General features: G+C 39.3%; 7 protein-coding genes and 1 long non-coding RNA gene across 9 annotated transcripts in view; 5 read left to right on the forward strand and 3 right to left on the reverse strand.

The window, feature by feature from the left end:
* LOC117297955 (cystathionine gamma-lyase-like) overlaps window positions 1–5,895 on the forward strand; it is a 13,961-nt gene extending 8,066 nt beyond the window's left edge. The window contains exons 3-9 of the mRNA XM_033781152.1: window positions 1–53; window positions 263–391; window positions 1,681–1,816; window positions 2,992–3,144; window positions 4,207–4,381; window positions 5,018–5,156; window positions 5,856–5,895. The exon at window positions 1–53 is cut by the window's left edge and continues 153 nt beyond it. Of these exons, the coding sequence (XP_033637043.1) occupies window positions 1–53; window positions 263–391; window positions 1,681–1,816; window positions 2,992–3,144; window positions 4,207–4,381; window positions 5,018–5,156; window positions 5,856–5,876 (806 nt within the window). The 3' untranslated portion in view covers window positions 5,877–5,895. The remainder of the gene's footprint in view (window positions 54–262; window positions 392–1,680; window positions 1,817–2,991; window positions 3,145–4,206; window positions 4,382–5,017; window positions 5,157–5,855) is intronic.
* Window positions 5,896–9,947: 4,052 nt separating this feature from the next.
* Window positions 9,948–12,981, reverse strand: LOC117297956 (soma ferritin-like). Its single transcript, XM_033781154.1, has 4 exons — window positions 12,797–12,981; window positions 11,527–11,673; window positions 10,791–10,913; window positions 9,948–10,385 (listed from the first exon to the last, which is right to left on the reverse strand). The coding sequence occupies exons 1-4, from the start codon at window positions 12,908–12,910 to the stop codon at window positions 10,248–10,250; spliced, it is 522 nt and encodes a 173-aa protein (XP_033637045.1). The 5' UTR covers window positions 12,911–12,981; the 3' UTR covers window positions 9,948–10,247.
* A 3,871-nt stretch (window positions 12,982–16,852) lies between these two features.
* LOC117297957 (sushi, von Willebrand factor type A, EGF and pentraxin domain-containing protein 1-like) lies at window positions 16,853–57,295 on the forward strand. 2 transcript variants are annotated; one of them, XM_033781155.1, is made up of 32 exons: window positions 16,853–17,978; window positions 20,553–20,817; window positions 25,396–25,572; window positions 25,924–26,088; window positions 28,440–28,619; window positions 29,368–29,547; window positions 31,424–31,627; window positions 32,006–32,254; window positions 32,561–32,800; window positions 33,778–33,969; window positions 34,732–34,850; window positions 36,441–36,510; window positions 36,726–36,875; window positions 37,091–37,321; window positions 37,716–37,877; window positions 38,338–38,499; window positions 39,040–39,195; window positions 40,035–40,175; window positions 40,620–40,733; window positions 41,252–41,365; window positions 41,922–42,123; window positions 43,012–43,169; window positions 43,556–43,769; window positions 44,442–44,614; window positions 45,194–45,445; window positions 46,176–46,355; window positions 47,481–47,660; window positions 48,337–50,079; window positions 50,682–50,969; window positions 52,912–55,503; window positions 55,709–55,837; window positions 56,614–57,295. In XM_033781155.1, the coding sequence occupies exons 1-32, from the start codon at window positions 17,247–17,249 to the stop codon at window positions 56,676–56,678; spliced, it is 10,179 nt and encodes a 3,392-aa protein (XP_033637046.1). In that variant the 5' UTR covers window positions 16,853–17,246; the 3' UTR covers window positions 56,679–57,295. The 2 variants fall into 2 exon arrangements, with proteins under 2 accessions (XP_033637046.1, XP_033637047.1); XM_033781156.1 differs by lacking the exons at window positions 16,853–17,978; window positions 20,553–20,817 and adding an exon at window positions 22,840–22,885.
* Window positions 57,296–59,022: 1,727 nt separating this feature from the next.
* Window positions 59,023–62,895, reverse strand: LOC117297767 (NADH-cytochrome b5 reductase-like). Its single transcript, XM_033780916.1, has 6 exons — window positions 62,450–62,895; window positions 61,776–61,930; window positions 60,838–60,925; window positions 60,596–60,700; window positions 59,772–59,975; window positions 59,023–59,385 (listed from the first exon to the last, which is right to left on the reverse strand). Exons 1-6 carry the CDS (start codon window positions 62,666–62,668, stop codon window positions 59,185–59,187), a joined length of 972 nt encoding a protein of 323 aa, XP_033636807.1. The 5' UTR covers window positions 62,669–62,895; the 3' UTR covers window positions 59,023–59,184.
* A 419-nt stretch (window positions 62,896–63,314) lies between these two features.
* On the reverse strand, window positions 63,315–64,626 carry LOC117298068. Its single transcript, XR_004519942.1, has 2 exons — window positions 64,546–64,626; window positions 63,315–63,499 (listed from the first exon to the last, which is right to left on the reverse strand). It is a non-coding gene; the product is annotated as an uncharacterized LOC117298068 (long non-coding RNA).
* A 195-nt stretch (window positions 64,627–64,821) lies between these two features.
* Window positions 64,822–82,998, forward strand: LOC117297788 (DNA repair endonuclease XPF-like). The gene is made up of 24 exons (XM_033780935.1): window positions 64,822–64,966; window positions 66,684–66,780; window positions 67,250–67,332; window positions 67,702–67,824; window positions 68,627–68,797; window positions 69,896–69,935; window positions 70,371–70,484; window positions 70,660–70,755; window positions 71,730–71,785; window positions 72,525–72,578; window positions 72,722–72,791; window positions 73,190–73,289; window positions 73,914–73,994; window positions 74,346–74,515; window positions 75,316–75,459; window positions 75,826–75,989; window positions 76,496–76,589; window positions 77,465–77,602; window positions 78,398–78,535; window positions 79,105–79,191; window positions 79,393–79,566; window positions 80,450–80,590; window positions 81,922–82,055; window positions 82,463–82,998. The coding sequence occupies exons 1-24, from the start codon at window positions 64,857–64,859 to the stop codon at window positions 82,683–82,685; spliced, it is 2,802 nt and encodes a 933-aa protein (XP_033636826.1). The 5' UTR covers window positions 64,822–64,856; the 3' UTR covers window positions 82,686–82,998.
* Window positions 82,999–97,211: 14,213 nt separating this feature from the next.
* Window positions 97,212–114,809, forward strand: LOC117297659 (dystrophin-like). The gene is made up of 17 exons (XM_033780807.1): window positions 97,212–97,295; window positions 98,775–98,892; window positions 100,784–100,845; window positions 101,837–101,911; window positions 102,619–102,826; window positions 103,782–103,867; window positions 104,643–104,722; window positions 105,339–105,413; window positions 106,711–106,819; window positions 107,336–107,502; window positions 107,748–107,878; window positions 109,755–109,811; window positions 109,956–110,156; window positions 110,623–110,848; window positions 111,338–111,902; window positions 112,223–112,303; window positions 113,806–114,809. The coding sequence occupies exons 2-17, from the start codon at window positions 98,837–98,839 to the stop codon at window positions 113,907–113,909; spliced, it is 2,283 nt and encodes a 760-aa protein (XP_033636698.1). The 5' UTR covers window positions 97,212–97,295; window positions 98,775–98,836; the 3' UTR covers window positions 113,910–114,809.
* A 654-nt stretch (window positions 114,810–115,463) lies between these two features.
* LOC117297327 (endoplasmic reticulum metallopeptidase 1-like) overlaps window positions 115,464–144,179 on the forward strand; it is a 37,129-nt gene continuing 8,413 nt past the window's right edge. Inside the window, exons 1-10 of the mRNA XM_033780301.1 lie at window positions 115,464–116,071; window positions 126,503–126,736; window positions 127,427–127,573; window positions 131,510–131,602; window positions 134,726–134,929; window positions 136,279–136,511; window positions 138,052–138,241; window positions 138,419–138,612; window positions 139,176–139,328; window positions 142,530–142,732. Of these exons, the coding sequence (XP_033636192.1) occupies window positions 115,480–116,071; window positions 126,503–126,736; window positions 127,427–127,573; window positions 131,510–131,602; window positions 134,726–134,929; window positions 136,279–136,511; window positions 138,052–138,241; window positions 138,419–138,612; window positions 139,176–139,328; window positions 142,530–142,732 (2,243 nt within the window). The 5' untranslated portion in view covers window positions 115,464–115,479. The remainder of the gene's footprint in view (window positions 116,072–126,502; window positions 126,737–127,426; window positions 127,574–131,509; window positions 131,603–134,725; window positions 134,930–136,278; window positions 136,512–138,051; window positions 138,242–138,418; window positions 138,613–139,175; window positions 139,329–142,529; window positions 142,733–144,179) is intronic.

Genomic DNA, 144,179 nt, shown 5'->3' on the forward strand with positions numbered 1-144,179 from the left:
TAGACGCTTGCGATGTATCACGTATTGAGGCTGCCATTGACGCTACTACCAAGGTACAGTATGTTGACATTATGCAATACATGCTAATCGGCCCGATATGCTAGCTTGTGCATTCGGTGAATCCTTGGTGTACACGAGGCCATAATTAGTGTAAAAGCTAAAATGAAACTTTTTTTTTTGTAAATCTGTTTTATAATTCAGCCTCGCGGCTACAACGAGCAGATTTGAATAAGCTAGTAATAATGAAATACTTTTTCTGCAGATGATCTGGATTGAGACCCCGACAAATCCGACATTGAAGCTTGTTGATATTGAAGCTGTCTGTAAGGTTGCTCATCTTCATGACATCTTTGTGGTGACAGATAACACGTTTGCCTCACCGTATTTCCAGGTAAGCTTACCTTAAAAGCATTGTAAAAAGATCATTCGTTTCTGTATTAAGTCCAGTTCATACTTTATGCGTATGCGAAGCGAATTTGACGTGATTTGACTTCACAACCCTCCTTTCGCAGCGATATTTGCAAGTGAGTAGTGAGAAGTGACTTTCATGCTTCCTCACTCGAAACAAATTGCAACACCATATGGTTACTCAACACCCAACCTGCTGACCTCTGACTCTGAGGAAATCCGATATGTATAAGGGAATCCTAAAACCAAGCTTACTCCAACAGAACCAGCCTGGTCTGATTGTGATGAGAAAGGGTGAATGGCATGACATGGAAATTGGCAACGAAGACCTTTAGTTCTTGGAACCGTTTAATTGATTTAAAGGCAGTGGACACTATTGGTAATTACTCAAAATAATTTTTAACGTTAAACCTTACTTGTTAACGAGTAATGGGGAGAGGTTGATGGTATAAAACATTGTGAGCAACGGCTCCCTCTGAAGTGAAGAAGTTTTCGAGAAAGAAGTATTTTTCCACGAATTTGATTTTGAGACCTCAGATTTAGAATTTGAGGTCTCGAAATCAGGCATCTTAAAGCACACAACTTCGTGTGACAAGGGTGTTTTTTCTTTCATAGTTATCTCGCAACGACCAATTAGCTCACATTTTCACAAGTTTGTTATTTTATGCATTTGTTGAGATACACCAAGTGAGAAGACTGGTCTTTGACAATTACCAATAGTGTCCAGTGTCTTTAATCCTATGGTAACGTTTTTTAAATATCGCAGAAAATCTGGAGCAATTATGTCCCTGCAGGAAGAATAATCCCTAATAGGAATACACAATCTGATAAATGTTAGTAACAGTAATGCTTACAGATTCAATTTTTTGGGCCATGATTTTTTACATTTAATAACCATATTACTTTGAAGAGAAATGTTTCTCAAGAAACCTATCAAAAGCTACTGTAGGCTTCTAACCGAATGTTTTTGTTGCCATTAATTTTAAGAGTGATTACAAAACGTTTACCCTCCCTTGAAAGGCTTCTGAGGTGGCTATGGTCGGACTGCCGAAAAGGCCTACTCTACAATGCTGTCACGACTGTCAACAACCATAGCCAAAGTCACTAATTTTGTAAATCTCTTTGGAACATCGCCCTCTAGACTTTGGAGCGGATACAGTGGCTATGGCTGGACCGCTGAAAAAAGCCTACTCTTCAATGCTGTCACGGCTATCAATAACCATAGCTGTGGTAGCTAAAGTCACTAAATATTGTTAAATCTCTTTTGAACAGCGCCCTCTAGATTTTGGAGCAGATATCGTGTACCACTCTGCAACAAAGTACGTTAACGGTCACAGCGACGTCGTGATGGGCTTGATAGCTACTAACAGGGAAGACATCAAGGACAAGTTGCATTTCATCCAGTATGGTAAGGAATGGTTTTGTTGTTAGGCTTTTTTCTCAAAAAAATATTAGTTTATTAAATCTATCCAAATTTGTTTGCACAGAATTTTATCCATGGGTGGTTTTCTTTTAAATGCAGTGGACACTCAAAATAATTATTGGCATAAAAACTTACTTGGTAACGAGCAATGGAGAGAGGTTGATGGTATAAAATATTGTGAGAAACGGCTCCCTCTGAAATAATATAGTTTACGAGAAAGAAGTAATTTTCCACGAATTTGATTTTTAGACCTCAGAATTAGATTTTGAGGTCTCAAAATCAAGCATTTGAAAGCACACAACTTCGTGAAAATTTGAGCTCAATCGGTCATCGAACTTGCGAGATAATAATGAAAGATAATAATGAAAGAAAAAATACCCTTGTCACAAGAAGTTGTGTGCGTTTAGATAGTTGATTTCGAGACCTCAAGTTCTAAACTTGAGGTCTCGAAATCAAATTCGTGGAAAATAACTTCTTTCTCGAAAACTATGGCACTTCAGAGGGAGCCATTTCTTACAATGTTTTATACCATCAACCTCTCCCCATTACTCATCACCAAGAAAGTTTTTACGCTAATAATTATTTTGAGTCATTACCAATAGTGTCCACTGCCTTTAAGTGTAGCAGTTGCAGTACCAGTGCTCAACACAAGTGTGCTGGGTTGTTTAAATGGTTTACGTCAATTTCATGAAAGTTATGTACGTTCTAAGAGCTTGATGATTCTGTATGTGTTATAATTTTGTTCAGTGATTTCCTTTGACTATGTAAGAATGATCTTTATATAATAGAATATGCATACATATTGTGCAAATAGTCTGGGGTCTTTAGTATATTTAACATAGAATGGTTAACATTATAAAAATTGACATACAATATTTGACGCACAATAGTTGATATACAATATTTGACAAACACTTTTTGAAGTACAATATTGGACATACAATATTTGATGCACAATATTTGGCGCACAATATTTGACATACAATACTTGACATACAATACTTGACATAAAATATTTGAGATACAATAATTATTTGACATATACAATATTTGACATAAAGTATTCGCTAACAATACTTGACATACAATAATTGACATAAAATACATTTTGACTTGCAATAGTTGACATTTTTCCGTTTGCATTTTTTTTTTTCTTGCAGCATCTGGAGGAGTCCCGTCGCCCTTTGATTGTTTCCTTGTCAATCGTGGAATCAAGACGTTGCATGTCCGTATGCGCACACACGAGAAGAACGCATTCGCAGTCGCTAGGGCTCTGGAGGCTAATCCGAGGGTAGTGAAAGTGACATACCCAGGTATGTAGTAATCTAGAATAGAGAAAGAGCTTGGGTAGGCAGGTCAGTGGGTTAAGGTGCATGTCCCACTCTTAACCTCAAAAATTGCAAAAACTATCTCTGAAATGAAAATTCAGAAGAAGAAAAAAAATGAATTTGTTCAGATACATACAACAAAGAAATAAAGAAGACACACTGAAAAAGGAACGAAGTTATTTAATAATGAAAATATCAACCACTTCAAAATTTAATAGGGCTTAAAAAGCGTACAGTGGTTAGCTTTAAAAAATAAAAATAAAAACAGTGTACTGTACACTTAAGAAAAGATCTTACTTGGGCAGGATTCGGCAGGCTCCAAGGCTAGTGATTTAAGCATTGGACTAGGGCTCGATGCCTAAGCAGAAAAATTGCTTAACAATTGTCTGATAAGCAGAAATGAGCAGGATACCTGTCACAGATTGCACATGTGACATGGTAACTTGGCTGGTAACCTCCTTCTGGTAAGAATAATTTTGTTGTGCTTAGCTAGTTTTTTGTAAACTCTTGACCAGACAAGCCTTAATTAGAATTAAATCATCTAATGATTGGTTTTGTGTAATCTTGCCTCGTACTGTATCAAGTTTTAAAACACAACATGCCTATTTGAAATTTTAATAGGTGGGACATGTGGTGCTTTTCCTGGCTGGCCCAGATATATTTAAGCTTTGCTGTTTTTATTGTACATTTGCTTACAAGGTAATGTATTGTGTTGTATGTCCGAATTTAGCCTTTATTTAAATGTTGCTGTTTGTTTGTAGCTGCTGGGCACCTCTCAAAAACAGTTGTTTACTGTGAGGTCTCCCTAGGGTAAAGAATAAATAAATAAATAAATGAATAATCATTTATAAATAAATGACAGTTAACAATATCTTTTTGTTTGTATTCTAAACTGTATTTTTGCTTTTTAGCTGAATGTTAATATGAAAAACTGTCTGTCATCGTTTTGAGATTTTTTAATGGTAAAACGCCATATTAAGAATACACATTATCATAATTATTATTATTATTAATATTTTTATTATTCCCACCCCCTTCGCAATCCAGGTCTGCCGTCCCACCCCCAGCATGAAGTTGCCAAGAAGCAAATGAGAGGCTTCAGCGGAATGGTAACCTTTCGGATCAAAGGAGGTCTAGTGCAGGCCCAAGACTTCTTCAAGTACATCAAGGTCTTCACCCTGGCAGAGAGCCTGGGTGGCTTCGAGAGTCTTGCTGAACTGCCGTAAGTTTATGTACATGGCCTTTCTCGCTCACAATTTTGTTTTCTTCATTTTTACCATTTCATGTGGATCATTACAACTACCTGAGTGCTATTATCTCTAGGGACTTAAAGGCACTGGACACTATTGGTAATTGGACAAAATAAATGTTAGCATAAAAACTTACTTGTTAGCAATCAATAGAGAGATGTTGAGAGAACATTGTGAGAAACGGCTCCCTCTGAAGTAACATAGTTTTTGAGAAAGAATTTATTTCTCATCAAAATATTTGAATTTGATGTTGTGACCTCAGAATTTGATTGTGAGGTCTCAAATTTACGCATCTGAAAGCACACTACTTTGTGTGACACGGGTGTTTTTTCTTCCATTATTATCTCGCAATTTTGATGACCAATTGAGTTCAAATTTTCACAGGTTTGTTATTTTGTGCATATGGTGAGATACACCAAGTGAGAAGACTGGTCTATGACAAATACTGAAGGTGTCCAGTGTCTTTAAGCTGGAAAACACATGTTTATAAAGTCACATCCAAAGCCACTAGACTCAACAGATTTATTATTAGAGTAGTTAAAACTAAAAACCCTAACACCTAGCTACTATTATTATAATTATTATTACAACATTGTGTTTGCTACCAGGGCCGTCATGACGCATGCTTCAGTCCCTCCAGCTCAGCGTATAGAACTAGGTATAGATGACACCCTCATCAGACTCTCTGTAGGTATTGAGGACATGGAAGATCTCGTTAACGACGTCAACCAAGCCCTAAAAAATGCTGTAAGTCATTATTATTCTGGTTTATTTAGAAACAGTTAAAATCATGCATCAAGGGTTTCAGGTCAATGGGTTAAGAAGATTTTATGTAAAATCTTTGGCTGTGTTCTGTTGTAAGCCTGGGCGAATAGTGTCGAAGTCTCGACTATTGATTGCTTTAGTCGAGTCGCAACTACCATTATTCAACTACTTGATTAATCCTGCAGACTACTACAAAAATAGTCGCGACTTCCTGCATGGTGAACCAATAGTGTCGCTCACGCCTATTCACGACAACATAATTTACTTACAAACTCAATCAGACATCAGTGACATAATCCGTCAATATTACAATATTGCGCCTGCGACAAACAGTATTTCGCAATTCATCGTGGGAATTAATTAAAAATTAGTCCCGACTAGTGCGGAAGTTGCAACTATTTGAGACATGACCAATCGAGAAGTAAAAAACTATTTGAGACATGACCAATCGAGAAGTAAAAAACTACACTAGTCGCCCAGGCTTACTGTTGTAATATTTGGGTTGATGTGGCTAGCTGCTAAAAGCCGCCTTTACATGCCGGGATGCCTGCGGTAAAAAAAAAAATGTAGTCTCCTCCTCAGCTTCAGCTGCTAGCAAGGGTAATAATAAGCACCCCCCCCCCCCCAGATTATTAATATTATTATTAATATTTACCATGAACTTGATATTGTCTTTTGCAGGTTCCGGACTCCTTGCTGTGAAAGGGAAATTGCCATACTTCAAAACAGGTTGTTCCATAACTGCCGGCGATTTCTCTACATCAGCATTAAACAATAATACCAAGGACCATTTACATAGTGCTACAGAGCACTTCACTTCACTCTGGGATGAAAGGTAGGCGTTTGCCAACCGATTGAGTCTGTTCACATGCGTGAATGAAATTAGCATATTTCATTAGGAAAAGGCTAATAGACCCTTCCAATAAAATATGTAAACTGCACATCAAGCGAGTGCACACAAGCTTGTATACGCCTGCAACCTTGGACCTCCTATTGTCCCTCTTTTAAAAACTTTTTTGGCAACAGCTCCCATTAGTTTTGTACACGTTTTCCAACCGTGGACCTTTCCCGAACCGTGGACCCTATTGTCCTCTTTTGTTATAGGTCTTCTGTTTGAATGTGTATACCTACTCACAAAAGGGACAATCGTGCATTTTTGTATGGAGGTTACGGTGGTGTGATGCAAACTTATTTGTGGGACTGCCTAACGCACAACTTCATGGCGTTTGCCAACTAAAGGGCCGGTCCCACTGCAACGATAACGATCACGACGCAAAGAGAACACGTTCTATTGGTTGAATTGCACCACGCAGAATACGCACACGCTCATTCAACAAATAGAATGCGTTCTCTTGGCATCGTTATCGTTCTCTTTATCGATGCAGTGGGACCAGGCCTTGAAGGCCGGTTTATAGTCGGTTGTGGGATGGTCAGTCGGAAATCTTGCACATCACAATGGAAATCTTGCACACTATCCTAAGACTGAGGCCTAAAAACTGTGTCTTTTCATGATCGCGCGTCAAGATTTCCATCGCGCAACCATCGCGCGACCGACTATAAACCGGCCTTTATTCAGTGTCTGTATGCATGAGTGATTGTAATTAGTATATTCCTCCACAAGGCCTATTTGGCCCACATCCCTTAATAGGGATGTCACATACAGGGTGTTCATTGACAGTTTGAATTTATTATCAGAAATATTTTTAACCAAATTCTGAAACCTATAGCACTTCATTTGTTTTTTATCAAAATGAAGAGAGAGAATAAGTAGAAAGTTATTAGATAACAAATAAATAGAAGTATTGGACAATGGACACACTGTATGAAGTATTGATATTGGAGTTGATCCTACTTTTCAAAATGTACATCTTGAAAAGCTTGGAGTTTGTGTCAATGAAGGAGGTGGAACTAAAAAGTATACAATCATATATATTTTTTAAAAGTTTTCCTATTTATCCTTAATGTAATTGTTTCTCCTCTTTTATCTCTTTTATTTTTGAATTTTCTTCTTTAAGAAAGTATCCCTTGAAATTAACTTAAAAGAAAGAACAAGTGAATTTGTTCTCTACTTTATTTTTTGGAAGCGCCGTATTTAATGGAATTGTTGTTTTTGATTAGATTCAGTACACTGGGCTCAAGTTTCTTGTGTTGTCAGATAGTGGGTTTTGAGTCCTTTAACGTAGTGGTGTAGCAGGAGAGTCTTTCACTTCATTAAGGCAAATTGGGTAAAAGTTTTGTCTGAAATCGCCCTCTTTTTAATTCAACTTCCTTCAGCCCAATTCAAGTTTACAGTGGGGGACAAAATCCATGTTGATAGTGGTATTTATTCTCTAACCTCTGAAATGTTCAATGTTTTAGAAACACTAAACACAGTAACCACTGAACACAGTAAGACCAGTCTATTGTATTTTGGGTTCATATCTATATATCTGATTTGTTTTTATTACTTTAGAAAAAAACGTATTTTTGAGGCTTATCAATTCGTATTATATGCTTCCATACTCTGAACTTTTTTAAAGTTTGGGTCATTTGGAATACACTTGACATCAGACTTGCTATCCTAACAATGATTGTGTATTTGGGTTTGAAGTATATTTAGTTTCGTCACAACTTTTTCCAATTCGGTAAGTTATCAACATAAAACTTCTTACACCAATTCAAAGATATTGACAAAATAGGGACCCAGTCAACATTAAGGTCAGATAGCTCAGTTGGTATGCATGACGCGGGAAACGTTAATCCGGAGGTCCTAGGTTCAAATCCTGCTCTTGTTCAATTTTCTTTGTTCCACCCCAACAATGTTGTGAAACATTATGTTGAGGCTTACCAAGTTGCATTTAAAACAACCCCTGCAGCTGCATTATATATTGTGAAATAATCTTATACGCGGTTAATACAATGTACACTGTGTGTATAAACTATTGCAATGTCATTGTGTATAAAATAGTATAAAATATGTGTACGGGTTTGTCCGTTTTCAATCTGCAATTTTTTCAATTTATGAAGATACTAACTTCATGAACATTTATACATACTATGCTATAGATAGTTCCCAGAGGAACGCCATTTTTACGGCCATTTGAGGTTTTGGTTTTGAGCTGCGTCACAAGCGGAAAATGAATTACGGACCAACGCTAGTTTACTCAAACTCTCACGCATGGCATGCTGTAGATGCAAGCAACACAGACAGTTTGTAGCCGTGAAGATGGCCGACCTGATGACCTCAAGTGGGAACTATCTTAAAGGCACCTTTATATTAAAGGTTAAACTTTATAATGTTGAATTGATGTACATTTCTGTCTGACAACAACTATGGAGCTCTTGAGGTGCCATTTAACTTTTGTAGATCCTTGGGTAATTTTATCTCAAGATAACAATATCCTGAAAGATGGCAAGCCAAGAACTCTGTAGGCAACAGAATTTAATTACTTCATTTTTACGTGAAAAGCTGTCACAGATGTACTCACACTGAAAACAATAATAGTTATGAATGTAAACTTATCTTGGTACTATTTCACTTCGGGAATGTTAATAAAGGGAGTCATGCTGTGTTCTTGAAATACATTTTTCCAAGTCTCATTTGTAACAGTTTGTTAATTATCTTAGAAAATGTTTAAAAAGCCTAGGGGGAAGTGCTAGCTAACGAGAATCTTTTAAAAGCCAAATATCAGAAACTATAGCTCTCTACTTAATTTTCCTTCTAATTTGTTCAACAGTGCGACCATGTGATTCGCATTGATTTTTGTTAAAACATCTTGGACGGTATGGATTTAAAAAATAAAACACCACAACATCGGGATAAGTGGATAGCTGACACGCCCCTAGGGTTTAATAAAACATCAAAATTACTACAATACAATTAAGAGCTTAAAATAGTCTAATAGGTTAACAATTTCAAATGGGGGGGGGGGGGGCATGTGGCTTGTCCTGATAAACCAGTAGTTATCAAACATTATACCAATTTGGACTATTGTTCAAATAGCACCAGCACAACTGATTAATTACTAGCCAATAATTGAACTAATAAACCAGTAGTTATCAAACATTACACTAACTTGGACCATTGTTCAAATAGCACCAGCACAATGGATTGTTTACTAGCCAATAATTGAACTAATAAACCAGTAGTTATCAAACATTACACTAACTTAGACCATTGTTCAAATAGCACCAGCCCAATGGATTGTTTGCCAGCCAATAATTGAACTGATAAACCAGTAGTTATCAAACATTACTTGTGTAAACATAGGCGTACAACCCAAGGTAGCAAGGGGATAACTGCTCTCCCAATATCTGGTGAAACAGCGAGGCAAACTTTGGCATAGCATGAAGAAAAATACGACAGAGAAAGCATAAACAAAAATTGTTCGCCTGGTGTTGGAAATTAATAATTTTTCTCCGTGGTGAAATTTTGAGGTAGCCAATCCTGCTGTCTCCCTTGACCGAAGCACCCTCATAAGCCCACGAGTGTAAACATTGTTTGAAGCCATTGGACACTTTCTGAACAGAACACAAATTAAAAGTTCACAGATTTACAAATAACTTACAGGGTTTACAGAAGGTAATGGTGAAAGACTTCCCTTGAAATAGTATTCCATGAAATGCTTTACTTTTTGAGAAAACATTAAATCAATTCTCGATATCGAGAACAACAGATTTGTTTAAACACAAGTCATGACATGGCGAAATGTGCAGAAACAAGGGTGCTCCCGATATTTTCTTCCAACTCCGATGACCGATTGAGCCTCAATTTTCACAGGTTTGTTATTTTATATTATAAGTTGTCATACACGAAGTGTGGGCCTTTGGACAATACTGTTTACCGATGTTGTGCGATTGCTTTAATATACCATTACATGGATGTGCCCCCCTGGAACTTATCAATACTTGATACTACAACATGGAGGTTCTATTTCTCCCTCCATGATACTAAGTACTTGACTGCAGATACTGATAAGAGGTTCATGCAAGGGATTCTTCTTGAAACGAGTGAAGATAGGACTTTCAATGTAAAGTGCACTTCTTTTGAACTGTTACAATTTTTTTTTTGCTTTCTTTGGGGGCTAGCTGACATCAAGACAAAAGGGTCTTCGCATCAAAGAAGTACTCTCCAAGACTGGGCCCTGCCCTGCTGATGTTTCTCAGATGATCCCCTAGTTCCTTGATGAGAAGGATTTGGTCTTGAAGAAAGTCCCCAAGAAAGCTTTCAAACTGCAATAAAAAAAATTAAACGTATTTCAATGCGCTTTACATTCGTAGCCTGGTCATGGGGCCAATAACAATACTTAAATCTAGCTCAGCTCCCAGGGAAGTATACCGCCCCGGGCTGACATGGTGCTCAAAAGGCTTTTTCCATTCACAATATCAACCTCTACCCTTGCAGGTACCCATTTATACCCCCCTGGATGAAGAGAAGCAATTTATTTCAGCATCTCGCTCGAGGACACAAGTGTCATGACCAGGATTCGAACCATGCTCTGATGACTTAACCACTGAATTCAGTGCTCTGAACCACTTAGCCATGGATTTTTTTTGTCCAGAATTACTTTTATCATCGAAGCTATCAATGGATGGTATTACGAAATCTACACAAAGTAAAACAAAACGCCACTCTACCTGAGCATCCTTGTTGGCAACAGCAACGTTGACCAGCTCCAAGAGAGCTTTGTTGACCTCCTTCTCAAGGACCAGTGCAACTTCAAATGCTTTTTGACCAGTGGAAAAGTCATGATTCAAAGACTATACCAGAAAACGGTAAAGGTGAAAACATTGGTTACGGTGAGATTCATAGTTGCATAAAAGGCTGTATTTTCTCTAAAACGTAGGGTTATAGATTGGTTTTCGCCAATGTAATAAAGCTGATTTTCAAGGCCATTTATTGGGGAGGTTTTAACAGAAATTCCCTATCCTAGACAATCGGAGCATACTGATTGAAATTTTAAGTGATCAACCACCCTACTGAAAATGATCAGAGCATGCTGATCGAAACCCTGAGAACCAACACTGTGCTACCCCAAACCACACCAGGGCCCTATTTCAAAGAGCTGCTAAGCACAACAAAATTGATTAGCATGAAATTTCTTCCTTGATAAAAACAGTATTACCAACCAAATTTCCATTTGTTGCATTTTGCTTGTTACTGGTATTCAGCTGTTGTTTGCTCATCCTGAAAATCATGTGGAAATTTGGTTGGTAATCCTATTTTATCGAGGCAGAAATTTCATGCTAAGCAAATCTTTGTGCTTAGCAGCTCTATGAAATTTGGCCCTGCTCATTACTCCTTATGTTATTGTTGAGCGAAGGCTTCGGTGCAGTGTTGATAATTTTGTTTTGAGAGAGAGAGAGAAATTACCTTAATGTCTTGAAGGTAAATCTTACCACCTCTTTGGTTTTGGTAGACCATCAAGCTACTTGCCACATCTTTCTTTTTGTCGGAGAGTTTCTGGCAGTAACTTTTGAAGCCTGGAAGAGCTACATCTGATCGATCAAAATGGTAAGCCTGGGGTGTGAATAGACATTGCTGTAAAAGCTCTCCAAAACAAAGTTTTTTTAATTTTTTTATTTAGGAAATATTTTATTTACAACCTTGTCAAACAATCAAAATGAATCTTTAAGGCCGGTTTATAGTCGGTCGCGCGATGGTCGCGCGACGGAAATCTTGCGCGCAATCCTAAGACTGAGGCCTAAAAACCGTGTCTTTTTATGATCGCGCGTCAAGATTTCCGACGCCCGACCATCGCGCGACCGACTATAACTCGGCCTTTATGAAGCAACTTTGTTAATCAAAACAAAGAAATGAATATTCATGGAACAAAGGTCCCCACAAAGTTTTCTTTGTAATTAAACTGGGTCCCTTCGTTGAGTATTCTTTAGAAACAGGAATAATATTAATAAAACAGTAAAGCAAGTCCTGAAAACTTTGGGTGCAGCCATGAGATTGAGAGTGACAGTATAGAGACAAATCATTAACAAGTCTGTAAAAAAAATTGTAAAAATGAGTGACAAAGTGATGGCAGGATACAGGATATTCCATTTTCATAATCTCATAAAGTTAAAACCATAACCATGATGTAGTAAACGCAAGCACAAAAACTTTAAAAAGGGAACAGAAAAATCTTGCCTAGCAGCAGAAACATTTTATCACCGTTCCATTAAAAGGTTTGTGGCTAGTGGGGGCGATAGTCTACTACAAAGTGGAAAGAAAACTGCTATGCCTAATTAGTACCACGGGGGAGCCTTATAGTTTCTAATTCTAGAAGTACCTAATTAGTAACAAGCAGTATTTTATGCTAATGAATTTTGCTGGGCCCTGTGTTTATGTGTACATAGTTAGTAAATAGTATGTCCCCCAGTTCTGTTGCGCTACACACTCCACTGGGATGCGTTCAATTTTCAACCAGGCATAAAGGCTTACTAGTTGTTGTGTATCCACATAACATAACATAAATTGGTCCAATCCACTCGTTACGGAGTGGATTGGACCAATTTATGGGGCTAGCTAGTTGCGTAGCAAACACTGGTTATTTGAAGGCTATCCTTTCAACAGCAGGTGCACGCGTGTCGTCTGCATACACCTCCCTCTCTGCACAAAACCCCAAACGGCACACCACAACAAAACTTACCATTCCTAAGTAAACGTATGACCCCTGCAGTTGCATATGAATTTGCTTATTGATACCTGACTCACAGTCTCGAGGGAAGTTCTGCCTAACTTCGGGTACCGGTGCAGAAGCCATTTTTAAGAGAGTAAGGCACCCTACAACAAGTTAGTTTTTCTAGTCCGATCGGCACGAGTTACTCACAAAAGAAGACCCAAGAAGACACGTGCCAGAGCGCCACCAAGCGACACTTTAAAACTTTGTATAGGCCCCTTGTTACTGCCCCAAAGAGACTGCGTGCGTTTTGCGGCTGCCGGTCACTGGTCGCCAAGTCAACTGAAACAGTTATTGGTTATTGATCGCCAAAACGAACCACAGGATAGATCTCCTTCAAGCTACCGTAGAGAAATGACATATTACAATTGATGGACACTGTGGAAAAATTCCATGTATTTACGGTCGAAATTTTACGGAATTCTCAGCACGTATCATTAAAAAAATATATATTAAAAACGACCGTTGATTGTCTTGTTATCATTAATTCGCTTGACATCAACTGCCAAGCACATCTCGCAAAAGTAGGGGCCTACAATACACTAGAGGACATGGAGTCCCGCTTCTACATCTCTCACCGCAGTAACCGAGTAACTATAGTGAAAGTTCATTCCAAATGGCATTGGCAGTCATTGCTGCCCGATAATTAAAGGTTCGGTACTATTGCGATCTTAAGATTGGACATTCTCTCTATCATCACTGAAAGTTGGCTAACTTGAGGTGCACGTGACACAGCTAGACCGTGCATTGGCAAACACGCCCCTGATTACGTAATTTTATCAGAAACCCCGGAGAGATCGAGTCGGCGGGTGGCATCTTGTTCTCAAAAGGGGTTTGAAGCACGGAGAATGAAACGGAATCGTTTTCGTTTGAACTCATGGATCTTTCTGTGTTTTCAAAAGGCAAGCTACCACTCAGATATCGAACTGCGTATAGCAAAACAAATTGCTCATTCAGCGAATTTGCCAGGCTAATACAGGGCCTACAAGTTCGGTTTAAAATTCCTCTATCCGTACCCATGTCAAGAAACAGGTCACGGAGGTTAGTATAAATAATACTAACCTCTGAGACATGGTAAGATAAAAAAAAACGTTCATAATACATACAAGTTCTGTTTTAAAAATCCTGTACCCATCCCTCATGTCCAGAAACAGGTCTCGGAGGTTAGTACATACACTAACTTCTGAGACCTGGTAATTAAATACAAAAATCTCATGCATATTACAAGTTCTGTTCTAAAATTAGATCCATCCCATGTCAAGAAACAGGTCCTGGAGGTTAGTACGTGTACTATATAACCTCTGAGACATGGTAATTTAAAGACAGTGGACACTATTGGTAATGGGAGACTTTCTGGGACGATAGAGGGCAGCAGACTTACCGGGTAAATCCATTGTTCTCAGAATTATGCGCATGTTCAGAACTACGTAAACAATGGAAATTTACCCGGTATGTCTGCTGCCACCTAGCGTTGGAAAGTCTCCTATTGTCAAAGACTAGTCTTTACAGTTGGTGTACCTCAACATGCATAAAATAACAAACCTGTTGTTCGCTTTCTGATGCTTGATTTCGAGACCTCAAATTCTAAACTTGAGGTCTCGGGAAATCAAACTTGTGGGAAAATTACTTCTTTCTCGAAAACTACGTCACTTCAGAGGGAGCTGTTTCTCACAATGTTTTATACTGTCAACCTCTCCGTATTACTGGTAATCAAGAAAGGTTTCATGATGAAAATTATTTTGAGTAATTACCAATAGTGTCCACTGCCTTTAAAAAAAGATCTTTCATAATACACACACGTTTTGTTTTAAAATTCCTATATCCATTGCCACAGGACAAGAAACAGGTTTCAGAGGTTATACTAACCTATGAGACCTGGTAATTTAAAAAATTAACCTTTCAATGTAAATACAAGTTCTGGTTTAAAATTATTATATCCATCCCCTTGTCAAGAAACAGGTCCTGGAAGTTAGAACATAATTATATCTAAAACCTCTGAGACTTGTTATTAAAAAAAATCTCACTAATACAAGTTCTGTTGTAAAATTCCTATATCAATCCCCATGTCCAGAAACAGGTCCTGGGGATACATAAATATACCCTCCCCCCCCCAAAAAAAATGTTCTTATTCAAAAGATTTTGAGGGCATACACATTGTGATAATCAGAATGACGTATGAATTTTGCCCTATTATTTTGCCCTGTGTATTTTGGCGCCCTCAATTCCCAAAATGCAGCGTTTAGATTGGTGCATGCCACCGCCATGACCTCCATAACTGCAACTGCAAGAAAACTCAACAGCTGACACGGAAGCGTTTTATCAACAGTGTACTTTAAAGTGAAGGTACACGTTTGGTAATTACTCAAAACAAATATTAACTGAAAAACTTACTTGGTGACGAGCATTGGGGAGCTTTTGGTAGTATACAACATTGTGGGAAACAACTCCCTCTGAAGTAACGTAGCGTTTGAGAAAGAGGTAATTTATCTCTAAAATTTCTCTCTTTCATCATTTTCTCGCAACTCCGAGGACCAATCGAGCTCAAATTTTCACAGGTTTGTTATTTTATGCTTATGATGGGATAGACCAAGTGAGGACACTGGTCTTTGACAATTACCAAACGTGTACCTTCCCTTTAAAGGCGCTCGACACGTTTGGTAATTAGTACCAATATTCTCAAGTGGTGTATAGGCCTATCCCAACAGGCATAAAGCATGGATATAGAATTAGCATAAAGTAACAAACCCGTGTAAAAATGTTGGCTTAATTTGTCATCGAATTTGCAAGAGAACAATGGAAGAACAAAACACACTTGTTGCATTACTGTACTTTCAGATGCTTATTTTACCTGAAATTACCTCTTTCTCAAAAACTATACGTTTACTTCAGAGGGAACCGTTCTTCATTGTTGTATATACCATGGTGGAAGTGTATACAATCAACAGCTCTCTAGGATCTTGATCGTTACAAAGTATATTAGTTTTTATGTTAACAATCATTTTGGGTAATTACCAGTAGCGGTCCAGTGCCTTTAATAAAGGAATTGTGGTAGGCCCAACATCGGGTAACTAGCATACAAACTGAGTAAGGACAGTCAGCTTGGCTCAGTGGTTTCTGTCCCCTTATCCATCCTGTGGACGGATATACACAGATACAGAGATACTCGGAAACTCAAATTATCGGTACATAATTTTTGTTTACCAAAATGAAAAGACCGTAATAAATCAAACACATAAACATGCATGGGCGAGGCCAAAATTTGACCGATTGGTACCATCCATCTGAGGTGGCAATAAGTTTCTTCCTCCATGGGCCCATGGACTAAATAATACGGGAAGGATCGAAAGTCATTTATAGGATACCTCCTTTGTTTCCCGGTATGTTTGCATGCTTCGCATTCGTAGAGGTTCAATAACCAGTCACACGTCACATCCATTGATTAACACAAACAGCTGCTTTCTTACATTCTGAAAAGAAAAACCCAAGTTAAGGAAGAGATGACGACAATTACCCCCTTCTAAGTTGTGAAGGTTAGGGTTTTATCGATCCAGATTCATGAGATGAGATCAAGACCTGCTTGAAGATTTTCCTCAAGGTGGGTTAAATTTGAATGTAACTTTAATAGTGACAGAGAGGGAAGTTGATAAAACGATAAGGAACAGGATTCGACACTATGGCAAAAGAATGTGGACACAACCCGGCCATGAGCAGGAAAACTGATTTCCTTTATTAGTGTGAGAATCTTGATGACCCGATGTGGGAAAGACTACGAGGTCAATTCCCAGTTCTCTGGAGTAGTCACAGTCTGTTTTTGCAGCACGCGACTTTTTATCTCCAATCCATTGTGGAAGTGCAGAGGGTCAAGCGCGGGTTCTCATGTACTGTTGTGCAATCTAATGAGTGACTTGAAGCGAAGGTTAACCAAAGCGACGCGCGCACATGTCGCATTGGATGTGTGATATGCAGCAGTTTCTCCCGTCCATCAAGATAAATCTTAACACCACCATAGCCTAACGCTAACACATTTAAGTGTTATTTTCTTCCTGTGTGACAATATTATTCCTGTGACCTGGTGCAAACACATCATAGCCAACCGACATTCCAAACAATGATTTAATAATAGTGTATGATCTATCAAAGTTGTGAATGGAGCTGTGAGTTTGTCAGCTGTATCGTTGTTGCCCAAGAAATTGGCACTCCGGGGAATTAAACAAAAGGCGGTATCGAGTGTCCAACGAGGAGGAGTTCGTGGGACGTTTCGAGGCTGCTCCCCCCACGGGCTGTGTAAATAAAACCCGGTGGTGGTCGTGTCTACATTAATACTATTGTTTATGGACACCAAGGCCAAAATGTCATGTCCTGGCTGCTCGGTGTGATGTGGTAGCAGGCCTACTGGTAACACTTTTAAGAAGAACTCGGCATGGATGGTGGTGAGGTGAATAGTTGTTTTGCTCCGGCGGCGGGCAAGAGGAGAGAAAATACACGACCACTGAAAGTCATGGTGCCTTTAATGTTATTATTTATATGCAGCTGGATTCCGGGCGGTCAGTCAATGTATATCAACACTGACATTAACATAACCCAAAGTACTAATGCTCAACTTTTAACAAATTCTACGCTTGGAAACAACAACAACCAGACAAATTCTTTCCCAACACCGTTAAAATATTCAGGTAGAACAGTGAGAGCAACGGACGAAGCATACATTGAGAATCCTAGTATAGCTGAGTTTCGGGAAACTGTTGATGTGAATGTCTTACTGAGGAGATCGTACGCCGAGGCTAGAGCCGGCTGCTCCAACATGTCCAGCGCCGAGGTCTTGAAGGGCCACGTGGAGAAACTCAGGGGCACAGCCAACGGTAAGGTCGACCTGGTATTCCTCGTGGACAGCTCGTCCAGCGTTGGTATCACGAACTTCTTCAACGAACTGAAGTTTGTCCGGAAACTCCTTGCTGGGTTCGAGGTGGCCGAATGGGCCACCAGGGTGGCGGTAATTACATTTGCCTCTCGGCATCGTGTTGTGGTCAACATTGACCACCTGAGCGAACCTAATGTTACTAAGCATAAATGCTCCTTGCTTGGCGCTGAGCTGCCAAGTATTACGTATGTGGGAGGTGGGACTTTCACTCGAGGCGCTTTTGTACTAGCTGAGGTGAGTGTTGATAAACATTATAAGGTCCCGTTCTCCAAGACCCGTTCTCCATGTGAACTTTGTTTACAATAAGTGTGACCTTGTACATTCTTTGAGTATTCTGGCAGGCAAGATATACTACACAGGTCCTCTGGGAAAGTCGACATTTTGTGTCATAATTTCCACATTAATCCAAGAGTTATGAAAGTAAAAGCTGGCAAGTTTTGAGATGTGCCCCCTTTCATCATACTAAAAGTTGATAAGAATTAGACAGTGCAATCTCCATAAAGTATTACATTTGATACTTTCTTCCATTGAGCTGTGTACAAATCGTGCCTGCAGGAAGTCCATGAGGCTCTTTGGCTCTTTTGTAAACATGTGATGTCACACGTCACATCGGCTATACCCCCACAATTAAACATGGCACTTACTTCTAAAATATTGACAACGAGCAGAGAGCAAGCTTCCTGAAGACCCACAACAAATTTATCGAAACGTTGTTTCACTATATTTACTCAAATCTATAAATCTCATACGAGGCTCGAATGGGAAAAGAAAACAATGAAAGCACCCCCTCCCTACTTCACAACTGCATACAAAACTGTTCTGAGAAGTTTATCATCGGTTTCCCCGTATGTTTCCCGAAACTCTTACCAAGTGCTGCCAAGCCGGATCGGGTAGTTGCTGGTATAGTTCCTTTGTGATATGCTTTCTTTGGCATAAAAACAAAACCACACATTATTGCATAATGATCCCATTTGAAGTTTATTAGTTTTAAAGGCATGCACTGAACACTATTTAAAATTATTCAAAGTAATAATTATTGTTAGCACAAAAACTTACTTGGTAACGAGCAATGGAGAGTTGTTGATATAATAAACAAATTGTGAGAAACGGCTCCCTCTGAGGTCACAAAGTTTTTGAGAAACTTTAGAAATAGATTCTCAAGTTATGCCTGAAAGCACACACTTTGTGAAACATGGTTTGTTTTTTACAATTGAGTACAAATTTTCACTGTTTTGTTATTTTATGCATATGTTGGGATACACTTAGACAATTACCAAAGATTTCAAAACTTTCTTCACGCGCTAATTCAAATTTTTCAGTTGAACAAAGTGGTTGAACAAAAAACTCGCGTTCTGAGCGCGGTTTGAAAAGAGTCGAAACGCAATGCAATTTTGACTGTTTTGCATTGCATCCTCACAATTCGATTGGTAAGCAGGTTTCAACGGTGTTTCCTTTGTTTGTTAATATATGTTTTGTCATTCGAAGTATATGTCATTGTTTTGTCTTGGTTTTAAAACTAAACAAATGACGTATCTGTAAACATTTTCAATATATCCAAACTTAAACGACACTGTTGTGCCAGCCCCCCCCCCACCCCCTGCCCATCCAAACCACATGTTCCTGTATTTTTTTATTTGAAAAGTATCACAATGCAATAGTTTGGTTACCTGTAAACAAGTTTGACAGTGATGGTCCTCGAAGTGTGTTCAGTGTCAGAGTTCAACTTATTAAAGGGTTATTCTTATGGGCATATTTCATAACAATCTAGCTCCAAACTCATCAAATACGGCAATGAAAATGCTTGCTTGAAAGTCAATTCTTTTGCAGAATTGTCCTTTTTAAAGCTCAAAATGTTTTCAATGTTAAGGAGAAAGTCACTTACATAACTGGAACAAAACTCCAACAGGGTTTTTTTGTTTAATACTCAGTTATATATTCTGCAAATCTGTAAATAATATAACCATAGTTACAAGAACTGTTAGGCAATACTAATTTGAAATAGGGGTTAAACAAACAAAGTTACCGGTCCCTATGGGGGAAAACCATTTAATATCAACGGGTATCTAACTTCACTTTAAATTGTAAAACTATTTTCGTGGTCCGGAGGGATTATGTTTACGAATTCTTCAACAACACTTTGACATATCATCGCCTCGTAAACGGAAATGAAATACGCAATATTTACAAATTGTACACGACTTTGATTTGAACCTTGATCTTCTCTCTCGGGATCTTGGTATAACCATGAGGTAATAGAATTACTGTACCATTAATTTACAGTTCGGTTAAATTACCCCAAAGACACTATGTGCTCTTGATGCTGGTAGAACATGATTAGAACTAACCATGGTAGAACTATTACAGGTTCTTGGTTAAACTAACTCAAAAGACACTAGAGCTGAATGATATTACGACTGTGTTTTCTCAGTATCTTGGTGGAACCATGGATATTACTAACCATGTTAGAACTATTACAGATTTGTAAAAAAGATTTGTCAAAAGGCATAACAGATGATGCCAGAAACTTGCACTACAAAAATACTTTTAATTTTTATATTTTTATAAACGACTGATTTGTTTGCCTTTCGTGTATACGTTATACTTTACTTTGTTGGACAAGTTTGAAATCATCTTTCTTGAGGGATAAACATAGTACAAACATAAGAATAGTGAATATTTTTTGTTTTTGAAGGCAATAGTCTTATGAGAGTATTTTCACATTATCATATTTAAAAAAAAATCCTTAGGTGATTCAAATTAACACAATGTATAATTATTTCAAGTATACTATTGATCCTAATCCCACAGAAAGTTTTAACTTCCCAATGGGCCCGTCCCAACGCCACAAAGGCCGTATTCCTCATAACGGACGGGTACTCCAACGGTGGCGACCCCCGTCCAATAGCTCAGAACCTTATCCGCAATCACGGGGTGGAAATATTCACGTTCGGGATCGAGAATGGGAACGTGAAGGAGTTGCGGGCAATGGCGTCTGAGCCGAAGCTGCACCATTGCTACATCTTGGACAGTTTTGAGGAGTTTGAAGCTCTCGCGAGGAGAGCTTTGCACGAGGGTAAGAGATGAGGCCCAAATGGTGGCCATAACATGTCTAGAGTAATATGGGTTCATTGGTTACCCAGTAATTGATTTACTTCCTTAATTTTAATTGTACCTTTTTATGGCATGGCAACACCCTTTTATGGGCGTTGCAACACTCTGAATTTATCAAAATGGAGCAAAATGGCCAATGTAATACCAATAAAATATTGTGTTCATTTCCCAATAATGTATTACATTTTAAGTGACTTCTTAAGCCCACAGTTATTGTTTAAGATTATTTGATTCATTGAATTGCCCAGTAGTTGAATTGTTAATTAAAAGTTCTTATTTATTGCCACATCATGCAATATATATTCTTTTAAACTCATGTCCACAAAATATTAAATTAAATCTGGGACCTGATTCCTCCCTCTTAGATAATGTGGAATGGTCCATTCTAGGATATCAACGAATTTGAGCTTCCAGTACAATGCACTTTGGAGAAATTTATAGGGACAAGTTTGCGGTAACACCATGTCAAGATTATCTCTGAATGAGTTGGGATGGTTCTGAAAAGAACCGTTGGTTTCAACTCAACGTTTCGATCAGTACGCTCTGCTGATCGTCTTATGGAGAAAGCACGATCAGAGCATCTAATCGAAACGTCGAGTTGAAACTAACGGTTCTTTTCAGAACGAACCACAACTCATTGAGAGGACACGGCTGTTTCACTCCCGTTGCATGTGCGTAGAAACCATGACACAGTGTTACCGCAAAATTGTCCATCGTAATTCCCACCATGCAAAGTTTCAAATCCTACTTGGAGAAATTTATTAATTAGTGAGTATGCGCCAGGAGGTGGGGGCGTAGATAGGCGACTGCTCTGGCTGATGTGATCATCGCTGCTTGACCCCCTAATCCAAGCCAGATATATCTTTTTATTACCCACCCAGATTTAATAATATTCCATCAAAAGTCTCTGGCCGCTCGGACAGTGAACTGTAAAAGGGGCACTGCCCTGTCTGCCGGACATAATATTGCAGTTATTACACAAGTCCTATCTGAACATGATAAGCCATTTATTTAGTCAGATCTGACGTCCCGTCTAGCCATCTTTACTGATTGTATACAGCCTTGGACAAGTGCCACTGAGAACAGAGTATGCTTGTTTTCATCAGCCTGCTACAAGGTATTGTGCGCGGCCGCTTGCTCATTTTCAGCAAGGTTGCGGAGACTGTACCACGTGTGAAAGGACAACAAGGTTGACACTGTTCATGGGGAGGCAAATTTGAGGGCTTATAACACGTCGAGAAAATACGCATGAAGGCTTTTGCGCGAAAGCTTCAAAGTAAGCTTATTGGTGGCTGAAATCGAAAGATGATTACGTGCAGAAAATTCACGAGACCCTTTTTGTAAGGGTCTAAGCGGTTTTCGTTATGTTATTAAAAAGAAAAAAGAAAAAAAGGTACGTGACAACCAAAAATATGTGAAATGTTTACATGTTGTTTACCTTTTAAGGGCACTGGCATGGACAGCCGTAAGTTAAATTGAGATGTTGTGTAAAACTTTCATTAAAAAAATACATTCCGATGATTGGTTGCATTTTTTTAATTTTATATCTGGTTAACATTGTTATAAACTTTTTCTTTCGTTTCTCGACCGTCTCGTTGGCAAAAACTCGGGCTTGCTTCGCATGCCAATAGAAATGTCCTAATGGAGTAATTGAAGACTGTAGGGGATGGGCGTTTATCAAAAGTTCCGTTTAAAACATTTTTCAAAACCTTTCCAATAATTAAAATTTTGCACGTGCTGTTTAATTCAAATTGACCGGTTGAAAATAAGTTATTTTATTATCTGCTTTTAGCTGGTAATCGCTTGAGCAAGGCGTTGACCGCGATAAACGCCACGGAGTACCATTTTCTTATTGCAGCTAGCTAGCTAGCTGTTATGATTTAGTCGGGTGCTCAGACGTGTACGTTGCTTAGATATGGTGCGTTGCAATTCGTATTTAAACCAATGAGAAAAAGGGTACCAAGCACTGTTCAATTGCGGCATTTTGTTGGCAAACCGGTTGTCAGGTCGTCGTCTGCTCTCAAAAACAGGTATGTAGTGACATTTGTATTAAATAAAACGACCCTTTTTGCTAGCATATTTGTTGTAGAACGATCGAGTTAACAATAATGCCCCGCTAGTTGCAAGACAGAGAAGAATAGGCCTATCTATATAAAGAAGTGATACACACACATGACACAGGCACTGCACGTCCGCATACGTCCGCGCTTCATCGGCCCGTTTACATTTTGTTCTTATGTTTTTGCGCGTTGTCGGATTGTCGTTGCACTATATCGAAACATTTTGGCATTAGATTTGGACGATCTATGGATGAACTGCACCCTCTGACGTGTAACTGACGTGTACTGGTTTTATTTGGAAACATTTCCTGCCAATTTTTCATTTGATTTGTTATGAAATAAAAACTTTTAAAAATTAGTGAACAACTTCGACTTGTTCAACAAACAAGTGGTCACAGCATGGAGGCCTCTCTATGGTCACAGTAACACTCACAGGGTCTATGGGTGTAAGTGGTGGCAGGGGGATGGGGGGGGGGGGGGGGTGAGTTTCTGAATCCTGCCACCACTTTTTTATTAGCTATGAAATAAAATTGCGTTAACATCACCCTCCTCCCGACGGCCGCGAGGAGGAGGGTTGTGTTATCTCAACTACTTGTTCATCTAAAATGAGTTTGTAAAAAAGTGAAGGCAGAATATGGAAAGTTTTTCTACTATTTCCTTGACTTTTTGACAATATTTCTGATAAAACTATTTTTGTTTAACCATGAGCAGATTCACCGATAATGAACTAGACCCATTTTTATAGCTTGGCAGTGCTCTAACTTGGGTTTTGTTTTTGTACTCTTTTTATTTTAGATTTCTTGATTCCTACTAGTTGCGATAACGTAACCCTCCTCTGGCCATCGGGAAGAGGGTTACATTATCACAACTAAGATTGTTCTTGCATTAGTTAAACATTTAAAGGAGTACAGCATCCCAGCACCCAAGTACTGGGTCTAGATAATGTACAATGGCCTTTATTTAGAAACTAATATTCAGTAATTGATTACATTATCAATGACATAATCACAGGGCCTACTGTTTTGTCTGTTAATAGATTATTTTTTTCTGCACTGATCTGCTTCAAAAATTGCCCAAAATGATAAAAAAGACATGATTGATAAAACAAATTGAAAAAAGCCTGATGTCTTCTCAATAGTGTCAAAGAAGAAATATTACACTCTTAATAAACTTCTGTGCTCAAAATCGATGTTTTTAGCACTAACATTTTCTTGCAAATTTCCTATAGGGCCTACCTAAATTTTGGCAGTTTTTGAAGCTGATGTGCGGAAAAACAGCAATTTCCTGAATCATAGGGGAAACACGTTTTTTGCCTTTGTAGTAGAACAGTCGAAGTAACAATTTTAAAGAGGAGTACAGCGGCCCCCAGTTACTTGGTCTATATAGCCCAGATTAGACTTCTCCGTTACAGTGGCACTGAAGTCCTACCAGGGGCCAGGGCTATACAGCCTATAGCTTTGTGAAGCTTTACAACACTAAAATGGAGAAAATATTTGTTGTGAAAGTCAATGCAATAAGCACAATTTTAAACTTTTTATTTGGGAACAAATTTCACCTTACCTACATATCTTTAATTAACCGTTTGACCCAGTAGGTAGACAGATCCGGCAATCCCTGTCAGGGTTGCTATTTTACCATGTTTGTTTACCAACCGGTATCCACTTCCAATTGTAACTGGTATCCTTCCTTAATGCTTTCATCTTCCTGTTGCTGTTTGGACCTTGATGTGTAGAGGTGATTTACACGCTGTGTGAAGTTGTTTCAAAACAACACCTGTCCTGGGTGCATGGTTCGTAACTAGGTTAGGGACACCCAAATAAACCTGGGTCCAATACCGTAGCTTTGCTCCGGGAGTCTGGACACATGACTTATTTCGTTGAGCAAATGTTCTTTAGTTGGCTTTTTTGCTAAGTAAAGCCAAGTTTACCAAAATAAAACACTTATTTTTAAATGCATGCATACAACAGGTTTGTAGGTGTCAAGTCCAGTTCATAGTTACCGTCACAAACATTTGTAGCGTAAACGGCCCTGTGGCGTCAAAATTCGCTTCGCATTTGCAGAGAGTCCAGAACCAGGCTTAACACCCCTCCCTCCCTCCTGTCCCACATCATCACCTTAATAAATATTCCTTTTTTGTAAAATTGTACCCTTCCCCTTTTAGGGCTCTCCCCAGGTTTTTTCAAACCTGTGGGGCATTCTAGACCCAAATTTTGGGACGTTGGCTGTAGCACGCTGATTTGAAACACAGTCTTAGGAATGTGTTCTATTTGGTGTTTGAAAGCCCTATTGGTGCAATCGTGCATTCTATATGGTTTTCTCATGATGTTTTTTGTGAAAATATTTATCATCCAAATTATGCGCAAATCATCAAGCAAATCTAAGCTGGCTGAGAGAACTCTGCTTTTATTCCTCCCGTTTGCTTCACTGATTTACTATGGAGTTTCAAATTGACCTTTGACCTTTTCTCATCACCACTTTAGATCTCCATCTCGGAGACTTTATACTTGAGAATGAGGGACTCTGTTCATCCCTGTGTCCCCGTGGAGGTTACTGCTGTCATCCAGAAGCGACATGTCGATGTGGGACGACCACTGGTCAGTACGAGTGTATATGCCCCCAGGGTTACCATGGCAGCGGTTTGGTGGATGGTTGTCACCGTAAGTTTAAGTTTTGTGTCTCGGCTCACAATCGAGTGACAACGTTTCACATCTTAATTCTTTTCGAATGCACTATAAAACATGAAAGGGGGATGCTTTCTTCACAATTAGCTTGTGGTGCACAACACAAGGGAACTACAATGTATGCCTTAACAACCAGTCTGAGGACAAAATAATTTTGACAAAATGTCTTGTTCAAGGACACAACCAATATTTTATTCCTTAAACCATCTCAGCTCCCTGGGGACTATACAGCCGGTGCTGGGAGTTTCCTTCAATTAAGTAATATATATTTTGTAGGTTTTTGACCCAAGTTAAAAATACTACTTATATGAATTATTTACTCTACAGTTTGCCCACCGGGTACGTACAAGCCCCAAGCTATGCCAGGGGGCATTAGTACGTGTAAATCCTGCCCGGACCCGAACCACACCAGCAGACCAGGAAGTATTAGTCTGGCAGACTGCACTTGTAGGAATGGATACCAGGAAGAAGTCGGGACGCATGTCTGCCGAAGTAAGTGTCATAAAATCTTTGAAAGCAATTAAACAAAAGTGTCTGGAAGTAAACAAGTTGCTGAAAGTGTTTCTTGCTTTGGGGGAAAGTCTTGACTTATTTCGCAAATTTCAAAGGAAAAGATGGTAACTCAGACTAAATTCTTCAATTATCTTACTCGGGGAATGATTTCAAGCAATTGTAAAACAAGAGATTAATAATAATAACAATAAAGTGCCTAATGCGAAAAGCCTCTAAGCGCATAAAGCGAACAATTAAAATACAATGAGAGAAAGTTACAAAATACAAATAAGGAGATAACACAAAAGCAGCTTTAAACAAATGAGTTTTCAACAGAGACTTAAAACATTGTAAAGAACTAGCCTGGGGAATGTGCACAGAAAGAATATTCCCAAGAAACGGTGCAGCATGAAAAAGATGTGTGGCCATAAAAAATGAAAAAAGCTCTAATAGTTGATAGCAATGCCTGTTGAGATCATCGTATTAAGTCCGATTAGGGGAACAATGGTGAACAAATTCAGATAAATAAGCAGGAGACAGACATTTTTAAGCCTTGAAAGTTAACAGAAGAATTTTGTAAACTGTACAAGAAAACAGACACAGCGAAATTAGTCCTTGAAAAAATTTTACATAAGATAAGTTTTGAGAGCTGATTTGAATTTTGTGGTACAAAGACAAGATCTAAGATTACGTGGTAGATAGTTCCAGATGGCACTATGGCACTGATGGTGAGAATAAAGTCCTAACAAATTCATAAAGTCAATGAATGACTGAATACCTTGAAATCCGTCTGCAGTCGGTGATTTCAGAATCAAGAGGAATGTTAGTCAACTGACAGTCGACATGATGGTGTGTCTTTCTCCAAAGGTCGTTGTTAGTGCACGCATCCTGTAACCTACTAATCTAACCTTAGTGCAGTATGGTGTCGCTGACTAATGTGTTGGCCAAGGATGCCTTACATCGTGCTTGACCATGATATACGGGTCAGGGCCTCAATGTCCGGACTTAAAACGTGTCTTTACTGAGAAACTGTGATCAAGCCTTGAATTAACCCACAGCACCTGGAGCCTTGAATTCACCCCTGGCACCCACAGCAATAGGAGACCTTCGGGATGCTTGGTGGCAGCAGACTCACCAGGTAAAATCCATTGTTCTCGGTAATGTGCGCAGGCTCAGAACTACGTAAACAATGGAAATTTACCTGGTAAGTCTGCTGCCACCTAGCGTTCCAAAGTCTCCCATTGCCGTGTTGCCTGTGGTACCCTATGCAAAGTTCCAATACAAACTTACAATTTCCTCAAACCACCTTACCAGAGGAAAATTTGCTGTGCCCCCTTCAAGAGTGAAGTTCAAGGCCTGAAAAATATCAGTCAAATTCTTGGTAAAAAATAAATAGTTTGAAAGGTCAATAAAAGTTTCAAATGTACATCAGCCCTTGTACTGGATCAAATGTTCCCACTTTTATTTGAAGGGCCAAATATCACACCTAACACATATCTTCCTGTGAGCCTACGTGAACCTTTCTGGGACCACCCAAATTTTTCGTCATCTTGTTTGAAGGGGGCCAATTTGAAGAGCTACTTCGGCACAAAAAGTAGCTTTTAGCACAATAACATTATACCTAGCAGAATAAGGTTACCGTGTCCATTTATAGTATGTAACTGGTATCCTGCCTACCTTTGCTTTGCAGAATTTGTTGCTTTAGCAGCTCTATGGAATTTGACCCAGGTATTTTTCTTGCACATAAATCTTCATAACACTGAAGATACCATCTACCTGAGATGTAAACACAAGTAAAAGAAAACAAGATCTTGGAAGAAATTTGTAAGATAAATATTTTTCAAATTTTTCCCAGATAAAATTATTCTTTTCAAGGAATTGCACGAATGAGACGAAAGCATAACAAAAGTACAGACATGGATAAAGTAACAGGGTTAATGGAAAAATTTATTGGGGAAATATTCTCCATAGATTTTGCTTCTTTACTTTCGGGGGTAACACATACCAGTATAAATCACAGACAAACACTAGTCATACAGGAAGTGAAGGCTAGGTAATGTGGCACTGATGCAATGCATACACACCACCACAGGAAGCAATGGACAAGGGTACGAACTCTCGCTGGGCGTCTGATAGGATCTAATGGTACCCTGCGGTGACACAGCAACACCTTGGTGTCATTGGACACCGGATGGCCTTGAGTAACTCCGAGTCTGGAATTGCTCCAACCCCTGATTTTGTTTTGGGATCGGTTTCCATGGTAATTTGATTGAAAGCTTTTAGCGATGAAAAGAAGTCACAAGTGTATTTTTGTAAATTTGTTCAAATATTTTTATTTTTTTTTACCACAGTGGTGAAGTGTCCTGCTTTATCTCCGCCAACAAATGGTTTTTTTGTGTCTGGTAAATGCATCAGTATGGTTCACAATGCGTGCGCCATGGGCTGTTCGGCAGGCTTCAAGCTGATTGGTCGTCCTATCAGGGAATGCTTTGAAAATGCTACCTGGAGTGGGGAACCGGTTGTATGCAAAGGTGAGTTCCTAATAGCTGCTTAAAGCCATTGGACACTTTCGGTAAACAGTATTGTCCAAAGGCCCACACTTCGTGTATCACAACTATAAAATAAAAAAACCTGTGAAAATTTAGGCTCAATCGGTCATCGGAGTCGGGAGAAAATAACGGGAAAACCCACCCTTGTTAACGCATGTTCGCCGTGTCATGACATGTGTTTAAAATAAATCCGTAATTCTCGAAATCGAGAATTGATAGTTGTATTAATGTTTTCTCAAAAAGTAAAGCATTTCATGGAATAATATTTCAAGAGAGGTCTTTCACCATTACCTTCTGTAAACTCTGTAAGTTGTTTTTTAAATATGTGAACTTTTAATTGTTTTGTTCAGAAAGTGTCCAACGGCTTTAAAGGCACTGGAAACATTTGGTAATTACTCAAAATATAAGCATAAAAAACTTACTTGGTAACGAGCAACTGATAGCTGTTGATAACACAAAGCATTGCAATTATTGGTGGTGCTGAGATCTATTGACACCTCAACAGATGTTACTTACAAAAAAATACACTCAAAAGTGGATCCTACATAAATTATTCAAATTTTAGTTTAAAATTCAATGCTTTTTTCATAAAAGAGGTAAAATAACCAGATTTCAAATATTTTCATAAAAGAGGTAAAATAACCAGATTTCAAATATAAAAAGCCATTTTTATAATGAGACCTTCGTGAAATTATGTAAAATCTCATCACTTTGAACTTCTCTTTTGCAGTAAAGACTTGCCCATCCCTTCCGAAGATTCCAAATGGATCAGTCCACTGCACTAAGGAAGGCTTCGTGTTTGATGCGGAATGTACCACTCTCTGCGATAGGGGGTTTGTACTGGTGGGATCCAAGATGAGACGGTGCCTGCCAATCGCTATGTGGGATGGACTCCCCTCTGCATGTAGAGGTAAGTTGAAACACTTATGGTGAAAATGTCGAGCGATTCCTTAGTAGAGACTCAAACAGCTGTGCTAATGTACTTCAGCTGCCAATTTATGGTTCCATATTTAGTATGAAACCAAGTAGGACTTTTACTGTTTCTTGAATTACCCCTTATTCTTCGGGCCTTCCTGAAACATCTCATCTTAATTCAATTCAATTCAATTCAATTCAAAAATGGTTTATTAAAACATGACTCGCAGTTAAAAAAACTGAATTGCACATGTTACATCATAATATGTTAAAAAAAATTACATCAAGTAGAAGTTAACCAAGAAAAGGACATCAAATAAAAATTATTATTATTTACATTGGCAAAAATACATTGGTAAAAAAACCCAGTAGGCACAATTATTATATATACACACATAACTATATTAAAAGGCATTTAACAGACTGACGATTTGAGGAATTGCACTTTGTTTATAGCGAACTGTTTTACATCTGGGTGGGTCATATTTGTTGGTGTGTCTTAAATTGATCTGACAGTTTCTATGGGGAGGTAGCCAATTTCTACACATGTGATGGGATTCGATTGAATAAGCAAAATCGCTACACAGTTTGTCTCTACGGTTTTCAAGGGTTTCAAGGTTACACACGTTTAAAGCTTCCCTATAAGTAGAATAGTTCTTACCAAAAATTATCCGACACACCCTTTTTTGAATTCGTTCCAATTTGTTGACCTGCTCTTTAGTTAGATTACCATTGAACAAAGGAACACAGTAGTCTAAAACAGGTCTAACATAACCCTTGTAAATTGCCAATAGATCATTCACAGGTAGATTATGAGAACGTAAACAATGCAACATGTACAACTTTCTGTTACATTTTTTGATTATCTCATTGACATGTCTGTCCCACTTTAAATTGTCTTGAATAAGATACAAGGTGAGGTGTCACATAACATGACTCTGGTGCACCAGACCCTCAAGAGTTATTAGAGAAGGGGTTAGAATCCCTGTCACGACACACATGTCTTTAGGCAAGACACTTGTTTTCCAATTATCAAAGAGTAAATGGCGTGTCATGGCCGAGCAGTTTAAGAGCACAGGATTCAAGCTCTGGTGCTTGATCAGCAAATAATATTAGCCCACACCTTGAAGTAGCCTTCAGGCCTTGTGTGTCTGGTGACTTGCAAAAAAAAAAATTAAAAATTTTAAAATGGTACCTATGAAAGTAAAGGTTGTTGATGTCCATGGTTAGCAATCTGTAAACCAGCAGGGCTGCTGGTGCAGCATATTCCTAAGGAGTTGTTGTATTACGGTTGCTTAGCCTCAATTAATTCTGAACAATTTGGCACTAAGAGCGTTAAATTGACATTTTATTCCTAATCTACGATACATTGCAAAGGTGGCTAGTGTGTAAAGCGCTTGCCTTTCACCACTGTGGTTCGGGTTCGATTCCGGCAAAGACGATGTGTGAGTGGAGTTGTGCGGTTCTCGCCCATGTCATGAGGGTTTTTCTCTTGGCCCTCCAGTTTTCCTCCCTCCGGATATATCAAACACTTTTCGATCTCTGGCTGTGCCTTGTGGTCATATATGGGTCAATGCTGCTGGTAACCAAAGGCGCCTTTATACATGCCTTCATCTCAACCACTTTGTAGACACGTCCTTCACAATTCAGCTTCTCAGCTGCGAGTACGGATGATTCTCCTCCCAAATGATTACAACTTTAATAAAAATAGCAAGAGAAATATCTTATATAGCGCAAAACATAACTGGAAGAAATCTTGATGCGCTTTACAAATTGAAAACAATTACAAAGATCGAGAGAATGTCCGGGGTAGCAGCCTGTTATAAGTGAAGATCTATTATTATTAGTATTCAATTTCTTTCTCTTCCTAGCTGTGACATGCCCTTCGGTAGAGTCAATCCCCCACGCCTCCCTGCTACCCAGAACCTGCAGTTCAGAGAGACAGACTTTTGGGACAGAATGCCGAACCGTCTGCGATCCTGGGTATCGTCTTGCGGATGAGAGAGAAGACACCCGTCTGTGCTTAGCATCAGGGTCCTGGGACCAAAAAGCCAACCGGCCTAACGTTTGCTTAGGTAAGTATTGGTGAAACATTTGTAATGATTTGTAATCAAAAATGAGGGTCAGGATTCTTATAAGAATCTTATAAGAAAAATGTTACTTCGCCAAAGTTTTCTATTTGTCAGTAAAATTAGATTCTTATAAGATTTTTATAAGATCTTACTAATTTGCATATAAAATAATTATAAGAATCTTATAAGAATCTTAAAAGATTCTTATAAGAATCTTAAAAGAATGCCCTCAGGATTTGGGAAGATTCTTATAAAATTATTATAAGATTCTTATGAGATTCTTATGAGAGTATTTCATGAGGGGCTCTTGAAGCTTTCCAAACACGATTTTGTCACCATGTGAGGGTGCTATATAATTGCAGTTTTGTTGTTACACAACAGATGTTACAACTCCGGACATACTTTGTCCCGATGACATCAAGATCGACGCCAATCCAAACGACAACGTAGCCAATGTGTCTTGGAACGACCCTCTGACTTTGGACAACTCCGGCGAGGTGCCGTCAGTAACCGTTACTCCATCTGTCCGTTCCCCGTGGTTGTTCACAATCGGGGAGACATTCATTACGTATTTTGCGACAGACAGAGCCGGGAATAGTGGAAGTTGCAGCTTTGTAATCACAGTTATGGGTGAGCCAAGCTTTCATTCACATGTTATTCTTTTACTCCTAGAGTCGCCGCCATCACCTGTACTCTTTTAATTGCTGCTCTTCTCAGCTCTCCTACACTTCTACCACTCCACTTTGTCACATTGTCTATCCAGCGCAGCTTAGGTTGACCTCTGCCTCAAATTGTACCTGCGCCTGGTAGGCCTCACTGAGAGCACCACTTTGCCTTCTGCTCTAATACCTCTTTCAAACTTGCAAGATGTTGTAAAATGTCCAAAACCCTGAAAGCAATATATGTGTGAACTGTTTGTCGCCTTGACTTTTACAGATAGCCAGCCGCCGGTAATCGAGCGTTGTCACTCACCTGGAGTTGTCCTCTCATCAGACCAAGACACTCACGTTGCTTGGGAGGAGCCACAATTCTCTGATAACTCGGGCCGGCCTGTAACGGTGTCACGCTCCCATAATCCCGGCCTGTCCATGTCGTGGGGGACGACGAGGGTGGAGTATGTCGCCAGCGACAGCACGGGGAACACTAAGAGCTGTCACATAACTGTGAATGTTCAACGTGAGTGGATTGTGAATTGGGGTGTTCTGTTTTTATTCAGAGATTTGTGTGATTCTAGTCAAAGTTTAACAACCTTCCACAGCCAAACACGGGGAAGACTTAGAACTGTCACAAAACTGTAAATGTTCAATGTGAGTTGACAATTATAAATGGATTGAGAATTGGGTTAATCTGTTTTTATTCAAAATTTTGTGTGATTCTAATCAAACATTAAGAACCCTCCACGACCCGAAATATTTTGTTTGGGTTTGGTTTTTTCTCTCATTATTTAGGATTATTTTGAAAATATTTTGTCCATCAAGTGAACCTTATTTAATAGTCTATGTACAGTTGTTAATTGCTGATAGTTGTATTTTTGTAAAGCGCTTTGAGGCCTTGTATTTGAAGGTGCTATATAAATGTTTTGTTATTATTATTATTTATTACTGGCTACATGGCAGTAAACGGTTGTATGGCTTCTGACTGGCACCCCGAACAAAGATATTGACAAAATAGGGACACCGCCAATATAGGGCTAGATAGCTCAGTTGGTAGAGCGCCGGCACGTTAATCCGGAGGTCGTTGGTTCGAATCCCACTCTAGTCAATTCTTTGTTCAACCCCAAAACTCATTTCAAAATTTACCCAGTCAGTTTCCCTTGTGGTTTATATTGATATCTGAAACAAAAAGTCGCATCCCCTTAAGGTGATCCCTTAGCTGCCGCTTCCCAGGTTGTATCGGAATTTGGGTGTGATCCCTGGCTACACTGCAGTTTACGGTTGTATGGCTTCTGACTGGCACCCCGAACAAAGATATTGACAAAATAGGGACACCGCCAATATAGGGCTAGATAGCTCAGTTGGTAGAGCGCCGGCACGTTAATCCGGAGGATGTTGGTTGGAATCCCACTCTAGTCAATTCTTTGTTCAACCCCAAAACTCATTATTATTTCATCCAGGATTTTCACTCCATTCATTTGCCAAAAACCCTACTCACAGAAAGTGCCTGCATCATGCCAGATAGTCCACAGGGCGGCCGAGCGGATTGTGTTAACTCAAATGGAGGGATAGAGTGCTCTCTTGGGTGTGATGATGGGTATGCCTTCCCAATTGAGCCTGAATCTATCTACAGCTGCTCGGGGGATGGACGATGGAGTCCCAATCACGGCATGCCATGGGAGGACTGTGCAAGTATGTTTAAAAGTCTTTTATTTATTTTTTATTTTGCACCAAAATATGGTCTGATGTTTTAAAGGCACTTGACACTATTGATAGTTACTAAAAAAAATTTTTAGCATACAAAAATTACTTAGTGACAAGCAAGTGAGAGCTGTTGATATTATAAAACATTGTGAACAGCGGCTCCCTCTGAAATAACCTGTCAGGTAGATTGTGTTCTTTTGAGAACTTGTCTTGCTTTATATTCTACTACCACCAATTACATTTTCATAATTAGGGAGACTTTTCGGTTCTGAAAAGAACTGTCCTGCTTTTCAACTACAACCTAGAAATTCGGTCAGGCTTACTTTAGCTTTAGTGGATCGAGGGGAATTCTCATTTTATAAAGCGACAAGGTCTTTAACGAGGGCCTTTATTGCATGGCAATGATCCTGCAAGGTTATAAACAGACGTTTAAGAACGAGTCACTACTTTTATTCCCATTCATAAATGCCCTTTTGTTAAAAAACGCTTTGACAATTGAAAATTCAAGGTTTGAAGTATTTTTTTCAAAAACTTTGTTAAGAATCTGTTTGATCCGCGTGGTTTGTGTGTATGCGCGTGCGCTTAGACATATGATGTGCGCGTTCCGCGTGATAATATTTGCGTACGCGCACGTCCGACACGCTGGTCATTATCAACCGTTTAAACACCCCAACGTGACGCGCTCTCCACCAATAGGAGTAACGAAACTGTATGGGGTATTTATGAATACAATTTTATCCACCTTTGTAGAAAAGGAGAATCCAGACAACGCAACGCAGCCAGTGGTCTTTGGATTCCCGGTGAATAACTGCGATCAAGAACTCGCTGATCAAATGGCCGCCAATATCAGAATATCTCAAGATAAAAAGGTACGTTAAATCAATAAAGAGAGAACAAAGGTTACTTGGTGGGTCCCTCGACAAGGGCTAAATTTAAAAGAAGAGCGTAAAAACTTGATGTAAATTTATAAAGGAAAAACTTTCGCATGATACCTTTACTCAATGACTGCTGCCAACGGCCATTAGCCAAAGTGGTCTAGTTCACCAGTCCCAACCTATGTGTTGTCAGCAGCAGACTCTGGGTTCAAATTCTGGTCATGAGGCACTTAATCATAATTGCGTCGTAAAAAGTTGGGAAGGTATTTCATTCTGCTCTGCCAACCAGGCTCCTAGTGGATGATACCCATGCCTACATTCTTACAGACTGTGAAGGGGGTCACTCTGCTTCAGCCCCAGAGGTAGGTGGCAATGTGGCCTCCGGTGGCAGTTGATTTGGGTTGATGGCCCAAATCAAAGAAGGTGTAGCCCTCTCCTTTGAAGTGGCCATCTGGCCTTGTCATGTTTTGTGATCTCTCATGGAAACAAAATATATATTGTAGTCAATCGATGATGATGATGGTGGTGATGAACACAATGGCTTGCCCCCCAATAGCCATCAGCCATAGCTGCAGTCAATACTCATCAGCCTAAGCCATGTCGCCATTTTTCTCAATTGGTTAAGCCATATCATGCAGTCTTGCGATTTCTCAGGAATGTTCCTGGTTTCATAGTTTTGTCTTAAACTCTCCTTCAGCATTAAATTTTTCTTAGAAGAATTAAAGCAATCACTAGATGGATAGAGAGATAATCACTTTGTGACCAAACCTGTAGTGTTCTGTTTCTTGTGGTGTAAACGAAGAAAATTGTAACATCTGGGAGTAGGGTTCCGGGGCTAGAATAAGAGGGACCCTTAAAGGGAAGGTACACGTTTGGTAATTACTCAAAACAAATATTAACTTAAAAACTTACTTGGTAATGAGCATTGGAGAGCTGTTGATAGTATAAAACATTGTGAGAAACGGCTCCCTCTGAAGTAGCATACATGTAGATTTTGAAATAGAGGTAATTTCCTACTAAAATAATAAAAGACTTTTAGCTAGAAGTTTTTTATTCCTATCTGGAGCACACAAATTCGTCCAACAAGGGTGTTTTTTCTTTCATCATTTTCTCCCAACTCTGATGACTAATTGAGCTTAAATTTTCACAGGTTTGTTATTTTATGTACCGGTATATGTTGAGATACACCAAATGAGAACACTGGTCTTTGACAATTACCAATAGTGTACCTTCCCTTTAAACCAAACAGCCAACTTCCACACATTCATCCAATCTAATCCCTGTAACTATGGAGACCGTGTTGTTGTCAAAGCTGCTCCTGCCCTGTGGGAAAAAAGCTCCCCGTCACACCCCGTAAAATACCATCACTCGACAACTTCAAGAGGGAACTTGAAGTCACACTCGTTCACATAGACTTACATGGGGTTTAATTTAACTACAAGTATTTTTCACTTTATAAGATTGTTTCCTTTTGTGTAGGCGACTTGATCGGTTTTCTGGAGAAGTGTGTTTTATAATTTCATATTCTTATTAACTGTTTTGTTGCTTTTATTAAATTGGTCATAATAACAATCTGTGTTTTAGGAGGGAAGTATCTGCAATGGTCCGGTGGATTGCCGATTTGCTGGTGTCAAAGTCAGCTGTCGACCAAAAGGTACCCTTTGTCTTGTTCCCTGTATCCGTTGATACTGGTTCTTATCATTCCTAACAAAGGCCCACACTATTTTGATGTCACAAAAAATTCTTGGTGTTATGTCTTGCGCATATTTATGTTTTGTCTGCCCTGCACTGTAAAAAAAAAAATGGATTCTGTTTGAAATAATTTATTCAGTTTTAAGATGATTGAAAGTTTCTTGTCTGTTCTGCAAGGTATTGGTGGTTTGGACGGTAGTTTAATAATCGGCTCCTCGTCGCCACGCAGTGAGAGGCAGCAGCTACGAGGAGACATTGACCTTAGCAGACAGCCCTTTGAGAAGTTGAAGAGTTTGCCAAGCGTCTACGTTGAGATGAATATTACAGGTAAAAGCAGTTACTCTTAGACCTGCGATCAATTTCACAAAGAGTTAAGATTCATCTTTTCTGTGTATCCCCTCCTAAAGGCACTGGATATCTTTGGTAATTGTCAAAGACCAGTATTCTCACTTGGTGTATCCCAACATATGCATAAAAAACAAATCTGTAAATAGCGACATTTTCCTTACTTTAGCAGGATTTAAATTTGTTTCATCTTGAAGGTACAGTCAAGCTTCCAGATGATGTTACTTCAGTGGATGACGATACCTACCAAGATTTTCGCCGTTCCCTTTCCAGCGCGTCCAACTCCATCCTGGAAACCATACTGGAGGATGGTAACCTTCCCCCTGGCATGGGAACGACACCAGATACTAATTCTATCATCGTCTTTCCAACTCAACCTATTCCTGTCTGCCGACCGGGGAACATTCAGCTCGGATTGAGTCAATGCTGTGAGTCTTTCTTTGTCCATTTATTTTATTCTGTAACTAATTTCCACTATTATTACTGATCATGAAAAGAAGTCAGCTTGCACTTAATGTACTTTTTTTCTGTTATAATTTTGTATTGTACAAAGAAAAATTGACTAGTAAGAGTGGAACTTGAACCAACAACATTCGGATTAACGTGCCCGCGCTCTACATGTACCAACTGAGCTATTGGAGGTCTTCCTATTTTGTCATTATCTTTGTTCGTGGGTGCCAGTCAGAAGCCAGGCAACCCTTACATGTACCTGCCGTGTAGCCAGGGATCACACCCAAACTTTGATACAACCTGAGAAGCAGCAGTCGGGGGATCACCCTAATACAACTTTATATTTCATGTCCTTATCCTCTCCATCAACAGTAGAGTGTGCAGCTGGAACTTTTTTCAACGACGTTACAAAAGAGTGTGAGCGCTGCCCTCAAGGCTCTTACCAAAGCCAACCCGGCCAGATGGAGTGCGTAACGTGTCCACCCGATACATCAACGGTCAGCACAAGATCCAAGTCACTTCAGGAATGTAAAGGTAAACAAAAATATTCACACTGAGAAATTTTGTTTCTCACATTTTGCTGGCTTTGACTGCTTCTTTTACACCAGTAGACTTGTCTATGTGTGTTGTGTGGTCATTTAGCGTTTGAGAAAGCCTCTGATAGGGTTTAAGCGTTAAGCTTCCCTTAAAATAATACTTGCTGAGAGGTACTGTAGCTAATGAGAAATGAGTAAAACAATGTTGAGAAAACCAATTTTGTCACAGGAATGAAAATTATTTTAGCATGTACAACGTATTTACGTGACTATTCTTAAAACTTTGCTCTTATAGTGATTTTCACTTTTTTTTCTCAAAAACTTCTACGGGTAAATTATATTACATTTATCTTCATTCACAGTGATAAGGGACTCATGTCTTGGCCAAAATTTAATCTACAAAAGGTATCAAAACCCTTTCACCACTAGATCACCAATTGTTTGTCTTGTCCTACTAGATGTCTGCAGTCAAGGCAGCCACTCTGATACCGGTCTGGAGCAGTGTGAACCCTGCCCTAAAGGGACTTACCAACCCTACTCCGGCAGTCTGGACTGCATACCATGCCCAGATGGGACATCTACTCTCAAGACTGGTTCAATCTCACTTGCTGAGTGTACAGGTTAGTATGGTGGAATCGTTAGACCCCTTGTACATGTATATGTCACTCTCTAAAACAGCGCCCTCCATTGAGGCAATGAAAAGATCAAATGGGCGACTGCTCTTGATGCTAAAAAATGTGCGTGACCTGAGTGGATTTCATAAAGAGTTGAGACTTGTCTTATCTCGAGTTAGGATGAGTTAAACTCCTCAAGAGTCCGCTTGCCAGCATCGGATTAGTCAGATTTGTTCTCCCTGCTTTTAGGAATTTTTACAAATCTCTCTTGCCGTGAAACTGTTTTGTTATGTGTTGTCGTACCACCTACATGTATGGAAGGACTTAGCCATGTGGTGTCTCTGGCAGCAGTATCGACCTTGTTAGAGAAGTAACAGAGCCTGTAAATAACAGAGCCTATAAATTCTCCAAAATGAATACCATCACGGCTTCAGGAGGTTTATCTCTGAAACCAAAAGCTGACAAAATATCCCAGGTTCTTTATCACTCTCTCCCCGGAAGACAAATTTGATAAATTTGTTTTCAAGTTGTAAACTTTTATTACAGAGCCGTGCAAATCTGGTTATGTGTCAAGAAGTGGTCTGTTGCCCTGTCTCCCATGCCCTGATGGCTATTACCAACCAGGGATAAGTAAGACTTCCTGCTTTAAGTGCCTTGGTATGATGGCTAACAGCGCTGTCACCACATGGGAAAGCTGCATTGGTGAGTTCCACAGTACATAAATTTGTGCCCATTTAACATTTTTGTTTCACTTTGAACATTTGTATTTTTCAGTTTTAGCAGGAAGGAGTTTTGAATGATAAGCCATGCTTATATGACATACATTTAAAAGCTATATACCTTTTAAATGTGTTGTCATATCATTGACGGTTGAGAAAATGTATAATTTCATCGCAGGTTTCACAAAGTGGTGTTTTACTCAAAAGTCATAATTTGTATGAAAATTTGTTTATTCACTTTTAGGACTGCACTGCAAATACATTTATCTTTCATTATACCAAATCTTAATCGTCAAATATGTTTAGTTTTGCAAATAAAGTAAACAACTTTTTATAAAGTCTTTTTGTTTTCATGAAGTGACAGTTTTGATACGGGCAACTGGCACAATGCGCGCTGTCGGTTTGTTAGTTTTCACAAATTATCCTATCTGTTTTTTGAAACATTTACTCAATAAATATTTTTTTTTTTTTAAAAGCAAGTGAAAGGCTAGAACATTTTAAGGTATCGACTTTCACACACTAACCTTTGGGGAAATTCCCTGTTATACAAATTTGTCCAGGAACGATAACAATAGATCACTTACTTCAAATGCGATTATTACTAAATCAAGTTTTACCTCTTTGGGGTCGGTCACATCAGTTTGTGAAACCTGCAACGATTTGTGTCAGTTTCATTTGTGAAATTTTCGTGGCATAAGCCAAGAATTGTGTTAATTTTAAACAGTTACTAAAAAAAAAACATTTTCATACAGACAATATATTACCTGTCCTCCATATCCTAACTCCATCATTACATCTATCTTCCCCTCTTCCCTTTCTCAGGAACCAGCCTGGATGGTTTTAACATCAGTTCTTTGGAAGTGGTTCAATTCAACGACTGTTTCTCCATTCCTTGTTCAAACGGTGCAACGTGCGAGGCTGTGTCAGCTGGCTATGTATGCATATGTGAGCCGGGATACACAGGTAGGTGTCTAGAAATAGTAATAGTAAATATTATCTTCAAGTACGCGCTAATCCTCCAATCAGATTTGCAGAATGGAGTGGTGATAAAAACCTATATTGCACGGCTAATATCACTACCTGCGTCTTGTGTGTTCTATGTCACGCGCCAAGTTTGCTTGAAGATAAACACGTTCGTGGAAATACGGAAAATATAGCGCATCTGCGTCCCATATCCAACTCGGGACGCAGACGCGCTATATTTTTCCGTATTCCACTCGCACTTGTGTGATAACTTATAATAATAACAAATGCACAAATACACCAAACGTGCTCAAGGTGCTGTTAAGCGCAGTTCTAATTTCCTATGGATGCGAATGTGAAGCGAATAAAGCATTGCACACAGTGTCAACACAAGAGTGGCATTAACATTTTTGAAATTAAATCTACTGTGTATGTTATTTTCAGGAATAAGATGTGACATCGAGATCAACGAATGTGAAAACTCCCCATGTGAGAATGACGGCAAATGTGTGGATGGTCTGAACGGTTTTACCTGCGTCTGCAAACCAGGCTTTGCAGGTAAAGTCTCTCATAATTATTAAAATAAAAAATATATGCTGTGGCTAGGTGTGTCCTTACTCTACACTGGTGGATTGGAGCTGGTCTCTCATCTCTTTTAAAAAAAAACTTAAAAAAAACTACCTCTGGGGCTGAAGCAGAGTGACCCCCTTCACAGTCTGTAAGAATGTAGGCATGGGTATCATACACTAGGAGCGTGGTTGGTAGAGCAGAATGCATTACCTTCCCAACTTTTTACGTAGCAACTATGGTAAAGTGCCACGCTCAAGGGCACAAGTGTCATGACCAGGATTCAAACCCACACTCTGCTGCTGAAAGCACTCAAGCAGTTGCATGTCATTCGACACGGAACTCTGCTACATCTCTCGCAGTCGGCCAACGGGTATGGGCCCGCCATCAATTACGTTGGTACACCTCTTGACCCAGTTAACATCCTCCTTTCTCTCCACATGGCCAAACCACCTCAGCCTGTGCACTGTATAATACTTTCATGTAAATTCCTTGCCTATTTTTCTCAGGGGAGACTTGTTCAGTTGATATTGATGAATGTAGACCCTACTCATGTGAGAATGAAGGTAGATGTATTGATGGCATAGCCAGCTATCAGTGTGACTGCACTCAAGGTTATTACGGTAAGAAAACAATCTTCAAGAGTCATTTGAATGGACCATGTGACCTGTGACATCACTTTAAGAGCTACAGACAGGGTCTGCCCTCCTGTAGGCCAAACAGGCTTTAAAAAATCATTAGAGCAAAACATCCAATCCTTCATTTTATAGAGATTTCGTTTTACAACTGTTTTTTAGTTTTAAGGCACATCTCAAAACTTGTCCAGCTGTGTTTTTTGTTTGTTTTCAATTCTTTTTATGTTGTCATCAAAGTTGCAAGAGAATAACAACAGAAAATGGCCCTTGTTGTACAACTGTGTGTGCCTTCAGATGTGTAATAAAATACTTCAGCTGCAGCCTTTTGTTATTTGAGTGAGAAATAACCTCTTTCTCAAAAACTTTATTACTTCAGAGGGGAGCCGTTTCTCACAAAATGTTATACTATCAACAGCTCCCCATTGCTCGTTAACCAAGTAAGTTTTTATGCTAACAATTATTTGGTGTAATTGGGTAAATTATTTCTGGTGTGATTTGGTCTTACTGTTCGTTTCTCATTGCTATGTTTCAAAACCTATTCCAGGAGAGTATTGCGAGGAGGAAGTCAATGAATGCCTGTCAAACCCTTGCTACAATGGAGCGTACTGCGTGGATAGCCTGGCAAGCTTTAGCTGTGACTGTCTGGCAGGGTTCGACGGCTCTTTCTGTGAGATGGAAATAAATGAGTGTATGAGTGAGCCATGTCTGAATGGAGCCGAGTGCCACGACCTCATCGCTGATTACAGGTGAGTTGGATTTTTTTCAAGTAGATGATTTTCAGCGGAAAGTTTGATGTGTGGCTTTATTTGTCTGTTGACCCAATTCCCCTGACGTCATCATCAGAAAAATCTTGGATGCGCCATTATGGAGGTCAATGTCACTGTGCGTTATTCAGTAAAGTGTGCATTTTAGGCGACACAGCGTTTACACGCAAACCTATTGACCACAAAAATGAAGAGTGTGGCACAGTCGCTGCGTGTGACGTGTGTGCAAGGGGTCAATACTCAGTACTTTCCTTTGCAAGGAGTTAGATAAAAAAAACAGAATAATAATTCAGTGAAGTGCGCATTTTAGGCGACGTGACATTTAAACGTAAACCTATTGACCACCAAAATGGTGAACGTGGCACAGTCGTCACATGTGACGTGTGTGCAAGGAGTTAGATCTATATGGAAAGGTTTGCGGTAACACCATAAATGACTCTCTCTAATGAGACGGGGTGGTTCTGAAAAGAACCATTGGTTTCAACTCGACGTTTCGATCATCTTCAGGAGAAAGTTAGATCTAGGCCTTAGATCTTCATCTTCATCACACATACTCTATGTTGAGTAGGATCTGAAACTTTGCATGGTGGAAATACGATACTCTATGTTCCCCAAACTTGCCTGGCAAGCTACAGAGACCGTGCCTTTTCCAGCTGCACATCGCGTCTCTGGAATTCCTTGCCAGACGCATCGAGAGGGACACACCCTATCAACACACCCTTAAGACTTATCTTTTCAATCTGTCATTCAATCAACCACCACAGGGACTTGCCAGCAACCGGCACCTTTGAATGGTTTTCAGATACTGTGCGCATTATAAATGTTGCATTATCGTTTTAAAACAACTTCTTTCTAACTTTTTCCGTCCAGGTGTGACTGTAAACCTGGCTTTGTTGGGACTCACTGTCAGACCGATGTGGATGAGTGTGTATCATCACCTTGCCGTCATGGTGGTTCATGCCTGGATGACATAAGTGGCTACCTGTGTGTCTGCCAACATGGGTACACTGGACCTCTCTGTGAAGTGGGTGAGTGTATATACATGAAATGCTGTCTTTATGTCATTGCATTTTTACTGTTTAAGAAGTCCTGTAAGAATCTTGTTTTTTCAGTTTTGGGGATTTTGGTATTACCTTGCTTTTACCAGTTGTTGGCTTTTTTAATCATTGTCCAATTATTTTGTTATGCGCTTGTGTACATTTTATGGAGTCTGGTTGTCTTGTTTTGTTTTTAACAATTCAACATTTTTGTCTGAAAAGATTGATGTTCAAATGTTGAGTTTGAGTCTCACAAATATTTTTCAAATCTGCAGCTGAGCATGATGCCCATAAAACAGAAGAAGAAATAAAGCTTCTATAGTTTTTGTTCAAATGAAACAGTTTGAAAATGCCTGACGTTACTTTTCCCTTCTCAGAACTTCCTTGGGATTTCAGTCTCGTCTTTGATCACTTCAGCACGACGGACTACATCTTGATGAAGGGTTTACTACCTGAGATGATGGAGGTTAGCGCCTCCTTTTGGATGCGCACAACAGACTCCTTCAACTACGGCTCTCCGTTCTCCTACGGAGCAATGGACAGTCACGGCACTGCCCTGAGCAATGCTTTTACATTCATGGACTATAGCGGGTGAGTTATTAATCCTGGCCACCTTGAAGTTTTGAACTAGGCTGTCTTTGTTCCTAATTCCCTGCTGTTCCCTCTCCAACCCTGTTTCCTGTCCTTACCCAATCTACCCTCATCTCTCATCTACTCTTCAAATGTTCCTTGTTGTATTAAAACCTTCTGTCAGTCATCTTCATTTAGGACCAGTGCTTTAGTTGCCATTATTTAGCCTGTAGGCATACAGTAGCTCTGTAAAACATGTTTTCTACTATCATTATCTTTGAACCGTATCATTTTAATGTAAATCTGTGGACGTTTGTGTTTTGTGTCGTACAGAAAGTAGTCAAACCCTTTTAACTTATCATTTTTTACATCATTTCTGTCTTTGTTCAACCCGCCTGTCCATTTGTTCTTGTTCCTGTTTTGGATTTAGTGTCTGTACATCAGGCATCTAACCACAAGTCTTGGCTTTAAGATGATGCCTCCATACTAATTTAATTTATAAAAAATGTATTTAGGTTTTTTTCATCAATTCAATACTTTTTGTTATGTTTTGTTGGAAATTTATAATTATACTATGAGTCAGATTTAAATTGCATTGTATCTTATCCACAACCTAGTGAAAAGCTTTTCCAAAACTATCAAAAGAGATCCTTTACAAATATTTCATAATTCTTGTGACTTTCTTTTGGATAGATTCGTTCTTTATGTCAATGACTCGAGTCACGTTTCAGATGTAGCGGCAAATGACGGCATGTGGCATCACATCGCCGTCACATGGGCCAGCAGGAACGGCCGATGGGTCATCTACAAGGACGGATGGGTGGCCGACTCTGGAGAAGGACTCGCTGAGGGCGCTGTTATCCCTGGTAAAGCCCGGTTCATACTTCATGTGAATGCGAAGCAAATTTTGACGTCATGGGGCTGTTTTCGCAGCGAATGTTTCGCAGGAGTCGAGTCAACTGATGCCAATTAGTCATTGCGGATTTGTGACGTCAAATTTCGCAATGTATTTGCAGGAAGTATGAACAGGGCTAAAGTTAAAATTATCCACATACGCTCTAAAAGGTTTTTGACTTTTCAAAGTTGATGACTGAAAAGGAATTCAGTCATTATGTTGCAGCTTTGGCAGGGATGAGAAAAGACTTTTATCTGAATTCAGACTTTTTAACGACTACCAGGTTATCAAAAATGCTGGTTTTCTTCTCCATATAAAATCCTACTCTTTGATACACTTCTTTACTGAGGATACTGTTTCCAGAAGCTCTTTGAAATCTATAACTCCAGGGAAAAGGGGGACATGCCATCATTTGAATTTACCCCCTATGATCCTAGATCCCAGTTTTATACTTTTTTTGTCAGCAGGGACTCTCATGGTATTTTGACATGGTATTTTGTCTGATGGGTGTTTATATAAGACTTCGATATTATTTCTTGGTTTATTTCAGGGGGTGGGATATTTGTTGTCGGCCAAGAGCAAGATTCCATTGGCGGTGACTTTGCAAGTTCCGAAGCCTTTGTCGGCGAGATCGCCCTCCTGCATGTCTGGAATCGTACTCTGTCCTCGCAGGAGATCTCTGCCTTGGTGAGAAACTGTGAGAGACTCTTAGGGCAGATGGGAGATGTGGTTCTGGCCTGGCCTGATACCCTCTTTGACATGTACGGAGAAATCAGACAGGTGAAGAACCATTTCTGTGAAGGTAAGTGTATCCCACCTAGGTAATATGCCTGTGATTTTTTTAACAGAACTTGGGAAAGTACTGAGTATTCAGTGCTAAAACACACATTGGTGTATATGGGTAAAACCAAAATGAACATTCTTTATCCCCGATGCAAATTTAACACCTATTAATTGTATCGTTTTATCATTTTATACTGATTTCATTTTAAACCTTTTATGGTTGTGATCTTATGGAAACGTTTTCAGGATTTTTATGTTTTACATGTTTTTTACTCTTGTGATTGATTGCTTATACATGTATATATATGAATACTTTATTCTTTATTTCTTTATATTGCTCACATTTGTGGATCTTATTTTTTTATGATTTTACTTTTTGTGGTTAAATGTTATAGTTTTTGCAATGGATTCGGCTTTATTTACATGTAAAAGTGTTTTTTTATTATTATTTTTAATACTTGATGAGAGGAGAAGTTCATAAAAGTGGTGTAGTTTCCCTATGCTGCTGCTTCAAAGATTGTAACTTGAGTGTTAGAGGTTGTATGACTTCTTACTGGCAACCGCAAACAAAAATATTGACAAAACAGGGACACCACCATTATTAGGGTTAGATTGCTCAGTCGGTAGATCGCCTTCATATTAATCTGCACTTGTTTTACTACTACTTTTGCTTATTGGATCGAGGGGACTTCTGGTTTTAAAGACGTTTTTGTTTCCATTCCAATGTGGTCTTGCTCTCTCTCCCTCAGGATGCTATGCCCAGAGCCCGCCAGAGTTTGGCGATTACACTGGATTCCAGAGCCACACCCCTCTTAACGTCATCACCTTCTCCTGTGAGACCGGCTTTGAGTTGAAGGACAGCTCCAACAATCAAGCTGTGTGTCAGATCTCTGGTGACTGGCTACCGTACAACCCTCCTCAATGCCAACGTGAGTGCCTGCACAAAAAGGCAGGATAGATGTCTTCTTTAATTATTATATTATTATAACCCAGTGACCTGGGCCCAACTTCATGGCTCTGCGTACCGTAAGCAAAGAAACGGCGCTTGCGGAAGCAGGAAACTCATCAGTGCTTACTTCAAGTGTATTTCACGGGTTTGCAGGGAATTTTGGATTATGAACCTGTGTACACAACGTTACTAGGCATTCTATGCTTACACAGCTAGCACAGAAATTTGGCGCTTGCAGGTAAGCGGAGAACGGTGATCCTAAACGCAGAATTGAGATGTAAGCAGAGCCATGAAATTGGGCCGAGTACTAAATATGTGCAATATTGTTGATGTTTGTGTCGGTAAACTTACAGGCAGTAACAATATATTCATGCCTCATGAACAGTTTGATCAGATAAGAAAGATACTTTTGAAAACTGCTGTTTCCCAAACCAGTGAGTGTGGACCCTAGTTTGATGGTTTGACACAGGCAAACATTGCTCCACTTTCAATATGTGTTTCACACAATTAAAGTCTGTAATGTCACCGTGGTTCAGTGGTTAGACTGCAGGACTTGCAATAGACCGATCCATTAAGCTCTGCCCTATTGCGTAGTGACAACCCATTTCACAACCAAAAGTCTGACAAATTAAATCCGGCATTGGAGAGGCTCACATGTTCTTGCCCACCCGTGCACCGTGGGCAGAGCCTAATGGATTGGTCTATTACAAGGTTAAGGGTTCGAATCCACCAAGGTAATTACTGATTCCACAATGACTACAAGAACCACTTGTCGTCTAGTTACTGAATCACAATTTCTTGACTTGTGCAATTCATAATCATAGACGTTAAACCATTGTTTGTAACAAGAGAGATTGGCTGTTATCAACTTAGCGTTTATGTCCCCTTAGACGAGTTTGCTGAGTTCCCTGGATGCGAAGATCATCTATGTCAGTAAATTAGATTCTTATATTAAAGAGTCTTATAAGATTCTTATGAGATCTTACTAATTTTCATATAAAATACTTAAATTAGAACCAAATGCTCACAGGATTTTGGAAGATTCTTATAAGATTATTTCGTAATGAATAACAAACAAATAATGTTTGTTTTTCGTTCATCGCAGGTAAGAAATGTTGGCATCCTGGCAACATCCAAAATGGAGAGATTTTGGGGACGGACACCAAGTTCTTTTTTGGTTCTCAAGTGAAGTATGTCTGCTATGATGGGTATACACTCGTTGGGCCTCATACAAGGGATTGCTATGAGACCGGTGTATGGAGTGACTACCAGCCAAGCTGTGAGGGTAAGTCAATCTAGAATGTTCTTTGTAAAAGTTTGTGTCCGATTTCAAAACCATGACTTGTGCTTTCCTACAGTTTGTATGAGGCTTTGTCAAGACAGAGGTCAAGCCTGAGAGACTTTTGAGACGCTTGGTGGCAGCAGACATACCAGGAAAAATCCATCGTTCTCGGTAATGTGCGCATGATCAGAACTACGTCAACAATGGAAATTTACCTGTTAAGTCTGCTGCCACCTAGCGTTCCAAAGTCTCCCATTGTAACTCAACACCAAATGTATGGACTCCCTTAAGATTAATTTTCCTGTCATAAAGATTAGAGTGGAAGATACATGGTCATGTTCACAATAATCAGACTGAACCATGAGAACGGGAAGAAACTATAAATAAATTGTAAACTTGCGGGTACATGTGTGAATCTCTTTAGTGGAGATCTCTTTGTCCTGAAGACGAGCAGAGTATACTGTTCGAAAGGTTGAAACCACACCGGCTCTTTTCAGAGCCAACACTCCCACAAAAGAGATACACATGTTTGGACTGGCAACTTTACTTTTTATTTATAGTTTCCTCCTATTTATCAACGCCATGCAAAGCTTCAAACAATACTATGAGAAATTTTTGTGGCAGATTAGGGACTGTTAGCGTTCTAAAGATTTGTATCTTTATGTTTTTATTTATTCAGTGGTTGTGTGTGGAGCTGTTCCCGAAGTACCACATTCTACTCTTTACAGTCCGATGAAAGGCTCTCATTTCTCTACTGAGACGTCCATAGTCTACCATTGTCAGGATGGGTATCGCCTTCGAGGCCAAGCCACCGTCATCTGCCAGTCAGACGGAACCTGGAGTGAGCTCCCAGACTGCCTGCTGATTCAATGCAGTAAGCCTGAGATCGTGATCCATGCATCCTTGACGCCACCTATGGAGGACTTTGTGCTCGGAGGGGTTATCAGATATGACTGTGTTGACGGGTACCAGTTAGTTGGTAGTGCCACCAGGACATGCCAGCTGAATGGGACGTGGTCGGGTGCGAGTCCGAGTTGCATCCCGTTCTCCTGCGGCCCGCCCCCAGCTTTTCCTTTCTCGACATACACCCTTACGGGCTTGACACTGGGGAGCGTGGCGAGGTACTCTTGCATGGAAGGGTATGAGATGATGGGAAACGCCTCATTAGTTTGTGCCGGGAATTTCAAGTGGGAAGGAGAATATGTTGGATGTACACCGAGACTCTGTCCAGAGGTGGAACAGATCGCTCATGGAGTCACTACAGGTAACTTGTTCTTCTACGGCGAGAGTCTGACGTTTGAGTGTGATGTAGGGTACCGGCTGAATGGAGTGACTTTGATAAGGTGTTTGGCAACCGGCCAGTGGAGTGACAGAGTACCAGCGTGTGAGCCTGTATCGTGTGGATCGCCGGATACCATTTTAAACGGTAACCTAGAGGGATCGGAGTTTGAGTACGGAGGCATGGTCAGATACCAATGTCACAATGGCTACTATTTGATTGGCTCAGCTTCACTGTCATGTGATTCTGATGGCCAATGGAGCGGCAGTACCCCATCTTGTAGTAGAGTTGAATGTGGACCTCCGCCAAGGATACCAAATGCAGACCTCCTTCCAGCAGATGAGAATGTAACGTACTTCTACCAAACCAACGTGACAGTCCATTGTCACATTGGATACAGCTTGTTGGACGGTTCGGACATAATAACCTGTGGATCGGACGGGTCCTGGCAGGGGGAAGTATCGGTGTGTCAACCGGTGTCTTGTGACCGTCTTGGAGGTCTCATTAATGGGAGGCTCATCAGATCAGGGCACAGTTACAACGACACTGCGACGTATATCTGCGAGGAAGGATTCTACCTCGTCGGGCGTGCGACAAGAATCTGCCAAGCCAGCGGGCGTTGGAGCGGCATAGCATCCAGCTGCTTCCCCGTCTTGTGCCCGCCTCTTCCGCTGGTTCCCAATGCCAAATTCTCCGTCAAAATACCCGTGAACGAGTCGGCAGTTCCAAGAGATACTTACAGCTACAGGACTAAAGTGCGCTACCGATGCGACTTGGGTTACCAGACAAGTGCCGACTTCCAGGAGTTGCGTTGCAATGCTAGTGCTCAATGGTCTGCTCAGCCCCCTTCCTGCCGACCGATCAGGTGCCCCGATCTATCCGCCATTTCCCATGGGACCATATCCGGTAATGATCTCACTTTTAACAGTTCGGTGGTCTACACCTGCGATAAAGGCTATCAGCTCTTCAGGAAACCTGTGAGGACCTGTCTGGCCGATGGCACCTGGTCGGGAGTGGAACCGGTCTGCAAGATTATCAACTGCGGAAAGCCAGATTCACCAGAAAATGGGCGGTTTAGAGGTTATGATTTCACATATCAGAGGATTGCCACTTTCGCCTGTAATCAAGGGTATCGTCTGGAAGGTAGGTTGACAAAACTATGAGCTGTTCTTCAAAAGTTGTTTTTGAAACTATGTAATTAAAGTGAATGTACACCTTTGTTTTTTTTATGTTCTCAGGTATTTTAATCCTTTATAAATATAGATATACAATATAGATTACAAATATATAAACTATAACCATGCTAACCTGTGACAATTTCGTTTCAAAAGGTGATAGCATTTTTGAGATATCACTGAAAATCCTAAGCAGAGGCTTTTTGAAGTTTGGCCCAAATATCCGTGTGCCCTTGAAGGTGTGTTATGTTATCACGAACCAAAAACCCAAACTCTCAATAAATCAACAACTTTTGCTATTAATTAACCAAGTCCGCACTGATGAAATGTCTTCAGTAGGCCTAGTCTATTCTGTATCATTTGAAACCATAAAATCAGGAACAATTCTTTTACCCTAAATCTGTAAAAATTGACCATGCCGGCATGGCAAGTTTTGGAAGAAAAAAACCCCAAACAAAATTCTCAATAAATCTTAAACTTGTGCTAAACCCTGTCCGCACTGATAAAATGTCTTCAGTAATCCTTTCTGTATGGGAAAAAATAATAATGTCCATTGGTTTTCTTATTCAGGAGCACCAACCATAAGCTGCCAATCCAACGGGCAATGGAGTATGACCTCACCCCGATGCAACCCTGTTGACTGCGGCTCACCACCTCATATCAATCTCACCACTCACCAATCGGACTCCACCACGTTTGGTTCCCTGGCTTACTATGCATGCCTGGAAGGGTATGAAGCAGACAGGAGCCTGTTCATTCAGTGTGGATGGGACGCTCACTGGGTGGGTATGTCGCTCATACACTGTTCACCCATGCTGTGTGATGACGCGCCTGTAATGGAGTTTGGATCAGCGACTGGTAAGTCATCAATCATGTCAATTAGGATTATTTCATTTTCAGAGGAACATCACAGAATTGGTAAGAATTTTATTTTTCAATATCACAGATTTACATAAAAGGTCTAATAATGATGATAGTATACACATAATGAATGTTTATGAGTGCAATGGTGCGAATATGTTCATGAGTTGAAAGATGGAATGTTCTATTCAACGAGGCGGAGCCGAGTTGAATGGAACATTCCAGCTTTCAACGAATGAACATATTCGCACCATTGCACGAATGAAAAACATTCATTATTTGTTTTATATAACATCCAAGTAGATCTTTGACATTTTGATTGAAAGATACAACTTTCAAAACAAACAATTTCAACTGAAGAAGCTGAATGCTAGTAATTTTACTATGCCTTCTTGCAGTAACACCTGCTGCGTTACCAAAGACACGCGCACGCAGTGATGTTTTTACTCAGCTTTTTCGTTCCATCCGAAAAGTACCATTGCACGCTGCCAGCGTGCAATGGTACTTTTCGGATGGAACGAAAAAGCACGGTGAGTGACTCAGCGTGCAATGGTACTTTTATTTGCTATCACGTGACGGACAATCCTCCAATCAAGTGGCAAGGATCTGCTTGGGTGTTATATAATAGAAAATATCCCTTAAAGACAAGTGGACACTATTGGTTATTGTCAAATACCAGTCTTCTCACTTGGTGTATCTCAACATATGCATAAAATAACAAACCTGTGAAAATTTGAGCTTGATTGGTTTTTGGAGTTGCAAGATAATTATGGAAGAAAAAAACACCCTTGTCACACTAAGTTGTGTGCTTTCAGATGCTTGATTTCGAGACCTCAAATTCTAAACTTGAGGTCTTGAAATCAAATTCGTGGAAAATTACTTCTTTCTCGAAAACTACGTCACTTCAGAGGGAGCCGTTTCTCACAATTTTTTATACTGTCAACCTCTCCCATTTAATCGTTACCAAGTGAGGGTTCATGCTGACTATTTGAAGTAAATACCAATAATGTCCATTGCCTTTAAAATATTTATGTCTGAAATTTCATATTTGATGAGAAATAAATTTATAAACTCATTTCCTGTTTGGAGTTTATCGCTCGGTGAGCGATATTTTCTTGTGACCCAGACGGCCGATTGATCTCAAACTTCCACAGGTTTGTCAATTTATGTATATGGTAGATTACATTACAAGTGCTTACACTGCCTGCAACTGTTTTGTTTTTAGCAATAACCAATTCTGTAATGTTCCTTTAACTTCCATTGTGATGATATAGTTGTTGTATCACAGTCATACATCTTTTTAGTTTTAAAATCTATCTTGATAAGTAGAATTTGAAACTTGCATGTCAGGGGTACAATCAGGTGAGGTTTTGCTGTAGTCTTTAAGAGAATGCTGGACTCTGTTGCTGATTGCTGCTTAAAGCCAGTCGACACTATTGGTAATTACTTGAAAAAAATACTATCATAAAACCTCTCTTGATTACGCGTAATGGGGAGAGGTTGATAGTATAAAACATTGTGAGAAACAGCTCCCTCTGAAGTGCCGTAGTTTTTGAGAAAGAAGTTATTTTCCAGGAATTTGGTTTAGCGACCTCAGATTTAGAATTTGAGGTCTCGAAATCAAGCATCTGAAAGCACACAACTTCGTGTGACCATGGTGCGACAAGTGTTTTTTTTTCTTTCATTAATATCTCGCAACTTCGACAACCGATTGATCTTAAATTTTCACAGATTTGTTATTTTATGCATATGTTCAGATACACCAACTGTATAGACTAGTCTTTGACAACTACCAATAGTTTCTAGTGTCTTTAAGTACTGTCGTGGAGACTAACTGATAGGAGCTTGGCTCAATGGTGCGGGAACAGAATTAGCTTGATGAAACGTGTAGGCTGGAGCTGGAACTGAAAATCTCATGTGATGTTTTTTTGTTTTACAGGGAACAATTACCATGTGGGTGACACTGCCATGTATTCTTGCATAGAGGGCGCTGTTTTACATGGAAATGGAACTATCATATGCCAGCCTGATCGAACATGGACCGACTTAACAGCTTTCTGTCGTCTAATAACATGCTCTGAGCTAGCAGCACCAAACCATGGCGCTGTCAATGCACCAAGGAGGAATAACGGCAGTTTTGCAACATTTACTTGTGACGACGGCTACAACATTATTGGAGATGAAAATATAACTTGCATGGAAAGTGGTGATTGGAGTGGGGAACCATCCGAGTGTGAACCAGTGACTTGTCCGATGCCGGACATTGCTAATGGACAAGCAGTGTTTGTGGGTCACCGGTTTACCGATGAAGTGATTTACCGGTGTGATTCGGGATACCAGCTGGTGGGTGTGGCTGTACAGCATTGCTCGGCCAATGGGGATTGGAGTGCGGGCCGGCCAGTGTGTCAAGCCATTTCTTGTGGTGTACCAGTGCTGATTAAAGATGGATACTCTACACAGGTTGAAGTGGTGTTCGGAGATGACGTTCGGTATTCTTGCAAAACAGGGTACCGATTACAAGGGAGTGACACACGCTCTTGTATGAGTAATGGCGAGTTGAGTGGTGAGGAACCAGTGTGTGAGATTATCTCCTGCCCCGAACCACGGGCTATCAACAACGCTGGTACCCCCGCTACAAATAGAACATTTGGAAGTCTGGTGACCTATGACTGTATTGAAGGTTTCCATACTGATGACAGCACTACAATTGAATGTCTCTCAAATGGTTCTTGGAGCCAGACTGTTATAAGATGTAACCCGGTGTCATGTGGATTGCCGGGGGACATTGAAAACGGAGACTATTCTTTAGACAACGGGGCAACTTTTAGAGAAGAGGTTGTGTACCATTGTCATGATGGCCATGAATTGGAGGGAATTGCCTCTCAAGTTTGTCAATCAAATGGTGCATGGGGTCAACCATATCCCACCTGTGAACCTATCTCTTGCGGACCACCTCCAGAAATTGAAAACGGAGATGTTCAATTGACTCATGAGACTTACCTCTCAAATGCTGTGTATGCTTGTGAAATTGGGTATGATTTAGTCGGTATTAATGCCATTACTTGCTTGAGTAATAGATCTTGGAGCTATAGTGACATACATTGTGTTCCGGTCTCATGTGGCGAACCTGAGGAAATTACAAATGGTCATTGGACAGGGGAAAGATTCACCATCGGGGATCGGTTATCGCATGAGTGCGATATTGGTCATGACCTGGTCGGCATGCCAGAGCGTGTATGTCAGGCTTCTGGAGAGTGGAGTGGTCCGACCCCGACGTGTCAACCGATCAAATGTCCACCCCCGCCAGAAGTGCAGAATGGAGTTGTCCTTACTCGGGGCGATTTGCAGTATCGGAGTGAGATTCAATATCGATGTGATACCGGTCATGTGCCGTCTACGAGTGAGACTAGCCGAATCTGTCAAGCTGATGGTACGTGGAGTGGTCGGGATATTAGCTGCGTTCCTGTGTCGTGTGGACCACTGCCCTCTGTGGATAACGCATACATCCCGCTATCACCTTCGCTTACGTTTGACACTTTGGTTGCATACCGGTGTCATGATGGGTATCAGCTGCAAGGAATACCCAATGTGAAATGCCTGGAGGGTGGACTGTGGAGTCTGCCGCGGTTTCAGTGTAGTCCTGTCAGCTGTGGTGACCCAGGGGATGTCCTGAACGGGGAGGTTTACTTCACCAGTACCACCTTCAAGTCTGTCGCTGTGTACAGCTGTAGTGAAGGGTTCAGACCGCATGGAGCAACTATACGCCACTGTCTTGCCAACCAGTTGTGGAGTGAAGCGCCCCCGTTGTGCAGACCTGTACCATGTGGTAGACCGCCGAGTCTCCCCAACGCGGTCCATGTGGCTGATGACAATACTCAAACCATGGAGGACTATGTGTATGGTGCTGTGACACGCTATACATGTGTGGAAGGCTACGAGATGGCGTCAGGTGAAACCGTTGTCTGCCAAGCAAACGGGAAATGGAATAGCTCTGACCTCATTTGCAAGATCAAGCAGTGTCCACCACCAGAAGCTGTCAAGAATGGACAAGTCTTGGGAGAAGCTTATACGTACAGCTCTACCATCCAGTATGTCTGTGATGCTGGCTTCGAGTTATCCAGCAGTCACAACCTCACCTGTCTCGCCGACCAGATGTGGCATCCGTCGACTCCGACTTGCTGGCGAATTTCCTGCCCAGAGATTACTCCTCCGCCCCAAACAACCATCCTTGGAGACGGGCATCTCTACGAAGATGTCATAACATTCCATTGTCAGAATGAACTCCAACTAAGAGGCTCACGGCAGCTTCGATGCACCTCAGACGGAACATGGGATCAACTGATTCCAACTTGTGCTCCCAGGTCCTGCGGACGTCCACCTAATCTTGAGTTTGGGATCATATTTGGACATAGCTACCAGCCCGGTGACACCATAAGCTATCGTTGCTCCAGCGGGTATCTGCTGAACGGTCCGAGCGGCCGGAGGTGCTTGCCGGACTTCAGATGGAGTGGACAGGATCTAAAGTGTGTTGGTAAGTCCAAGTCCAACCTTGAAAATTTCAAGCTGGAAAGATAGGATTAAAAACTTTCTTTGATCATCCTTAATCTTACATCTATTGCACCTCTGGAACAAACTCCCATTTCATATTCGGAACGCTGATAGCCTTGACATTTTTTAATCTGTTTCTGAAGACTTATTTTTTTAAATTAAGAACTTTGTGTTTTACTTTATGACAGAGTTGAACCTGTCCTCAGCTCTCAACCAGTCTCCAGTGTGTATCTTTCCCTGTCTTCATGGAGGGACGTGCCGGGGGCCTTATCAGTGCAGCTGTCCCTATGGGTACGCTGGCTCTAGATGTGAAATAGGTAAGACCCTGTTATAAATATTTTCCAATTTATGGTTGTGTTCTTCAGGACCAGCTGGAGAGGAGAGCCTCTAGACAGGAACTGTGTTTCTTTTAGGCAATCCTTCTTTCTCCAGCTGGTTCTTTTTCCTTCATCTGTATTTAAATTACTCATTGCTGTATTGTTTATTGTTTTTACCTTATTAAAGGAACACGTTGCCTTGGATCGGTCGAGTTGGTCTTTGAAAAGCGTTCTGTATGGTTAGAAAGATGTTGTAAAAGTAGAATACAATGATCTACACAAATATGCCTCGAAATTGCGTGGTTTTCGTTTTACCTCGTCGACAAACAGGGTCGGCCATTTATGGGAGTCAAAAATTTGACTCCCATAAATGGCCGACCGTGTTAACTCGCGACGTAAAATGAAAATCGTGCAATTTTGAGTGATACTTGTGGTGATCATGATATTCTACTTTTAAAACATCTTTCTAACCATATATGCATTTAATAACGGTTTCATAGACCAACTCGTCCTATCCAAGGCAACGTGTTCCTTTAATGTGCATTGTTGTTATTTTTTATCTACCCGAGAAATGAAATAAATATAAACGTAAATTTAAAATATAAATATAAAATGAATATTGCTTACGAAAATGTTTGAAGTTAAAATATTCATGCTAGTTCCAATGATAGGAATTTGTATTTTGTCCTGAAGTATTATAACCTAAGTCGGGCATCTTCTGAGGAAGATTTGGGACATTGGACTAAAAGTGTGTTCGTAACGTTTTTTGTTTTCAGAACTATGTACAAGTCGCTGCATTGGAAGTTCTCGGTGTACCCAAAGGCATCCATCTTGCAAGTAAACTTATTCCATTCTGTGTTGGAGGTAAAACAAAAAAGATTATGTACCTAGGGCCAATTTCCTACAAATATTTGCCGGTAAGCAATTTTGTCTTCTTACTGTAGTAGAGAAACAGGCGCAAGCTTAAGTTGACATAATATCAAAGGCGCGTGTTAGAGTTTACAGTGGATTTACAATTCACAATGGACTTTCATGTTTGCACCAATAATCTGCTTTAACAGAAACACAGGCAAGCTCCATGTAGTGTTAAAAACTTGTTATAAAATAATCAAATCAAAATTCTGCGGTTGACTCCTCCGTTGGCAGAAACTTTATGAAATAAGCCATTTGTGAGTTTGAGTTTTTAGTCATGTCTGGTACAATGCCTTGTTCGGTGTCAAGTGAATGCATAATTTGAATTCCTCAGACTACATTCAGTGTTGCTAGGTCACATGGTTTGGAGCAACCAGCAAAGACAACCTGAACATTATCTTTTTTCCCCTCCAAATGAAATCGCTCTCAGTCAAAACAAGATAGGAAGTACCTTTCACTAGTTAACTTGCAGGTACAGCCATGTTTAAAGGGTCTATGTACTTTTTCCTAACAAAAAACACAATGTCCACAGATTTACATTAAACTAACACAGTTTGAAGATTATGATAGTAGAAAGCTTCCTTGAAATTGTTACTTACTGAGGTGCTGTAGTTTTTGAGAATTGAGTAAAACAAATAATTTTCGTCTCAATTTTAGCATGTAAAAACGTATTAACCAGTTATACTTTGATTGAATATGGTATAACAACATAACTGGTTAATGGCATTTTACATGCTAAAATAATGTTTGTCTCACCGAGACAAAAATTATTACTTGTTTTACTCATTTCTCAGAAACTACAGCACCTCAATAAGTAACATTTTAAGGGAGGCTTTCCACTATCATTATCTTCAAACCCTGTAAGTTTAATGTAAATCTGTGGACATTTTGAAAAAGTACCCAAATCCTTTAAATCTCTTATGGTATACAGTAGTCCTATTAGTACATGTATATAGTGCTTTACACACATCAGTATAAGGGTAATACCAAATGTCATTTATCCTAACTGCAAATTTAAAATCTTTTAAAACTAGTTTCCTTCCGTCACACATTTTATTGAATGTTTGCTATCTCTGTTCATCAAGCAGTGATTTGCGATCGTTCAAGACATTTTCAATGATATTTAATTTATATCCCAAATGGCTTATTGGTCCATGATCAATAGAATTTTTTTAAATTAAGTACAGGCCTTAATTTAATTTTAGGTTTTTATCCATTAATTTATGATTTTCATATACACAATAAAAAATCATGAAGACTGTTTAGACCAAATTTAAACTTTACTCTGCATATAAATTGTATTTAATTTTTTATATTGTATTAAACACTTTGTATATTATTTCAATAAATATTGTTAGTGTATTTAATTTATAGATGCAGTTTGAACAGTACGTACAATGCAATGCCATTATGTAAATAGCCACTCCTGTCTATCATTATTCAAAACGGATTCTTGACCTGATTATGCCCATAAATACGCTGCTCCGAATGCAAGATGCAAACATAAAACGTCTTCAGTTTGACTGCATAAACATTATCCATTGTACATTTCCCAAATAGAGGTGCCTTTACCATGGAAAGAAACACCTTGGTGCCCTTGCTCGTGAGTCTAACAGTATGCAATAACTCTACACTTGCATCTAGGTCCATGCCAACTATAGCTGATTTTGCCTATTGACCCAATTCATCTGACGTCACCATTAGAATAATCTTGGATGCGCCATTTTGGTGGGCAAAGTCACTGTGCGTTTTTCAGTGAAGTGTGCATTTTAGGCGACGCGGCATTTACACGTAAAGCTATTGCCCAGCAAAATGGTGAGCGTGGCACAGTCGCCGAGTGTGACATCTGGCAAGGGGTGTCAATAGGATTGGACAAAGAGTATGCTGAGCTCAACTCTCGTCCATGCCTGCGGTGCAATTAAGAGCCCAAAGTTCAAGTGCCCAATGGGCTCAATTCACATTAAAGGCAGTGGACACTATTGGTAATTGTCAAAGATTAGCCTTCACAGTCGGCGTATCTCAACATATGCATAAAATAACGAACCTGTGAAAATTTGAGCTCAATCGGTCATCGAACTTGCGAGATAATAATGAAGATAAAACAAAACCCTTGTCACACGAAGTTGTGTGCGTTAAGATGGTTTATTTCGAGACCTCAAGTTCTAAATCTGAGGTCTCGAAATCAAATTCGTGAAAAATTACTTCTTTCTCGAAAACTATGGCACTTCAGAGGGAGCCGCTTCTCACAATGTTTTATACTATCAACCTCTCCCCATTACTCATTACCAAGTAAGGTATTATGCTAATAATTATTTTGAGTAATTCCCACTAGTGTGCACTGCCTTTAGAAACATCTGGTAAAGCTTCAAATCTTATCAGTTACAAAATATACTACTTTACCATGCAAAAAAAGTATGCCAAATAAACATAATCTTTCAAAACTTAAAATATTGTCCTTTAAAATCCAGCTTATTTAGGAATTTAATCATGTCTTTATCAAAGGATTTTGTACCACAGATGAGTAACAAGGTGTCTTGCTCTGGGGTAGTCTTCAACTCCTCAGCTATCATGTCTTGATCGATGCGGCCGTAGTGAAAATTCTCTCCGTAGCCTTGGGGATGCTGTCCAGACTGGCCCTAAAGAAAACAAGGAAAAAAAACAATATTTTTATTTCCAAGACATAAAAACATCATTTTCAACCTCTAGGTCAACATTCCCTGCACCTTCCACAATCCACTCCGATGAGTGTCCAGTGTCTTTAACAGTTGTCCACCGGCCAAATGCTAGATGAAACACCTACATGTAGTACCAGTAAAAATTCTGTTCTTTTTCAACACCAAATTACTCAAAATTAATCCAGTCAGTTTCCCTTGTGGTTGATTATTACTTAATTAGGTCTCATAATTTAAACGTAGTCCCACATCTGGCAGGAAATACTGTATGTTACAGCGCCAGGAGCGTCACTGGGTGACGGACAAGTGCGCTATATAAGAAGCCACAATTGTTGGTCCGTTGTACTCACTTGACTCAAAGCGTATAAAACCGTGAAATTCCAATATGCCGTCAGCTCGTTCAAAGTTTCCCGAAGTAAAATATCTTCATACGTCCGATTAGCAAACAGCAGACGCACGAATGTCTCATCATCATCATTGGTAACAATGTGACGGATGACTTGAAGCATTGGTGCGATACCAGTACCCGCTGCAAGCATGACGATACGTCGATTCTATAGCAGAAGAAAAACGGAAACAAGAGTTATGATAAGTGGGTAAAAAAAAGTAACTATAACCAGTAAGTAGGATTCGAAACTTTGCATGGTGGAAATACGATATAGAAAGGTTTGCGGTAACACCATGTAATGACTATCTCTGAATGAGTTGGGGTGGTTCTGAAAAGAACCATTGGTTTCAACTCGACGTTTGATCAGTATGCTCTGATCGTCTTTCTCCAGAAGACGATCAGAGCATACTGATCGAAACGTTGAGTTGAAACCAACGATTATTTTCAGAACCACCCCAACTCTTTATTAGAGATAGTCATTACATGGTGTTACCGCAAACCTTTCTATATAACCAGTAAAATTGCTGGTACAACCACAAATAAATCTCTTTTGCAGGAAACAGCCCTGTGATTTCAAAATACGTATCTCATTCGCATTCAAGGGAGTATGAAACCGGGCTTAAGAACTGGCAGGTTAGCATGCCTTTTTATGTAATCACGGTTAGCAGCACTATAAAATGGAAATTACACAGGGAGCACAAAATCAGCCGTTAAGCAGCTCTATGCAATTGGGTCCTGGCTGCAACACTCTCACCAGTGTAGGTGTTAAGAAAGATTTCTTCTTACCTTGTTGGGTTGGTATGAGAAACTACCAAATGGTCCTCGCCAAGAAACTTCATCTCCTTCAGTCCATTGCTTGATGTATTGTGACATGGCACCATTTTCATAAACCTACAAGTAAAATATGTAAATAGCACGGCTCAATTTCATAAAGCTTACAAACTGGTTATTATGTTGCATGAAGGGGCGGGGCTAAAAAATGTGCCTGTTACTGAGCTTCAAATTTCTCCAACATTGTTTTTGTTTACCTTAATGAGGACAACAAAATGACCTCTTGACCCGGAAGGACTGATAGGGGTGTACTGTCTGGTGATCATCTTGCTATTCACAGAACCCCTGGAAGAAAGAAATAAAAGCTGCCAAAATGTCACCCACATCAATCCTGCTTAAATAAAAAAACAATACTCATGAGAAAAAAACTGTAGACCCATTTCATTCTGCTCCATCGTGTATTGAACAGCCCCAATTAAACATGCAAATGCAAAATGGAAACGGGTCCCAAGTATGTTTGAGTCTGCCCAAGACTTAGTCTGCTACAAATAATTACTGGATGAAACGGTTTAAAACAATTGATTTTAATATCAGGGCCCAACCTCATAAAGCTGCTAAAGCAGAAAAAAAGTGCTTTAAAGAATTTGGGTACTTTTTGTAACACAAAACACAATGTCCACAGATTCACATTAAACTTACACCGTTTGAAGATAATGATATTAGAAAGCTTCCCTGAAAATATTACTTGCTGAGGTGCTGTAGTTTTCGAGAAATGAGTAAAACAATGTCATGAAAATACGTTTTTACATGCTAAAATTATTTTCGTCTCATGATCACTGAGACGAAAAGTATTTTCATGACATTGTTTTACTCCTTTCTCAAGAACTAAAGCACCTCAGCAAGTAATGTTTTTAGGTAAGCTTTCTACTATCATTATCTTCAAACTGTGTAAGTTTAATGTAAATCTGTGGACATTGTGTTTTTTGTCCTACAAAAAGTACATACACCCTTTAAGAATATGCTAAGCAGCACTATATAAGCAAGATACCAGTCACAGATACCTGTGCGTGAAATTGATTTTAGCTGGTATCATTTTTCTGCTAAACATACTTTTGTTGTGTTTAGCTAGTTTTTCTGCTTTAAAAGCAGCTCTATGAAATCGGGCCCAATTCAGAAACTCAATACTCATTCGTACCGGAGTATCATATGTTGTCCAACGCCAAGATTTAGTCTGGAATTGCCAAGGAGATTGAATGAGTACACAGCGGAATCGTGGGACACCCTTGTGATGTTTCCCAGCTTCAATGACCTGTATTCATTGGGACTCAGTGCATCATCAACACTCAAGTTCTGAAATAAATAAAAAACAACTGATAATAAAGACCTGTTTAATATTTACTAGTTTTGTTTACAAGGGGGGGGGGACACAAAAGACTCATTTGGCGGCTACAACTGTTGCTAAGGGCGTTGTAAACGATGCCCTTTACTTTATTGCATAGAGACCAAGCGTTCCTGTGACCAATTTGGACACCAAAATTCTTGACACCCCTTCACCAAATCCTGGCTAAGACCTTGCATCAGGAAAGCCTATTTAACAAATTATTTTAAGGGTTCAGATACTTTTTGTAGGACACAAAACACAATGTCCACAGATTTATTTATTGATGGTAGAACGATTCCCTTAAAATATTACTTGCGGAGGTGCTGTTGTTTTTGAGAAATGAGTAAAACAATGTCACCAAAATAAAATTGTGTCCGGAAACCAAAATAATTTTAGACAACATATTTACCAGTAAACCCTTTAAAGCGATTATACTTGAGATGAAAAAGCAAGCAGTTTGGCTGTCATTTCTGAGTCGGTGTACCAACCTGTATGTTCCTTGCTGGTTCATGATGCTCCGACGTCCCTAACCCCACTCCATCATGGCACCTTTCACACGCCTCCCTCCACGACCCAAGTTCCTTCTCATACAAGTCAAACACGCAGGGGTTGCACCCGGTACCACAGCAGTCACTAGCAAGAGGCTCAGTAGGCTTCTTTGCGTTACATGTCTCACACTCAATGGCTAACTCGGAGTCGGACGACATATTTTCAGTTCAACATCTTCTGTCTTCCCTAGGAAAGTTTTCTATAACAACTATAACATTCAGAGTTCTGGGCATTCCATTGTCGATTATAGGGGCCTATTTTGTCTGTACTAGCAGAGCATCATGTCTGCCTTTAGCATCATTAAATAGGAATTTAAAGACACTGGACACCTGCGGTAATTATCAAAGACAAGTATTCTCACTTGGTGTATCCCAACAAAATAACAAATCTGTGACAACATAACAATTCTGTGAAAATGTGGACTTAATTGGTCATTGAAGTTGCAACAAAACAATGAAAGAAAAAGAGCACTATGATGTACAAATTTGTGTGCTTTCAAATAGCTAAAAAGGCTTCAGGCCGGAAGTCTTTCATTATTTCAGTAAAATAATTACCTCTTTCTCAAAAAATATGTTACTTCAGAAGGAGTCGTTTCTCACAATGTTTTATACTATCAACAGCTCTCCATTGCTCGTTACAGAGTAAGATTTTATGCAAACAATTTTTTGGAGTAACTAATCAAAAGTGTCCAGTGCCTTAAAAAGGAAGCAGATTGGCTTTCCTCTGATTAATTTAAAAGAGGAAATGTTGATGTCTTGGCATTTATTCCTAGTAAAAAGTCATGTCTTGTGCGGTATTATTTTATGATGATCAGGAAGGTGGCACAGCTTTACTGGAGGCGGGATCATGTCTCCTCACGGGGACGGCCTTTGGGCGGCTTTTCTCGTGGGCCACACCTAGCATTAAACAGGTCCACCATGACATCTCTGGTTCCTTCACGACTCGCTTCTCCGGCTCACTTCCATCTTCTCGCTTTCTTTTCCTGGAATCTACAGGGAGGGGTAGGCGGAGGGGTGTGAAGGCAAATAAGCATTACTGAATCAAATTATTGTAGATAATGTCTGTACATTCAATATCAATTACTTATTGTGGTTTTGAATGATGGATAAACCTAGGTTTAACCTACTCCTGTAACTTTGAGGTTCGTTCCGCTAGTTCGTGTTGAGACGATAGCGGAACATACCTCATAGTTTTAGGAGTAGGATAAACTATGCCAGCAATGATTATGGAGAATGCATCTTTCTAAAGTTCTAGTTACGCTATTTACACACATAAATGTATATGTAGGACAAAATTTCTGTCGTGATTACGCAGAGCTGTAGTCAAGTCGCCTGTGTTGAGTCGAATTTCCGAGTCACTCGGGTCATAGTATAGAGCAAGGTTGAGTAGGACGAGTCTCAAGTCAAGAGTCACTTGTTTAAATCACAGAAAAGTTAGAATACCTAAACCAGTTCACTTTGACACCGACAGGATCTCAATTGATTGCAAACTAAATGTTAAAATATATAAGAATTGAAATTGACAAAATAAAACACTAGTAGGTGCGTTCAATTAGCTTGCTCGATTAGCCATCCCGTGATACTTCTTACTTGTGTCTGCCCCATCCAGTGTCAGCCACCATCTGGCTCAAGAGTGGAAATCTTTTTGCTATTTCGTAAATACAAATAAAAAATAGGCCTAAAACTAGTTGATCATCAGATCAGATCCTCCCTAGAGTAGATGCAATCCTGCCACCCCTACTCCCTAAGACCCTAGCTAGCACTGCAGCCTAGGGGGAATGTAGGGACTACGTACATGTGTGATGTACACAACACATGTCTGTATATAAATAAACCCTATTTTCACCAAAGGTCGACTTGTCTTTAAATGCAGTTATACGTAGCGTTATATTTGTTCTACCCGCAAGTTGTTTCAATCATCCAAGTCCAAGACAATCAATCAAATTTACTTCTAGTTTTAAAAACAAACTTGACAACTACATCTTATTCTTAGATTAAACAGTCATTTTAAAAAAAAATGCACTTCTCTGTCTTACCTTCCATTATTTAAGAAAATGTTTTGTCCATTTCCGTAGACAGAATTGTTGTTGACATTTTGACAAAACGCAGTGTGTAAGGATATATAGACAGGCTCCTAGTCAATCTAGCAATAGAGTTTGTCCCGATCACTCAGTCAGTGTGTGAGAAAGGCGAGTTTTTGCAAATAAAACTCAATTGACTGGTGACGACTCTACTATTTCTCAGCTGCTGGGAGCGCGCGTGCGCGTACCGTACACATGTTCTTTTGATATGATTTAGATCGTCTGCTCGATTTTGTTGACGGTCCGTCCCCTGCTGCTGCAGAAAAATGACAGAAATGTCTTCTTCCGAGTCTGCAATGGGTCAACATCTTACAGAATATGAGAACCAGATGTTTCTGGAAATTTTTGGTGAAGATGGTTTATTGCTTTTGGCGAGGTAAAGTATTTTCCCATTCAGTTTTGTTTATTTTTAGTTTGTCAAAAAATGTTCACGAACTTTACTTTAGTTTTTGAGTTTGACTGATGAGTCAATTTGTCATACTTTTGACCACAAGAGGGCGTGTCAACAACAAACTTTTTTATCATCAATGACAATGACAATAGTTACAGTTTTATTGTTTTATTTCTGTATATGCACAAAACGGATAATTTTCCGTATGGCGCCACCACTTTTTACAAAAAGGGATCTTATTGAGGTAAATCAGATACTACATTATTTCATATCAAATGATAAAGTGGTGGCGCCATACCCGGCATACAGAAACTTTTCCCACAAAACGATGGGAAAAAAATCTGGTTCCAATTGTTTTGCATTGTTTTTCAAAACTCATCATCACATTCACATGGCCAAAAAACATGAAAATACATAGTTGCGATAACGTAACCCTCCTGCCGACAGCGGAGCCAACCCTCCTGCCGACGGCTGGAGCTCCGCCGTCGGCAGGAGGGATAACGTAACCCTCCTGCCGACGGCGGAGCCGACGTAACCCTCCTGCCGACGGCTGGAGCTCCGCCGTCGGCAGGAGGGTTACATTATCGCAACAGCAAATTGAGAGCACAGTGTCATTAATTTTCTTCCTCCATGCACTGACCATGAGATGAGTGTATCTTGTTAGAATCTTCTAGTAGTAGAAATCTTGGGTCGTTAGGACCCATCACATCAAATTATAGTAAAATAAGAATAGAGGGACATTTGCTGCAGACGTATGGTTGGAAGGTAGTTAAATAAAAGCAAGAGGCTCTACTTTTGAAAATATATATAAAAATTAGAGATTTTGTATCTCAAAAAAGTGGCAACGGCAACAAAGCACTGAACTGATGTGACTGATAGACAGTACTTTGTCAATTGACAAAATAGGGAAACCGCCAACATAGGATTAGATAGCTCAGTTGGTAGAGCGTCGGCACGTTAATCCGGAGGTCGTTGGTTCGAATCCCACTGTAGTCAGTTCTTTGTTCAACCCCAAAAATCATTTAAAACATTTTGTGAAAGAGTTTACATTTAATAACAAAAGTGATGTTTTTCCATCACAATTTATCAATAACAATCAAGTTTTTTGTCCTGATAAATGTTTTAAGGGTTATGTTAGACCTGTTTTGGACTACTGTGTTCCTTTTGTTCAATGGTAATCTTACTTAACTAAAGAGCAGGTGAACAAATTGGAACGTGTTCAAAAAAGGGTGTGTCGGATAATCTTTTGTATGAACTATTCTACTTACAGGGATGCTCTAAGTGTGTGCAAACTTGAAACCCTTGAAAATCGTCGAGACAAACTGTGTAGCGATTTTGCTCTTTCAATTGAATCCCATCACATGTGTAGAAATTGGCTACCTCCCCAAAGAAACAGTTCGCTACAAACAAAGTGCAGATCCTCAAATCGTCAGTCTTTTAAATGCCTTTTAATGTAATTAAGTGTAGTGTGTATACATAGTGAATGTGCCTACTGGGTTTCTACCAATGTATTTTTGACAATGTACAGTAATAATATCTTGTTTAATATCCTTTTCTTTGTTAATTTCTATTTGATGTAATTTTTTAACATGATGTTGACATATGTGCAAATCAGTTTTTATCTGCGAGACATGTTTTAATGAACCATTTTTGAATTGAATTGAATTATTTAAAGAAGTTTTTGCTTTGTTTTGTTGTACAGAGGTTTAGGTATTGATCGAATCGCCTTACAGCTTCTAAATCTGTACTGTGATCCTGGCAACCTGGTTCTTGTATTGAACGCAACTGTATCGGAAGAGGTTAGAACAAAAGAATGCTTCATTGTGTATTTTTTGGCAATGTTCTTAGCTATTACATCATTGCTTTTAAAAATGAAAACACTGTGTTGTGATAAGATATAACCGGAATCAAGCTCTCCGGTGTTTTGTTCAGCAGAGTGTGATTTCAAATCCACGTCGTGACACTTGTGTCCTTTTAAGCAAGACACTTTCAACACCATATTACAAAATGTCCAGCGAGCAACGTGCCCTTTGCTTTGCTTCACAGTTAACAGTGTTATGAAAGAGAAACTTTATCACCAGAAAATGTCAGCTTTATATTTAAAGGCTTTATGAAATTTGTCACTTCTTCTTGGCCCTGATAAGCTAAAAGTTAAGAAAAATGTATGAAAGATGTTCTTAAAATATTTAGTAAGTGTATCAATCGAAACTGGGGTAGTACTTATTTACACTTTGTCTAAAGTTGAACTGTAACCTTTGACCCAAACAGGAATACTACATTGAAGAGCTAGAAAAGAGAGGTGTGTCACCGATGCCCAAGATCATCAACAATGAGTACAGTACTCATGAAAGGTAAACAAAGAAATAAGTTGTAGTCATTTGAATTATCGTATCACAAGTTCTCCTGTATATATGCTTCTCTTAATATTCATGTATGACGTCATAATTCTTACCCAAAATCAGGCTATAGGTGCCTGTCCGCCAACACTTGCAGTGGATGTGCCTATAGCCTCGTTTTGGGTTAGAATTGTGACGTACTCGTGCGTAAATATTAAGAGAGGCGTAATATTGTGTGTTTTTCTGTCATATAGTAAATTTGTAAGTGTTTTTGTTTGTCTTAAGAAATTCAATCTAAAATTCACAAGATTCATGAGAGATTAGAAGTTTACATTTGCCTTAACAAACACTGACTCTGCTTCTTCGTCCTATTCTTCAAATCAGGAAAGACATTTACCTTCAGGGCGGAGTGCTGTTTGTTACCTCCAGGATCCTTGTTGTTGACATGTTGACAGATCGGTTGCCCATAGATCTGGTCTCTGGGGTTCTAGTGTTCAAGGCACACAAGTAAGTTATTCATAAGCTAATGTTAAAATACAGAGATTTAAAAAATCATGAGAGATTTTGCAAAATGAATGGTCTGTCATATTGATGCAATCTTGCATTACAGCTTTTGAGTGCATTCTGGTCCTAATAGACCTTATGCACATGACGTCATTTCAGTAGGGCGCCCTCACCTAGAGGTCAAAAGGAGGTTGTTCATTGGCCAATCCTGTGCGCCGCGCGTACAAATCTGTGCGTTTCGATTGTTTCGTCACCGTTTTTCTACTAGGATGGCCACTGGATGACGTCAATGCATAAGGTCTATGCACATTTTTCTTAGGCTATTGTCACTAACTTTATGACCAGTGAGCTTTCAGATTGAAACTAATATTATATCTTGATGGGTTTTGGGGTTTTTTTTGGTGCAAAATATGATCATGAATATTTGCTGATTCTTAATCCTTAGAAAAAAAATTAGGGAAATTGGCTTATAAGTGTCTTGAAATGTTTGCTTTTAGAAAACGGCGTTGTAATAAATTGGAAGACAATTTTCTTAGAAAGTGGTCCTTATCTATGAACAAAAAAACTATTTAAAATACAGATATTTTCTAGCCATTTTTTTGACCAGGATTTGATACATATATTTTGTTTCAGGATCATAGAGTTGTGCCAGGAAGTGTTTATTCTCCATTTGTATCGTCAGAAAATATTGTTATAAATTGGAAGACAGTTTTCTAAGAAAGTGGTCTTTATCTATGAGCAAAAGACTATTTAAAATACAAATATTTTCAAGCCATCTGTGACTTGGACTATTACTCTGTTTCAGGATCATAGAGTCGTGCCAGGAAGCGTTTATTCTCCGTTTGTATCGTCAGAAGAACAAGACTGGATTCATCAAAGCCCTGTCTGATCAACCACAAGCCTTCGCATCTGGGTTATGTCAACTAGAGAGGGTCCTAAGGAATCTCTTCGTCCGGAAACTGTTCTTGTGGCCAAGGTAAATTTATCAACTACCTATATAAGGATTGCACATGGCGTCATTGACTGACAGTGGATAAGTGTCTGTGCTACGCACTACTCTCAGCCAATGATAGCCCGTCACTCCTGCACCTTTCATCATCAGGCAGTAAATCAAGTGGTCTATTTGCTGACAAGCCAAAAAAGGTCCATGGTATTGAGTTAAAGGCAGTGGACACTATTGGTAATTACTCAGAATAATTATTAGCATAAAACCTAACTTGGTAATGAGTAATGGGGAGAGGTTGATAGTATAAAACACTGTGAGAAACAGCTCCCTCTGAAGTGACGTAGTTTTTGAGAAAGAAGTAATTTTCCACGATGTTGATTTTGAGACCTCAAGTTTAGAATTTGAGGTCTCGGCATCAAGCATCTGAAAGCCCACAACTTCGTGTGACAAGGGTGTTTTTTCTTTCATTATTATCTCGCAACTTTGATGAGAGGTCTCGGCATCAAGCATCTGAAAGCCCACAACTTCGTGTGACAAGGGTGTTTTTTTCTTTCATTATTATCTCGCAACTTTGATGAGAGGTCTCGGCATCAAGCATCTGAAAGCCCACAACTTCGTGTGACAAGGGTGTTCTTTTCTTTCATTATTATTTCGCAACTTCGACGACGGATTGAGCTCAAATTTTCACATATTTGTTATTTTATGCATATTTTGAGATACACCAAGTGAGAAGACTTGTCTTTGACGATAACCAATAGTGTCCAGTGTCTTTGAGAACCAACCGGGTGATGTACAAACATTTAAAAGGTTCATCAAAACCATTTCATAACAGCCCTATCCCATATCTTAATGAATGGTTAAATGACATGCTTAAAGATTGATATACTTTTATCTTGTGTTGATAAAATAATGTTTTTATATTTGATATCATGCAAAAAATAGTTAATGGCCTGACGTTTCGACCCTAGCAGAGTCTTTCTCGAAGGCTATGATATTTGATATCATAATAGCCCTATTTTGTATCTAACTGGATTGCTATATATAACTCAACTCAGATGGCAGCAAATTGTGTATTTATGTATTTGCATGTATATTTTTGTATAACTTCTGGTATTGTTTTTCATGTAGATTTCATGCTTCTGTCACAGATTCCATGGATAAGCACAAGGTATGTTTATTTCCAATGAGGTCTTATCCAAAGTGATGGATTCAGCTATATGGCTACGACTGTTGCTAAGTGTGTTGTTAAAGACATCCTATGCTTCAACGCATGATGATGCAGAAATCTAGCCATAGCCGTAGCTGTAGCCACTTATTCAGTCATGGCATTACTGAAAGAAAAACTACAGTTACAAAGATCATGTTTAGTAAATTGAAGCTGTCAAAACAGTCTGCACTTTTTTGGAAAAAAAACTACCAAACTGAGCAGAGCATACCGATCGAAACATCGAGTTGAAACCTACGTTCTTTTCAGAACCAACCCAACTCAATTACAGATAATGGTTTTACTGTAAACCTTCCTATACCATATTTCCACCGTGCAAAGATTCAAATCCTACTTAAACTGATTGTTGGATGGTTTTATTTGTTCTGTCCACATAAGCCAGATGTTGTTGAGATTCAACTGAAGTTAAGTCCCTCGATGCTCGCTATCCAGACGGCCATATTGGACATCATTGCCGCTTGCATAAAAGAAATCCAAAGATGTAACCCATCGGTAAGAAAATGTCTTCTCTCTATGAAATTCTTCTATCTTGTTTTAGTGCAGGGGTTTTGAGTTCTCATAGAGCAAGTTTGTGTGCCCACGTTTAGTCGACTACACTTAGTCAATATATTATTATCATTAAGACTTGATTTTTGGGTTGATAAGTAAATGATTTTTCTCATTGTAGTTAGACAGCACTGAGGTGACAGTGGAGTCGGCCATTGGTCGTAAGTCCCTGGAGCAAGCCATCCGACGACAACTACAACCACTCTGGCATCAGCTGGTAAGAAATACCCATCTCCAATATTAATGTATTCATTCAAATAACTGCACCTTTTTTCAGTTTTGTAAAGATGTCTAAAAAGTTGGTGGAATTATTTGTATATCAAGTAATAAACCAAATAAGGAAACTGACAGGGTAAGTTTTAAAATAAATTTGGGTTGAACAAGACAAAATTTACAAGCGAAGGACTTGATCCTGCAACCTCCGGATTTATGTGCCAGCCATAGAGTTATTTATAAGAACTAGAGGGCGCACTGGCCTATATATGCGACCCAGCATGCGCGCAGGCGGCCATTTTCTAAGTTGACAAAACAGGCATTGCACAGCGTGTGTTTGTGCGGCCATTTTGTAAGTTGACAAAACAGCATCGCGTCAACGTTCAATAAGCACAAATTCCAACGTGTACTTCATATTCAACGCGCATGCGGAATGGCGCGCGTGTCTCCTTGCGGTCCCGTCGCTGTTGTGCAAGAAGCATCACCAGTGCGCCCTCTAGTTCTTATACATGTATAACTCTATGGTCAGATGGTGTCAGCACTCTACCAACAGCTACATATATCTAGCCGTATGTTGGCAGTCTGCATATAGGGCTAGATTAATGTAGCTTAGTAGGTAGAGTGCTGGCATTTTTCATTCATAGATTGTAGGCTCAAGTCCCCCACAAGTCAATTTGTCTTTGTTCAACCTGAAACATTAATAATAAAGCCATGTCATGAACCAGCCATCTTGCCTTTTCTTCCATTCAAACCGATGTAACGAAACTGAGGCAAGAAGGATAAATAGTCTGGCCCCTGTGAGTATAAAAATATACAGTATTTGTTATTGCTGCATCATACAGGGAACATTGCAAAGACAGTAGCATGAAGGTCATGGTCTCTGTTTTCCCTAACCGGTAGCTTCAAGACACTCTTTGCTCGATATTTTCAAATGTGAGGATTTCAATTTAAAGTGTTTTTCTCTTACTCTGTTTCAAGACCTCTACCACCAAGCAACTTGTGGCTGATCTGAAGCTGCTGCAAATGCTGCTGTAGTAAGTCACAACTGTTTTATCTTTTATGAATGAAAGTGTTGTTCAACAACAACAAATATTTCCGTAATAACGTTTAGAATTACAAGCCTTGCAGTTAAACCAAGAAACACAAAGACTGTTGAATGGTGAATTCAAACATGCATTTCACTATGGAACCCTTGCATATGATGTCACACTTTCAAAAAGTGACATCCCTGAGGCCAAAAGGAGGCTGATCAATGGACGCTTCTTTAAGCGTTAAAATATGTGCGTGGTGACCTCGGCATACCTTGTAGCGTTTTGCGTTATGCAAGGATCAGGTCCCAATTTCATAAAGTTGCTTAAGCACAAAATTTTGCTTAAGCGAAATCAGATTACCGGCCAAGACTCCACTCAATTGTTGTGCTAAGTAAACAACAGCTAAATACCAGTCACAAGCAATGTATTTATGGCATGAAATTTTGGCCAGTAACCATGGTAACATGTGTAAAATAAGCGAGCTATTTTCGTGCTGTAGCACTTTTTTTGCTTAAGCAGCTTTATGAAATTGGCCCCTGGTATATTGTATTCTATAGATTCATAACACAACGCAAAATGCACCTCTGAACAATGCACATCTACCATTTCCATCATTTTGTAAAAATCGTTGGGCGTGATTTTGACTCCCAAAATGGCAGACAGGAAATACGCCTGTGAGTGAGTGTCATAGTCAAAGCATGAGAAATAAAGTTCATAGTTTATTTTTTTTCTTCCCCTACAGCTATCTGACCCAGTATGACAGTGTCACATTTTACAATTTTCTAAAATCCTTACGGTGAGTGAACATTTAACAAAATTATTTTTTTACTGCGAACCCCAACTAATGAGTCGTCTATTTCAGTTTAATAAAAAAGAAACTGTTTTGAATTTGTGTTGATTAATTTTCATTTTATTTTTTATCTCTCCCTCTCTCTTTAGAACAAATGAAAAAATGGTTACAAATAATTCTGGCTGGCTGTTCATGGATTCAGCTGAAGCGATGTTTGTGGTAAGTTACATGTACTTATAATTCAAAATAAATTAAACTGTGTGACACTTTTTTTCTGAGCAATACAATTGCTTCTCTCCACAGGGGGTCAATGGGTATCTGCGAGGGCATAGATGGTTCTTGTAGTTGATTTAGCATAGTAGCGCATGCAGCACATGCTGTATACTCCCTGGGAAGCTGAGATGGGTTAAGGAATGAATGGCCCAGTGACCATGGGTAACAATATTGGAAGCACTTTGAGACGCCCTTCGGGTGTCAAAAGCGCTATATAAAAACTGGTTATTAATATTATTATTATTCATTAACCGCTCAACTGTCTTTATCCAATGCCCTCTTCTCCCCTGTAACACTGATGTAAAAAAAATTGTTTATCAAGAAATTGATCAATTAATTCCTAGCATGCCAAGGATCGGGTGTATGGAGCTTCGAAAAAGACGAAAGGGAAGAAAGGTGAAGGGTCAGATGTCAAGGGGTCAAGCTCTAATGTCAGTGACAAAGGTCAGTAAATGCATCTTTTGGTTTTCTTGAAGTCATATAATTCATTCCTAGTGATGGTATAAATATCGCATAAAAGCATTGAAGAATGATTTCAGTTGTTAAAACAATATTGTTCTTGATGTATACAAAACATGCACAAAATTTTGACAGATCTTTCATCCAGAAACTCTCAGAAATATTAATTGGTTAATTATTTGAAATAATTTCACTTTTTGAATAAAGTGGTTTTATTGCCAAACTGATATAACTCCTTTAACAGTTAATTTCTATTTACTGAATGCTTTTTTTTTTGTATTTGATGTATGCTTTCACCTACTTATTTTGAGTTCCTATATTCTTAACTTTGAAGAAACTTTGTAAATTTGAATGTTTTTTGTTGTCAACCTTTTGGTTGTTTTTGATTCAAATGAATATACCATAAATAAAAATAAAATAATTTACTTAAAAAAAAAAATTATTTTTTGTATCATCTTATTTTGTAGTTATTTTCCTCATTACTAGCTTTTTTCTAACTGTTTTTCCTTAAATGTTCGTTCTTGTGCATTTGTAACTTTGGTTTATTCTGTTTCGGTCGAATAAATAATAATAATAATTAATGACAATAATGTATTTTCTTTTGGCCAGATCTGAGTCTCGAAGAGAACCCAAAGTGGAAAGTACTAACGGAAATTATGGAGGAAATTAAGCGAGAGACCTCCAAAACACGTAAGCAACATTCACAGCCACTGAGGAAATTGTTGTAATGTTGTTATTGATTACATATTCAACAGCACAATTAGCACCAATAAGAGGATGAACAGTAGCGATAAGAAAAATTCAGTTTTAGATGTGGGAGGAAAACCCCAATGGGTACGGACTGAAAACCCAATCCACATATGAGCTCCAGTCTGAGGTGGGATTCGAACTGGGGTCCACTGAGGTGAAAGGCAAGAAAAGAAACCACTGAGCCGACCTAATGTTGGTCGACTCGCTTGTAAAAGTTACCAAGAGTATATGGAAAAGTATGTAATGTTGAATTGACTCTGAGAAAATTCTGTATTTTGTTTCTATTCTCAGAAACTGATTGTCATGGGAACAGAGTATTAATCTGTGCCAGTGACGACCGCACGTGTGCTCAGCTGAAGGAATACCTCCAAGATGGCGGCCGCAACCTTCTACAGAGACTCTTCGCAAAGACGCTTGGGAACCAGTCTGGAGAGAATACGGGTGAAGCGGCAATACAAATGGTAGTTAGTCTTTCTCATTACCCCTGAACATCCAAAATCTTCCAACGTTATTAATAACAATGGAGGATGTTTGTACTTTGCCAGGTTTTACTGGCGCCAAAATGATCAATTCACTTAGAAAGTAAGATTTTATGAGGTGAAGCAACCAGGGGCTGATTTCATAGAGATGCTTAACGGTAAGCAAATTTTTCCGCTTGCTGTAGCAGAAAAATTTGCTTCAGCACAATTGTGTATTTTATGGGTTTAGTAAGAAAAGTAGGTAATCAGCTTTGTAAATGTCAGTCCCTTTTTTTTACTAAGTGCTGGAATGTTAGCACGCCTATCCCTGTGCCTGTGGTCATCAGTACTACTTTGAGATGGAAATCACACAGTAAGCACATAATCAGCCTTTAGGGAGCTCTATGATGTTGGGCCCTATCCTCCAACTCATCAATACTTTCGGGAGGGCACTTGCGGCCCACAGGCAAGGTTCCCGCCGGGGCCCACAGCTTTTTACTGCCAGGGCCCAATTTCATGAAGCTGTTTAGCAGAACATTCTGCTTGGTAAAATCCTTTGCTAAGCAAGAAATGCTTGGGCTGCCCGTCATAACAATGGTAAATGTACGGTATTTTGACTGGTAACCTATTTTCGCTAAGCAAGAGTTTCCTGTGCATACAGGCTTTATGAAATTGGGCCCAGATCAGAATAGAAATACATGTACCAGAGCGAACCTTGTCTTCTCTTGAGTTTATTGGTTGGTGAGATAAATTTAAAACACTTCACATATTTTAATGGATTTTTTTTCTTTGTCTTTTAATAGCCAAACAGAATGGCCAACAAACCAGCCAGCCGTGGAAGAAGAAAGGCGCAGAGATCAAAAGCCAATGATGAGAAGAGCAAGAAGGATGAGCCTCTAACTCTTACCCAGATGGTCCGAGGGAGCAAGGGAGATCATAAGCATGGGGTAAACCTTGACGAATGTCCTACATCTTTGCTGTTGTAGCTCTCACAAGTGTCCTTGAGCAAGATGCTTTACTATAATTGCTTCTCTTCCCCCTTTGGGGGTAAATTGGTACCTGTGTAGAGTTTATGCTATTGTTAAATGCGCTATATAAGAACTACTTATTTGCATCGGGGGAAAAGAATATTAATTTTGGTTTTATTCATATACACTGATGTGTGTTAGCACTGTATACTCAGCACTTTCCCGAGCTCTGTGAAAAAAATCACAGGCATAATACTAGGGTGGGATTCGAACCCACAACCCACAATTTAGAGCATTGTCTTACAACTTGGGTAATATAATTTTTACTATTACTATCTCTTCCAGGGAGAAGCCAGTGATTCTGATGATGCAGCTGAAGAAGTAGGAGGAGGAGGGGGTGATACAGATGAGGATGTGGATGATAAGATGCTGTCTGTGTCTTCACCAGAGGCTTACTATGGTATCACCTCTGCACCTCTCACTGTTATCCACCCACTGCATGGCTGCAAGTAAGCGAACAAGAACATTTGTATTATTTCCATTATTTGTTTCTTAAAAACATTTCAACTTGGCAGCCAAAGCATTCTGGCATAAATGGTTGTAGTTAGTACCATAGCATCTTGTTCACTTTATTGCTATATAATTAAGTTTGTCAAGAGTAGCTGCTATATTTTCCTTCGAATGAGACGTTAAGCCATTGGTGTATTGTGTAACGCATGTAAAAGAACCCAGTGCATTAATATCGAAAAGAGAAGGGGTTTGCCCCAGTGTTCCTAGTTTGATTGGCAGCATATTGCGCCACAGCACCCTGTAAACCATTATCTGGTGCTATGTAAAAGGAGTAGGTCTCATAATTCTAACGTAGTCCCACATACCTTGCAGGAAAACACTGAATGTTAAAGCACCTTGAGCGTCATTAATTTAGTTATTTTTGTATTTTATTCTGAATGCTGTCAGCACCCTAGATAAAGCGGCATATATAACTTTTTGTATTACATTTACTGGTTGTCTGCAGAGATCCGTACAGCTTGAGCAAGACACTGCATGAAGTCAAACCCCTCTATGTCATTCTATACGATGCTGAGATTCAGTTTGTTAGGCAGCTGGAGGTAAGACATCATTATCTCTTGACTTCCAGTTTAAAGATGCTATGTCAGATTTTTTGCCCCAAACAATAAAACATAGATTTTTTTTGAGTGAATGGTATCTCAAAGAGTATCACCCGCTCTAACGAAAAAAAAGTTTAACTTTTACTTCTATTGGTCAGGAACCATGACAAAAATTAACACATAAGAATTGGTCACGTGATATATTGTCCGGATCCCGACAAAAACTGATTTTTAGCACTTTATTTCACTGCTACTAATAGTTGGCAGACTTTTTCGAGCAATGGCTCAAATGGAAGCTTGTAATTTTCTCGACCCCCATCAAAATACCTATTGAATTTTAAATCAAATTTTTTGGGTCGAATCGACCAAAAATCTGACATAGCATCTTTAAAGGGTTTTGGTACTGTATAATTTTCAGCTTCCTTAGTCATCAAGTTTTTGAGAAAAAAAGTGAAAATCACAGAGCACAATTTTTCAGAGGAGAGTCGCATACATGTAGATTCGTTGTACATATTTGTTTATTCACTGAGATCCAAAAAATGGTTGTGAAACTGTTTTACTCGTTTCTCAAAAACTACAGCACCTAAGGAAGTAATATTTTGAGGGAAGCGCTCTACCATCGTTATCTGAAAACTGTGAATGTTTAATGCAAATCTGGCAGTAAATGTTTCGATAGATTTTCCAAAATGTTGCACTTTTTAACAAAAAAGGAATAACAGTGCGATGACTCTGTCTTAAACATTTGTTTAAAACCTTCGGCTGTGTCTTTTGTCGCACGGCCTCGACCCTGTCGGTTTTAAACAAAGGTTCAAGACCTCGCACTACTCTTTTATTCCCTTAAATTGTTTTGTTTTAAATTGATGTTTTCTTAACAGGTGTTCAAGGCATGCAGACCAGGGCTTCCTCTCAGAGTGTATTTCCTCATCTACTCAGGGTCCACTGAGGAGCAACGATACTTGACTACACTCCGCAAGGAGAAACAAGCATTTGAGCATATTATCAAGGAGAAAGCTGTAAGTTATTGGATGAGCATTTTCCTTGATGAGACGTCTTCAATTTAAAATTTATTTTATCAGTATTTGTGCTGTTTTATGCTGTGTATACATGATCCTATACATGTACTTTATTGTAATTGTTTTCTTCTTCTCTTTTTAACTGGTATGTATTTTAAATTGTGAACGTGGTTATATCAGCTACTCTTTTGTAGCTGCCTACTTTGTGTTTTTAATATGAATAAAATAAACGAGAATAATAATAATAATTATTATTATTATTGTCAAACCACCCACGCCGTACCAACCCCCCGACATCTGACCTCAATGCCACCCTCAAATTTAAATCTGCTCTTGTAATAGTAATACCTGATGACGCCTCACTCAGACTAGCAAGAGGGGAAAGATCTTCCTCTCCTCTTCCTCTGCAAGGAAAACTTGCAACTATTTCAAACAGTGCTCCAGAGTCGCGCTAAAACAAATTCTTAATTAAGTAGAGCCTACATGAAAAGTTTGACGTCTGAAACATAGTGACTGGACGCGCTAGAAGTCGAAAAGATTGACTGTTGCAGTCGTTCAGAACGACTTTAGTGGAGCATCTTGTCATGTGCCGAGCCAATGTCAATGTTATGTTCGATTCGCCTTTCGATACTAAAACTTATTTGGGTTGACCTAGAGTCGCTCTTTATCTATTTGGTTCGGCGCGACTCTGGTGCGCCTGTCTGAAACAGGTGTTACATCCTCGTCACATTAATAATTTCCTAAGTTCATTTTGATGGTCATGTTTTCTACAATGGTTCTCTACACTGTATACAGACAATGGTTTTACCTGAAGAGATTGAAGGTCGCGGAGAGATCACACCCCAGCTGAGTAGAGACCAGCAATCTGCGTCTAGCTCCCAGCAGAGCAGTAGAGCAGGAGGGCGCAGCACAAAGACACTTGCGCAACAAAAGGTGCAATTTCTGTTTTTTTTTTTTTTTTTTAAGATTTACACCATTAAAGATCACACTCTGGATTTGGATGAAAGTTCTTTTGTTTACCCAAAAGCATTTGATTGACCTGATATTATTTCTAAAGAGTAAAGCCTGGTTCATACGTCCTGCGAATGCAAATGTGAAGCGAATTTGACGTGAATTTGACGTCACAACCCACCTTTCGCAGCGATATTCGCAAGTGAGTTGCCCAGAGTTGAACTGCTGCAACTTTTTCGTTGCGAATTTGTGATGTCAACATTCGTATCGCATATGAACTGGGCTGTAGAGTTTCTAACTGTCGTAAACTCATAAGCTATTTCATGCTGGTGGATCTCTTAAGCCTGGTTCATACTTCCTGCCAATGCGAAGCGAATTTTGACATCGCATGGCTGTTTTTGCAAAGAAGTCAACGGACACGAATTATTCCTTGCGAATTTGTGGCATCAAAATTCGTTTCGCATTCGCAGGAAGTATGAACTGGACTGAGAAAATATCTTGTTTTTTACATTCTTATCCAATAATATTTTTAAAATATTATTTTTTTACAGATAATTGTAGACATGCGTGAATTCAGAAGTGAACTGCCATCTTTAATTCATAAACGAGGCATAGATATAGAGCCAGTAACAATCGAGGTACGTGAAAGCACAGTTTAATGAGAGAAATAATCTTTGTATTGTTAAGATTAAATTAATAAAAGCATGAAGATAAAACTATATAGAGTGGCACAGATTGCAGAGGATCACTTTTAAACCAAAGATGAATGTATGTTATCATTACTGTTACTCTTGTTTTTGTGTACATATTATAATGTAAGCTTTTATTGTATAAGACAGGTCGGGGACTACATCCTAACGCCCGAAATCTGCGTAGAGAGAAAAAGCATCAGTGATCTGATAGGATCGCTGGCATCAGGGAGGTTGTTCAATCAAGCCATGTCTATGACTCGCTACTACAAGAATCCAGTACTACTCATCGAGTTTGACCCCAAGAAGTCCTTCTCATTGCAAGTAAGTCTTTCAAATGGTCGCTCGTCTTGCTGAAAAATATCACTAAGAGTAGGGTCTACTTAGAGGAATTAGAAATTGTGCCCCTGACCTAAGCAGCTAACAGGCCAGTTCAAAGCCAGGCATGTTGTTTCAGACAGATTGTGGTTACATAGCCTGAAAAGTCTTCTATATCAATCAATCAATCAATCAATCAATCAAAATAGTTTATATAGCGCCGGTATCCGTAAGACTGTTCAAAGGGGATTTGAGAAAGAATCTAAAGACAGCAACAAAAGAAACTCGGCTGTTGTAAAAGCACCTATAAAGTTAAAATTGTTACTCATATTCTAAAAACGAAAACACCATGAGACGGACAATTTCATTACGGTGATTTTGACACCTTGGTTGTTCAATCGGTCGAGTATTGTTGTTGCGGTGGGTGCTTACAGGCGAAAAGTGCCCATTTCCATTGTTGCAGTAACTCCTATTGACAAGAACAGCTTTTCAAAATTCCTGCTATTAGCTTCACGCTGAATCAGAGGAGAGATCAATCAAGCACGACAACAATACTGGACCGATCGTAACAAACAAGGTGTCAAAATCCCCGCAACAAAATTTTCCGTCTCCTTTTCATTTTTAGAATATCAATAGAGTAACAATTTTAAAAATTAGGTGCTTTTACAACAGCCTAGTTAGTTTTTTTGCTCTCTTTATGAGAAAAAATAGCTTACAGTTTAGACTCTGTCTATAGGTAGGTTAGCCCTTGTACTCAATGAAATGCTCCTACTGTTGTTCTACTTTTTTTTCCAAACAGCTGGCCTGCAAAGTATCGACTTCAAGGAACGATTAATGAAAGTATCAATTTGGACTTTTCCTCAATAGATTTTCGTTTTCTATTTTTCAGTCAAAGAGTACCGCCTCCAGTGAGATCACCTTCAATGACCTGTCATCAAAGATTGCTCTCCTCACAATGCACTTTCCAAAGCTGCGTATTCTATGGTGTCCCAGCCCTCATGCTACGGCTCAACTCTTTGAAGAATTGAAGGTAACATTAATGCCATAAATGATTTTAATGTACTTGGATTTTATAATTTACAAGTTGAACATACTGAGATTATCAATTCACTTCTTTAATTTTTTTTATAAATTCATGTCATTCTAAGTGCACTTATTTTGGCTTTTCAATGTTGTTTCGTATTTCAATGTTGGTTCTTGATTTAGGGCCATATTTCATAAAGCTGTTTACTGTTGAAAAATCTTGCATACATGAGCCAGAAAACTTGACAGTGGGTGTGTAAATCACCATATGGAAAACTTCCGGACATTTGCTCACGGAAGTCCATCACGCGGGGCTTAACATGTGAAACACATGGCAAAATACGGCCCTCCCTGCGAACTTCCCCCTGCTGGCGAAAAGTGTTTGCTGTGTACCAAACCAGATCGCTCAGTATTTGAAAGTATAAAACATCCCCTTTCAGTACGATATTTTGTCTTAATTTATTGCAACTCGAGAACATAGGGCCGTTTTGGATTGGTCAACTCAGTTTTACCGGGGTTTGCTCACTAAATTGAACAGCACCGCCTTTCCATTCATCTAAAGGCCCGGTCACACAGGCCCCGATAACGAGAACAAGAACCATAAAAATGCACGCTCGCGATTGGTTGAACTGCTCCACGCAGAATACGCCCACGCTCATTCAACCAATCGAGGGTGTGCATTTTGATCATTATCGTTTTCGTTCTCGTTATCGGGGCCTGTGTGACCGGGCCTTTACAATAGATTCCTGGCATAATTTCATGGCTCTGCTCACTGTAACCAAGAATTGGCGCTTAAAGGCAGTGGACACTTTTTGTAATTACTCAAAATAATTATTAGCATAAAAACTTATTGGTAACGAGCTAGGCGTAACTGTTGATAGTATAAAACACTGTGAGAAACGGCTCCCTCTGAAGTAACATAGTTTTTGAGAAAGAAGTAATTTTCCACTTATTTGATTTCAAGACTTCAGATTTAAAATTTGAGAGTCCATAATCAAGCATCTGAAAGCACACAACCTCAGGTGACAAGGATGTTTTTTCTTTCATTATTATCTCACAACTTCGACGGGCAATTGGGCTTAAATTTTCACAGGTTTGTTATTTTATAAAAATGTTAAGATACTTTAATTGAGAAGACTGGTCTTTGACAATTACCAATAGTGTGCACTACCTTTAAATATGCACTTCCACTCCGGTTTGAAGGTATTGCATAGTAACAACCCTGCCAATGGTAGTACATTTTATCAAAGATGGCGGTCAATGACATCATGTGCAGATAATTTTTACTTCAGTATTTTGTTGATGTTGATCGTTTTATCTGTGTATCTTTTTCAAAAGGTCGGACGTGAGCAGCCAGACGCCGCAGCAGCTGCAACGATAACGGCGAGCGAAGAGGCACAACAAGCCAAATACAACCACGGACCCTACGACATGCTGCTCAAGATGCCAGGGGTGAACGTCACCAACTGCAGGTGAGTCTGCAACCAATCAAACCCATAGTCTTCACTGTTTGCTGAAACAATCTTAAATCCTTCAAAATCCATCTTTAGGTTTTGCCTGGTAATGAGGGAGTTGTACACAAGCTTGTAACTTTCTCAGCTGATTTTCTCTTTATATTACTATAGAAAACTTACAACACTTTACAATGTTAAGTTTGTTTGGCCATTTCCTCTTTTCGTAATTATTTAGCTAAATTTCTGTGTTCTGCAAAAACCACATGACCTGAAAAAAAAACCCAGTCAGTTAGGGCAGGCCTGGAGGGCGAAGCCATTTACACTTTTGCAAAGGGCACTTCCATTGAAAAGGTTTTGGGGAGACTATTGAAGAGGCAAATCCCCTTTCAAAGAAAAACAAATCTTATGCCTTAATTTCTTTCCAGGCGCCTTCTCAAGTCCGTCAGAGATTTCACAGAGCTCAGTATCCTCACCCAAGAGCAGCTTGCCAAGATCTTGGAGCACTCGGGAAACGCTACCCTGCTCTGGTCATTCCTCCACTCTAAGGGAACGGTTGACCAGGACCCCAAAGCATCAAATCAGGCGGGAAAAATCCAGAAAGGCGGGAGGAGACCGTTTTATGGGAGGAAGAAGGGAGGGAAGAGGTGATGCCTTGTAGGTTTGTACCTTTCATCTCTTGACACCCTCTCTGCATCGTCAGTAAGGCAGTGTCCTGATTAGCCTGAATATCTGACGCCACACTTGAGTAATGCCAGGTGGTGCTGTAGGTTGTACCTGTAGTATACCTTGATAGGCTCGTGAATAACAGGTCTGGAATTTTATCTTCGAGAGGGCAAGGCCATTTTCATTTTGAAATTTCCATAACTTTTTCGAAAGTTTTGCCTTTCCAGCTGTTTATGCTGTAAAAAGAACATGCAGAATGTTGCAATGAGCAGAATATGGCCCTTTTTGACACCACGGCTGTGGCTCCAGATTTGACTCAGGCTAGCTTGGCCCCGCAGTTGTTTTGACAATTGCGCATGCTTTGTGAACGTGCTCAGGGCTTTAGATGAGAAAACGGAGCCGGAAGCCGAATCCAAAGCCGAAGCCGTGGATTCGAAAAGGGTCTATGATAGATGAGGTGTATTCCATTCTGTATTTGAATAGAGGTCAAGCCAGATGGGAATTTGCCAGAGCTGCAAACTCTCTGCAGAAATTTCTTTAGAAACAAACAAATCTCTGTCCATGTTCTGTTGAACAAATTTGAAAATCTCCATGATTATGGAAAATTTTTCCCTCCCAATTATGTTGAATGTAATTCTAAACATCTCCCTGATTGTTGTACAAAATCTCCCTGATTGTTGTACAAAATCTCCCTGATAGCAAGATGTAAATTTTGGCAGCTCTAGTATGCATAAAATGGTCCACCAAATATATATTAAGCCAGAATTGTTTTGTTAAAATACATGGCAATTTTAGACACGACCACAGAGTGTTATCTTTAAGATTTACACTTGTGTTTACTCTGTTTCTTTACTTTTGTTACAATACATCTGATTATTAATGTAACGTCTTGGCTGGGTTTGGGTCCTTTGGTTCCTCACGGTTGTGAGGAGTAGTCTAGTAAGTAATATTAATCGGGAGGGCTTGAAGTTGAAGTTCACAACAGACAAATGACAAGGAATAGCGTAGCGTCAATGCTGCAGTTACATCACAGAAAGTCGTCCGGATGTAACCTGAATGTTTGACAATATTCCCAAATAAATACTTACTTGGCGAATACCTCCTCATTAAGGCCGACGCCCTTTTCAAAGCCATGGGGACGGTATCCTTCAAATGCGTAGCAATCTTACGGCTTGCCAGACGTTTTTCTTGATTCTTGCTGTCCCTTGACAGCAGCACTTCCTTTGTTTCATTTCCAACCTGTGCTGCTGTTACTTCAATCTGAGAAGGTTTCTTGTATGTACTTTGTCGGTATTGAGTCTGCTTTGTGTTTCATCTTGGTTAGAAAAAGTCTTTATTTTAAAAGTTGAAACAAAAATAAGTGTTGAGTTGTTATCTTGTGATGAGATGAAATCCAGCGAGTACAGCACCTTCCTTGATTGTGTAACGTCTTGGCTGTGTTTGGGTCCTTTGGTTCCTCACGTACATGTACAGGCGGAGTAGTATAGTAAGTAGGCCTAGTCCTCTTAATCACGAGGGCTTGAAGTTGAAGTTGAAGTTCACAACAGACAAATGACAAGTTGAACTCGAGTAAATTGATATCTCTTAACGTAACTCTGCTCGAGCTCTGCTCTGTTCTAAAGTCTAACCCAAACTCCCCTCATTCTTGCATTGCTTTACTTTATTTCCATCATTGTTATTAATCATCTTCTAAATCACAATACTATTAATTAGAAACCAGATGCACACATGCTCGCGCTTAGCAATTTGCTCACGCTTTGTAATTAGCTTGCGCTTTGCTGTTGGTTCAGGATAGATCACTACAACTCTCCCACATTTTGAATCTTGTCTGCCCCTGCAGATAAAATGGAAGATAATTAAATACAATCAATATAAACCTAGATTTGTATGACGGCTTAATTAAACCAACTTATCACCACCAAGGTTTGTGTTTTGTAGAGCCTGTTTAGTAATAAAATTAAAGGATACGGCAGCACTTCCACTGATGGAACGTTCAGTCAGAATCATAGCCTCGTGGAACTTGCGATCGCTATGGCTACCGCATCAACTCATAACAATAAATTTAACAACTGCGGCATTAATACAATGTACAAACCAGTCATAAACCACTAATAATCAAATTCCTAACCCCCCTACAACCCCTGCAGATAAAACAACTGTACATTGCCGTCCTGTTAATATATTACACTTTTTATGGAAGGTTAACAGCTGCTAGGTTTTGCACTGCCTGCATAAGCTGCTGTAGCAAAACTGATTGGTGATGTTGCTGGTGTACCATTTTCGACAGCACAACTTGCTGTTATTCTATTAGGTGATGCAAAGAATGATTTGTCTTCCCTGCAGAGACAACATCTGTTGATCTGACCTGAAATTTTGGTTGCAAGTTCTCTGGCTCCTCAAACAGATCAAACATTGCTGCACGCATTTGCACAAACGTTTGCTCAGGGTTTGACAATTCCTGTCTTCTCAATTCAAGTCTGATTGTGGATTTACGGGCCCCTGACACAAATTGTCGTATCAGTGATTTATCTTTAAGTGCCTTTAAAGCATTCTTCTCCTGATCCCCTGCTGCTTTGATAATTTAATCATAGCCTCGGATTAGTGATCTTGAGAAATCCATCAAGGATTCATATTCTGTTTGCACTCACTCAAAGAACAAGCGCTGTAAATCTTGGACCGTTTCTCGAGCCCCAAATTGGCACACTAAGATATCTATAATGGCTTCCGAATTGCCACGCACCTCTACAGAATGGCAGAGCATCTGCTCTAATGCTGACCCAGATAACAAGGAACATAACAATCCTGATTTGCTTTCCTCAGGAATGTGATTTTGGTCACAGTATGTTTTGAATTCCCTCAACCATTCCTTAACATCTTCTCCGGTCGAGCATGAAATTTCCCTGGCCTATTCCCAGTTTGGGGCACTACTCGACAGCCATCCAATGTCTTCACCAACCCCTCAACTAACTGTGTTACCACAATAACTTCCTGACCTTGCCCCATTATTAGAGGTGGATCTCGTTCTGATCGCCCTCAGCCTTCAAGAAATCAGTGTTAATGTTAGTTTTACTGTCAACCATCACTTAAAAAAAACAATTACAATATTCAGGAAACACCTATCAAATTGCATTTTAAAGATATCGTGAAGCACATGTGTGACACATGCAAGCTGCCATTTATTACACCAATCCAATACAATAACTTCATAATTAAAGAATAACTGATAATTAAGTGTATAAACTTTGGCTGGTTGTTAAAGTAATGGTAACCAAAGCTTAAAAATTATTTGTTATATGTGCAATCGCTATAGTATTAAGGTAATACAACCTCGTAAAGGGCTAACCTTCCCTTGCAGAAACTAGGTCTTTCCTCTTTCCATCTGAAACTCACACAATGCTGACAAAAATTTTGAGCATCGCAAAGTCCTGGCAGCTCATGGTGCTTGTATTTCAGTGGAAAGTCACTTTCAAGAAAATCTTCTGTGTCCTTCATTGCTCCAAGTTGTCTATTTTCAGCAAGTGCTTTTTGTGTGTGCCGGGAATACTCATCTTTCCGTTGCTGTCGAAGACGATGTCTATCTTCATCTGACTGACGCGTCCGAAATGTTTCTTGTATATTCTTTGTCAGTATTGAGTCGTCTTTGGGTTTCATCTTGGTTTTCCCCGGCCCTGGCAATTTAAGTTTCTTCTAAGTTATTGAGTCGTCTTTGTGTTCATTTTGGTTTTCCCGGGCCCTGACATTTGATGTTTGCACTCTGTTATCATTTAGTCGGTGCCGAGTGTCTTCTGCAGTTTCACGATTCCTTGTGTATGAAGCGTGAACTCTCAAGTTTAGAACACGCCGTTGTCTTCCTGCTGTCAGTTCCATTTTTCGATCGCAAGACCTCTGATATTTCAAACTCTTTCCCGTAAGGAAACGCCTTTCCCCCCGATCTTTGGCATTGTCGTATCTGGTACACAAATAATGTAAAGATACTACAAATTGATTTTATGATTCGTGTCATTGTTTAGAGAGGGACTCTTGAAGGGTTAAATGCAGTTTTTGGATGCACTTTCTGATAGAAAAAGTCTTAATATTAAAAGGTTGAAATAAACATAAAGTGTTGAGTTGTTATCTTGTGATGAGATGAAATCCAGCGATATACAGCACCTTCCTTGATTGTGATGCCTGTGAGTCCGTCTTTGGTTTTTGAATCCCTGTTTGCAGTTTGTTCAATGGTCTGATCACATGGTGTGCCTGCAAATTTATGGCTTGTTTGTCTGAAGTGCCCCCTTTGAAATGCCTACTCTACGGATGGGTGTTTTGGATTTGGCTGTGTCCGAAACGGCGACTTAGGCTACAGCTACGGTTAGATCTTGCCTGTCTCCCTATTCTTCATCACTGGAAGCAGGTTGATTTAGATCGTAGAGGAGTATACGGAGAAGTCAAGCTAAAATATATCAACCATATAGCAATCCACATGTGGAAGCAGGTTGATCGAGCCGTAGCAGTAGCCAAAGTCGCCGTCGGACACGACCTAAGCTTCTTCATCTCTAGCCAATACCGGTGCATGCAATGCATAGTTACATGTAACTCTGTCGTAAGCCATAAACCATGGCATCATCACTTCTAATTAGGTACTTGATCCATAAGTCTGGATGTAATGTCGGGAGGACTTCTTGTCCATGAGCCGTGCCAGGGTCTGTTTGTACAAAGTGCAAGTAAAACCTCATCGCTGCTTGTATGTGAGCAGCCACCACTCCCCTAAATGCGTCAACTGACATGACTGAAGGTGAGGCAATGATGTTACCTGGGAGTGTGTTCCAATCAATCTGATAGATGACAGATGTTAATCCAAGTTTACCTTCTCTGAATGCTCGGATGAAGAGAAGTAGAACTTGTACCATGTCGAATACCGTCTTATTAAGGCCGACGCCCTTTTCAAAGCCGTGGTGACGGTATCCTTCAAATGCGTAGCAATCTTACGGCTTGCCAGACGTTTTTCTTGGCTCTCGCTGTCCATTGATAGCAGCACTTCCTTTGTTTCATTGCCAACCTATTTCAGCTTGACTTCTCCGTATGCTCCTCTACCAAGGATCCCCTCTCCTCGCAAAGGTGTTTCATCTGTGTATCTTGAGTACATTGCCCTTTGCCTCTAATATGACTGCCTCTCTATCCTCAAACCCAACGTACTTTACAGCAGCTGGTGTTTGGTTTATGTATTTGAGCTTGGCTTCTTCATATGCTCCTCTACCAAGGATCCCCTCTCCTCGCAAAGGTGTTTCATCTGTGTATCTTGAGTACATTGCCCTTTGCCTCTAATATGACTGCCTCTCTATCCTCAAACCCAACGTACTTTACAGCAGCTGGTGTTTGGTTTATGTATTTGAGCTTGGCTTCTTCATATGCTCCTCTACCAAGGATCACCTCTCCTTGCAGTTGTGTTTCATCTGTGTATCTTGAGTACATTGCCCTTTGCCTCTAATATGACTGCCTCTCTATCCTCAAACCCAACGTACTGTACAGCAGCTGGTGTTTGGTTTATGTATTTGAGCTTGGCTTCTTCATATGCTCCTCTACCAAGGATCACCTCTCCTTGCAGTTGTGTTTCATCTGTGTATCTTGAGTACATTGCCCTTGCCTCTAGTATGACTGCCTCTCTATCTTCAAACCCACAGACTTTTCAGCAGCTGGTGTCTGGTTGATGTATTTCAGCTTGGCTTCTTCATATGCTCCTCTACCAAGGATCATCTCTCCTTGCAGTTGTGTTTCATCTGTGTATCTTGAGTACATTGCCCTTGCCTCTAGTATGGTATGACTGCCTCTTGGACTCGCATCTTCCAGTAGGGAAACTGAGGCCGGTGACGGGGACAATTCTGCCGCTTCATGTATCACAAGTTTTCTCCCTGAAGTTCTCTATCCTCAAACCCAACGTACTTTACAGCAGCTGGTGTCTGGTGTATCTATTTGAGCTTGACTTCTCCGTAAGCTCCTCTACCAAGGATTACCTCTCCTCACGGTGGTGGTTCATCTGTGTATCTTGAGTACATTGCTCTTGCCTCTAGTATGACTGCCTCTCTATCCTCAAACCCAACGTACTTTACAGCAGCTGGTGTCTGGTTAATATACTTTAGCTTTACTTCTCCGTAAGCTCCTCAACCAAGGATTACCTCTCCTCACGGTGGTGTTTCATCTGTGTATCTTGAGTACATTGCTCTTGCCTCTAGTATGACTGCCTCTCTATCCTCAAACCCAACGTACTTTACAGCAGCTGGTGTCTGGTGTATGTAATTGAGCTTGACTTCTCCGTAAGCTCCTCTACCAAGGATCACCTCTCCTCACGGTGGTGTTTCATCTGTGTATCTTGAGTACATTGCTCTTGCCTCTAATATGACTGCCTCTCTATCCTCAAACCCAACGTACTTTACAGCAGCTGGTGTTTGGTTGATATATTTCAGCTTGACTTCTCCGTAAGTTCTTCTACCAAGGATCACCTCTCTTCACGATGGTGTTTCATCTGTGTATCTTGAGTACATTGCCCTTGCCTCTAGCAAGACTGCCCCTCTATCCTCAAACCCAACGTACTTTACAGCAGCTGGTGTCTGGTTAATATACTTTAGCTTTACTTCTCCGTAAGCTCCTCTACCTAGGATTACCTCTCCTGGCAATGGTGTTTCCAGCTGTGCATTTATAAGAGCTGGAATGGTACCCACTGCGGGGAGGGTTCGATGTAGGGCTCGAGATGTCGCGCTATGTTGTGTGTTTTTAGGAGTTGGTGTTATTGGTGAAGAAGCTTTTCGGGCAACTGGGGTTGCTGAATGTTGATTTGGGATAACAGTGTGAGGTGTGTTTTGAATTGGGGTAGCTCTCTGGGGTGCTCCTTGAAACACTGGTGTTTTTCTTCTCTTTTTGATGGTCCCCTTTGAAACTGTTTAGCTCATTATTGTATCTGTTCTTGCCTTAAATGTGTTTTTTTAAATCAATCTATATATATTCAGTAATTGTATTTCTGACAAATTTGTTCCAAAATTCATCATGAAACAATCAGCTCCAAATCAAAACAAAATCAAAAACTTTCAAAGAGAAAAGAAACTGTATTATTGAACGATGACCAAACTTATCGTCTAGTTCATCTTGTCTTCCAGATGGTGAAACCTCTTCACTGATCTACCAATAAACTGCATGGCAACATTCTTACACCTTGCTGTTTACCATCATGCTAGCTCTATTCTCTGCAGACTAAAACACTTGGCAGAAGTAAACCCCACTTTTCTGAGCATCTGCGCATCTTGCGTTCTTTCATTCTTTGTGCATGTGAAAATGGAGCACCGCAGTCGATGGACGCAGCTTTGGATCTTCTTTTACACGTCAATCAGCGACCTTCTTCAGTTTGGCCAGCCCCAAGTAATGACTTATATGGGAGAAGACTTTGCCAACCTCGAAAAAGTCGCTAAAGTATGATTCAGGAAGACTGAATTCAACAGATTATGGGGCAATGTGCCTATTAAGTATGTTGGATTATTCCACACAAGGCTGAAGAGTTGTTCATCCTCCACAATATAAATGTGTGAAAGAAAACATTTTAGGATTTGGAGAAGAAGAAACTGTTAAGTGATCAAAATTGGTGAAAGGAAATCAAAACAAAGCAAATGCTAAAAAATAATAAGATTAACTTCTTTAAAATAAATAAAATAATTGTGATGGACTTACGTTGCTTAAAACCCAGATTAGGCAGTTCAAGACAGAGAATTTGGAAAGACGACTATGTCTACTGATGATAATTAAAAAGTAAATAATTGTTTGACTTAAAAAGTGCTTAAGTACATTAAGAAATACATTTTCAAAACGATAGGAAATTAAAATCTAATGTCAAATATTATCTGGGGGGGGCAGAAATTTAGAAAAATAAGTTATGAAAATGAGGGGCAAAAACTAACGAGTGACGAAACAATTTTAATCGCAAGTTGAAGTGAAGGAAGTTATTAAATTTGTAAATGTAAGGAAGAAGAAAAATGGGGTAAAGTTTATAAGAAGTGATAGTTTAGTTACGTGGACAGCTTGTTTAATTTGTATGATAACTGAGAGCAATGTGCCTCAAGTCTGTTGAATTCTTCCACCAACGCTGAAGAGATACGATGCTGAAGAGAGAGCATCACTACATGATAATAGGGAGGTACAAGAACAACTTCTTGTCGTTTGTTTTGTCTTGGATAGGCCAAGATCAACCCCCGAAAAATGTGGCTAGAAAATGCCCTTTTAATGTCATTCAGTACTCTGCTGTCCGCACAGTTCACAAGTGAATTTTTCCAACTTCTCTTAGAGGCGGGCCGGTACCTTGAAATCATTTCCTAGCTCTGTGAAGACTTCCTGATGTCTCATGCTTTTCAGTACCATCTCAAGGGGGGTCCCTTTTTACCCTTTCCCACGGAACGCACTGGTTGAGTCACAGCCAGTGAACACATGCAAGCCAACTAATGCACGACAGACGGACGGTCCAAGAGCATTGTGAATTTCTTCAAAGAAATAACACGTGACTTTTGCTTAACACCTGTCAGGAAGAAGACCGCTGCTGGAATATTACTCCTGCAAAGACAGCAGAATGATAGTGTGACGAGTCGTCAAATCGGAAATTGGGAAGCGGACAAGGAACTAGTGTGTAGTCTGAAGGTTTAATCTGAAAACAATGAAGACACAGAAACGAATGTTGATAGCGTCTTCGTATACAGAAAATAATCATATCAAAATAATAAGCGTTAATCCGGAGGTAGTTGGTTCGAATTCCACTCTAGTCAATTCTTTGTTCAACCCCAAATTCATTTCAAAATTTACCCAGTCAGTTTCCCTTTTGGTTTATATTAATATCGTTCAACCCCCAAATTCAAAATAATAAACAGTAGACCTATATAATGAGATATTACTGAAGAAAATAATTCTAAGAACTGTTAAAGTAAACTATTTACAACCACTGGCAACATCTGTGTCTGGACTCTTGACCAATGCGCTGGGGAGTGAGTACCAGCTGCATGCTTGCTGTGAAGTACCAATCTTTTATCTCCCTCCCTACGATCTGATTCTAATTTAGGCACAGTTGAAGATATTCCACCTGCTATTCAATGATACAGACAGGTTTCAGGTTTATTTCCATACCATTTTGCAGTAAATTTACAGTGTAAGGAAAAAACTAATAGTCAGAACTTATCTTTTGCTCTATCTTTTGCCCGGCCGAACCCTGGCTTTTAGGCTCAGCCATACCTAGTTTCTCTTGTTTGCTGTGAAGTACCAATCTTGTGTCTGCCTCCTCATGATTTGGTTCTAATTCAGGCACAGTTAAAGATATTCAACCTTCTATTCGATGACAAGACAGCAGCAGTCTCATTGCTCTATCTTTTGCCCAGCCGAACCCTGGCTTGTAGGCTCGGCCATACCTAGTTTCCCTGATGATTGTTTATGACTCACCGATGTCTGCGCTCTCCTGTCATCATTCGTCATCATGCTGGTTGACGGACAATTCCTTTGAATGTGTCTGGTCTCTCCTCAACTATAACACTCTGTCGGTTGTAACCTTAGTGCTGGTTCCTGCCAATTGGATTCAGCATCGACTTAATTTCCTGGAACTCGGGGGGGCGATTGCATTTTTTACTTCACCAATGATTGTTTGTTTTAGTCCCCGCCCAGCTGCCTGTAACCCTTCTTCCGTTACAAGACGGCTGTCGTTCACCTACCTTCGGCAACACCAACAGTTTTGAAAGTTTCATGGACCGCAACCATATGCTCAGCTTCATTATGGTCAAGGGATTGTTTGTCATATCCGACTTGTGCGTCTGGCAGCCCTTTCAGAAAATGCTCCACAGCCAATTTCTCTTGCAGGACTCCTGGTGCTTTGGGGTATGCTTTGCCGACATGGGCTCGTCTCTTTGCGGCAAACTCCACTGTTGATTCGCTGGTGCCTTGTTTCAACGTATGCAATTGCGCTGGGTATGTTTCCGGTAATGCCTTGGCTCCGAATCGACTTTTCAGTAATGTCATTAACATTTTGTAGTCGTCTTGAACATTGATTGGCAAGCTGCTCACGAATTTAATTGCATCACCTCTTATACACTGGTACCGCAGTTGCTCCAAGCATTTCTTATTCGACCAATGGGCTCTAATCAAGATCCGGTTCAAGGGAATTTAAAAGTTCACCCAATCTTCCTTTCCATCAAATGTGTTCATCTCCGGTCTTGGGATGTCCACCCGTTTCCTTGGCATATCCAAAAGATCGCAACACCGGCTGTTTCCGGGTAATTCCATTGAGCCGTGACACTGATGAGCGGGTCTTGGATAGTTGACATCACGTTCGAGTTGATGTTTGCGATAGTTGTTGCGGGCATCAATCACTGGATCAAGCACAATTCTTTCCTCCTCGCCATTATTTGTCCTCTTTTTTGTTTCCAGATGAGCAAGTCGTGCTTCCAGAAGCTGGGTTTCGAGTTGATGTTCACGATAGTTGCGGGCATCAATTACATCAATCACTGGATCAAGCACAATTCTTTCCTCAAAGACACAACTTGTTTAATCTTGGACAAAGGCCCGACAACTTCAGAATGCGAATGAGAACTGAAATTCATATTGTTCAGCTGTCTTTTATACATACAGCATGTTATTACTTAGAATACAGAACAAAACGTTCTATAAAATGCATCCATATTACACCATTAATTAAGGTAGCGTTTAGCGTGGAACCCCACTTTTCTGAACTTTTCTGCGTATTTTGCGTTCTTCCATCCTTTGTGCATGTAAAAGTGGAGCACCGCAGTCGGTGGATGCAGCTCTGGTTCTTCTTTTGCTCACCAATCATTGTTTTTCTTAAGCATCCAAGTATGTTTCCAAAGTTTTAACATGACATCAATTTTGTAGGAAGACACTTTTGCATTCAGGTTTTTAGTATGAACTGCTATCAAGCTGTCGCCATCTCGTATTTCTTCCATTTGTTTCCATTTGAAATGAAGATAGAATGCCTAAACCTCCCACTGTTTGTCAATTCTTTCTTCCATAATTGTGACAGGTTGGACCATCGACATGTCTTTCACGTTCCCTCTCCTTTCTCAGCTGTCGCTTAGCGGTTGCCTGAGCTAGAATTTTTTTTTCAAAGCTAGCAGTGCCTCTGTGCAACAGTTGCCTCCATGATGCTCGATCTCCTGTCAGGTCCTCCCAGAATGCAGTATTGATACTACACTTCTGGAGCGATGCCTTTAGTGTGTCTTTTAGCGTTTCTGTTGCCCTTCGCGAGTCCGATATCCTTGGCTTAGCTGGGAGAAGAATACTTTCTTAGGAAGGCGCTCATCTGACATCCCCGTGTTTGCTGATCAATGCTGGTGGTATTTGATTCAGTGAGGACACTTGCACTTGTGCAGTGTTTTCCCCTTTGAAAGATCATGGACACCTTGTTGTCTTGCGGTTAGATACCCTGTCCATCAATGACATGGTCAAGAAACGTTACGGAAGAGATGTCAAATTCACACTCGGCTGGATTGAAGATATCTCCATATTGAGATAAACTCAGCGGAAAAAAAAATCCTCCCAAATAAGTTGATGATAATACATAGATGGATCAGTATCTAACCCAATGTAGGACTCTTCCTCTGTACACAGATACAGAGTCCTAACTATTAAGGCCCGTTTCTGGGGCAAATTTTTTCAAAGTTTCATAACTCAAATCTTACCTGCAACAAACCACTTATTTCCACAGATTCACATTCTATGGCGGCATACATTTTTCTGCGGTGGGTTTTGGTCCTCATATATTCTTCACAAATCCGTCATTTTCGTGAAATAAAGCAGCTCCCAACGGTAAAAAATTTCCAGAAATGTACCCTGATATCCATGATGTCACTGTATTTTAGTACAATTTGAAAGTGTAAGACCACCAGGGCTAGATCAGTATCTAATGAGAAAGTTTATTCAGAGCTTTCTTCCTTTCAACAATCTCTCCAAAACTCTACTTTTTTTCATCCCATTTCTTTAGTTTTTATTCCAATTTTTTGTTTAGATAGACCTCATAGTCCATGCCTTTCTGAAACATTCTGTTTACTTCTTTGGCAAGTCAGGTGGTTTACGGTCAAGGACTACGTCTTTTTGGAATGTTCAAAGGGTGATGGGCTGTATGGTTGAGGCAACTTCAAACTCAAGCACGCGTTTGATTAGCTCATGAAGTTGAACAATGTATTGTTTTGCTTTGTCGCGGCACTTAGTGACAAACTCATTTAAAGTTTCCTTTGGTTTCTGCTGGAACTGTTTTAATTCTAATCTTTGGATCATCAAAACATTTACGTTTAACTGTAATTGATCTTCCAAGATGTCCCAAGTGTATGTGGGTTATTTTGTCTCATTGAATCCAGTTGAGGTAATGGAGATTAACAGTTAAAAGACACATGCATGATATTCTTCTACTTCTTAGTCTGTTTTCCAATTTTTGTAGTTCATGCCCATCCCTTGTACTGGATAAAATGGTGATGTTTTTCAAGGACTAAAGCTCTTTAAAAAGCAGTAACTGCATCTTATTTTATTTATTTTTATTTTAAATCTTCGGACATTACTCTTTGTTGAAAGGGATTGTCCAGGGTAAGGCAAAAGTTAAAAGAAACTTTCATCAAAGCCCCCCCCCCCCCCCACCCATCTTAAAATGCATGGCATGTCATACATGAATTTAAGCCTCGGGCACTGCGAGCGTGAATCAGATGTATTGATAGCAATTTGAATACATACACAAAAAACAATCAAGATTGTTTTATATGTTTTATTAACACTCTGTGGTCTTGTCATAATAACAAACAAAAAAGGCGCAAAATAAACTTTCTTAAATCGTTTCTGGCATTTTTATACCATAATGTGGTGAGCCACTAGGCCTAATTCATAAACAGGGATAAAGAATATTAATTTGTGTTTTACCCTTCGAATTGTCTCTAGCTACCAGGGTATTTTGGTGGTATAGTTGGTATGACTTTTCTAGAGTTGCAAAGGTTGTGAGTTCGGATCCCATCCAAATAATATGCCTGGGTTTTTTTTTCACAGAGTTCAGTAAAGTACTGAGTATACAGTGCTTACACACAGCGGTGTAAATGTTAAGCCAAAATTAATATTAGTACAGACAAAAAATTTGTGGATTATGCCTTATTTATTTATGTTTAAATTATTATTCTTTTATAAAGATATTACATAGAAAGGGAAAATACTTTCAGCTTATGTTTATTCTTGTACTATCCATTGAGACGACTTTCTTTTAATAAAAGATGACCATAGGAGATCAAAATAAATTTCAGTTCTTGTGTTTTATTTGCTGGTGTGATAACTTTATTCTTTTTAATTAAAAACAAAGTTTTAGCCACTCCTACAATTAGATTAATAAATCATATGAAGGTCAAGGACTGTGGGCCCAATTTTTTAAAGCTGTTAAGCAGAAAATACTGCTTGCCAAATGTCTTTGCCAAGCAAAAATTAAGGGGGACACCAGTCACAACAGGGTACTCCTAATTTTGGCTGGTAACTTTTTCTGTAAGCAATACTTTTCTGTGCTTAGCAAGGTTTTGTGCTTACAGACTTTATGAAAGGACCCTGTTCATTTCATAGACTTTTAGTTTAGTTCACGTGTTCTGGTGGAATGGATATAGATATAGTTTAAGATCCAGGGGTCGATTTCTCAAAGATTTAGGACTACATTTAGTCCACGATTGGGACTAGTCCTAGGAGATACATACACATATTGACTGGCAACGAGGTAACTAGTATGCGTCTATTCCCACGAGGGACTTTGAGTGACCAGAAGAGCGACCTATTTCCCGAGGCCGAAGGCCAATTAAGGGAAATAGGCCCCTCTTCTGGTCACTCACAGGCCCGAGGGGAATAGACATACACTAGTTACCGAATTATGCAAGTCAATATGTGTTTTATCTTGGTCTTAAATGTCAAATAAGAACAGAAAAAGGAATTTTGAAGTTGTTGTTCACGGTTCAAGTCAAGAGAGGGCGCTGTTACTGCGGGCACTATATTCAAAGACTATTGCCCGCTCTGGTACTATTCCCGCGATCACTTGCCTATATTAGTTCATCCCACGTGACCGTGTTTCAGCTAACCAGAATACAGAACAAGCAAGAGGTGTGTTATAATAAAAACTAAAGGCTAGTCCTAAGTAACTCGTCCTAACTCGAGATAAGACGAGTCTCAATAAATCTTTGTGAAATCCACCCCAGTTACATAATTATAAAGGTAAAAATAAAGAGACAAAACCAAAAAACAAATCTGGTTATTTTGTTGTTCATACTACTGAATGTGTTTAACCTATTTTTAAATAGAGACACATAAGATGGATGGTAAAACCAACTTTCTCAGCCATTGTTTTAAATGTTCACTCACTGATGAGATGGATTATATATTAAGTGGGAGGATTGGTGTTAAGTCTATGTTTATCGAAAAGTAAAACATTTCCACCACTTGGTGGCGCTGTTTAGCAAGGTATTTCAAAATAAGTTGTTAGTGTTTTGTGTGTTGATCGCAACACAAGCAGATCATGCAGATCGTAGAATGTGTTAGGTTTGCACACTTTCAACTACAAAATAGATTGACCACATCCTGCAATCAAAGGTAACTGAAGGAATGCTCAATGCATATTGTACTGACTTATTTTTTTCACATTATTGTTGCTGCACTTATTTTGTAGGATACTATTTTATTAATTTTAATTGTTGCTATCTATCTTAGTATCTAATCTTCCTACGTACTAACCTAAAATTTGTATCTTTTTACCGAATTCCTTTTTACTTGCGCCGTTTTTCAATTTCGATTTCAGTTTGCACCTTTGTTGATATTTGTTCCCGTGACAAAGCACATTTGCACCCAAGTACGTAATAGTCTATACTCCTCTGGGCATGCTGGAGAGATGTACTCATTGGACAAATGTAATGGAAGATAGATAGAAAGAAATAGGCTGGGTTTTATCTTTTGATTTTTTGTATTTATTTATCATTTTGTGCCTTTGTTGTTTGTGTGGCCAGCGCTGCTGCAGCAACTCTCTAACCCTTCACACTATGTAAGTGGCTTGTGGGGGAGGTGTATACTGTATACTCCTGAGTCCTACTCTCAGTACAGAGTCTAACCTGTACTTCAGTTATTTGTGTAATAGCACGAATTCGCGTCGTCGCAAGATTTTATTTTCCGTGCAAAGCTAGAAATTCCTGCCTTGGCACGAATTGAAAACTCTGTACGGTAGCTAATACGGCAAAAAGGCCTTACCCGCGGGACTTGTAACGTGTCTAAAAATGATCTACGCACAAAGACTCCCTAAGTTATCGTCGTAGTTTTGCTGATATTTTCAATGGAAAATAAATTGCTGAATAAATCTATTTTGTTTGGGAACAAAAGTAGTTTGAATTGAAGTCATGATAATTGATATTCAGTTAACTTTTTTTTATACTTTTAATAACTTGGCAAATAATTTATTTCTTACCTGAGGTAGTTGGTCTCCACATGTTGTTTTCGTTGACGCAGCGCTGTACTAATAGTGTAACATCATGGCGGACGCTGAGAAGACTGGTGCATACAAATTCTGACAATTCTACGGAAACGACAATGCACTGAATAACGAAAATACACCGAATAACGAAAATACGGGTTAGACCCTGTCTGTACTGACTCTAGAACTACACTGTTGGGTTCATTCTTCTATCTACTCCCCTCCACGAAGAGCAAACGTTATAGTGGAACGAACCTCATAGTTCTAGGGTAGGAGTAGGAATAGGATACAGTGACTGGAACTGGCACTATCTACACTACAGCATGATTGGTCCCCACATTTATGACGTTGTCAAATTGATGTAAAACTTGGGTGTACACCATGGCAATTTTGTTTTAATACAAACCGTTACGGTTCAAATGGAAATTGTTAGCATGCCGCACATTATTTTATTTTATTTCTAAACAATGGTGCTAATGGCCGCACAATCGAAATGCAGATTAATCAAACTATTTTTATAATTCATTCGACTTTATATTTCAGGTCCTGTCCATAAAATTGTAGTTTCACAAAAATCGTGTCCATACGATTTTGAACCTGACACTTTTTAGATTTTAGATTGATTCGTTCAAGTTCAACTTCTCATCTCAGAGTTTGAAGTTAATTTGCCATAATGGATAAAAGATGGCAGAAGGCTGAGACTGACACAGGCATTCCATATTACATCAAGTAAGTCAAATGACCAGGGCCCAATTTCATAGAGCTGCTAAGCACAAAGATATGCTTAGCATGAAATTTCTTCAATGATAAAAACAGGACTACCAACCAAATTTCCACGTGATTTTCAGGATTATAAGCAAACAATCAGCTGAATACCAGTAACAAGCAATATGAAACACATGGAAATTTTGTTGGTAACCCTGTTTTTATCAAGGAAGAAATGTCATGCTAAGCAAATTTTTGTGCTTAGCAGCTCTATGAAATTGGGTCCAGGGCCCAATTTCATGGCTCTGCTTACCCTAAACAACGAATCGGCGCTTACAGAAACAGGGAATTATGTGCTTTCTTCAAGCGTATTTCACAGGTTAGCGGGGAAATGTTGGCGTGCCCATGTGTACTCCACGTTACTAGGCATTCTATCTATGCTAACACAGGTAGTGCAGAAATTTAGTGCTAGCCTGAATTGGAGAACGGTGATTGTACACATAGCGCAGAATTCTGCGGTAAGCAGAACCATGAAATTGAGCCCAGGCTTCTAAGTTCTCCCAACCCAAACCATCCTAGGAGTAGGACCATGGATGAGATTTTTCAGCCTTTTATCTGAATTCAGCTTTTTTTTTTACTCTAAACTGGCAATAAAGATGCTGCATTATCTCAAAGTTAAATAACTCAGGCTCTTGGTACTAATTTTCTAGCACTGGGATTACTCTTCTCAGAAACTCCTTTGAATCTATAACACTAAGGGTATAGACCGATCCAGGCGCGCAAGTGCTGGACGCCGCCATGCGCTGCGCGCCACTGCTGGGGTGTCTTTGTGCCTCGTTTTGTGCACAAAGACATAGAAAATCGTTTTCCTTTTCACTTTTTATGGGAATTGAATGTTTTCCTCGGCAATCTATGAAATTTCCTTGACGTGGCGGCTTGATATAACAAAGTACTACATTCTTGATAATTTTTTTTAATTAAGCAGAAAGTAAAATACTGAAATTCTGACAAAATACCTTGTCGATGTTATGCATTTTAGCGACTTCTATGCAGTTTCTGCATCTATTTTCTTCTATTTTGTTGCAAATATTTGTGGTCGGTGATCTACATTGGTATATCATGACGTCCTGTTATGGAAATTGTGTTATTCGTTGAGGAAAACATTTAATTTCCATAAAGAGTGAAAAGAAACATGATTTCCTTATGTCTTTGTGCACAAAACTAGGCACTAAGCTTGGGCGATATCACGATATTATCGAATACGCGATTTTAATTTGGAAACGATTTCGATATCGGATGGATTTGGTTTTAATCGAAATATCGATATATCGCGATATATCGCGATAATTGCGATAATCGCGATATATCGCGATATCGATTAAATATCACGATGTATTTGCTAGCTGAGACATCTTGCACCCCATAGGTTTGGAGTAAAACCAGAAGAATAGGTTATTAGAACACCTCTCTTATGCTATGACTGTCTCTTCTACAACTTTCACTTGGAGTTTGAAGACTGATGATGTCAAATTTAATTAATCGCGATTATATCGAATATCGCGATATATTGTCGGCGATATATCGTGAATAAAATAAATCGATATCGCCCAAGCTTACTAGGCACATGTACACCTCAGCAATGGCGCACGGTGCTGAACACTTGTGCGCTCGTTGCGCATCGGATCGGATCGGTCTATATCAATAGTTGCAAAACTTGGGGTAAATGGTTACACATTAGTTTTGTGTCCAAATCACAATTCTGTGTCAATGATGAATAAGTGCTTGAGCTTGTAACAGATGTGTACCCGTGACTGTGGCTGTGCCATATAGCTCTATGGGCTGTGCCCATCTGGATAAATTAGTAGTAATGATTTACTTTGTGATTTAGTAGTACGATTGATTTTAACTATTTCAGTCATCTGTCAGAGAGGACACAATGGGATCACCCAGAGTATGTCAAAGCTCAACGGATGATGGGTAAGTTTTCAAAGTAAAATCCTAAACTCTTAAAGCCATTTGACACTTTCGGTAAACAGTATTGTCCAAGGCCCACACTCTGTGTATCACAACTTATATATCAAATAATAAACCTGTGAAAAGTTCCTAAACTCTTAAAGCCATTTAACACTTTCGGTAAACAGTATTGTCCAAGGCCCACACTTCGTGTATCACAACTTATATATAAAATAATAAACCTGTGAAAAGTTAGGCTCAATTGGTCATCGGAGTCAGGAGAAAATAACGGGAAAACTCACCATTGTTTCCGCACGTTTCGCCGTGTCGTGACATGTGTTTAAAATAAATCCGTAATTCTCGATATCAAGAATTGATATTGTTTTAATGTTTTCTCACAAAGTTAATCATTTCATGGAATAATATTTCAAGAGAAGTCTTGCACCATTACCTTACTGTAAACCCTGTAAGTTATTTGTAAATCTGTGAACTTTTTTTTTTTTTTTCCTGTTCCGAAAGTGTGTAATGGCTTTAAAGGCACATTGACAATTTGGTAATTGTACAAGACCAGTATTCTCACTACATACCACCAACATGTATGAAATAACAAATTTGTGAATATTTGGACTCAATTGGTCATCGAAGTGGCAAGTGAAAAATGATAGAAAAAATAATCACTTGTAACAGTAACCAGGAATTGCATACCTACCAGAGAGCTGCCAGAAAAAGCTTCATTGCAGAGGCGTGGTGCCCTTTATTGGCCAATCGGCTTTACTGTTACAGTATTCAAAGATTACGGTATTCATAAAGGCACATAGTTTCTGGAGACCCTTTAAGAAGTGCTAGTCATAGGAAAACGTCATTGGTCAAACTTTCTCAAGATGAAGAAAGAAAGAGGCCCTTTAAGTTATTTGGCAAGGAGTTGTGGCGTACATCTTGTATTATGTTAACACAACCCTTAAGACTCGGATGCTATCCTTATAAGTGATTTAGATATTGGTTTATGTACGTGTAGATGAAATGGGCAAGATCCAGCTGGCATCATACAGGGCAGCAATGAAGATAAGGACACTCCAAAAAGTCATCAACCGTAAGTACAATATAAAATATCTTTAGGCTTCAATGAAGCTAACTCATTAATTTTATGGTTGTCTTGAGACTTGTGTCCTTAAGCAAGAAACTTTTCACCAATTATTACTTCGTCTGTCAGATGGGACTTAAAGCTTGTGCCTGTTTGTTGTGTTATGCACGAACCCAGTTACATATATCGCGAAGAGAAGAGGTTTGCAGGTTCCCGTGTTTCTTGCAGTGGCGCAGGTGCTACATAAATGGATCTTAGTATTCAAAACTCTGCTAGACCTGTTGAAAGACAAATAGTGAGGTCTTTGTTACGCCCCTAGGGGAGTGTGGGTTCGAGTCCCAGTTGTGACATCTGTGTCCTTAAGCAAGGCACTTAACCTGATGCTTCGTCCTTTGGATGGGGCGTAAAGCTGTGGGTCCCGTGTGTCATGTAAAGCACGTAAAAGAATCCAGTGCACATATCGAAAAGAGAAGGGGTTCACCCTAGTATTTCTAGTTTGATTGGCAGCATATTGCGCCACAGCATCTTGCAAACTAACCATTGCATTGTGCTATATGATAGGTTTCATAATTCAAACGTATCCCCTTATACCTTGCAGAAAAATGCTGCATGTTTAACATGTTTAAGGCGCCTTGAGCGTCACTGAGTGACGGATATGCATGCTATATAAGAAGCCACTATTATTGTTAAAAACAAGAAACTTTGTCTCTTTGCAGTGCATTCGGTGGAGTTATCTATAATAACATCCGTCTTTGAGCATTTTGGGTTCAACAGCCCCACCAGCAACATGGTCATGAATGTGATTCAACTGCAAGACGTTGTGTATGAGGTATTCTACACCACTCAATGTCGAGGATGGAGCTCACTGGATGTGGATACCAGTACTGACCTAATGGTGAACTGGACTCTAAATTTATTTGACATGTGAGTGATGAAACAACGGCGTTCTTGAAACTCTTTCTTTGCAGTGGCCTGGGCATAATTTAATAGAGCTGCTTATAATCACGAAAAGTAGCTCAGCATAACAAAACTATGTGACTCTAGCTACCGGGCAATCTCGGTAGTCTAGTTGGTTAAACACTGCTCTAGAATTGCAAGGGCCGTGGGTTCGAATCCCACCTGAGTAACATGCCTGTAATATTTGTTCACAGGACTCGGGGGAAGTACTGAGTATACAGTGCTAACACACATCGGTGTATGGGTAAAAACCAAAATTAATATTCTTTATCCCCGATGCAAATTTAACATCTATTAAAACTGTGTTGACTGAAATAAGCTAACCAGCTATGTCACATGTAAAATGTGTGACTGGTATCCTACTCATTTGTGCTTAGTAGAAAATTCTTCAGTAATGTTTTTCTGCTTAAGCAGCTCTGTCGATATGGGCCCTGTTGTGGCCAAACTGTGAAGAGCATTGGACTTTGGACCCAACTTCATAAAGCTGTTAAGCAGAAAATACTACTAAACAAATTTCTTTGCTAAGCAAAGAAATGAGTGGGGCACATGTACATTTTATGGAATGTTGCTGAGTACCTCCTTTTGCTAAGCAATGTTCTCCTGTGTTTAGCAGGTTTTTGTGCTGGGCCCTGGTGTTTCTGATCAGCAGAGTGTGGATTTAAGTCTTGGTTGTGGCACTTGTGAGCAAATGCTTAACCATAGTTGTTTTGTCCTTCTGATGGGACACTAATCTAAAGGTCACCCGTTGGTAAAGGGCAAATTAAATAACTTGTAATGTTTCAAGTTGATGTTGAGAGTCCGTAAATCCTCTAAAATGTTAAACTTTGAAAACTTTCTGGACCAAGTTTGTTTTTTTGATGCATGATGGCAGGTTTGAGTTTTGAATACAAAAAAATATTTTTTTAAATGTTTATTTGGACAGGGGTCGCACAGGATTCCTCAAGGTTCTATCAGTCAAGATCCTCATGGTGGTGTTGTGTTCTGCTCAACTCTCTGAAAAATACCAATGTAAGTTTCACATGAAGATACTAGCAGCACTGGACAAATACTCAAAATAACTGTTAGCATAAAAACTTACTTGGTAACGAGCAATGGAGAGCTGTTGATAGCATAAAATATTGTGAGAAACGGCTCCCTCTGAAGAAACATAGCTTTTGATAAAGAGGTACTTGTCAACCAAATAATAAAAGACTTCAGCTCAAGCCTTTTGTTATGCACCTGAAACCACACCAAGTAATGCAACAAGTTGTTTATTCTTTCATTATTCTCTTGCAAATTCAATTACCAATTGAGCCCAAATTTTCACAGGGGGTTTGTTATTTTATGCATATGGTGGGATAGTGAGAAAGAGTCCAGGGCCTTTAAGGGTAGGTATTGTTTTGGAGAGTGTTTTTGCCACCTTTTTGTCTATCATATGTACCCTACTCCAACAAATTTAAAGCGACATCTAATGTAGACTATGTCACTTTTGTTTACAAAGAAAGTGACTAAGTGTACTCAAGGGCTTTTTTAAGAGTTCAGGGCTGCAGCCTTTCTTGGGCATCTGAAAGCACAACAAATTGTGCAACAAGGATGTTTTGGGTTTTTTTTTTCTTGCAACTTCAATGACAAATTGAGCTAGAATTTTCACAGATTTGTTATTTTTATGCATGTTGGGATGCATTAGGTGAGAATACTAGTCTTTGACAATTACCAAATGTGTCTTGAGTGCCTTGAATTCATATCTAAACCAGAATGATGTCCTGTTTTGTTTGTTAAATAAATTTGATTTTCTATTTTCAAGATTTATACCAGCAGTTAACAGATCGAGCAGGGGGAGTAAGTCGACGTAACATGACAACCTTTCTCAGAGACATGATAAGAGTAAGTGATGCATTTAAACAAACAAAAATTGTATATATACTTTTTTTTTTGCAAGTTCGCCCCAAACAAGGCTAAAAGCCACTCTTGGTATCAGAAGAAAAATTATTGAGTGTGAAAAGAACTCAGGGGAGCTGAAGGTATGTAGGAATTTATATTCCTCTAAAAACAGGCTAGATTGTAGGATGGATGGAAATCAGACTTTTCTGAAGTCATCCTGTGAAAGTAATTTTGTCCACATATAAAGAAAACCTTCTCTTTGATCTTCTTCTCTAGTGCTGAAGATACTTTTCCTAAAAGCTCTGTGAATTCCAAACCAAAGGAATAACAAACGGTTGAAATGTCTTCATTTCGACATTCCTCCTGAAATGTTGATATTAATTTTAGACCTTCTGGTCAGCAAAAGACTTTCATCCCTGCTCTAGTCCTCAGGAGACTGGTGTAGAAAGATATGGTTTCTTGAGACAATGGCGAGTCGAGGGTAAATTTCCACCTCATATGAACATTTTGTTATCATACACATGACTTTGTTAATAAAAACCTCACTCAGCTTTTAAGTTGTAATTTGTTTAGAGGAGTTTTAAATTGACAAACATTTTATCAACAATTTAATCTTTAGATAACAGAGTTGATCGATGAGAGCTCTGCCTTGGGGAAGAACGCTGCAGCTGCTGTCAATAGCTGTTTCGCTACGGTAAGAGCTTAAATTCTCAACTGTTGATCCATTGATCCCCTGGGCCCCAATTTTATGGCTCTGCTAAATTCTGTGCTTATGACCACCATTTGGTAAGCGCCAAATTTCTGCGCTAGTTGTGTAAGCCAAAAATGCCTAGTAACGTGAAGTATGCACGCGCACAAGCCAACACTTTTGCTTACCAGTGAAATACGCTTGGCTTAAAGACACTGGACACTATTGGTAATTGTCAAAGACCAGTCTTCTCACGTGGTATATCTCAACATATGCATAAAATAACAAACCTGTGAAAATTTGAGCTTGATTGGTCGTCGGAGTTTCGAGATAACTATGAAAGAAAAACACCCCTGTAACACAAAGTTGTGTGCTTTCAGATGCTTGATTTCGAGACCTCAAATTCTAAACTTGAGGTCTCGAAATCAAATTCGTGGAAAATTACTTCTTTCTCGAAAACTACATCATTTCAGAGGGAGCCGTTTCTCACAATGTTTTATACTATCAACCACTCCCCATTGTTTATTTATTTTATTTCTTTTATTTATTTATTTCCAGGCAAACAGTACATACAAAGAATAGGCAATAAAAAATAAGACTACACAGAGAACAAGCCTGCGGATAACCAAAAAGCGAAAATAATCACTATCTAAAGGCGATCCAGACAATAAAAATAACAAAGGCACAAAAGGGCACAAGAACATTAACAACATAAAAATTGCACATCAAATACCAAATCAAATATAAATATATAAAAAAACTGTAGAAAATACATTAAATTTTGTGTAAAAAAAATATAGATCAACCAGAAGACCATGCATCCTCGCTCCTTTCAAAAAAGGTAGAAAGCCAATCAAATTCCCTTCAAATCTCCTTAAACCCCAATACTTTTTTCCTACAAAGCAAAGAAAAATACAGTAGTTAGAATACTGCACATGTATGTTACCATGTGAGGTTTTATGCCAATAATTATTTTGAGTAATTACCAATAGTGTCCACTGCCTTTAAGCACAGAATTCACTGCTTCCGCAAGCGCTGATTCTTTGCTGACTTGCACGTGACAGGGAAAACAAATTGTACAAACATTTGTCCTGTATGGCATTTCCAAATCATGCAGATGCTTACCGGGGATTGCCACCATTTCACTAACTCTGCGCTATATTATTATTTAATATCATTTGTGTATTCTGTTTTAATGTAAAGCATCATTTTGTATAATAATTGCACACATATTACTTGGAATGGAAATAAATGTTGTTTAATTGAACTGAGTTGAATCATATATTTTCTTTTCTCCTTGCAGGTGATTGGAACGACCGTTTCTCATGATAGATACATGAGCTGGTTGATGGCAGAACCTCAGACCATTGTGTGGTTACCAACAATGTATCGTGTTTCCCTGGCTGAGTCAGGTAAGTGCAGAGTTCGGAGAATAGCCTTCCTTATAATATCCGACCATCTTCATCCTCATCTGCTTTCAAGTTGCGTGAGCACTGGACTCAAGCTCAGGTGTTTCTGATCAGCAGAGTGTGAATTTGAGTCCCGGTCATGACACGTGTGTCCTTTAACAAGATACTTAACCACAATTTGGGACATCAGCCATGAGTGAACTTGGATTTGGTAGTGCATATAAAAGAACCCAGAACACTGGGGTTAACCCTGGTGTTTCTGGTTCACATAGCAAGCACCCTTGTTGACAGGTTTCTTCAGGATTGCGAGCTACAGTGATCATTTTCACTTGGGAGGCAACCTTGGTTTCATTACCAGAATGTTTGAATATTAATAATAAAGCATATCTCAAAACCACTTTTAATTTTTAAGGAGAGAGTGTAGCTTAACAGGTCCATGAGCAACTACAGTTGAAATTGCATCACTATCAAATTCCACAAATTAATGATTAAATGATAAAATGTATTCTTTTTTTCCAGTTAAACATGATGCAAAATGCAACATTTGCAAGATGTATCCGATCATCGGACTTCGCTTCAAATGCTTAAAGTGTCTGAACTACGACATGTGCCAGGATTGCTTCTTTGTTGCCAGGACAACCAAGAGACACAAACTGACACACCCAACTCAAGAATACATTATTGCAGTAAGAAAATTTGTTTTCCTAAACTTGTTAAACGTTATATAATTTATTTAACCATCAGGACCTCAGTTTAAAGTCATTAAAGAGGAAATCATCCATAAAACTTAAATTACCAACAGTAATTAGCAAGGAACCCATCATTACTAATGCTCACTAGATGTTGCTTTGGCTGGTAACCATTTCTGCTCAGAGACACTGTTCTGTCTCAGCAAAGTGTGATTTAGGAATATTTTCCTTTGTTTTGTCAGACGTCATCTAAAGAAGACATCAGAGACTTTGCTAAGACGATACGGAACAAGATGAGTAAGAAACATGGCCGCCGCGTTAAGCTGAAGTACCTCCCTGTTGACGACAGTGACACTGATTCCAATAGTTACTGGTTAGTCTCTTAATTCAATTCAATTTAACAACATTTATGTCCATTTCATACATCTCATGTGCCAGTATCATACAAAATAATGATTTACATCAAAACTGAATACACTTTGACCGAATTAATCATTCAGTTCTCTTGAAGAAACTGCATCATTATGGCATCCTGCATCAGGCTGTGGTAAGACTCTCTCCTGGATTAACTCATTTCTCTCTGGGCGCACACAGTGCGTCATTTTTTCAGGCACTAATTCTGACTGGGCTCAGGTAACTTCAGGGGTCTGTTATCGGACCCGTTCTTTTCAATTTATTCACTGCTGATCTGCCTAGAATTGTCCAGTCATTTCTCCCACAGTATGGAATCAGCCTTGTGAAACTGTAAAAAAAGAACTGACGCTCAAGATAATGGTATATACATGTGGGTTCTTTTACCTGCACTACCAAATCCTAGTTCACTCATGACTGATGTCCCGAATTGTGGTTAAGTATCTTGTTAAAGGACACAAGTGTCATGACCGGGACTCGAAGTCACACTCTGCTGATCAGAAACACCTGAGCTTGAGTCCGGTGCTCTTAACCGCTAGGCCAAGACACGCAACTTGAAAGCAGATGAGGATGAAGATGGTTGGATATTATAATGAAGGCTTAATTCTCCGAACTCTGAACTTACTGTCTCAGCCAGGGAAACACGATACATTGTTGGTAACCACACAATGGTCTGAGTTTCTGCCATCAACCAGCTCATGTATCTATCATGAGAAACAGTCGTACCAATCACCTGCAAGGAGAAAAGAAAATATATGATTCAACTCAGTTCAATTAAACAACATTTGTTTCCATTTCAAATAATATGTGTGCAAGTATTATACAAAATGATGCTTTACATTAACACAGAATACACAAATGATACTAATGGTAGTAGGAATAGGGCAGAGTTAGTGAAATGGAGGCAAGCCTCGATAAGCGGTTGCTTGATTTGACAATGCTATAAAGGACAAGACAAACAAACGGACACAAAGGACAAAAACAGAACATCAGTGAGCAAAGAAGACACCATTGGTGTGGCGTGTTGTGGCCGAGAGGCTAAGAGCACCGGACTCAAGCTCTGGTGTTTCTGAACCGCAGAATGTGGGTTTGAGTCCCGGTGTGGCAGGAGATTCTGTCCCCCCATTCTGGAATCATCCTCCTTTTTCAGCCCACGTTAATCTCTCCGATTGGAGACAACCTCTGGCAGACAGATTTCCCTGGGACACCGACACATTGTGTCCTTAAAGCCATTGGACACTTTCGGAACAGAATTTTTTTTTTAAGTTCACAGATTTACAAATAACATACAGGGGTTGACAGAAGGTAATGGTGAAAGACTTCTCTTGAAATATTATTCCATGAAATGCTTTACTTTTTGAGAAAACATTAAGACAATATCAATTCTCGATAGCGAGAATTACGGATTTATTTCAAACACATGTCATGACATAGCGAAACGTGCAGATACAAGGGTGGGTTTTCCCGTTATTTTCTTCCGACTCCGATGACTGATTGAGCCTAAGTTTTCACAGGTTTGTTATTTTATATATAAGTTGTGCTACAAGAAGTGTGGGCCTTGGACAATACTGTTTACCGAAAGTGTCGAATGGCTTTAAGCAAGATAATTTAACATAAAGACTTTGCCTTGTCTTTTGGATGGGACATTAAGCCGTACTAAGATTGACAATACACGTAAAAGATGGGAGGAGGAGGGTTTAACTCAGTAGTCTTTTTGCTCATAGTTAGTAGAGTTTAGAGATTCATAAAATTGTGAATGTGTTATGAGGCTGTGAAGTTACATGTATCTATCACCAATGCTTAATACTTTGATTTGGTTTTTAATTTGATTCTGTCAGTGATCCTACAGATAAAGAGATTGATATGCATGTGCGGCTTGGCCACATCTCCAAAAAGTAAGTTGATCAATTATCCATTGTAGTGATATCAATCAGACTATTGTATTGTATTGCTTAAGCAAAATCATCTTGAATGTTTCCCCTCTAACTCTGAACACTGTCCAAAAAATAACTTCCATGTTCTGTATATCATGATCGCAGGTTAGCAGCTGTCGAGGATATGAAGCCAGCTCCACCTCCCTCAACCGAAGCTTCCCTGTCCCCGATAAGTGAGAGCATTCAATCAAGCATGATTCCTGACCCGGGGAGTGCTTTGGCTCGTGGGCAGGAAACCTCTCGTGATCGGTCGGGAGAGCATAGAGAGCTGGAGGATCTAATCGACATCTTAGAGAGAGAGAATGAGTAAGTCAAAGAGATAGATTCAAACTGCCTGCCACTAGTTACCAGGCAACTCGGTGGTCTAGTTGGTAAGACACTGCTCTAGAATTGCAAAGGTCATGGGTTTGAATCCCACCTGAGCAATATGACTGTGACTTTTTCACAGAGCTAAGGAAAATACCAAGTATTCAGGGCTAACGTCGGTGTATATGGGTAAAACCAAAATTAATATTCTTTATCCCCGATGCAAATTCACATTCATTAAGATAGATTCGTCTTGAGAAATTATTCTTGAAGCCCCTTTCACTCCAGATGAATTTCCCAGGACATTCAGGGCTTGAGCTCAACACTGGACCACAGGCTCTTGGCCAAAAGTTTTAGTGCTAGGCCTATAATCGGTTTGTATTAAAATTGTTTCAAACTGTGACAAATTAGTCAGATATTTAGAACCGTGAAACCTCATTTTGGTTGTGTTTTTCTCCTATTGCAGAGAACTCCTTATCGACATGGAAGAGTTAAATATGGCCGGAAGACGCATGGCATCAGCTGGCGAAGGCGCCTCACATGTGGCGCATGATCTTGAGGATGAGTCCATCGGTACCTCGGAGACTGAAGAGCAACAGGAGATGATGATAGCGAGGCATGAGGTTCTGGAGGACCAAAATAGACAGCTAAACCTACAGCTCAAAACACTCAAATCGCTCCTTCAGAAACAGGTACGGATTTTGTATTGACTGCTTAATTTCTTTCTTCTATTTCATGATAACCATAGCTGTGTTTCTAGGCTTATAGATGAAAAAAACCTTAATGATAGCATTTAAAGACTAACTAAGAGTAGAAAAACTGCATGAGCCTTCGTAGCAACAACTACTTCATCAGATGCAATGAAGGGGACAATCCAAGTACAATCTTTATACATGTTCCAGAAAGTTCCGGGTGAGTACGTAGTTCACAAGGTAGGCTGGTGCATTATTCCTGGTAGTGGGAAAGAAAACCACTGTCCCTATAACTCAACAATGTTTAGGTGTGTGACAATCTTTTGTTCAGCAGTCTCCCTTTTATATCTGGTACCTTTCATAATCTATTTTATGGATGAGAAGAAACAAAAAAGGCTCCTGAAAACAGTGCACAATGGTCGTCTGTTCTGTCCTCTTTTTATTGAGTCATTTCATGTTCATTGACATTTCGACTTATTGTCATTTCAGAACCGCACACCCCCGCAAGCCAGCACATCCATGTTTGTATCAAACAACCATGCCCCGCCTCCACCATATCACGCCACACCTACCAATGGCCATCTTGATCGAACCGCTCCGCCCAGTTTACCTTATTATCAACCTGCTACCCAATCACAGCCAAGCATTGATATGATTGACAATCAGCATGTGAATTCATCCGTCCTTCCTACTCCAATAACCAACCAATCAGGAGCTTCTGATATGATGAATGGCAGTGGATCACTCCGCCCACAATTTATGTTGGACCAATCAGTAACCCCACAAGTGTCACTTCCACCTCACCACTCCAACAATCTAACCATGACTCCAGGTTTGAGTGACAGCACGGTGCCCCTCCCACCATACTCTTTCAACCAATCAGCAATGACTCCAGGAACCTTTGCAGCAAGGAGGCTCCTCCCAGCCCATTTGGTTGACCAATCAACAGTGATGTTTCCCAACTTATCTGCATCTCGAATTTATCCACCAGAAGAGGCAGCATTGAATGATATTGTGCAGAGAATGAATGAGGCATACCCAGCAAATCTTCAAGGTAAACATTTGCAATTTCAAGGCTCAAACACCTATCTTCAGAAATGCAGCTTTTCAGCACAATCCGCGCTTACAATCACCATTCTCCACTTACTGTGCAGGCACCAAAATGCCTGTACTAGCTGTGTATTTAGCTACTGTAATAGGAATGGCCAGTAGCGTGGGGTGCGTACACACACAAGCAACAATTTGATGCTAAGCCCAGGCTTGCATAAGTGTGTCAGAAATCCATCAATGTGCATTGAGTGTCACTGAGTGACGGATATGCACGCTATATAAGAAGCCACTATTGTTAGTATTATTATTATTATTATTCTACAGATACACCAGCTTCACCTGACATGCCCCCTCCTCCCTCTTACACAGCGGCTCCTACATTCATGAGAACCAGAAGATCACATGGTAAGTTGCCTTTATTAGAAATTCTCCTCTGAATCAATCAATCAATCAAAGGTCATTTATAGAGCGCCAAAATCATCAGTTTGTTCTAAGGCTCAGAACAGCATCAAGGGAAAATTTGGGACAGTCCTCATTTTAGTTAATTTGTTCGTTTGACTCAAAAATTTACTTTCCCAAATTGAATTCTTTGGTAATATTGTATTACATGACACAACTGGATGCTAAACAGCATCAGGCTGTAAGAATAATCCACTGTTCTCAAAAATGTTTGAATGCTCAGAAACAAAGGAAAATTGACTTGTAGTATCCACTTCCACCCTCAACTCAGTTGCTTCTGTGTCCTTTGTCTTGTTTTAATAATAATATGGATTTATATAGCGCAGATTTCTTACCCCCAAAAAATGTTCAAGGCACCTACACAAAAAGAAAACATTGTAGCAAGTGAAAATGAGGGAGGGGAATAACTCTTTTAAAGGTACGGTCATTGATTTAAAAAAAATGTATCCAACAATTAATGACCATAAAAACTTCTTTGATGAGAAGCACTTGATGTTGATAGTATAAAGTATTTTTGGGAAAGGATTCACTTTAAAGTAGTACGGTTTGGATAATTTTTCACCCAAAAACATTTGAATTTAATGTCAAGAGTTTGTACTCTTCCCATAGAGGTGCTGCTTAGCTGTTAGCTGCCACTTTGACCAAAGTTAAAGGCAGTGGACACTATTGGTAATTACTCAAAATAATTATTAGCATAAAACCTTACTTGGTAATGGGTAATGGGGAGAGGTTGATAGTACAAAACATTGTGAGAAACAGCTCCCTCTGAAGTGAAGTAGTTTTCGAGAAAGAAGTAATTTTCCACGAATTTGATTTCGAGACCTCAAGTTTAGAATTTGAGGTCTCGAAATCAAGCATCAGAAAGCACACAACCTCGTGTGACAAGGGTGTTTTTTTCAAATTGTTGAGTATGAGGTGGTTCACACACAGTACTAAAGTTGGTTTAACTCATGGTTCAACCCGAACGAGTTTAACTCTAGTTCAATCCACAAAAGATAAACCATCCAGGGAGGGGGTTTATTTCTAAAACCCTTCGGGTTTACCTTTTAACACTGTGTGTGGACAGAAAAAAACAAAAACATCCGGTTTAACTCACAACAGACGACCCATTGACCTCCGTAATCATGATGTAAACACATGGTGACCAATGAACAAGCCAATAAACAGGATGTTGACAGGTGATCACAGGTGAGCTCAAATTTTCACAGGTTTGTTGTTGTATGCATATGTTGAGATACACCAAGTGAGAAGACTGGTCTTTGACAATTACCAATAGTGTCCACTGTCTTTAAATCCCTGGTTTTAAACCCGCGATGCCTGGTTCTTGATAATTTACCTTGACTTCGTCTTGGTAAAATTATCAAGTCCAGGCCTCAGCGTGGGTTTAAACCCTTAGTTGAAAACCTCTTCACCACACATTGATTCCTTTATTCTTTTTTCTATTGCAGGTAATCATGACAACCCAACAGATATGATAGACGCAGTGGCACGCATCGGTGATGCAATGTCGTATCTCGTAGCTAGAGTGGCAGACAGGCCCTCTGGAATGTAGATTACCATGGTTGCTGGCAAACTCTGCTGTTGATATTTGAACTTTGCAAACTGTGTTCATGGACAAACCTTGTCTTTAACATTCAAGATTTATCCCCACAAAATGAGGCTGAAAGAGTTTGAGGTTGCAGCTGTCATTAATTAAATTGCCAAAGTTTTTTATGCCAGTATTTTTATACGTTTTACCTTGAGTCGTCATCATTTTCATGTCTTTTATCTTTCTTTGTAAAAGGAGCATGCTGTTATTGGGGTTTTGAGAAACACTTTTTCTTATTTTTAATAACCCTGATCAAATTTCTTAATCAGAAGTCACTATTGTCTCCTTTTTGTGTAAGTTGTAGCTGATAATGAATAAGATATTCTTGTGTGACCAAAAAATATTTTAAATTTAGCTTTGTTTCCATACTCTGCTCTACGTAACTGCTCTCTATTTTTTTTAATTGGCTGAATTTGTAACATTTTGTACTAGGTAATATATTTTTATACTCTAACACCATTTATGTCAAACACCATAGTATTTTGTATTCACTGATGATTTGCAGAATGGTTTGGATATAAAAGATGGGTGTTATTATTTTTACATAAACATGAATTGTGTGTGCTTTGCAATCCCGCATAAAAATGGGTGATAACAAAATAAGTATTCAGTATTTAAAAAAATGCTTCGCAACTTCTGTCCATAAAAGCCATAGCAGAATTATTGAATATGTTAAAATAAATTAATCTTGGCCAAGTATTTTCTCAAATGTATTATTGTATTTTTTGTTATTTTTGTCTGTTGTACAGAAAGTTTCTTTGATGGATATTAGACATTGTCATATGTGCTACCTTTTAGTCATGTTCCCTGATTATAGAGCAGCATAAATGTTGATGTGTAAATAAACCAAAAAGTTTGCCAGACTTATTCTTCTTGAATTGTTTTGGGGAGTAAACACAAGAAAACACCTGAACAAAGTCCCCCTGCGCGTTTTTTCTGTATAAAAAAATTGACCGTCGTAGTGCTTTTTCCAATTGGGAATATATTTTGTTTTCTAAATCCATGCAAAAATAGGGAATCCTTGAAAATAAATTCAGGCAAATTTAGGGGAGGTCAATTCTATACCGTTCTAAAGAAAAAACTTCAGTTTGTTTTCAATAACTGCATTTTTTTCAATCACAGACTTTTGTTTTTGTTATGGAGCAAAACGAATAAACTGCTTTAAAGACACCTGCGGCTCACTTGGTCCACTATGCCAGCATCATTGATCTCCAGTATACGATCTCCAGTGTACTCCTGGAGATCTATGGCCATCAGCACCCCAATGCACTATGATTGGTCAGATATTTACTTTTTTGCTCATACAAGGGTCGTCGGGTTTAAGGTCGACGATAGAAATCAACACGATCAGCTGGGCTGTCTGTCACGTGTTTACGGCATGTAAAGATCGATCAGACTAGATTGGAGATTTGCGTGTGTTTTTATATGTGCTGAACCTTTGTGTGTCACATGATGCAGCAAGCATGCAGGTTACGTTTGCATATATATGCAGAGCATGCACAATAGCATATAAACAGTGCGTCATACGAAAAAGATGGGCAAAGAAGAAGGGAGAGACGTAAGGCAGCGCAATTTGGGGGGTGAAAACCTCCTAAATGCAACCCAAAAAGGCTTCCAAAATGGCTCAAAGGATAGAAAGATCCCCTCTCGTTACATTTCGGAGAGGATTTTTGTGTACATTTTGCTGTACATGGGAGTACTTCTGCTCATTGCCATGTGGAGTTACCACCGGCTTCCGCTACCGAAGACCGTGGCTGAGCACGGAGGCTCGGGGGAGTTTTTGGAGGAGCGGGCCCGGGCTCACGTCGCTGCCATCACCAGCCTCGGACCCCGGCCTTCGGGGTCGCGAGCTAACGAAGTTCACTGCGTGGAATACCTCCTGAAATCACTGGAAAAGATCAAGAAAATGGCCGTGCCTGGTGTCCATGAAATTGAAGTTGATATATCCTACCCGGAAGGCTCATTTACGATGGATATTTGGGGAGGTTTCACGCCATATTACAAGAAAATCACAAATATTGTGGCTCGATTGAGTCCGGGGAAAGATGTGGTAAGACAAGGCGAGAATGCCCACGAGCACAGCCTGCTGGTCAACGGACATTTTGACACCGTGGAAGGAAGCCCTGGTAAGAATAAACCGTTTATTATAATATTCCTTTAACTTTATATGCTATTTTATTAAACAGTTATTTATCTTCTCCATTGTTTTGATTGTTTGTAAGAAAGTTTTTTTTTATGTACAATTTTGTAAAATAAAATTCTTCTTGTTCTTCTCCAAAAGTCCAAGCCCAAGGACCAAACACCTGTCATAAATCTTATAATATAAGTTAGATGATTGATATTTAACTGTACACTAATAGTACTGCCTGACTGAAACGTCTTTGTTAACTAAAACTGTGCACTGCTTGTAAGTTACAGACGTCTGTTTATTTTTAATTTGTAAGGATGATAAAAAATCCTCGGGTGACAATCGTAACCATCCATCCTCCTGTCGAGGATGAAGGGAGGATCATAGATGGAGGATTACAATTATCGCAACAAAGTGACGCGCCAACGAGATCCCAAATTTGTTTTTTTACTTTTGTTATAAGCCCAACTGGAGGTTTCAAAAAATGTTTTACTTTTGTTGGGATGAGCTTGGCGCACATTTTTGTGTTTACAAGGAATGTACTATTCGTTTCTTGAGGGTCTTTTGGCCCAAACTTTGATAACTGGTAACTCCAAAACCGAAAGCGTCACCAAACTAAAATTTTTGATTTATTCGTTTGGTATGATGGTGTATCACTCTAATTTTTTAGAAGAACATCTGCGAACCCATGAATCACCACTTGGTACATTCTTACAGGCAGGGACTCTTAATAATAGGTTTTCCTTAGGGGAAAACTCAAGGTGTACCCATACAATTTCAGTCCACGCCAAAAACCCAAAATGGAAACTTTTCCGGGAAATGTAACTATTTTGTGAGTTTGTGCGGACTGATGCATAAAATGGAGTGGTTGAATAAAAGGAAGAGACTACCTTTGAAAAAAATCATGGTTTATTAAAAACAGTCAATTTAGTTGCCACAGACAAAATTACATTGAATTAAAAAAAAATTACAGCTAAAACAGTATAATTACAGAATTAAACTGGGTTTGACATTAAAATAAAAAATGTAAAAAAAAAACCTGCCACTGACAGAGACTCGGGTGAAGATGTTCTGCACTTCTCTGATAATATAGCAAAGCTACATGAACAGTACATTGTACATATTTCTTGATGCATCTCGAGGCTGATCGTTAAACAGAAAAGGAAAAGATTGCCCTATTATTCTTATTGTTTTTTGGAAAAACATTCAAACATTGCGGCCGAAGGCTGAATTGAGTTTATAGGCCCTATGAAGGGATCTCCAAAAATAGAATGTAAAAATTTACAACAACAAAAACATTAAGAAATATACATTTATACCTGACAGTAGGGAGGGAGGTAGTGAGACGTAACTGTGCATATAATTTTCCTTTTTATAGATTTGTATGTAACTGAGCTCTGTAATTAAACAAAGGCTATTGACTCCCTCCCCCCCCCTTTTCCGGCCTCTATGAACGAAGGCCATTCCTTGTTGAAAACAACATTGTCCTTTCAAGCAGGAATTAAGTTCTGTTCCTTGGGTTGTTATAAACACATCAGTCCATAGTTGCATCCTTTGGGGCCTTGCAGGCAACCAGCTTCAGGCAATCTCAAAGAATTCATATTAAGTATAATCACATTTCAGTTTTCTCTTTATTACCTCTGTCTGTGCAAGGAGGAAGGAATAGACTGTGTCACTGTCAGGTATATAAAGCATGGAGGAAGAAGGTAGTCTCTTTCTTTCCCTTTTAACATGTTTAACGACTTGGCCATGTAACTGCCATAGTCACAAGGTCTAGGATTGGACTATTATTGTACACTGTAGATCTATGCATTTTTTTGAGGACAATGAGTTAAGCCCGGTTCATACTTCCTGCGAATGCGAATGCGATACAAATGTTGACGTCACAAATTCGCAACGAATAATTCGCAGCAGTTCAACTTTGCTCAACTCACCTGCGAATATCGCTGCGAAAGGAGGGTTGTGACGTCAAATTTACGTCAAATTTGCTTCGCATTCGCAGGAAGTATTAACCGGGCTTTACAGAGAATAAAATATTGTCTGTATGCTGTGTTGTACATAGGTTATTGCAAGTACTGATGCATGCAGTGCATGCAGTTGATTGCATCCAAGTTGCCAGATTGAAATGCCCAATGTGACATGGCCTAGCGGCCTTTATCCTACATGTACTTGATTCTAAAATTTAAAGGGATAGGTGGGTCACTTTTGGGGGAAGAAAAGAGTAGATTTTTAGTGCCTGTTTCATTAAACTCACCAACAAAGGATCGATAATTTCTACCTCCATTATCCAACAACAGGCCTGGAATTTAATCTTTGAGAGGGCAAGGCCATTTTCATTTTGGAAAAGGCACCATTGCAAAATCTTTAAGTTTATAGGCCACGCTTTTGAAGGGGGCACCAAGGTCAAGACCAGGGCTACATGGCCTCCGTGGCCCCCGTGAAATTCCAGGCCTGCAACAATCCAGCAAAGATTCCATCCAATTAATTAGATGATTTGGAGTTGAACAAACAATAAAAATGACTAGAACAGAGTACATAGTGTATGAACCAATGGCCTGCACATGAAATATTTACAAGCGACACAACATTTTAGACTTTTAGTACAACTGTTTTAAATTTTCTCCACAAATTCACTAATATTTCACAACAGAAAGGTTCACTAAAACATTTATTTATAAACTAGGACTAGGCCATACTGGGGAATGTATTCCCCCCCCCCTATAAACCAAGGTTCAGGTCTGCCAAAACATAAATAACACTAAAAACTACAGTACATGATGTATACAAAGACATCCAATCAAAACATTCGAGTCGAAAACAATTATATTGAAATATATATCAGGTTGTACTTTGCTCATGGTACAACCATACAGACAGGGGATACAGCCAAGCCCTGGGGGACAACCAACCCTTGGGAAATGTCTCAACCACTGGCTGCACCTGCTGACATAAGTCCCCATGAATGAATGACTTGAACTTTATGAGAAGACAGATTGTTGTATGGTTTTTATGGTTTTCACAGCCTCTCTAGTGTAGAGAAAGTGACAACCGTATCAGAATTTTTAATAGGTGTCATCAACAAAACATATTATGATCACCTACCTAAATGTGTTAAATGCTAAACATCACAACATTGATGTGGTTTTTATGGTTGTAGAGCCCCAAGTATAGAGAAAGTAACACCCTCATCAGAGATTTCAAATGTTAATACAGTACATGTATGTCAATCAACAAAATATATTATGATCACCTGTCAGTGTTTAAATGCTTTACATCACAATATTAGTTAAGTGCCTGTCATTTAGGCAAAGTAAAGTAATACTAATAGGGTATGACCGGTTTAACTGCTACGAGCAGCAGGGGGTGGTCAGAAAAAAAAAGAGAAAAAAACCTTGCTGTTCAGACAGCACTGAGTTAAACCCGATACGGTTTATCTTTGGTTTTAAAAGGTCAAAGAAAACGCGACCCTGTTACTCTAACATCCTGTTTATTGGCTTGTTCATTGGTCACCATGTGTTTACATCATGATTACGGAGGTCAATGGGTCGTCTGTTGTGAGTTAAACCGGATGTTTTTTGTTTTTTTCTGTCCACACACAGTGTTAAAAGGTAAACCCGAAGGGTTTTAGAAATAAACCCCCTCCCTGGATGGTTTATCTTTTGTGGATTGAACTAGAGTTAAACTCGTTCGGGTTGAACCATGAGTTAAACCAACTTTAGTACTGTGTGTGAACCACCTCATACTCAACAATTTGAAAAAAAACGCCCTTGTCACACAAAGTTGGGTGCGTTTAGATGCTTGATTTCGAGACCTCAAATTCTAAACTTGAGGTCTCGAAATCAAATTCGTGGAAAATTACTTCTTTCTCGAAAACTACTTCACTTCAGAGGGAGCTGTTTCTCACAATGTTTTGTACTATCAACCTCTCCCCATTACCCATTACCAAGTAAGGTTTTGAACTAGAGTTAAACTCGTTCGGGTTGAACCATGAGTTAAACCAACTTTAGTACTGTGTGTGAACCACCTCATACTCAACAATTTGAAAAAAAACGCCCTTGTCACACAAAGTTGGGTGCGTTTAGATGCTTGATTTCTAGACCTCAAATTCCAAATCTGAGGTCTCGAAATCAAATTCAGGGAAAATTACTTCTTTCTCGAAAACTATGTCACTTCAGAGGGAGCCGTTTCTCACAATGTTTTATACCATCAACCTCTCCCCATTACTTGTTATCAAGAAAGGTTTTATGCTTATAATTATTTTGAGTAATTACCAATAGTGTCCACTGCCTTTAAACAATAAACTAGACTTGATTTCAAGTCTGAGACTGTGGTTGATTCTCTGCACAGCCACACAGAATTCCCCTGCAGATTTTCTATCACGTGCTCTAACTCGCAATCTCAGACTTGACCCTCTAGTGTATCCGGGATATTCATTTATTCACAACTTACCTTTACATATTATAACAACACAATGCCAGAGAGATGACCAATCAGAAGACCACAAAACTCACATGGCTAGATGACCAATCAGAAGACCACAAAACTCACGTGGCTAGATGACCAATCAGAAGACCACAAAACTCACGTGGCTAGATCACCAATCAGAAGACCACAAAACTCACGTGGCTAGATCACCAATCAGATAACCACAAAACACCCGTTGGCTGCGGCTATTCCAAATAGGACATAGAATCGCTTTTGATAGCATTTTCTGTACTACAAGATTTAATCTCAAATTGTTGAAAAATAAACTTGAGAAACTACTTGAAATAATTATAATAATACCAGACAAAAAAATGTGATACCTTTGATTTGAATGGAGTTGCCCGAAGAGTTTCCCAACATTTTTTACGTAAATATTTTATATAAAGGATAAAACTTACTTTGATATTTGTTTTGATGGTTTTTTAGAACTTTTTACTGGCAGGTGGAAACAGGTCTTTATACCAATAATAATATTTTAACTATGACTATACATGTACATACATACAATACAAGTAGGCCCTACCGTGCTAGGGTTGAGTTTACATTCATGTATGCTCAATTGAACTTGGTGAATAGAGGAGGCTGTTATTATTATTAGTGAATAAAGACCTGGGGTAGGTAAAGCTCAAATGTCTCAAAATTGTGGTGGTACTGCTGTAAAATAAAATAGCCTTGGTCCTTGAAACATCTAATTATGTAAATGTGACGGCCCCCACAAAATAAAATCTAGTCTCTGGTGTGCTTTATAAGGTTTATCTTGGACCAAGTGGGGCCAGATGCCAAGGAGTTGCCATTACATGAAAACATTTTATTTACTAACGGTTAGGCCTATAACCCTGGAAATGTAGGCCATGGTGTGACCTTTGACATTACCTGTATTCAAATTATATAGTACTAAATATTTATGAGCCGAGTGTAAATCAACTAAGTGGGCCAAAGCAAATAAATCACAACTCCATACATGTACAGTATGTGAGGAACCTTAAATCCTGCAAAATCATGTTAGAGAGATTACAACCTAAATCCATGGCAGAGAACAGAGATTACTGGACTTTGATTGTGTGTCGAGTAACTTTTGCTGGTACTGGTGCTGTTGTGCTTTCTCTCTCCATGAACTGCATATTAAATTTACTCAGTCCTTGCTCTTTTGTACATGTTAGTGAAACTATACAGAGTGCATCAATAGTAATAATAATAATTGGAAGGCTAATCTGCCTCAATGTTATTAATTATATTATTATTATTATTATTTGTTCGGCATAACAAAAAGAACAATACAAAATACAGGAATTTTTAACAAAACAGTAAGGACAATAAGCCAGTTGCACATGCCAGGAATTAAACAAAATTTACAAAATACCTGTGACTAGGAAGAAGCCTTTAAGTCCAATGCCCTTACTCATCGCTCTGAGAAGCTGAATTGCGAAGGAGGCGGCTACAACGTGTTTGAGTTGCAGGCATGCAAGGGTGCCTTTGGCAGCCAGCCACATCAACCCATAATGACCACAGCCGTCGATTTCACCAAACTCTTCCTAACTTAGGATTAATCTTAGGACTTACGACGGGTTCAGTTCCGTATCCAAATACGTAGGACGCATTGAACCCATCCTAAGTTAGGACGGGTAAACTGTCCTAACTCGAGTTTTTGATTTCGAGACCTCAAGTTTAGAATTTGAGGGTCTCGAAATGAAGCATCTGAAAGCACTCAACTTCGTGTGACAAGGTGTTTTTTTCTTTCATTATTCTCTCGCCACTTTGACGAACGATTGAGCTCAAATTTGAACAGGTTTGTTATTTTATGCACATGTTGAGATACACCAAGTGAGAAGACTGATCTTTGACAATTACCAATAGTATCCACTGTCTTTAATCATAATTGTTGTTGTACGTAAGCTACTTTTGTGCATTAAAAGCAGCTCTATGAAATTGTGCCCAGCTCTGATCATGACGACACCGCCCCTTTAAGAATGTTTGATGTGATCGCAAAAGGGATACATTTCACAAAGTGATGTCAGAAAATCATAAATTATTCCAACCACGGAGATGGTGAGGAAATTGAATCTTGTTTGTTGAAGATTACTAGCAACTTTCTAAATCAATTAAGCACCACTAAGAGATTTAAGAGCATGATGTTACACACAAAGAGATCATAATGGATTTTTGTCGCCTAATGGAAGCCTCTACATCAGGCTTATCCCACTCTTGTGTTTGTTCCATGTATAATTTACATATATTGATGTGCATTACCTTTTGAAAAGTACTTACTTCGCTGTAACAGCTACTGGTGTTCCCACCATATCTGTCCAAAATCCTCTTCAGGAATTTGTCCGACTTTGTAAGATTGTTTTAAGTGCAGGGTCATGTTGTACATGAATATTTTGAATGATTTTAGAGGTTGTTTCTCAAGCTAAACACACTGTACTTCCAACGGATGCGATACAAATGTTGACGTCACATATTCGCAACGATAAATTCGCAGGGGTTGAGTGGTGCTCAACTCTCTTGTCAATGTGTTTGCGAAAACAGAGTTGTGACATCAAATTCAGGTCAAACTCGCATCGCATTTGCATTCGCAGGAAGTATGAACCTCTTTCTGTGGTGAGGTTACAAATAAATGCAGTTGCAGGCTGTATGAGAGTAAGCTTGGGCGATATCGATTTATTTTATTCACGATATATTGCCGACAATATATCGCGATATTCGATATAATCGCGATTAATGAAGTTTGACATCATCAGTCTTCAAACTCCAAGTGAAAGTTGTAGAAGAGACAGTCATAGCTTAAGAGAGGTGTTCTAATGACCTATTCTTCTGGTTTTACTCCAAACCTATGGGGTGCAAGATGTCTCAGTTAGCAAATACATCGCGATATTTAATCGATATTGCGATATATCGCGATTATCGTGATATATCGCGATATAACGCGATATATCGATATTTCGATTAAAACCAAATCCGTCCGATATCAAAATAGTTTCCAAATTAATATCGCGATATTCGATAATATCGTGATATCGCCCAAGCTTATATGAGAGTTTATCACCTTGTCCAAAGAAAGAGTGACTGTACAATATTTACGTTCCAGGTAATTTCCTGGTAGGCAAGATCCTTAAGGAAATTTACATGTAGTCATTAGTTTACATTAACATCAAGTGTTATAATAATATTCAACTGAACATATTTTTGTAATTCCTATATATGCCCTCCTTCTTTCATAACAAAAAAAAGATGTTGTCATCAAGTGTCTTGAAAGTACGAACGAGGTAGCTTCATTGTGAAACTTGAGCGTAGTTATTTAGCCTGTGTCTGGGAGTCCTTTGTAAAATCATGTAGTTCTTGTGGATTCTAGACTGTCCAAAGGTCCTTCAATCTTGATCCTAGACATGTCTGTTTTATAAGCTAGTCTTCAAGCTGCTACATGTGTGAGCGTAAGGTACATTGTGCTTTTTAGCTAAGTTGTTTGGTCAAGCGAACCCCCGCTCCCGGTGTGAATATTCAGCATTGAAGTTAGTTGCGTGTACTGTACTCAAAATGTTAATTCAATTCAATTTCACTTTCATCTCGGCCTTTAATTCAAATTTACAAGAATTACAATAAATTAAGTTTACCATTTTTATAATGTACAAGCCAGAATTCTCTTTTAAAGAATATACATAATTTATGATAAAGCTGAAAGTATACAAGATTACTTTTCCAAAAATATTTTAAAATTTGTAAAATATAAATTGGAATGGAATAGCGCTAGAACCCATGACAGTCTATGTAATTTTGCCTGAAAGAATCATCGCTCCTTTTGTTCATTTGTCACAGGTGTATGTATTCTTAGAATTTTTTTATAATTTTCTATACAAAATATAAAAGCTGAAAGTATACAAGACTGCTTTTCCAACAATATTTACAAATGTCTAAAACATAAAATGGAATAGAACCCTTGACGATCTCTGTAACATTACTTGGAAGAATCAAGACTGCTTTTCCAACAATATTTACAAATGTCTAAAACATAAAATGGAATAGAACCCTTGACGATCTCTGTAATATTACTTGGAAGAATCATCATTCCTATTGTTTATTAATGTCACAGGTGAACGTCTTCTTAGAGTGCTCAAAGGTCTTTGCTTTGTAGTAAGACAACCACCCAGCACAGCAGAGTAAGACTGTGGGTAGACCATTGACTGGAGGTGGGGGGGGGGGGTGTCCTGGTATACTTATCTTCAAATCAATGCAGTGGGGTAGACTTGAAGGTCTCAAGGGACATGGTGACTCAGCCATGGGAACCCCAGGCACTCAAACCATAAAAAAACATAACATTAATCATCCATCCTGCAAAATAATGAGCTCAAACCTAAAGAGATTTTGAGAATAAAAATGGATTTAATTATGAGGAAGCAGGTTTTCTTTCAGACAACTCAGCTATGCAATCAAATAGGAGAGCAATTACGGTTTGAATAGCTGTAGGGTGAATGCACTGGAGGCTACATGTACATTAGGTCGTTCATCCTTAAGGCCGAATACACTGCTAAAGATGGTATTCTTGAAATAATAAAACAATCTTATTTTTTAAGTTAATATTTCTTGTGTCACCCCTACAAATCTTTGTATTAAAAACAAATTGGGAGTGATACAAAAAATTTAAACCGATTTATAAGGCCTACATGTCATCTCCAGTATGAGCGGGCAGAGCATAAATCTCACCAACAAAAATTCTAAATTATGATAATTGTTTGCATCTATTTCAGTGCTGAATTAATGTCAACTTTGAAAGGGAATTTTACCCCTTTACAGCTCAGAATGTCTCCCAGTTCATTTCCAGCGCAATCTATAGAAGTGTTGGTGGGGGCACATAATGTCAAACCCAAGTACTGGCTCCAAATGAACCTTCCGCGCTAGGCCGTCAAACTCAAAGTTTTCATCTGGAAATGCTTGAATTCTTCTGAATCTTGCCTCCCTTGGAAGTCTTCAGTTTACCAACTTGAGAGCATTCTCTGCTAAATTACAAGGCCTCAAAATAACCAACGGCACACACAGCAGTTGCAGTTGTGCCTTTTGCTCTGTTGCCCTTTGCAAAGGTTTATTACAAATTGACATTTTCCTCATAGAAGTGCCCCTCAATAACCTCACCCCTTGCCAGAGGAAAATTGCTGAGCATCTTCAAGAGTGAAGGTCAAGGTCTGATTTACAAATGGCAAAATACTTAACCAGCCAAATTCAGCAAGATCAGCAGCTGGCCATGTTGCTTTTTGTAGTCCAAGACATTGGAACAACCCTACCCTTCCAACTCTTCAACCTCTTCAAGAAAAAAACTCAAGACTGAATAAATTCAATTTTTTAATTACAATTTGTTTAACTTGATTGTACAATACAATTTTTTTTATAAAATCAGAGAAAATGGAGTGAACTTATTGCAAACTGCTTACCAATCGAAAGAACCTATAACTTATAAACAAAAAATGGTGAATGGCCTGTCGTTTTGGCCCTAGCAGAGTCTTTCTTGAAGGCTAAGAGACAACACAACATTTACACTCAAGTGGATACATAGAGAGAGAAAAGGCAGAAAGCACACAGCATTTGAAAATTATAGCATTAACAGTACCTAAAAAAGTGAGCTTTGTCAAACTGAAACCCTATCCAAACAACAGAGGCTCAACAACATACATGTCACATGCACAAATCTCAAAGTTTTCTTCCATCCGCAGGAAAGAATGTTTTCTGTAGTAAAGAATTGCAATCCTCAAACATTTTCCTGATTTGTTTTTTAAAGAGCAATTCCCTTTTTTGAAAAGATTGAGGAAAACAAAAATCCCCCAAGTACTCTGACAGTGGCAATTTTGCTGTAAAAACAAAACATGCTAACGGAAAAAAGTAAGGCCTTTAAGGCCATCATCTCATGAAATTTAACAAGAAATTTAACAAGATGTTATTTTTGTCTTCTTCCCCCTTCCAGGTGCAAGTGATGACGCAACGAGCTGCGGCATTATGCTGGAGATCCTGCAGAATCTGGCCACATCATCTGACCCCGTAAGACACGACATCATCTTCCTCTTCAACGGAGCAGAGGAAAACGTCCTTCCAGCGAGCCACGCTTTCATAACCCAGCATCCCTGGAGGAAGAACATTAAAGTCTTTATTAATTTGGAGGCGGCGGGCGCTGGCGGGCGGGAGCTTGTCTTCCAGACAGGTAATCTACTTTTCTTTCTTTTTCAAAGAAAATTAGCTGATCAATTATGTGGGGAGAAGGTTGACAATGTCAGATGAACTGTGAAAATTGGCAGTTTAGGTTGTGGGATTTAATTATTATTCACAAGGTTGAATCACAATAATTAAGGTCAGGTTCCAAATGAAACTTCTGCTTCGTGTTCCCCACTCACTTCTAATAATGTGGAAATAAGAGGCCAGGAAACCTGTCTTACAGATGAGACATAACATGTGGTATTTTGGCTGACTACCCCCCCCCCCCTCAGAATTGTTGTTACGCTATTTATTATTATATTTTTTCAAATCAAGTTTGCCCTAAACAAGGCTAAAGTCACTCTTGGTAAGGGGCTGCAAAAAATTAAAAAAACACAAAAAGATGAAAATAACTCAGGGAGCTGAAGGTAGGAATTGATATTCTTCTTCTCAAACTCAGCACTTCGGGCAAGGAGTTCCATATATGCAACTGAGTTAAGTTAAGTTAAGTAATACCTTACACAAGAGAATACTGAATGATGAAGTTCCTTGAGCATCACTGAGTGACTGATATGCGTGCTATACATGTATGTAAGAAGCCACTAATTATTATTATTTCAACCAGTGAGCTTTAAGATTGAAACTAATCATTTTTTAGCCGAAAATTACCAATCCTGTACCGTCTTTAATCCCTTTCCAGGCCCAGACCATCCGTGGCTGCTTAGAGCCTACGCTCAGCATGCTAAGCATCCCTTCGCTACCGTCATCGGCCAGGATGTCTTTCAAGCAGAGTTGATTCCCTCTGACACAGACTTCAGGATCTTCAGAGACTTTGGAAATATCCCAGGTGAGCATTTTGTGAAAAAAGTCAGTGTATCCATTTGGGCCTGATATCTACATCGATCGTCTGAGAGCCAGCCCTGGATTCAACTCTTCCGCCCTGGATTCGACCCCATGCACAACCTGTGCCGTGATGAGCAAATTGCATGATGGTACACGCATTTTCGGCCGATACGCAAACAATTTTGTTTACATAAAATAACTCATTTCACAAAAGTAGGTGGCAACGGCCCCTGGAAAAAGGTTGATTGTAACCCACATCTTGAGGTGGCCTTCAGGCCTTGTGTGTCTGGCATAAAATATTGTTTTGGCATAAAATATTGTTTAAAAAAGCAAAACAAGTATTGTTGATTGAACTGGATGAGACTGAAACCACAGAGATCCAGATCACTGGTCCTAGTATAGTGCTGGTTATAACAAGATAATAGACCAATCCATTAGGCTCCGCCCACGACACTCGTGTGAGCAAGAACAGGTGAGCCTCTCAAATGCCTTTCTGCACAACTCTGCTGAGCGCGCCAAACATATGCGCGGCATGTCAAACTTTATTCGTTGCGTTGTGATTGGTCAATATGCAATGGGGCGGAGCTTAATGGATTGGTCTATTGCATGATGATAGATTAAACGTCAGGCCTGATACTTCACAGGTAGGCAACGAAGGCGATTGCCTCCGTGCCCCCTGGTCATCGCCCTGGTGCCATTGAAATGCTCCAGTAGAAATTTACGATTTTCCTCATAGGGTGCCCTTCACCAAGGAGAAAATGCGTTGGAGCCCTTGCCCCTTCAAAAAAAGAAGCGTACAGGCCTGACATTGTACATGCATAGTATGTGTACATGTAGGCCGACCTAAAAATATACAAAAATAAACCAAAATGTACTGTAAAGGAGAGATTGGTCGGCCAAATGTACGACACATGTAGTTATACCTGGGTTTGGTTGATTTTTATCTGTATTCTGAGTGGATTTATAACCAAGATAGTTTACTATGAGGTTCAGAGGGTCGTTTGTTGATTGTGTTGTTTCCCAGGGCAGGAAGGTCACCTCAGTGCAGTTTATTCTTTTCATTGTTTGAGTGAACGATTGTGTTGCAAACAGAATAGATCTATAATACTTACGTACGTATACATGCTTGTTTAGTGTTATGATACAATCCTACTTGAGTATGCCAATGTTTTTTTCACAGAGCTTGTGAAAGTACCGAGTATACAACCCACTGGTGTATGGGTAAAGCCAAAATTAATAATCCTTTTACTCGATTGCAAATTTCCATCTTTTAAAAAACATTATTATTTTGGACGTCTGTGAAGTTTAATGTAGATTTTCAGGCTGTTTGTTTTTTTGGGTGGGGGGGGGGAGAAGACAATTGCTGATAAAGGCAGTGACATTTTTTATAAAATAAAAAGTGTCCTGAAGTCTCTAAGGAAATTTCAATGGGTTGCTGCGGATCAAGGCAATGAAAGTTGTGATTCTATGAAGTTTGAGGAATTTTGTAGGTCTTCATTTCATTATTATTCAGTCAAGACTGGCAGCACAAATAATAGTGATTGTATAAAATTTAGCGCTTTATTAAAAACAAAAGGAATAAACAACAACAAAAAAGAGCAATTAGGGTCTATAAGTTAAATAGGTAAGTTTTCAATCTAGTTTTGAACATGTTCACAATCAGGGGATCATGGATGATTATTGAAACAAAACTGAAATGAGTGGAAATTACAAAATGTAACAGTATTAAAAATTGTAAACAAAGTAAGTTAATGGACCTAAAAGTATTTTCGACATTGATGCCTATTACATGATGTACCCATTTAGGTCTTTAAAGACATGGATACTATTGGAAATTGTCAAAGACCAGTCTTCACACTTGGTGTATCTCAACATATGCATAAAATAACAGACCTGTGACAATTTGAGCTCAATTGGTCGTCAAAGTTGCGAGATAATAATGAAAGAAAAAACACCCTTGTCACACAAAGTTGAGCACTTTTAAACGCTTGATTTCAAGATCTCAAATTCTAAATCTGAGGTCTCTAAATCAAATTCGTGGAAAATTTCTCAAACCTACATTACTCCAGAGGGAGCCATTTCTCACAATGTTTTATACAAATCAACCTCTCCCCATTACTGGTTACCAAGAAAGGTTTTATGCTAATAATTATTTTGAGTAATTACCAACTTTTGAGTAATTTTGAGTAATCCACTGCCTTTAAAGTTGTTTGCAACAGCAAATTATATTTTTCTCAATGAAATAAATAAAGATGAAACAAGTACAGACATAAATAAGGAAATACAATCAATGACTTTACAAACAAAAATCATGCAGGATGAACAACAACAACAACAACAACAACAACACCAACACATACATGTATTATGTACTTTGCACATGTACGCACCAACAAGCAGTCACAGGGACACAGGATCATGTCTCCATCCTATGTATAATGTATTTAATGCGTAGCACGCATTACAAATGGAAATACACACCAAGCAACAAGCAATATAGAATGGAATTGTGTGCATTGCTTGGTGTCGCCCGTCATACGCTGTGCATAATGCGTAATGCACAATCTTTACAAACGAAAGTACACTGTACTTGCTAAGCAATTTGCATGTTATTTTTATGGATATATAGTAGTTAGGATTACGGATACATCATTGAATTATGTGCATTTCTTTGTGTCATCCGTCATGTACGTTACTGCGTGCATAATTCATAAGGCGCATTCCTTACAAATAGAAGTACACTGTACTTGCCAAGCAATGTGCACATTATTTTTATGAATAGCAGTAATGATTACGGATAGTGGGATTATGTGCTTGCTGTTTATCATCCGTCCTATGTTGTGCATGCAAACTGTGTAATAAAATAAGCATTCCTTACAACAACAAAACAAACAAAAAACTGCCATGAGGCACACTATTTTAAGGGATATGGCAGTAAGTAATATGAATACATAATTTAAATGTAATACAAATTGCTTGGTGTGTATTTTCATTGTATTGTATGCTTCTGGGTTTTTCAAAACTGAGACATTCTGGACCCAAGTTTTTAAAGTTTGATCGAATCCCCCTGAACTGAAACATGGTCTTTGAAATGTTTTAGACTTTCATTTTATTTTATGTTATTGTTTAAAGACAATGGACACTATTGGTAATTGTCAAAGACCCTGGTCTTCTCACTTAGTATATGTCAACGTATGCATAAAATATCAAACCTGTGAAATTTGAGCATGAATGGTCGCTGGAGTTAACTATGAAAGGAAAAAAAACACCCTTGTCACACGAAGTTGTGTGCTTTCAGATGCTTGATTTTGAGAGCTCAAATTCTAAATCTGAGGTCTCGAAATCAAATTCGTGGAAAATTACTTCTTTCTCAAAAACTATGTCATTTAGAGGGAGCCGTTTCTCACAATGTTTTATACTATCAACCTCTCCCCATTACTCGTTACCAAGTGAGGTTTTATGCTGATAATTATTTTGAGTAATTACCAATAGTGTCCACTGCAGGAAATATTGCTTTTACAAATTGTCCTGCTTTGCGAAGTAAGCAGGATAACCAGTCAAAAATGGGAAATGTGACATGGTATTTTGACTGTAACCTTTACTTGTAAGCATAATCTTGATGTGCTTGGCTTCTTTTTGTGCTTACGCAGCTCTATGAAGCTGGGCCCATATGTTTAAATATTTGTACAGTACTATCTGGACAGAGAATTTGGCGTCCACTTTTTGGTTCTGTGACATATTTGGTAATATTTCACGATTACAAATTAATTCTTGTTATTTATAGAAGTGCTGTTAACCTTTTTACGAAAGACTTTCATGTTCTCAAAGTAATTCTTTATGGCACTGCTCTTTCCAAAAAACTGAATAAATAAATAAAAATTGATTGTTTACTTTGAGCTTTCCAGTTGAGGTTAATGTTGTTTTTTCCTTCCATGTGCAGGTGTTGACATTGCCTATGTGAGCAACGGTTATGTCTACCACACTAAATATGATAGTCTGGACTCCATACCGCCAGGATGCATACAAAGAGCTGGTAAGGAAAACATTACAGGGACAAACCAATGAGAATTTGTTGATGAAAATCTGTGTCAAAAACCTGTGGTTTCTGTACTTCCACAATAAATAGGATAGCCTGGACTCCATGCTGCTAGGATGTATACAAAGTGCTGGTAAGGAAAGCATTAAAGGGACAAACCAATAAGAATTTGTTGTTAAATATCTGTGTAAAAAAAAACCTTTAGTTTCTGTATTTCTGGTGATGGCATTTGCATTTGCTTTGTCATTTTGTTTGGTATACACATCTAACTGAAAAACCAAACAGCAATAAGGCAAGACAACGGCATAGACAAAGAGACTGGCAGAATGGCAATAAAGGACAGACAGAAAACAAGAAAGGAGAAGGAGAGATGAAATCACCATGGCAACATGGAATACAGCGACAGAAGAGAAGGGAATATGCCTGAGGAGGGCTTCATCCAACGAAGAATGACTACAGCCAGATAATGATGAAGTAAAGAAAAAAAGCATTTGAAAACCAACAGATATGTAACCTAAGTAGGATTTGAAACTTTGCATGGTGGAAATACGATATGGAAAGGTTAGCAGGAACACGTAGTGACTATCTCTAATGAGTTGGGTGACTATCTCTGGGTAGGTTCTGAATTGGGGTGGTTCTGAAAAGAATCGTTGGTTTCAACTCGACATTTCGATCAGAGCATACTGATTGAAACGTCGAGTTGAAACCAACGTTTCTTTTCAGAACCACCCCGACTCATTGGAGATAATTACATGGTGTTACCGCAAACCTTTCCATATCCATACATGTAACTGTCTTGGATGGCTGCAGCCGCCAATTTAAATGTGCACATGATCCCTGACTAATTTATGTTTACTTTAAAACAAAATTGACAGACCTGGAATTTCACAGAGGCCACTGAGGCCATTCATGGCCTCTGTTGCCCTGGTCTTGGCCTTGGTGCCCCTTCCAATTTTCCCATAGATTTTTTCAAGACTTTTCAATGGAAGTTCCCGTTGCAAAAATGAAAATGTCCTTGCCCTTTTAAAGATGAAATTCGAGGCTTGTGGGGAGACTGCAGAGTTGAATGACATTTTAACAGGTTACTGGAAGCTGTTAGAGTTGAGTTTACTTTTCTTAAAACCATCGCTGTACTGCACCCTTAAGGTAATCAAAACAGTGACCCACTACTTGCACCTCAGTATGCATTATGCCATACATTAATTCACACAATGACATCCAGGCACTGTAAATCACAGTGAGGTGGTGGGAAGAAAACATATGTTGAAAAACCCCTTTTTGTCTGGAAGGTTTTTTGGTTATTTGTGAAGGGGGGGGGGGTAATTACAGTCTAGACACTTGCTTATCCCTTGGTGTTGGAGGAATATTGGCTTGAGGGAAAAATTTGTTGACTGAAAAACTTAAAGAGTTTACTCACTGAGACTGCCAAGATTTCAAGAAGCATTGTAACTTTGGAAGGGACTTTCTTTATCCTTATGGCATCACTTTGTAGCCTTAAAGTCACCTGGAAGTGGTATTTTTTCAAAATAAAGCTTTTGTCACCAAAATCTGTGTTTTGATGCGTGGATATGAATAAACAGTCAACTAAGGTTCTTAAAAAAAGGTTTCCATTTTATTTACAAATTTAAAAGTAGGCCCGACCCGAGAGGGCGCTGTTCGTGACGTTGACCGAGGCGTGATATTTGAGGAGAAAATGTGTAATATGGCCCCGTACACTACGTCTGGATACCTGATCGGTATGATGCCTACGTACAGAACTACGGTCACGGAGCAGACTGCACCCTATAATGAGAAAATTGTAAATTTCTACTGAAACACCTCGAAGGGCTTCAAGCCAAGGCAATGACATGGGTGCTAAAGGCATCACACAATACTGCATGTCAATTTCAACACAAATGTTTGAAGTACGGCCGACCTAAAGAATCTTTGTGATGAAATGTCAACAATATAAGGAGGTCTAGCTGCACATTTCATGAGAAAAAAAAAGTTAATACCCTCAAATGTGAAGCAGATGAGCTCATAAACTTTTGCCCATTCTAGCTCATGTTTGATCAACCAAGGACGCATTGACATAAAAAATTGAAATCTTCTTGCGTTAGCAGGTTTGGCTAGTAACACTCATGGAAGAAGTGTTTCCCACTTTGATGTTATAGGTAATTCTGTTTGGTTAGACCTCCCTAATATTATTTAATGACCAATAGGCACTGACTCTATCTACACTTGCATAAAAAATTGCTAAAAACAAAAGCTCAAGACCCGGATCTCAGACAGCAGGTCAAATGTCACTAAAACATACACTTGTGTAAGTGGTTGAATGTTTGTCTTACAGCCGGGCAGTTTGAGCAAAAGTAACATAACTAGTGTTGGTGCGATTTATTTGCTGGTATTGTGAGGTCGAAAGTTACAAATGTTTTTGAAGAAAGAGCCATGTTTCAAAGACTGAGTTTGTCCTTCATGTTTGTAGTGACTAATTTTAGAGATCATTCATTACTGTGTTATCTTCACCAAATGCCCAGACATGACTAATATTTGTTGACACAATTTTTCAAATGGTAAAAACACATTTTTTGTAGAAATAACATGATTGAATGTCTTTCAACATGTGTAACATTTGAAAGAGTCTATTTATACATGACCTTTAGTCTTTCCAGTTGACTGGATGAAGGTAAAATCGTTGTAAAGTTTGTGTTTGTTTTTCTTTCAGTTTTTCAGTATTGGTTTTGGTCCCCAATTTTACTAAATACTTTCCTGCTAAGCTAAATTAAAAATAATTTCCCAGTCACAGATGGTACACTGTATGTGTGTCATATTGTGGCTAGGTATTCTATTCTTTTCTCAAATCGTTTAAGATTGGAGAAGTCTTCTTGGAAGAAGTAAAACAATCCCCAAAGTGAGAAAGGAACAGTCCACATTGTATCAAAACACTTAGTTGTGTATTTGAAGGGATGCACAGAGTCTGTAAAGCTCCTGAAATTGTAAACATCTGGGAGGTACTTGGTCTAAAATAAGGGTGACCTTGGGTCCGCAAGCTTCTCTGCAAGAATGTTCACACATTAGTCGAATCTCATCCCTGTCAAAAAATGCAGCCTTACATTATTTTCCCTTCTTCCTTTGACACAGGTGACAACATCCAAGCCCTCGTTCTCCACCTTGCCAACTCCTCCACACTGCATCATGGCATTGAAGAGGATCGTCACGGTAGCATGGTATTCTTTGATATCCATGGCTTCTACCTGGTGACGTACCCAGCCAGGATGGGCATGATAATCAACATGTGTGTGGTCGGAGCCGTCTTTCTCTTCATCATCTTTCGACGCAAGCCAGGTGAGTTTTTCTTCTGTTGTTTTGTTTTTTGTTTTTGAGGGAGGATATCACTGGAAAGTTATCCAAAGGGTTGTTCGAGTTTAGATTAGTATGGTATTTTGTTTGACACAAATGCTAGGCTCACCCTTAACACTTGCCAGGCATACATTGTCTAGTAAAAACTGCTATCTATCTATCAACACACAAACGCAACCTCAAGACTCATCTGTTCAATCTGTCAGCTTGCTAGTGACCGGCGCCTTTGAATAGTTCTATTCCAGATACTGTGCGCCTTCGGGAAATTAGAACGCTCCGGGGAACACCTCGGGATTCGTTGTTTTAACCATAGCACTCGGAGCAGTCAATTTGTATTATACAAATATTGACTGCTTCGAGTGCTATGGTTACTCGGAGCAGTCAATATTTGTATTATACAAATATTGACTGCTTCGAGTGCTTTGGTTAAAACTATGACTCCCGAGGTGATTCCTGGAGCATTCTATTTTCCCTCGGCGAATGACTCCCGAGGTGATTCCTGGAGCATTCTATTTTCCCTCGGCGAATGACTCCCGAGGTGATTCCTGGAGCATTCTATTTTCCCGAGGCGAAGCCGAGGGAAAATAGAGCGCTCCAGGGATCACCGAGGGAGTCATAGTTTTAACCGTTGCACGAGTAAAAGCAGTCAATATTTGTTTTATAACACCCCAAACATTTCTAAATACTGTACTATTAAGTTACAGACCTGAATGCTACAAAACTAAGACATATCATGTGATGCGCTCTAAACCAATGAAAAGGCAGAGTATTGGTAAGGGGAGTTATAAAAAAATCTTACACTATAGGTTAGCTCTTGTTTTCAGTGAAATGTTCCTCCTTGTTTCCCAAGACCCAAACTATCATGCCTGCATCACAGACTGCAAACTATGGGGCATACCATCTGGAATTACTGTTGGAATTAAAGGGAAATTACACAATTGGTAATTGTCAAAGACCAGTGTTCTCACTTTGTGTATCTCAACATAATTATGAATAAAATAACAAACCTGTAAAAATTTGAGCTCAATTGGTCATCGGAGTTGGAAGAAAATGATGAAAGAAAAAACACCCTTGTTGGACGAATTTGTGTGCTTTCAGATAGGAATAAAAGACTTCTAGAAGACTTCTAGCTAGAAGTCTTTTATTATTTTAGTGAGAAATTACCTCTATTATAACATCTATGCTACTACAGAAGGAGCCGTTTCTCACAATGTTTTATACTATCAATAGCTCTCCAATGCTCGTTACCAAGTTAGTTTTTAAGTTAATATTTGTTTTGAGTAATTACCAAACGTGTACTTTCCCTTTAACTTCAGAATTTTCTTTTCTGACAGAATACTCGAGCCGGCTAATGTATCTCTCTAAGCTGCTCCGTGCCGTTGGCGTCATTCTCGCCTCTTACCTCGCCGTCTTAGCGACCTCTGCTTTCATCATTCTTCTCCTTACCCTGACCAATCGTGAGATGTCCTGGTACGCCCATCCACCCATTATCTTTGGGCTGTATTGGGCGCCCAGTGTCTACATGATGATCAGAGTGCACCGTTCTCTAGGTGGCAAGCTTCACACGGTAACTAGTTACTAGTTCTTTGTTTGCTTCACACGGTAACTAGTTACTAGTTCTTTGTACTTGTAACATGTTTAGTTCCAGGTTCTACTTTTACTGTTGTTGTAATGCATCTGGGCGGGCTCAATGTTTTTATTACCATAACCGAGTGTAATTTTAGACTTTTATTAGAGTTCTTTATTCATTTTTGTCAGGAATCGTTTTTCAGATAGAGGTTTGTAGGCTTTGAACCTATCATAAGTTATTTTATTTTCTACTCTTATTGTTCAACTCTTAGCTCTTAAGCTTATTTTTCATTAAAGGCAGTGGACACTATTGGTAAATACATTTTGAGAACTTAGTTTTCGAGAAAGAAGTAATTTTCCACGAATTTGATTTCAAGACCTCAGATTTAGAACTTGAGGTCTCGAAATCAAGCATCACACAACTTCGTGTGACAAGGGTGTTTTTTTCTATCATTATTATCTCACAATTTCAAACACCAATTGAGCTCAAATTTTCACAGGTTTGTAATTTTATGCACATGTTGAGATACACCAAGTGAGAAGACGGGTCTTTGACAATTACCAATAGTGTCCAGTGTCTTTAACACTTATTTATAAACACCACTTGAACCATACATGTAGTTGTGTGCGAACAAATAAATAATTGCAAGGGGTACACACACCACGACTGAAATATTGGTTTGCAAAAAAAACCTGATAAATCATCTAAAACAACTTAAAAACTAATCAAATTTATCGTTTGAAGGTGAAATAAAATGTACTTAATTCATCTTTGATGGTAACTTTTATACTTCATCATACTTTTTCCAGAAAGGTAGCTGAATATAAATGATGTAGGCTTCACTCAGTAAGCTATGGGTTGACATGCTTGGGACCTTTGGCCAATGTACCCTGTAACTCAGACTCAATCTCGGTCGCAGATTCACAGTCAGGTGGTGGAATGAGTGCCTCACGGTTGGCTTTGCTTCTACGGTCGTACAATGTCGCCACGGACATGCCATAGTGTCTTTGCCCCAACCCTCAAAACCATGGTAATCCATTGTATAACACATTGTGTGTATGTGGTAAAGATGGTTAGTTTTAAGCAAACTATAGAGGGCGTTGTAGTTTGAGACAGCTGGGGTGCGTTTTCGCGGTCGCAACCAAACTGTTTTGGTTGAACTTGCCAGTGCTTAATCACTGGCCATTTGACAGAAACAGTTTAAATTTGTTACGACCGCGAAAACGCACTGTCTGTGCTAGTTACAGGCAAGTTTGTGTTTGATATGTACAGACCTTATTCATTGACGTTATCTCTCTGGGCCATTCGCCCTTTTATCTTTGGGGTTTTGTTGTTGAATGTTAATTTTAATGTTTTTAACTTTTTATCATATTAACTACATTTTTGTACATTAAAGAATAGTTTGGTATGTTTACAGCAAATGTCTTATAATATGAAATAAATAAATAAACCATTAATATAAGTCAAGATACATGTACCACTACACCAATCTGACTAACCTTTTAAAATGTCTTTTATATTCATCATGTACATGTAGGTGGACACCAAAGCCAACCCGTGGATCTTGGAGAGCTTATTCTTTGATGCTAGCATGTTGATCTGGTCCATGATGATTGCTCTCATGACACTCAAGGGGATTGGCTCTGCCTACATGCTCATGATCAGCGTTCTCTTTGCTGTACTCGGACGTAGTGTGCTGTGGAAACGGATGACTTCGTTTCAAGAAGGTACAATCAAGACTAAATTTCAGACCTGGAATTTCATGTAGACCACGGAGGCGACAATGGAGTCTATGGCCTCCGTTGCCCTTGGCCTTGGTGCCCCTTCAAAAGTTTCATCTAAACAAACAAACAAACAAGCGAACACAAAAGTCAGACGATATTCAACCATTTTTATTTTGACAGGTACACGGATGTTGCCAGTGTTCTTGGCGTACGTCTGCTTCACCATCGTTCCAATGGGTCTGTGGTTGTACCTCATGTTATTAGGGTATGAGATCTTCTTACCCATCATGGGACGTTCGGGATCTCTCATCACTCCAGAGCTCTTCATTGGACTGCTCACTTTTGTCGTCACCATCCTCTCAACCAACTTTTTTGTGAGTATGAAATTTGTTTTGATTCTCACTCCATGTAATGATTGCTCTTTGTGCAGGGAGATAAGTCCTTGGCAAATGCTTCTGTATATCTGACATTATGCCTTCCTTCCCCTACTTCTCCTTCCACGTTATGGTGACCAGGGCCCAATTCCATGACTCTGCTTACTGTAAGAGCAGAATCGGCGCTTGCGGAAGCAGGGAATTCCGTGCTTGCGTCAAGCGTATTTCACGGGTAGGCAGTAAATGTTTGCTTGTGCACATGCTTACTCCACGCTGTTAGGCATTTTTTGTTACACAGCTAGCGCAGATATTTGCGCTTGCACAGCCAGCAGGGAATGGTGATTGTAACCGCAGAATTCAGCAGTAAACAGAGCCATGAAATTGGGCCCAGGTGATAAGATGAGAGACAGGTTCTTTGATGTTTCTCTTTGAGTGCCCTGCTCGTCTCATTCGACCCATACCCACCCTAAATTCATCCTATATCTCAGCCCTAAACCACTATTTGAAGCTCAACTTTAAAAGTTTCTCATGTCAAAGTGCCGCCCTCTATGTTTTCTTGACAGATTTGTCTGGTATATGCCTGCAAGACGTTGAAGTACACCAGGGCATTCTTACTCATGTTGTTCCTGGTCAGTCTTGCCGCTGTCCTGGGGTTGGTTGTCTTTCCTTACTCCGGTGATCCGCTAAAGCCAGCTCCGAAGAGAATCCTGCTTGAGGTAAAATCTGTGTTCCCCATTTGGAGCACTGATAAATACCTCTTGACTCTTTGCCAAGTTTGTATAACACAAGCTTTGTATTTTGTTTCTTGATACTCCTAAAAAGTTCTAGTCTGTCTGTCCCTTTTATATGTGACCCGCTCGATCGTAATGATAAATATCGAGTAATGTCTCATTTCATGTTATCTGACAGGCCTCAAATTTCCCGGCGGCCACGACGGCCATGGCTGCCGGTGCCCTGCTTACTGGCCGTGGTGCCCCGAGAAAATCGGACATTTTCGCGGCCAAAAAGGCCGTGCCCTTTTTCTCCGATGGCTGCCGTGCCCTTTTTGAGATCAAAATTTATGTTTTGATACACCACCATCCGTCTGTGTGCACATAAAATCAAACACTTACATGTACATTCTATATTAATACACGCACACAGAGCGCGTCGGTTGAATGCTCATCACACGGAATTTAAACGGACGGCAGCATATCCATGCAGTGCATGTGTGTGTGCACGATGCAGAACGAACGACAGACGTGCATCCATAGACATTGTGTACTCGAAGTTTATACACGGGCCGGATGTACTTGCAACGACCATTTGAGAACAATCGCACTGGTACTCATCTTGCAACACGCGTACCCACGCAAGGTTGTCCATGATGGGTACCAGCTAATCACAATTTCGGTTCCATTCGAGGTTGGGCGTCCGCCTATTCCACTGGTATTGTGCTTGTTCACTGGTACTCGTACATGTTTGTGCACGTGGGCCATGTTACGTAAATCACGCATCATGTACATGAAAGGTACATGTACATGTATGGTACATGTACATGTATGTCCGTTGAATAAATCTCCGCTCTGCACACAGTCAAGTGACAGCTCATTGTTTACGTCCGGCCGTCGCAACAAAATCTCCGCTGCACACAGTTAAGTGACAGTTCATTGTTTACGTCTGGCCATCGCAACAAAAAATGGATGCATACTTTTACTTCCCATTAATCAATAAAATTAAATACATTTAAAAATACTTGACGTTTTTTTGTTAAAGGAAAGCAAAAGTAATGAAATGGTTCATTAAAATAGCCTTCATGGACCTGAACAGAAATTGTTTCATGATCTTTATTTTTTATGGCCTTGATGCCCTTTTTGAAATTTTAAGCTGGCCTTGGTGCCCTACCCCATGGCCTTGGTGCCCTTTCAAAATTTGACAAATTCAAGGCCAAAGTGGCCTTGCCCTAAAAATCGGGAAATTTGAGGCCTGATCTGACACCCGACATAATCATAACAGAAAATTATTGAAAAATATTGAATTTTTTTTATTTTTTTATTTCTGCACTTTTAGGTTGCCTAAATCTTGATTAAACTTGCAGTGGTCTTACCTTTTCGTCAAAAGATTAATAAAGATGCAAAAACAGATGATTTCTGAGCCATGTTTTTGTCCTAATTATAAAAACATGTTTGGAAATAAACTCAAAATAGACAAAATCGCCCCTTTTCAATCCGCGATAGCTGCTCAAAGCAAATCGCAAAAGCGCTACCAAGAGATACTTTTTTGAAGCGAGTGACCTCATCTATCTAAATATACATTACGTCAACACGTTGGGCGACTGCATTGCTTGTTACAGTGGTTCAAGGAAACCCGTTTTCGTCACCTGACCTATTTCATTCATAAAAATTCGCGTCGCGAGATTAGTATGGCTTACCTATATACCGAGCGAGGCGTCTATTTATCTTTGCAGCGAGGCCGTTACTCGACCCAGTGCTGTTGCTACGTGACGTCATACAAAATGTAGCTTACATGTACATACAGGTTTTACATGGCACGCGTAGAGAGCCAAGCTATAACAATCGTTGCCACACCGCCGTGTTTTATCCAGTGGTATGTTTATCGAAGTTCGACAAAACAGTGTCCGATTTTCACCAATATTTCGGGGGTTTTCGAGGTTGAATTACTCCAAACCCAAATAATTTTGAATGCTAAAGGAATAATCTTTCAGTTAAACTTGGTGTTGGGTGAGAAGTATCACTAAAATCATGAGAAACATGCACGGAAAAATTGTGAATGAAATCTGTTCCCTGGTCTTGAAGCAGAGCTAATGTACAGCCGGACGCGACGAGGGTGATGTAACTGTATAACCCCGGGGAATACGTGATGTGTTTCACCCTGCCATGACGGAACAAACTTGCATTTCAAGTTGGAAATAACAGCGCAAAACGCTCTAATATTTCAGGTAAAAATTGTCAAATTTATTGTTGAAATTGTCTACACATTATAATTAAACTTATCATTGGGTTGTTTTTACATTTTGGTCCTACTGTTGGTCCGACTACGCCGGGGTTAAAAACCAATGTTTTCATGCTGCCAAAACATAGGATACGAACTGCCTCTAGCTGCCGGGCAACCTCGGTAGTCTAGTTGGTAAGACACTGCTCTAGAATTGCAAGGGTCGTGGGTTCAAATCCCACCCGAGTAACATGCCTGTGATATTTTTTCACAGGACTCGGGAAAGTACTGAGTATACAGTGCTAACACACATCGGTGTATGGGTAAAAACAAAAATTAATATTCTTTATCCCCGATGCAAATTTAACATCTTAAACAATGTTTTCATTTCGTGAAAAATATTATTTTAATGAGTGCGTGTGAGACGTTGCGTTTTTAAAAATTGCTTTTTCTGGTGTTTATGTTTTTCAAAACGGGTTGTAAAATTAAGCGTCAAGGTCATCGAAAATCCCACATTATGTCGGACAGGAAGGTCGTATGATCTTGATATTGATTGCATTTAAAATGTTAAGATTTGCTTGATTGGACTAGGATGGTAAACGCAAAAATGAAATTTACTCGATATTCCTCATTACGACAGAGCGGGTCACATTATATGCAAGGCTTCTTTGAGAGATATTTTATGATCTTAAGATAATAATTAACTATAAATAATAAACTCTGGGTACAATTTCTTCTTCTTTTTCACCTGAAGATGAGCAGAGTCTACTGTTTGCAACGTCAAGACCACACCGGCTCTTCACAGAGCCACCACCCCTTCAAAATAAAAAGATTTTACACACTTGGTGTACCCGCAGCTTTACTATTTATAGTTTATTCTTTACTTATTTTCCACACCATGAAAGCTTTAAACTGTTAGTATTTGATTATTTGATGTCACACATTCAGTAAGTTAATGAATTTTTGTCAATGTTTCGCTCCATCAGCATATTTCCCGTACAAAGCACGACCAATCTGGCGCCGCAGTCCGCCATGAATCGTACGTGTCCGTTTTGCCGTTAGACTACTTGGGCATTTCGCACATGGAGTCTTACATTCCAGCGTTGAAGGACGCCCCCAAGGCTGTATGCGAGAAAGACATGCCGTACTGTGGCCATCCTTATTATCTACCGCTGTTGCATGTGTTCAGGTAATTTGTCATTTAAATTACTTCAGCTGTTTTAATCTAAAGCCCGGTTCATCTTTCCTGCGAACGCGAATGCAAAGCGAATTTGACGTGAATTTGACGTCACAACCCTCGTTTCGCAGCGATATTCGCAAGTGAGTTGCCTAAAGTTGCCCTGCTGCAAATTATTCTTTGCGAATGTGTGACGTCGTATCGCATTCGCATTCGCAGGAAGTATGAACCGGGCTTTACTCTGTCTTTTATAATGATTGTTTTAGATTTAGATTTTTTACTTTTTATCTTTGTTATGTAAGCAACAAAGACAGATTTTTGGGTCCTTTTCATTGCATTTTCAAAGTCAATTGGAACTTGTTTTTATGGCTTTCGGTTTAACTAAGAATTAGTACATTGTGTTGAATATTAGATTATTATTTTTCTTTACTATTTGTCTGTGTGGGCTGTGCGGCCATCCCTGCAATTAATGGTTAAATTGTGATTGGTATTTTACTTACTGTCTGCTTGTTTCTTTTGTTGTATTTTACCATCTCCTTTTATGGAGATTTGTTTGAAATAAATAGCAACAAAAGTCTTTGTTGGTGTATCTTTTGTTGATCTTGTTTACGTAATGCACTCACTAACAAATTATAAATAAGGGAATCAATGTGTGGTGAAGAGGTTTTCAACTAGTGGTTTAATCCCAACGAGGCCTGGTTCTTGATAATTTTACCGAGACGAAGTCGAGGTAAATTATAAAGAACCAGACCTCGGGGGGACCAGGCATGAGAATCTTCCGGTTTAAACCAGAATTCCGTTTTTTTTCCTTTCAAAATTGTGGTCTCCGAGTTCGATGTGAATTTGCTATAAAATTCGGGGGGTAGGTTTTTGGGGGTATTCATTTGGATTTCTCTAATCCCTCTTCTCTAGTCAGACAATGTAAGTTTACCTTTGTAATTGTTATTACCGCGGATCGATCCACACGGCATTCATGAAAAAACGGCACCTAAACAATAAATTGCCGTCCAGCAGCTGGCCCAGTTTACGGCTTGTGGTCTTCCTGGCATCGCGCATGCATGTAGCAGTAGCGACAGATGTATAAACTTGCCTCATTCCTCGCTTCGTTTATAGTGGTACGGTTCAATAATGTTTTCGTGTAATGCGCTTGCTGCTCTACAGCAAAGATAACACGTGTGGAGACTTTTGAAAGTCTACTGAAAAAACAATGCACGTGTTTTGCACCATGTGTACTGTGTACGTGTGTATGTGCAGGTTTGTACACAGGCCATGGAAAACTGGTACCTGTTATTGCCTGTTACAACCAGCGAAAGATATATTGGGAACCAGCGAACACACTGTACGTCCGGACGACGTGCTTTCTTCATTGGTTCTATTTCTATGTTGGGGTCTAATCTCAACCTCGTTCCAGTTATACCCTATGCTGAATAACAACCTCTTTCTCAAAAACACATTGCTC

The sequence above is a fragment of the Asterias rubens genome, chromosome 12, assembly GCF_902459465.1.
Source record: "Asterias rubens chromosome 12, eAstRub1.3, whole genome shotgun sequence".
NCBI lineage: Eukaryota > Metazoa > Echinodermata > Asteroidea > Forcipulatida > Asteriidae > Asterias > Asterias rubens.

Excerpts from the sequence above, each read along its gene's own strand:
- LOC117297659 (XM_033780807.1), top strand. The coding sequence starts at position 98,837 with ATGGATAAAAGATGGCAGAAGGCTGAGACTGACACAGGCATTCCATAT. Across the intron at positions 103,868-104,642 it reads ACTCTCTGAAAAATACCAAT|ATTTATACCAGCAGTTAACA; the intron begins GTAAGTTTCACA and ends TCTATTTTCAAG. Across the intron at positions 111,903-112,222 it reads ATACCCAGCAAATCTTCAAG|ATACACCAGCTTCACCTGAC; the intron begins GTAAACATTTGC and ends ATTATTCTACAG.
- LOC117297957 (XM_033781155.1), top strand. The coding sequence starts at position 17,247 with ATGGATGGTGGTGAGGTGAATAGTTGTTTTGCTCCGGCGGCGGGCAAG. Across the intron at positions 41,366-41,921 it reads CTGCACTCAAGGTTATTACG|GAGAGTATTGCGAGGAGGAA; the intron begins GTAAGAAAACAA and ends AACCTATTCCAG. Across the intron at positions 46,356-47,480 it reads CAACCCTCCTCAATGCCAAC|GTAAGAAATGTTGGCATCCT; the intron begins GTGAGTGCCTGC and ends CGTTCATCGCAG.
- LOC117297788 (XM_033780935.1), top strand. The coding sequence starts at position 64,857 with ATGACAGAAATGTCTTCTTCCGAGTCTGCAATGGGTCAACATCTTACA. Across the intron at positions 69,936-70,370 it reads ATTCCATGGATAAGCACAAG|CCAGATGTTGTTGAGATTCA; the intron begins GTATGTTTATTT and ends TGTCCACATAAG. Across the intron at positions 72,792-73,189 it reads CAGCTGAAGCGATGTTTGTG|CATGCCAAGGATCGGGTGTA; the intron begins GTAAGTTACATG and ends ATTAATTCCTAG.
- LOC117297956 (XM_033781154.1), bottom strand. The coding sequence starts at position 12,910 with ATGGCTTCTGCACCGGTACCCGAAGTTAGGCAGAACTTCCCTCGAGAC. Across the intron at positions 11,674-12,796 it reads CATACGTTTACTTAGGAATG|GCTTACCATTTTGATCGATC; the intron begins GTAAGTTTTGTT and ends TTCACACCCCAG. Across the intron at positions 10,914-11,526 it reads TTTACCTTCAAGACATTAAG|TCTTTGAATCATGACTTTTC; the intron begins GTAATTTCTCTC and ends TTTCTGGTATAG.
- LOC117297767 (XM_033780916.1), bottom strand. The coding sequence starts at position 62,668 with ATGTCGTCCGACTCCGAGTTAGCCATTGAGTGTGAGACATGTAACGCA. Across the intron at positions 61,931-62,449 it reads AACCAGCAAGGAACATACAG|AACTTGAGTGTTGATGATGC; the intron begins GTTGGTACACCG and ends TATTTATTTCAG. Across the intron at positions 59,976-60,595 it reads TCTCATACCAACCCAACAAG|AATCGACGTATCGTCATGCT; the intron begins GTAAGAAGAAAT and ends CTTCTGCTATAG.